Source organism: Amphibalanus amphitrite, unplaced genomic scaffold (genome assembly GCF_019059575.1).
Source record: "Amphibalanus amphitrite isolate SeventyFive unplaced genomic scaffold, NRLGWU_Aamphi_draft 000040F_arrow, whole genome shotgun sequence".
Classification (NCBI taxonomy): Eukaryota; Metazoa; Arthropoda; class Thecostraca; order Balanomorpha; family Balanidae; genus Amphibalanus; species Amphibalanus amphitrite.
In genome coordinates this window covers 395,901-539,351 of record NW_024881536.1, presented here as the reverse complement: position 1 = coordinate 539,351, position 143,451 = coordinate 395,901, and the positions used below count along the sequence as shown (strand labels likewise).

The 143,451-nt window shown below is 48.3% G+C and overlaps 6 protein-coding genes and 1 long non-coding RNA gene across 14 annotated transcripts in view; 4 read left to right on the top strand and 3 right to left on the bottom strand.

The window, feature by feature from the left end:
* LOC122374691 overlaps positions 1-2,282 on the top strand; it is a 9,371-nt gene extending 7,089 nt beyond the window's left edge. Inside the window, exon 2 of the mRNA XM_043353604.1 lies at positions 1-2,282. This exon is cut by the window's left edge and continues 2,943 nt beyond it. Within this exon, the coding sequence (XP_043209539.1) occupies positions 1-1,965 (1,965 nt within the window). The 3' untranslated portion in view covers positions 1,966-2,282.
* Positions 2,283-31,691: 29,409 nt separating this feature from the next.
* LOC122374688 (piggyBac transposable element-derived protein 3-like) lies at positions 31,692-34,299 on the top strand. The gene is made up of 2 exons (XM_043353590.1): positions 31,692-31,855; positions 32,065-34,299. The coding sequence occupies exons 1-2, from the start codon at positions 31,839-31,841 to the stop codon at positions 33,791-33,793; spliced, it is 1,746 nt and encodes a 581-aa protein (XP_043209525.1). The 5' UTR covers positions 31,692-31,838; the 3' UTR covers positions 33,794-34,299.
* Positions 34,300-86,019: 51,720 nt separating this feature from the next.
* LOC122374668 lies at positions 86,020-124,546 on the top strand. Its single transcript, XM_043353557.1, has 4 exons — positions 86,020-86,137; positions 110,561-112,193; positions 122,129-122,248; positions 123,907-124,546. Coding segments are annotated over exons 1-4 (1,824 nt in total). The 5' UTR covers positions 86,020-86,068; the 3' UTR covers positions 123,909-124,546.
* Positions 97,455-98,840, bottom strand: LOC122374677. Its single transcript, XM_043353570.1, has 2 exons — positions 97,707-98,840; positions 97,455-97,506 (listed from the first exon to the last, which is right to left on the bottom strand). The coding sequence occupies exon 1, from the start codon at positions 98,755-98,757 to the stop codon at positions 98,068-98,070; it is 690 nt and encodes a 229-aa protein (XP_043209505.1). The 5' UTR covers positions 98,758-98,840; the 3' UTR covers positions 97,455-97,506; positions 97,707-98,067.
* Positions 104,198-104,578, bottom strand: LOC122374684. The gene is made up of 2 exons (XR_006255264.1): positions 104,454-104,578; positions 104,198-104,249 (listed from the first exon to the last, which is right to left on the bottom strand). It is a non-coding gene; the product is annotated as an uncharacterized LOC122374684 (long non-coding RNA).
* Positions 124,547-125,678: 1,132 nt separating the features above from the next.
* LOC122375086 (cyclin-dependent-like kinase 5) lies at positions 125,679-134,329 on the bottom strand. Of its 8 annotated transcripts, none has more exons than XM_043354270.1 (8): positions 134,275-134,329; positions 133,145-133,185; positions 132,834-132,922; positions 132,307-132,500; positions 131,591-131,678; positions 128,937-129,108; positions 128,330-128,541; positions 125,679-126,020 (listed from the first exon to the last, which is right to left on the bottom strand). In XM_043354270.1, the coding sequence occupies exons 2-8, from the start codon at positions 133,179-133,181 to the stop codon at positions 125,922-125,924; spliced, it is 891 nt and encodes a 296-aa protein (XP_043210205.1). In that variant the 5' UTR covers positions 133,182-133,185; positions 134,275-134,329; the 3' UTR covers positions 125,679-125,921. The 8 variants fall into 8 exon arrangements, with proteins under 8 accessions (XP_043210205.1, XP_043210229.1, XP_043210262.1 ...); XM_043354294.1 differs by lacking the exon at positions 134,275-134,329 and adding an exon at positions 134,208-134,237; XM_043354327.1 differs by lacking the exon at positions 134,275-134,329 and adding an exon at positions 134,216-134,228.
* A 95-nt stretch (positions 134,330-134,424) lies between these two features.
* Positions 134,425-142,735, top strand: LOC122375082 (eukaryotic translation initiation factor 2 subunit 1-like). Its single transcript, XM_043354256.1, has 7 exons — positions 134,425-134,602; positions 135,627-135,875; positions 138,701-138,929; positions 139,519-139,647; positions 140,619-140,722; positions 141,097-141,212; positions 141,710-142,735. The coding sequence occupies exons 2-7, from the start codon at positions 135,638-135,640 to the stop codon at positions 141,872-141,874; spliced, it is 981 nt and encodes a 326-aa protein (XP_043210191.1). The 5' UTR covers positions 134,425-134,602; positions 135,627-135,637; the 3' UTR covers positions 141,875-142,735.
* Positions 142,736-143,451: the final 716 nt, after the last annotated feature.

Below are 143,451 nucleotides of genomic sequence, written 5' to 3'. Positions count from 1 at the left end.
AAGACGGCACTGGTGTCGCCACCCATTCTCGACTTCTACAATCCCACGCGCAGAACTGTTCTGGAGACTGACGCATCACGTCTCGGAGGCCTGGGATTCTGCCTCAGACAACAAGACGAGAACGGCAACTGGCGACTGATACAGTGCGGCTCTCGATTTCTAACTGATGTCGAGACCCGCTACGCCGTGATTGAACTCGAACTACTGGCCCTCGTGTGGGCATGCTATAAAGCTGACACATACCTCAGGGGTATGCAGACGTTTGAAGTGGTTCTGGACCACCGGCCCCTGATTCCGGTTTTGAACAAGAAAACACTGGCAGAAATCGACAATCCCCGCCTGCGGCGACTGCGCGAAAAGCTCATCGCGTACAACTTCGTCACCAGCTGGAGGCAGGGAAAGCTCCACTCCATCCCCGATGCCCTGTCTCGGGCCCCAGTCGAGCGACCGACGGCGGAGGATGAAGCAGCTGAGCACGACATCAGCGTGAGAGTCCAGTCCGTAGTAAGCAGCCTCACCGCTTCAGACAGTGAAACGGACCCCAGCCCGTTCAAGGACGCCGCTCTAGAGGAAGTAAGAGCTGCATCTACCGGCGACCCAGAGCTGCTTGCACTGAAGCACACGATCATGCACGGCTTCCCGGACCATCGGAAAGAACTGGAGCCGATACTGCAGCCCTACTGGGGCTGTCGTGAGCGACTGACTGTCGACAACGGCCTCATCCTGTGCGGCCAGAGACTGGTGATCCCACAGCAACTCAGACGGGTGACGCTGGAGCGTCTGCACTCCAGCCATCAGGGGATCGAAAGGACCAAGCGGCGAGCAAGACAAGTGGTCTACTGGCCACAGATCGACAAACACATCAGCGACCTCGTTGGAGCCTGTTCCAGATGTCAACGTCACCTGCCGAGCCTGCAGAAGGAACCGCTGATGCTGGAGCCGCTGCCGACACGCGTCTTTCAAGCCGTGTCCGCCGACTACTTCAGCTGGGCCGGGCGGACCTACCTGGTCTATGCCGACAGACTGTCCGGTTGGCCGTCCGTGTACCACGTCAGAGGAGAAGCATCAGCCAGAGCTCTCACCAGATGTCTCCGCAAGATGTTTGCGGCCACAGGTGTGCCGCAGACACTGAGAACTGACGGCGGAGGACAGTTCACAGCGCGACATACCCGCGAGTTCTTGAAGAAATGGGGAGTCATTCATCAAATCTCCACGCCACACTTCCCACAGTCGAACGGACATGCAGAAGCCGCTGTCAAGAACGTCAAGCGGCTCATCAAGAAAACGACGCAGCACGGTGATCTCGACACCGACGAGTTCGTCCACGCTCTGCTCGAGCTTCGGAATACGCCGCGCGCGGACGGACGCTCTCCAGCGCAGGTGTTATTTGGCCACCCGCTGAGGTCGGCAGTTCCGGCCCACCACCGCGCGTTTGCGGCGCAGTGGCAAGAGGCTGCGGACACCTGTGATGCCAGAACTCGACAGCAGAGAAGCCAAACCGAAGAGCGATACAACATGACTGCGCGAGCACACCCGGCACTCCGAGTGGGACAAAAGGTCATAGTGCAAGACCCTATCACGAAGGTATGGAACCGTACCGGCACCGTGACCGGCGTGGGGAGCAGGCGCGACTTCAACATCAGACTGCCCAGCGGGCGACTCATGTGGCGGAATCGGCGATACCTGCGACCCCAGAGCGTGGCCGCCTCCCAGTCTCCGCCACCGCAGCCCCAGTCTCCACCACCGCAGCAGCGCCGGCCGGACGGAGAGGCGACCGCCGGCAGCCCGCGGCCTGCGCCTCCGCTGCCGCCTGTCGACGGCGTCGGAGAGCCCCCAGCACCGCTCACCGACGCACCCGCGGCACCAGCGGACGCACCGGAGCCGCGACGCAGCAACCGGCAGCGCCAGCGCACAAAACATCTATCTGTGAGCTGGGGCACTAAGTCATACCAGACGATACCGTGATACAGCATCGCTTACTGTCCGACATATGTCATCCCACACCCTGCGTGGTGCCGGGAGACATCGTCCTCCGCCTCTGGAAGTTTTTTTTTTGTTTCTGTTAATGGCGTTATGTGCCTGCTATGTCGTTAGACGTTAATCACTTTGTACCTCTGTGTTTACGTCTTGCGGGGGAGGTGATGGGATAGTTATCTGGGGGGGAGGTGTTATGTGCGGACTTGTGGGTTTGATTCCGGCCACTCTAATCGCCCGAGGCACGGCCGGCCACCGGGGCTGACCGGTCGTCCCCTCCTGAGCCAATACAGTTGACCGACACGAGAGCTAGTGTGTGGACCGGGAGCCGGGGCGAATCGAACAATATGTATCGTCACCCTTGCAGCTGCAACTTTAGCTATTGACATCTTCTTTTCAATCACTTCGCATTAAACAATCGCCAGTCAAAGCCAACCGTTGAGTTTGGTAAAACCCTACATTACTTTAGCGGTGGGCTGTACCTCTGGCGGGCCTAGGGTGCCCCTGCTAGGCTGCTGATGCCCCTGGGACCTGACAGGACTGTGGTGCCCCTGACAAGCCTAAAGTGCCCCCAACAGGCCCGTGATGCCCCCGACAGGCCCAAGGTGCCCCTGGGTGATGCCGTGATGCCTGCGAGGCCGGTGATGCCCCCTGCGAGGCCGTTGGGGCCCCTGACAGGCCCATGGTGCCCCTGCTAGACCGGTGGTGCCCCTGGCAGGCCTGTGGTGCCCCTGCTAGGCCGCTGGTGCCCCTGGGCCCTGACAGGACTGTGGTGCCCCTGACAGGCCCAAGGTGCCCCTGCAAGGCCGGTGGTGCCCCTGTAAGGCCTGTGGTACCCCTGCTAGGCCTCTGGTGTCCCTGACAGGCCCATGGTGCCCCTGCGAGGCCGGCGGCGCCCCTGGCAGGTCTCTGGTGTCCCTGACAGACCTGGGGTGCCCCTGACAAGCCTGTGGGGCCCCTCACAGGCCCGTGGTGCCCTTGCTAGGCCTGTGGTGCCCCTGGCGGGCTGGTGGTGCCCCTACTAGGCCGGTGGTGCCCCTGACAGGCCTGTGGTGCCCCCGGGCACCAAGGGGGTCATGACCCATGTGGCCCCCCTTATATCTGCCACTGATGCATAATATATTGATTTGTTAAGGCGTTATGGCTTATGCAATATGCAATTGCAGGCACTTGGTATCCCTCACTTATCCCTCATTGGGGCTCTGGCGGGCTCCTGAGGGCCCACGTCTATCTCCGGGAGCCCATATAGACAGGCTCATTTGGGTCCTTTCAGTACACTATAGCATAAGAGGTCTCCATGCGAGTCCTATACATACATCTGAGGGCGTACCCTGATGTCTGAGGTACCCAACTGCAGCTCCAATGGTCTCTTCTTACACTGGCGGATCCAGGGAGGGGGCATTTAGGGCCATGCCCCCTTCCCAGAGGCCTAAAGTGGCCCGTTTTCCCCCTCCCCCAAACGATAATGAAACATAGTTCAATCAGGGCGTGGCCCAGGAGCCGAGTTAGACAGGGCTGTTTTACCACCTCCCGGCCCGCAAAGGGACCCAAGCACTGACTCGAAGCGGGTTAAAGAGACCCTCCCACCTTCAAAAAAGTTAATGAATTGGCATGAAAGTGATGTCGCTAGGTTCAGAAAGGGCGAAAACGAATATCTACCAAATTTTATCGAAAAATATTCACCGGTTTTCAAGAGATTAGACTTTTATTTTTGTTTAATTTTTGGGATATCCGCTGCTGTTCCTAGCGACTTTATTTGAAAGTGCGGCATTTGTTGCGCGCAAAGCAGCCTATACCACCGCATGCTACCAAACGTTTTAGTAAAATATTAAAAAAATCATTAGATCTCCGCTGACGTCACACATTCAGAAGGGTATCCAAAAGTATTAGCCCCTCTGAATCAAAATGCTGCAATTTTGAAATTCAATATTTCCGATTTAAGGCATTTCTCGATGTTGTGAGTGCGTGCCGAAACCGGTAATTGTGAGCCAGGGACCCCATTTTGGCTATCTCAGCTCAAATCTAATGTTAAGGTGGGAGGGTCCCTTTAACTGGTCGATAAAAACAATGGTAAGTGTTTACAAAGTAATATAAAGGCATGGGTCGGGTGAGCTACCATTTATATATTTTTCTTTTTAGTTAAAAAAAAAATTCATAGTGTCAGGGCTGTGACGAAAAATAAGTGGCCTAAATCCGATGAGAAAACAGGATTTGGGGGTACCCTAGGTTTGGCTCCAGCATGAGTTGTCCCCCCCCCCCAAAACGCAAGCCTGGATCCGCCAGTGCTCATGGTTGGTCGCTAGTAAGGGCTGCTCCGCCGCCGCCGCCGCCGCCCACAGCCGAGCCGCCGAGCCGGTAGCCGCCACCGAGGACGCCGCCGACGTCGCCAGCCGCCGCGCAACGGGACATCTCCGCTTAGGTGATCTGTCCACACAAACGAAACACCGGGAAGCAAAAAGGCACGAGTATGGTGCGTACACGTAAGTATGAGTGGTGTGCTTTGGCGCAAAACGACTAACATACACAATAAGCAAAAAGCGAACTGAAACCAAAAACATAAAAAACACTAGAAAAAAGAATATAAAAGGCGCGGAGCCTGCAGCTGTAATTTCAAAGACCTGTGCTTATGGCACGTAGCTGGAAACTCAGCGAAGCAATAAACAGTTAGTGCGCTTCGGCTCAACATCTGAGCTGAAAGAAACCAGGTGAATAATAGCGGTTGATCCTTATGTTATGATGATAACATAAGGAGTATCGCAACACAAGATAACAGTTACAATACGGAAAGTTGGGTTATTTGAATATGCGCCTCAAACGTGCCTCTTCTAGACTTAGAGAGGTGAAAAATCGAAAAAAAAACTATAAAAAATACCTACGGCGTGGACATTAAACCTTAAACACTAAACACCTCATCAACAATAACAACACTGTGGACACAGTCGGCGCAAGTTACAGCTAGGGGACGGAGCCCTGGAGTAAAGTGTGCTAGCAACTCACACCTCGTATTGTAAGAAACAGAGAGGCGCCAGTGCCACCCCAAGGTTTCGTTCTGCGACGCCCGGCCACATCGTTCCCGCCCACAGAAACTGTCTCACCGTCCAGTTGACAGTCCAGGTGGTCGCCGGTTCGCCGACACTCAGCGCTCCGCCACCCTCAGTCCTAGCTCGTGCAGACGCTGCAGGGAGTCGACACGCGTTGATACGCCGTACTGCTTCTCTTTGAAGAAGACGTTGCCGTTGCGAGTGAATACCGTGTAAATCTTCCCGTCACGCTTCGCTGCGAGGAGAGACCTGAAGATGAGTCCACGCAGCTTCGTCAACGACTCGTTCACGAACAGGTCCTTCCCCTTCAGCTCGAGTCGTCGTGTCATCACTCGGTCACGCACGCTGTCCTGTCCTGAACGGACGAACCTCACTATTACTCGGTTGAGACCGCCTGGCAGGCGGTGCGCTCGATCAATATCGCCCGCGACGAGCTCGAGGCCAGGCATGCACCGGTTCAACGTGTTGACCACCAGTGCGTTTACGTCTTCCCTCTCCCACTCACCAGCACGGCCCCCCGACCCGCCGCGCGCGGCACCCCGCTCGTCACTGGCGCCCGGCCCACTCGCCGCGCCGGTCCCGTGATCACCTGACTGTGACGTCATCGCGCCATGACCTTGGCCGGGTCCGTTCTGCAGGGGCGGCTCCAGGCGCGGCGCATGGCGGGCGGCCAAAGCAGCGCCGGACAAGATGAGGCAGGGAAGACGATTGTTGACCTCGGCCTCTTCGACGCGGTTCTGCAGGGCAGTAAACTCCTCCTTGGAGCGTCGCAGCTCGTCGGTTAGCTCGGCGATCACCACATCGCGCTCCTCGACGTGTCGCTCCAGGTCTCAGAGTCGTTCGCCGAGCCTGCCGATCTCCGCCGTCAGCGTGGTCTTACACTCGTGAAGGTCACGAGAGATGGAGACCAACATCTTGCTCTCCAACTCGTCGAAGGCAGCTTCAATGCACTCCTTCACGACCCGGTTGAGACCAGGGTTGCGTCCGGACTCTACGCCGCCCTCCATGGCCCCGCGCTTGCCGGCGGGAGCAGAGTCGCCAGACTCGGATCTGTCACGCTTCTGGCTCTCAGGGCAGGGCGGATCACTAAAGTTCCGGACGAGCTCACTCACAGTGTGCCTCTCGTCCTCATCTCTCCCGTCGCTCGGTCGGTCGGAAGCTGCATCTCTGACGCCATCACTAGAGGTCGGGCACGAACCGGCGGGACGCGGCATGGCGGCAGCACACGTCCACTCTCAGGTAAGTGCTCACAGTCTCGCTCGCCACCACAGCACCACAAAATCGCAAAGTGCAAAGTGCTGCAGGCTCCGCCCCACACGGACTCAGAGGGTCATAAACTCACCCTTGAGACCGTACTGCAAAAGTCACCGGTACCAGACGGGCGCTCACCGTGGTCGCACACTCCCCTCTCGCTGCGCTGCGGGGTCGCGTGCGCACGTCTGACCTCGCCCGCGGTCACCGGCCGACTCATGTTAACACCTTTTATGTCGAAACATTTTTCTGTATCTCTAAAGCTGTAGGCCTGACAGCTCTTCCCGCGAAACCTTTTTTTGGGTCGAAAATGTCAGAAATGATGTCACTCCGACGTCGTCAGCGGCCAGCCTATCATAGCCTTTGGAAAAAAAAATTGGTCGCAATGTGCAATAGCTATTCACGGGAGGGTACTGAAAGTTTGGTGACGATCGGCGCAGCAGTTCTGGAGATATATCGAAAAAAAACTAAAGGGGGCAAAAATGCCCCCCCCCCCACCGCCTGGAAGGTTAAGTAATCTTGGCCGAAGGTGCTGAAAGTTTCGTGTTGATACATCCAGCGGTTTGAAGATATGGTAGAAAAACGAAAGGGGGCTATGAATTGCTCCCCCTCCCCCCAGTGGGCCGGGCTTAATTCATCGCCACATCACACGATGAGGGAAGTTATAAGCTGTGATATCAATTTCTGTATTGCTCTATAATTTCTAATCCAGTTAAATTTCAACACGTGAGTGAGTGAATCATGCATTGCTTGCGCTATCCGACTCGGCGAGGCATGCCGCCGGGCCCCGTCTGCCTACGGCCGCCCGGCGAGGCGCCGACGCGACGGCGGCTGGCCGGTGGGAGCTTCGCTCTGGCCCGGTGCTCGGTCACCCCACGTCGGCACTCTCCCCGCGCGCGAACGCCGTGGGAACAGCCCGGCTCAGCCCGTGCTGAGAAATGGTGAACAAACGGTGTGAAAACGTCAAACGGTTGTTTACCCATGTGGGATGGAGTAACGGGGAATGTCCCAGGAAGTATTGTGAATACCTACTTCGCTGCAATATAAGGATGCAAAGGCGAACAAAGTCATTGCACATTTCATTTTGAATATGACGGTACAAGGTGCGTACGCTCGTCGTTCACCGATCTAACTTGGTTTGATAGTGCACTGACCCGCGCCCTGCTGGGGGCAGGGACTTAGCCAAGGGTCACGGGGGCCATGGCCCCCTGAAGGCGAAAAAATAAAACGAAATTTGATTAAAAGTAAGAATAAATAAAAAGAACTGCACCAAACCCCCAAAAATAGTGGGACAAATCCGAAGAGTTTCCTTTTTTGGAGGGGGTACGACACTAGGCCGCGACCTGTGGCCCCTCCCCGAGCAAAATCCTGGCTACGTGCCTGACTGGGGGTGTTTGAAGTTGAACACGCCCCCCCCCCCTGCGGTTTTCTCAAATATCTCAAAAACGGTGGCGCTCCGTGCCACACATCATACATGTTTTCCACACATACTATGAAAATTTCAGACCAAGGTGACTCAAGGTCAGGTCACCAAGTCACGTCAAGTGACATTATCTATAGAAAAGAAACGTTTGAATGCTTGCCATAAAGCTACACCGAGTGCGCTTTGAAAGTTTCAGCAATTGATAGGAGCAACAATATGTGCAAAGAATTTAATCTCGGATTGTTGACTGTGATCTTAGGTCAGGTCAATTTTGCGACCTCTCCATTATTAGTAAATGGGAGAAAATTGAAAGGCGCCTCTTTTGGACGAACGCCATTTTAAACACTTTGAAACACCGAATTACAAGTACCTAAACATGACACACTGTGACTGAACCGGAAAATGACACTTGCGACCCATTTTCTGTCCCTGAGGTCATCTCAGGTCACGAAAGGTATCAAGCAGCTTTTCGCTAAAAACTTCTGATAGACGCATGCTGGAGCGATGAAAACGCCTCAGCTAAGTGTTTGGCTCCACGATAAAGATCGACTGAAGTAACCATTAACTCGCGCCCCACTGGGGTCTGCGTATAACGCGCCCTACTGGGGGGGGGCTCTTCATAGCCCCCTCCTAACTCCAAAGCTACTGGGCCGATCGTCAAAATTCAAACGGCATCTGATAGCCCGGAGAAACTGTCGAGTGAAACCTAATTTCATTGACCTCGAGGTCACCGAAGTAAAAATTATCCAAATTTGGCTTGTTCACATGTTGGGCTCTGGCCGCCGGCTTACAAGTCAGATCAGGCTCATTTTTGGTTTACACACTCGTGAACCCTGAGATACCCTGAGGTTGAGGTCATTTTGAGTTGAATTTAGCTTAGGTCAGGCCACTTTCAGGTAAAAAAGATCAAATTTGAAAGTTAATTTTTTTCAACAAAAAGGTGTCTATCGGAGGCAGTTTGAGCTCAGGAACATAATGGTGCTAATTATATTGGTGTACGACTAGATAAGTGAAGCTTTTTTAAATATAAAGGAACTGTATTATAGAAAGCCTTCGCAAACGCGTTTCGAATATAGGTATCATCTTCAGTGCTAGCTTCCCATAATACAAAAAGGGATTTGTATTATGGGAACTTTGTATTATGGGAAGGGACTTTTTGTAGGTATTATGGGAAGCTAGCACTGAAGATGATATATTCGAAACGCGTTTGCGAAGGCTTTCTATAATACAGTACCTTTATATTTAAAAAAGCTTCACTTATCTAGTCATACGTGTCACAATGAAGTATGAACGTCCAACATATTGGTGTACAATATCAAATGCGTACTGAAAAATTGATTTGAATGATTTATAATTGAGAATATTTGCTAAAATGCGTATAACTTGGCCATTTTTTAATATGTCTGGCTAAAACTTGCTAGAGTAAGTCATAAGCATGTGTTCTATAACATATAGGTATGCCGGTTTTTAGAAAAGTCGAAAACTTTTTGAAAAAAAGATAAAAATATTTAGTTTCAATTTTAAAATATATAATTTTCAAAATTTTCAAAATTTTCAAAATCCGAGATGGCCGTTTGATAGCGCAGTCTATTCTGAGTCCTCTAATGCAAAGAAATTGGATCTAGCTTAAAAACTGAGCTCTTGGCCGGGAGCGATTGCCGTGGTTCAATGTTTTGCGTCGAAATCGGCCGAACATGGCGTCCTCTGACGTCATTTCCGGCCGACCTATGGTAGCAACGAAGTTCATATTTTACACAATGTGTCAAATTATGCAGCCGAAGGTACTGAAAGTTTGGCGTCGATATGTTACGGCCCGTTTGAAAACCCGGCCCGTATTAATGCTGCCCGGCCCGCATTAATACTGACCGGAGACCTGGCCCGTATTAATACGGCCCCCGGTCAGCATTAATGAGGGCCGCCTGTCGGTCAGCATTAATACGGGCCGGGCAGTATTAATACAGCCCACTTTTTTCCTCACTGCCATATGAAAACTCGGGCCATATCAAAGCTAGCCAACTAGTCTCTATTCCATGTCTTAGCAAATGCTGCGTAGGCCTGCAGTGGTCTTAAATGTCTTTTATACTTTTTGACTGTTGGCTAGTAAATGTTTGTTTCGTGGAATCTTCAGCGTATAGACCCACCATACCTTGACCTTACACCATACATGACCTTGACCCACCATAATGCATTGGTACAACATCATTTTACATGTTCCAGTGTTTAAAACCACAACAAGACTAGAAACACGCAGATAATATGAGCCAACATACGCTGAATTGCGATTCCGGCCAAACATGGTCTCGAGGATCAGGTCACAGGTCATTTGGGTCAGGGTCATGAAATTTTAGAGCAGGTGTAAAATTGAATAACTCGAGGGTACTGAAAGTTTCGTCGCGATCGGCCGTTTTTTACGCGAGTTATTCGCAAAAAAAAAAAACGAGGAGGGTTCGTTCGACCCCCCTATAAGTGCGAGGGTTAAGTGGAAATCAGCTAAAGTCCTCGAATTATGACATTTTCAAAATGAAGTTGCCATACTCTTTATGATCACTAGTTATTAAGATCAGATAATGAAACAGATGCGTGATACGCTGATACTCACTGTCGGTCCTCCAGCGGTAATGGAAGAAATGGGCGCGCGGCAGTGTCGGCACTCCCTGAGGTGACCTTGGGCGATGTGTTAGACCCAGGGTATATTGAGTGAAGGGTAGGACGAACTTTGGTAGGAATTTCTAGTATAACTACTAGAAAATCTACTATATGTGGTCTGGACTAGCAAAAACTTAGTTCAAACTAGAATATGGTAGCGCTTATGGTTGGCAGTCGTGACGCGCACGTAACATTCATTTATTAAATTTCTTAAATAACAGGTTTTAGGGGCCGACTAGTGGGCAGATACATTCAATTAGCTATTAATAATTAATTATGCAAACATTCAAGAATCTACATCATTCAATTCTAGCCGAAATCACGCGGCGCACTCAGGATTCGAACTCACGACCCTCGGATCCGTATCCGGATACGCTACCGACTGCGCTACCGAGGACCGCGCGCCGACTATCGGAGAGCCGGATCGCGGGTGCTGGCGTGCAGAGAAATCTTTACCCTGTACGCCGTAGAAGATCGGCTGGGTTTCGTGAAAAATGGTAGAGGAATTGTCGAAAGAAAATTCATCGATCTATCATTTGAGACTAAGAACCATTGATTTCTTCAAACGTTGACCGAGATATCGCTCGCCGAAAACAGGCCATTTAACATGTAAACCCTATGGGCTGGTAGGAAATGTACGCCGTGGAGCAGCAGTGCTACCAACTAACTTCGGCGGGGGCCGTGTTAGACCTGCTTTTATTACCCTGGGCAACGTCTAGATGAATATTGCTGGTTGTCTCTACAAAATTATAATAAACCCTCGTTTGTTTTCTCTAAATGGTGTTTTGAACTATTTTAATCACGTATAATAGCATCTATTTTCTCGAGCACGTTTTGTTCCATATCATTGCCGAGCACTAGTTTGAACTGCTTGCCCAATTCACTGCCTTTCGATCATTTCGCTAGTCTCGGGGTATATGTTCCGGTCTTGTAATCGAATGGTTGTGGGTTCGAGGCGGGGTTGGCGAATATTTACACATGGCATTCAACTTTTATCAGTAAGCCGCCGTCTATAAAGACATGCTAATGTAATTGATTTTGCAGCAGACGGATAAGTTTTGAAATAAAAGGTGGGCAGCATTAATACTGCCCACCTAAATCGGCCGCATTAACCCTCGCCCTGGCAGGGGGGGGGTCGATGCGACCCCCCCCCCTGAGGTTTTTCGAAGATAGCGTAAAAACGGCGGCGCGCAGCGCCGCCAAATTTGGCACAGCCTATGGGGCAACCTTTTTACATATGACCTGAAAATTTCAGGTCCGGGTGACCTTGGGTCAGGTCACAAGGTCAGAAAAACCGGTACAAGGTCATGGTCAAATTTCAATTTTCTTTTTCCACCTCCCCAACTCACAGTTTTGCACTGATTTCCTTCAAACTTTCAGGATGTGCTAAGTTCACCGAGTTGTATAACATATAGTTCGGGTTTTTTTAGGTCACTGACCTGAGGTCAGTTAGATGTCATTACGTCGTAATGTTAAGCCTATGGGAAAATACTAAATTCGGAAAATACTGGAGATATCCGCTTCGTTCTATCACTTTTGTGCTTTGAAACCACAGTACTTAACAGCAGGTCACTTGGTGCTTCTTTGTTTGGTGTACTTATCCATGGGTCAGGTCAAATCAGGTCAACTGAGGTCAAATGACGTTTTTGCCAATAACTTGGCACATAATGACGCTAGAGCTTAAATAATGGTATCATTGTGTTCCTGGTGATCAGCCGAATCGAATGATATGCGATATGATGCAATTTTGTTAACATGAACTTAATTTATAAATTTAAGTTTACTTAAAATTTAAGAAAAACTTTAAGTACACTTAAGCAAGCTAAAAAGTATATCATTCGACGCGCCTTGACGTGCTGAGTTCACTGGTGCTTTTCTTTTTGCTCTATCTTAATTAGATCAAAAGTTATAAGCGAAAAACTTTTGACCTGTTTTTCGCGAAATTTTTACATTTATACCCCCCAAAACCCCCCCTAAATATTGACCTAGAGCAACCAAATTTGCACAGGGGGGAGAACTCCAGGGGGCCCACCTACCTACCAAATTTGGTGTTTCTAGGTGCCATAGGAGCCAATCGCGAGGGGGGGGGTCGCATCGACCCCCCCCCCTGCCAGGCCGTGTTATGAAAAATGCCCTGCCAGGGCGAGGGTTAATACCGACCGGCAAGGCGGCCCGCATTAATGCTGACCGGCCCGTATTAATACGGGCCAGGTCTCCGGTCAGTATTAATGCGGGCCGGGCAGCATTAATACGGGCCGGGTTTTCAAACGGGCCGTAACAGATATACGTCACGCGATTTGGAAGTTATTGCAGAAAAACGGGAGGGGTTATGAATAGCCCCCCCCCCCAGTGGGGTGCGGGTTAAAGCCCTGAACCCTATACCAAAAAAAAAAAAACACTAGTGACATCCGCGGATAATTGACTAACAGGTCTGGCGCCTTTCGTGGCCTCACCCTCCGTGGGTCCTTTACTTGTCTCCCGCTGTGCAGGTCGCTGCCGAGCAAAGCCGTTGTGGTGGTCCTCTCTCTCATGGCCGGATGATACATAGGACTGGCCTGCAGGCCCTCAGTGGGCTCCCTGAGACGAAGGGACTGATGGAATGGACCAAGTCGATTAGTACCCATCATGGGTGGAGAACCTGCCCCGGCCACCCCGGCCGTGGCCGGGGTAACTTTCAGCCTACCCCGGCGCGGCCGGGGTAACTTTTCCACACTTGTAGATCCTAAAAGCTGTCTCCATACGAAAACAACTATCGTTCTTTGGATGTTGACTGTCATGGACGTAATATTGCAAATCAGGTAGGTATTCGCTTACCATAATATCCAACCCTAGGAAGTAGGAACCGTTTGTGGTCGCCAATGTCAAGATTGCTCTCAAATCGTGTTCAGTTTCTAAAATTTGGCGCACCTTAGGCTCACTTTTTCAGAACCACTGCTTGACCTCACCGGCCACTGCCTTCGACTGGCCTGCCACCTACCGCAACCATACCTGTTTAGGGGACGGGACCGGGACCGTTGTAACCGGGACGCATGCTCTCGCCACGCGGAGTACAAGTGTATGTACAACGCTCTATCGACTGAGCTACGAGGCCAAGACCGGTCGATATCCCTGGATCGACTCCCTGTTTGTCTTAGGTATAAGAGGTTGAACCGCCCAACTTTGGAAAAGGCTGTGTCCCTGGATGTCAGTGAGTACATAGTGACCCATTTTTATGTTTTGGTTCGAACGTTCAGTTTTCTCTGTAAACCTACGAGGTGGGCTGTCGTGTTTTGTAAATAGGTATTTTGAGACACAATAACGAAAGGCGTTATCACAAGTGTATTCGCGGCCATTGGGGCGACGTAAGAAAAGAAGAAATCATCTGGCCCCAAGAGCTTTAAATTATCAATTAGCATGCAACTTTTCCTTTATGTGTAAAGAATCTACCATCAATTGTTAGATAAAATTGCATTTAAAATCTTCCTTTTATGTTTTTCCATCGTTTGAACAATATATTCTTTTACTAAGCTAGAAACACTAATTATAAATAGTTCCAGCACCATCGTCAAGAACAATAAGAAAGGCTTGAAGTGAATACATTAATCTAAACGGCCTTGCAAGATGTCAAGATCACTTCTAAAATTGCTTGTAGAAATATTGAAGGCAAAAGTTCAACTTTTTCACAAGACGGATGTCTATAAACCTATTCAACGTGTGACAACTCAGCCGGTATTTCGTCGCCTACAGCCCAGCTTTCCCTAGTGACCGATAGAGGCGCTGCTATCGATGTCCACCCGTGCCGCCTAACGAAAAGCTGAAACCGTAACATTTACTCATAATGGCATATGATATGGTTTGGGTTGGGTATGGATGAAACCGAATACGTTACCTAAGTAAAAAAACACTTCAAAAAGAAAATCGCTTTTTCAATCATGCCAAAAGATGTTATGAATGATACGATGTCGGATACAACGCTCATCCTTGAACAAACACATCATCCATTATTCCATTTCCCAGGCTCAGAATAGGGCATGTTTCTTGACAACGACCTCGATGCGAAGGTCGAAAATTCGAAACGAAAACAATAAACGACTAGTAGCCGAAAAACGTACCTACCTTGAATTAAGATGTCTAGTCGTAAAAGCTTGAAATCATATATCTCAGAATAGGGGTTTGTTTTTGGTGACCATTGACAACAACGTGAGCATATCGTCTTTCCGACTACCGGCCACCGGCCGGGGTAACTTTTTCAAACATTCTCCACCCATGGTACCCATGCTGTGGCAACGGCATGGGTCCCGTGCCCTTCAAGCCTGATCTTCATGATATCATGATCCGAGGCGCTATCCAAACTTACAAGGGGTTTCGGCTTTGAAGCGACGCTCCCATGGGGCTCATAATGCCATTTTTTGTGATGAGGGTAAACAGGTAACACAATTCGCTATACATGAAATGCCTTCTGGAAAATAGCTTTGCCAGAAAGTGAAAAGCTAGGCCCTATATACGTAAAAAGGCTAAAAACTAAGCATGTTGACTCCATGTTGACTCCCCTTCAAGATTACCGTGTCTGTATTTTTGGCGGTGGCAGAGGGCACTGGGATCGAAGAACGCCCTCAATGCTCAGCACTGTTTTATTGCGACCGTTTAACATCATTTATATAATTCTGGAAATGCTCGAGCCAATGTGCGAATAAAAAACAAATAAAGTTTAAAATTTGCGTTAGGCAAAATGGCAGTCACTCAAATTATGGCGATAGAATTTGTCACCATTCACACCACCATTCTTCATCTCTTAACCCGCGCCCTGCTGGGGGGGGTGTTTGAACACCCCCCCCCCTGTGGTTTTTCGCGAATATCTCAAAAACGGCGGCGCGGAGCGCCGCCGTTTTTGGTACACCTTATCATACATCAATTCTACACATGTTGTAAAAATTTCAGACCAAGGTCATTCAAGGTCAGGTCACCAGGTCACTTGAAGTGACCTCACCTCATAAAAACTTTCAATGTCTGTCATAGCTACACCGAGTGACCGATCGCTTTGAAACTTTCAGCGATTGCTAAGAGCAATAGCATGTACAAAATGTATATCTCAGAATTTTGATATCGATGACCTAAGGTCAGGTCAATTTTGCGACCTCCCCATTATAAGTCAATGGGAGAAAATTGAAATGCGCCTCTTTTGGATGAAAGACATTATAAACACTCCCAAACACCGAATTACAAGTGGTTTAGACACACTGAACTTAAAAATGGTGTCCGTGATCCTTGTTTATGCCCTGAGGTCATCTTAGGTCACGAATGGTCTCTAACAGTTTTTCGCAAATAACTTTTGATAGAGGCATGCTAGAGCGATGAAAACGCCTTAGATGTGTTCAGCTCGACGATACGGATCGACTGATATGCAACATGACCCTTTCCGGTCAGGTCATGACCTTGACCTGAGGTCAAATTTTCAAGTTGACCTTTCAAGGTCAAGTTATATTTCATTCGATGCGTCTTGACGAGAGGAACACGATGCCGGTAAAAGTAAGCTCGTACAGGACTTGGGTCAAAAGTTATTGCAGAAAAACTGTTTTCAAAAAAATCGGCTATTTTTGCAGTTTTTGCCCCCTGCAGGCAAAACCGTTGACGTTAGGTCAAATCTGAGAGAATTACTCAGAAAGGGCGTTAATAGGGCTATCGAATGCGCTTTTCCGCGGCGCTGTAGCTCTATTGGTTCCCGAGTTATGCGTTGGCTTCTTGGAAATTTTCGACATTCGACCTGGAAATCGGCGAAATTTTGCCTTCAATGACCTCTGGTGACCTGACCTTTGACCTGACCAAAAAATTGACCGAAGTGATTTCGTCATTATTTTTTACGTTCTTTCGAACGCCGCCTTCCGCGTATCGCTACGTGGCCCAGGAGCCGAGTTACAAGGGGGGGGGTGTTCAAACACCCCCCCCCCCCCAGCAGGGCGTGGAAATCCAGGACCCCCAGCAGGGCGCGGGTTAACCTATATCTACTAAGACTGGAGAGTGGGGCAAAGCTGTTACCCTTCGTTGTAGCTCTGCACAACTGGTGTCAGCTCCAGTTAATGGTTGCCAATATATACTTCTTTTGGCGGTCGTTTGAATGAGCTAGACAGGAGTTTCCGACTCGTTACCATGTTTTTTTTTTCGTGACAAATGGAAAGGCATATTCATGTTCACATTTTGGGATAAACGTCATTTTATGCCAAAATAATTTTGGAATGTTATCTAAATGTCCAGTATTTAAAAAATACTTGACACGCTATCTAATTGTTCTCATTCCAGCATTGAGTGGTTATCTCAGCGCGTTTTTTTTTTTTTTTTTGCTTCACAAATAACAGGGCTGGAAGATCTTTATTCTGCGGTGGTATAGACGCGGGGCAAAGTGGACGGAGCAGAGTCGACACTCGACAGCTCCTAATTCCATAAGTTGTTTCAACTTGGACAACAAACGTTATTGAAATTGAAATTTATCGTCATGCGCTCATCTGGGCCACTTTTCGGTCATTACGGAGCGAGCGAAGCGAGCGTAGTCTTTCCTTAGATTAACGGAAATTTCTGAGTATGAGCGGCCGGCCGGCCGGCCGTGCGGACGCTTTTGCGAGGCTTATATCTCAGCAACCACTTGACCGATTTACATGCGGTAATTTTTGTAGGGTAGCTTCATTCCTTCTACCAAGTATTGGACTATTCCCGATGCATGTGGGTGACCCCTTATGCACGTGCCACGTGCAAAACGAAGGGGTGTCAGTTTTGCAATTGTTGCAATATCTCGGTAACTACTTGGCCGATTGCGCTCAAAGTTGGCATGTAGGTAGGGTAGGCACCCGACTAGGCACTGCACGCACATCCATGTGCCAGAGTTGGGGTGCTGCTGCACGTGCGCACGTGCAGGGGTCGTTTCCAGATCTCGAGAACGGCTGGACCAATTGCGCTAAAATTTGGTACACGGTTAGGGAGCAGCTAGTAGGGTGCCGTGCACAAGTCAGTTGGGACCCATTTTGCACGTGCGCACGTGCAGGGTGCCGCTTCCAGATCTCGAGAACGGCTGGGCCGATTGTGCCCAAATTTGGCACATCACTAGAGACCGGTTATTAGGGTGCCGTGCACAAGTCAGTTGGAGGTACCCCATCGAAATTCCGCACGTGCAAGGCTCACCCTCTCGCTCGCTCCGTAAGTCGCCCCAAAAGGCGTTATACTGGTAAGTTACTCATAGTGCAATTCAATGTTTCCCATGAGGCCATGAATGTCATTGCATTGATTAGGTACAGGTGAACGATGACAAAATAAGCATCATCTTCCTCTTTTCTTTTCTTTGTCCTCTTTTAAATATTTTTGTCGTCAAAAATTGCATTCTTACAAGAGGCAAGAGGCAACTATCCTGTATCTCATATTGGGGCAGGGAAGTCGTTGGTGTCCGTTTTGCCTCGGGGTGTGGAGCAAAGTGGCCAAAATGCATAGGTGTTAAGTTTTGCCAATATCTTCTATATGTGAACGCCTTTAGAATTGAAACGAAGTTGAAATAAAAGTTTATTTAATAGGCATAACATTGGTATATAGGGTGAATCTAAATAATCTTTCCAAGTTTCGAATCTAAAGCAAGCGTCGTCATCGTAAAAAGCGTTAGGGTGGCCGCTTTGCCCCACTTTCCCCTAATTGTTTGCATTTTGCTTACTTTCGACGAAGGGAAAATAATCAATTATTAGGTACTAATTAATATTAACACACGCACTGCAGCGGGTCTGAGCCGAACACGAACTGCTAGAGATCTCGAAAACGGCGCAACGTAGGGACAAGCGGTAAACGGCGTTGGATAGGTTGAGATGAGATCTACAAGAAATACAAGGATCATTTTTGGGTCAGGTCAAAAACGAGGTCAGCAGAGGTCACCAAACTCAAAATGTTGCGATTTTTAGCGATCTCGACATCCCTCCATACTTCCCGCTTTATCTCGGGAACAAGATGAGCTAGAAAGTTGCGAAAAAAGCATTCGATAGCTGTTGAAACGCTCTTTCGCTAAACTGTCCTCAGATTTGACCTAAGGTCAACGGTTCAGCCTATTGAGGTCATGTAATGTCAGATCAATATTGCAAATTTTCCGGAAATGCTTTTTCTGCAATAACTTTTCTTCCCAAATAGATAGAGAAATAATTCACGCACCATCGTTCTTAGCTCGTCAAGGCGCATCGAATGGCATATAATATGACCTCGAAAGGTCAAGTTCAAAAGTTGACCTCAGGTCAAGGTCATGACCTGACCGAAATAGGTCATGTTGCATATCATTCGATCCGCATTGACGAGACAAACACGATAAACGTCGAACGGAGATAAAATAAACGGTATGGTGAAAGAATGACGTTTCTATGTCCCATACTTCTCGAGTTATGTCCGAAATTGCATGCCGGGCCCCAAAAAGTGACCTGACCTAAGGTCACAGAAATAAAATTTTCGAAATATACGAAATGTTCCTTATGGTCTCCTAATATGTTTCTGAAAGTTTCATAGCATTCAGTCAAATGGTGTGGATGTAGCACAGCGTCAAACTTTTTATGAGGTGAGGTCGCTTATCGTGACCTGGTGACCTGACCTTGCATGACCTAACACCAATTTTTTCAGAGGTGATGTAAAATTGTTTGATGAACAGCTATACAAAGCTTCAAAGTCGTAGCTTCACTGATTTTTGAGTTACAGCGAAAAAACCAAAGGGGGGGTTGAAAACAACCCCCCTGCAGTGTTTAACACGCCCCCTGCAGTGCGCGTGTTAAACACTCAATTCCGGCCCAACCTGATCCAATCTCATGTCAGTTTGTCATTCAGTAATGCCTTGAAGGAAGCGTGTACACTGTAGGGGAGAACGGGGTGATTTGGCCGCTCTTTTGTAAAAACGATATTTTGAGAAAACCAGTGCACGTTTGGTCGATTTCTCCATGGAGGGGTGTGAGGTGTTCAATTGTTGTTCCGGCCTATTACTTGCATCATGCCGGGACATCTCGTTTCGGTAGTAATTAAACGTTTTTTTTTTTCAAAGACTGCACGGCGGCCAAATGACCCCGGTACCGGGGTCATTTGGCCGGGGGAGTGGGGTCATTTGGCCGGGGGAGTGGGGTCATTTGGCCGGGCATGTGATTCAGAGATATACCCATTACAGAGCTGAGACAACCTGAAATATTGACGCCCAAGATTGTGCTTAACTTATGAATTCTGGAATGACTCGACGCATGACTGATGTGACAATCCAGATCAACCTATCCATGCTGACACAAGTAATGAGCATCGTGTCTCATCTTTGATTCGCCAACATCCTTAATTTTTTCAAAGGACTAAGCTTACACTCGATTCATTTGAATCAGTGCAAGTGAGCAGCCACATTTGATTTACGAGCTTACGACTCATGAGTTGAACAGTAAGTGCCCAGTGATAACAACAGCCAACCGTAATGGCTGCCATATCGTAGATTGCTTTAGACGACAATCGCCCTGCAAAAAAGTCCTTTGTGCACGAGTTGTTTGTTTATTTCAAATTCTGTCGTAAACATAAAATCAAAACGATTCCAGCAGGCCCCGTCTTCGACCCAGCACTTAAACACATCCACTGTAAAAGACGGTCCCGACGGCATGGACACATGTCCAGTCATCACTGCGCTTCACTGTTTTTCACTTTTGCTGTTTCTTCGACGGTCCAGCTGCCGACGTTCGATGGTTCGACCAGGGTGGTTCGACGGTCCAGCTTGTGGACCCCGCTTTTTGCTCCTCGCCATGTGCCTGTTGCTCGTCCTCCAAAGCCGTCCGCTCCGGGCTGCTAGTCAAGATTTTAGAACGCCCTTTCTTCCGACCGGCTTTTCGAACGTTGATGCGCAGCTGCGGTCCGGAAGTGGTCGGATGGACCCTGGGCTTCCGACAAGCGGCAGGTGGCTGGAGCACGGCCGCGGCAGGCAGCTGGAGCACGGCCGCGGCAGGCAGCTGGAGCACGTTCGCGGCAGGCAGCTGGAGCACGGCCGAGGCTGGCGGCTGGAGCACGGCCGGGGCTGGCGGCTGGAGCACGGCCGAGGCCGCGGCGTGCTGATCTGCCGTCGCTGGGGCGACGACCGGTACGAAGACCGCCGTCGGCGCAAAGTCTTCGTCGTCGAAGGTATCCCGGTTGAGCGGCGATATCCCGGCCGCTTCGAATCCTTAATTAAGGATGTTCTTCCGCGTGAAGCTGTGGCGTCTTAGGCACGACGAAAAATCGGCGCCACCTGTGACCTGGTGGAGGTCGTTGTGACGTCCCGGGTTCACCATCTGCCGCCGGGTGCCGAAAGCCAATCAGCGGACACCTGGGTTAGGTCGTCCCTTGCATTTAGACTGCGCCGCATTACCATCCTCAGCGGCAGAACTTAGCCAGCGCAGCGCGTCGCTCGCAGACTAGGCAAAAAATCAACGGAGTCGCTGGGCGGCCAATTCGCCCCGTATGGGGCGGCCAATTTACCCCAACATGACATTTTTAGGAAAAGGGGTCCGCAGACAAGAAAAAATTGTTACTTAAACTTGCAAAAGGGTCAGACAGCTCCCTGAATTACCAGATTGTTCTACCAATAGAGTTAAAATTTTGATGTCACCTAAATAAGGGACACCATGCAACTTTTCGTAAAGAAGAAAAAGTTATGTTTTTCAGCCAAAATTCAAATATCGTTGGCTTTACAAAAAACTGGGTGTGGACGAGTCTCCTAAGTTTCTTTCCAAAGTAGTTCTTATGACGGCGGATGGTGCCATATTCAAAAATAATCGCTCGGGACCGTCAAAACGCGTAGGCATGGGGCGGCCAAAGTGACCCGGGCGGCCAAATGACCCCGCTCTCCCCTACGCGATACAGATCTTCCTGTACCTACATATTTTCCAAAGTGCATACAATTTCAATATCTAAGCTATAAACCGCGCGAGGTTGTCGTACTCCTCTCAGTTCTTTTGGTCAATCGTGTTCTTGACATATAACTTCGCGTCGGTCGGTGACAGTAGGCCTAAGTCTGCCACTTCCAATATTGGCGATGCAATCAGTACGGCTTCAACAGGATTTAGGCGCTGGTAAGGTTCGTAATGCTGTCGCGGGGCCGGGGCATTTGAGCACCCCATGCGGTTTTCCTCAGATAATCTGCGAAAAAAAAACGGTGGCGTAGCCCCGCAATGCCCCCTGTTCCTGTGTCAGCGGCCGCCGCGGATTCCGTGGTCAAAAAGGGTTCGCTAGCGGCCAATCAGGACGGCGGTAACTGCCGTCTGTGTGTCGCCTGATTGATTGGCCGCCAGCTAAGCACCGCCTTTTTCACCGCGGGAGCCGCGGCGGCCGTAGACACATGACCAGGGCTCTGGTCAACCCGGCACCGCTTGGGCTATTTCCGTACCCACGACAGCCTGGGGGGTCGGATCCGACCCCCCCCCCCTGTTATCTCGAGAACCAATGGTCGTATCGAGCCCTGCGAGGCGGCGTTCGAAAGGTCTCTACGAGACCTTCCCAAAGCACTCTTAAGATTTTAAGATTGAGGCCAACTTTCGGGTCAAGGTCAGGTCAAAGGTCGAATTCTGGGGTTTTGCATGATTAGGCTTACGGACAGCGGAATCGATAGCTGCTGCTCGAAACTCACCAAAAATGACCTCAAAGACCTAGTGAAGGTACCATGTGCGTATAGGGGTCACACAAAGTACGGATCAAGGTCAGGTCAGGTCACGAAAGGTCACGGTTTTCACTTTCTGCCACATGGGCGTGCGACACATGTTTTATGGCTTATTTTTCACGCCGAAATTTCAATTTTTCAACTTTTTATTTTTGACATAAAAATGCACTTTTCTAGACGAACTTTGTCCCAGGAATCTAGTGGTGTCATTTGTTTTCACATGCGATGTTGAGAAGTGCCTCTAATTCACAAAAATGCTGATGACGTCACCATGCCCTATGCATGTTGGAGCTATTTTTTTACAAATTGGGGGTTAAAAATCGAGATAGAAAGCTGAAATTTGGGACATCTAATGTTCTAATAGAGCTCTATACCATATATTCCGTTTTTTTGAAATTCTCAAAATTTTGGATTTTATTACCTGTTTTCCAAAACATATAGTTTTTTGAATTTTTAGGGGTGAAAAATGCATTTTATGGAAAATCCGAGGCAGCCATTCTAAACAACTCGTTGAGCTGCGTCTATTCATGTCCATAATTTGCAATTTGCCTTCAACCTTTATTTTTGGCGATTTGTTAAACATTTACCACTTTTTGACTGAAAACGCCATGTAGTTACAGCACTAAAATCGATCTCATTTTTTTAGAAAAAAAAAATCATAAAAAATTATACAGGAGACGTCAAATTGATGGGGGAGAAGGTATGCCAAGTTTCAAGTTGATAGCGCTAAGCGGTTCATGAGTTATTCAAGAAAAACGGAGGGGGGTCGGATCCGACCCCCCCCCCCCCGGCGGTCGCGGGTTAAGGTCGCCGCGGATTTAGCACACTTTTATGTAAGTTCAGGTCATCACTCATCAGGTCAGGTAATTGTGTGACCTCTCCTGATAAAAGTCGATTATAATTGTAATGCGCTGGCTCAATGGTTGACCCTCCAAATCACTCTGAACCTGAAGTGGAAGGAGCTTGAGTTTTGAAGGGGCTTGGTGCAGTGCACCCACCCTTGGATAACGTACGAAGCTGGAAAGAAGGAAATCATGTGCATTATTTGTCAAACGTTGCACCCAAACGTCATTTGCAAAGTTTGGAAGGATGGTGCAAACTGCAAGACTTTTGAGGGGACTCACATAATGCCTCGGTTTATTATAAGGATCCTTTGGCTATCCTATTCAACAACCGAGTCAGTGGTTTCACTGCGGTGTTTACAAGGTCCGCAAAATTCTAGACCCAGACCCAGGAAGCCCTGATGACGATCATCACAATGTATCCTGATCTTGAGCCAACAGGGAAATGCGCTGAACAGTGAGCGACCGACCGTGAGGGATGGATGAACTCTTGCGGAGTTGTTGAGGATGCCTGTCGATTATTCAGGTGCAATACAAACATGGCTTCAGCGGTCCGAGAACTGCGGGCTTCTTCAACTTGCCTTTCATCGCATTCTCAGAGGAATCGTACGTGACAAATGCAAACGGTCCTACACCTTTCGCGCTGATTGTTGATGGGGCCAAAGGTGTCGGTGACGTTGACGTCAGATGTAGAACCACAGTCCCGCCCCAGCAAACATGAGTGGATCGTTTAAAGGGACTATCCCACCTTTAACATGGGGTTTGAGTTGAGATAGCCAAGTTTGCGGCGAGGTTCAGAAACCACTGTCTATCTAGGTTGCAACCCCCGCGGCCTCTTGGTGTTGAAGAAATTCGTTCCCTTCATTTGAAAATGGGCCTTGTACAAGGCCCATTCTTCAACATGGAGCGACCGTTAGTGTGACGTCACCTCGTTTAGTCATTCTGATTTAAATGGGTTTGTTCGTTGAAAAATCGCTTAACCCTCGCCGGACCTATTGGTTTTCTACATACGCGCCGGCCGAGGGGGGGGGCGGGTACGACCCCCCCCCCCCCTCGCCGTTTCGCCCCTGATGGAGCTAGCGCGTCGCGGAAAAAACGAGCGTGTGCGCCGTTACGAGACGCAGAGATTGGTACCCGATTTTAAGGTCCTAGGTCAACCGGTGACCTCTGAGGTCAGGTCAAGTGCCCCAAGGTACGGTTCAGTTTTTGGTGAATAACTTCGCAAAAAACGGCCGCAGAGCGCCGATTTTGGCAGCATCGTGTTCGTCTCGCTCAGGCGCGTCGAATGATATACTTTTTGTCCGGGTCAGGTCAACTTGGGGTGTTGACCTCAGGTCAAGGTCAGGTCAGCACCCCCAGGTCACGAAGTTGGTCGAAAGAGGTCATGTCGCATGTCATTCGATTCGGCAGGTCTTCCTGAGTCCATTGGTGGCTTTCCCGACTCGCTAGCTCAATTTGATCAAGAGTTATTGACGAAAAACTAATATGACCTTGATGACGTCATAAATGACGTCACGCAAGGCCAACATTGCAAAACTGACGCATCTTACCTTGCAAGGAGTGCATAAAATCACGATTCTGTGTCCTTGAGATAGTTGGAGATCGTTCCCGGCGCCAGAATAGCAGTTTTAATTTTTCCCCATTGACTTATAATGGTGAGGTCACGAAAATGACCTGACCTCATATGACCTTTAGGAAAAATCCGAGATATACAAGTTGTGGGGCTCATAATGGATACTAGATCCTGCAAGTTTCATTTCCCTGTGACATCTCCTCTGGCAGTGAGGGCGTTGCGAAGTTGCGACTTCTGAAGACCGTGCAGAGGTTCACTTATGACGTCATAGGTCAGTGACCTGACCTGACCCAAAAATGCGGTTGGTGTCAAAAGATGCGGCTTGGATCAAAGGTCAGGTATGCCAAGTTTCAGCTCTCTATCGCCAGCGTGTTCGGAGCTATCGCGAAAAAACCCTATGGGGGGGGGGCGGCACCCGCCCCCCCCTCGGCCGGCGAGGGTTAAAACTTGGTCTGAACTTTGTTGTGGTGCCTACAGAGTAAAAAGAATCAGCTTTATGACAGTAATGTGGCCTGGGGAAGGAGGTAATTTTGGGCTGTGACGTCACATATTTGAAAGTTTGTGTTTGGAATATGGGAAGCCTAAGATGTTTAATGAAAAATAAATGCCAGAACCGTGTTCCTGGTCATCCAATCTATAAAGTCGGGCAAAATGTAACTGGTTTTAACAACATTTTAGAAGGTGGGATAGTCCCTTTAAAGGGGAATGCTTACCGTGGAGTCAAATATTTTGGATATGAGTAAATTGTAATGCACATTGCTTTGAGACTGGTCACTGAGGACAGATGTGAGGCATCCAAACTTGTGTGAAACTCCCTGCACAGCGTCAATGAGCTGGGAGCGCTTTTCCAGGACACCATGATCATGCGAAAACACCTGTCAATCAGAGAAGTTGACACCAAGAAAACTGACTCATCTTCCCTACCAACTGGAGCATTCGACTGAAAGCTGTAGAGGCAGTCGGAGCGGAGCAATATCCGGTGGTCAGATCTCCGGGGCCATTGGAGAGCTAGAAGACAATGGTGGACATCCGCCACCATCCCGCAGGGTATGGGCGATACGTTTGCTAAAGAAGCCACATGCGTAGTAACATTGCGACTGGCACGCTACCGCCTCTACATCGAGCCACAACTGCGTAACGGTCCACGTGCACAGTCTGAGCTGGTCAAGACGGTGACTGGTTTGGGAGCCCACACTCGGGTTCAGCGCGAGGCTGCTGATAGCCCCATCGAAGGGCTGCTGAAAGAGGCACCCACATCAATCCTAGGATGGACGCGGAAGGGGTACACAAGTTCCCTTGGCGTGTCAGCTGTCCACTGTCCAGCACCATGAACGATTCGATGGAGGTTGGTGATGTTCTATATACTCTGGAGATGGCATTCGTGAAACTCTACATCTCAAGTCTCCTGAACGCGTCGCACATAAAGACTCCACACGACCCGTGCGGCGCAAGATCATGCAATGCAGCCACCTGAGATTTACCCATAAACTCTGGTAACTGAATTCGAAGTCTTATGCCACAAGCCATCCAAGTCGCCGAGCGAGAGTCGTGGGGACCTTCCGAGTCGTGGGGACCTTCCTGAATCTTAGTGCATCTCACAAAACTGACACTAAACGTGGAGCGACTTGTCTGCCTGCTTTTGCTTCCTCCTTCCAGCTCGGTCATCGCCGAGCGTTCCTTCAGTGCTTTGAGAGGCCGAAATCCTCCTTCGTTGCAATAAATTATGGCCGAATAGCGTCTGAACTCCATCGCTGTCCTTTGCCTTCACAAAGACTGCGTCAGAGCAGTGAGTGGAGGCACGCGCGAGATCGCTTGGTGGGCTTGTATCCTTCAGTCATCGGTGCCGGAGGGTGTTTGAGAAGATGTGAAAGTTCAGGATCACTAAGGTTATGTTAAGTGTTGAAATGTTTCTGGGGAACCGGTGACTGACGATGTCTTGATTCTTGAAGTATAGAATGGTGTTAGAGATACCAGAGCATCAGTACAGCTGAGATCGTGGCACCTTGGGGGCACCAACAGGCAATACACAAATGCACATGGCCACACGTCTGCTAAGCGCATAGGGAATAGTGAAGTGCGATGAATTACCACCAAAAGTGTGAAGCTGATTTGATGACCGCCGAGGTTCATTCCGGAATAGGTACTGGAGTCTGCTGTTTGATCTATTGTTGAAAGGTTCCTAAAAAACTTAAGTGATTCGCAAAAGAAAGACAGGTAGAGTAAAGCGTGATAAGACTCCCAGCCATGAGCCAGCTAAGACCTCTTGCCATCCAGCAGTAGAGTTTTTAAACTTTATTTTTATTTGCTCTCGAGACGCGTTCTTGATATATTCGCGAAAAAACCGGGGGTGGGGGGGCGTAACCTCCCCCCCCCCCCTCCCAGCACGGCGCCGTTGCCGTTTGTGTCTAATGAAGAAAAGCGTTCATTCTGCATTCTGTGATCGGTGCCATCTATGACACACCTTTTTGAATTTATTTACAATTAAATGAAAAATGCACAGATGTTATACGTGAAGACAAGGTCATGAAAGTTCAACGTTAAGCGATCGGATTCAAAGAGCCTCGCTCATTGCAAAAGCGAGAAAATGTACTAACTTCGAGCAATGGTAGTGCTGTTTGTAAAGCATATATGCAATGCAAATAAGAATCGATCTTAGCAATGGAAATATGCAGTACGTTTCGCGCTTGGCCATTACATCGACCGGTATCCGGCGCCGTATCCAGCCGAAAGTGACGCAGGAGTCCCGCGGAGTCGAGAGGCACTCGGGACGCTTTGAGACGTATGTGGAGCGGCATTACACAGTAGATGGCGGCGGCTTTGGCGACCTGGAGTGGCCCGTCCCGAGGTCCGTGGGCAGGACGAGCCGCTGAGAACGCTGAGCCGCTGAGCCCACTGGCCTGAGCGACTTCAACTGCACTGCATAGCGCACAGCATACTTATGGAAAAGCTTCCTTCAGTTGGTAAACACTTAATCTGTTTTCAAGGCCGATTCCAAGGAAGAAGTCGAGCAGGTTATATTTGGGTATATAGAACGTCGGATAGGTACACCAACGACGCGGAAAGCGTCCATTTTATCTGGAGGAGATACCTACCTACAGAGTAGCTTTTATATTTTTTGGATGTGAAAAAATGATATTAAATTGTGAGGAGTTCAGCCAATTTCATAAAGTAGTTATTTTTGAATCATTTGTACCAAAAAATACACATTAACCCTCGCCCGTATAGGGGGGGGGGGGCCAACGGACCCCCCCCCCCCCCATGGTCTTTCGCGAATAACTCGCGTAAAAAGCGGCCGATCGCGACGAAACTTTCAGTACCCTCGCGTTCATCAATTTCACACCTACCCTGAAAATTTCATGACCCTGACCCAAATGACCTTTGACCTGTGACCTACTTTTCGAGACCATGTTTGGACGGAATCGCGATTCGGCGTATGTCGGCTCGCATTAGCCGCGCGTTTGCAGTCTTTTCGTGGTTTCAAGCGTTCAAACATGTGATATGATGTTGCCCCCATGCATTAGGGTGGGTGTCAAGGTCATCTGAAGGTCAGGTCAGGTCATTGACCTTTGATGACCTCGGTTCACTTTTTCGAGTTTTACATGTTTCTAGGCCAGTTTTTTTAGCTGAATTCGAATTTAGCAACCATATGAACATTTACGAAGTAGTTTTGGTGCCTTCGTAACATGTTACGAAGCTGTCAGAGGCGGTTGCCACCTACTACGAATACCCTTACTGGTTGACCTGACCTGACCTGACCCGACCTGGCCTAAATACATGAAGACATCATCTGTGATCAAAACTTACATGATATTCGTGATCAGCATCCCGAAAAACCCCATAGCAGCCACACTTTACGACGTTCTAACAGGTCCCGATTTTCCCGCCTTGGGGGTCATTGACCTGACCTGCAAGGTCAACCAATGACCTAGGACCTTAAAATTGGGTATCATCGGCTTCCTCTCGTCACGGGCAACACGCTCGTTTTTTCCGCGAAGCTCTAGCTTGATCAGGGGCGAAACGGCAAGGGGGGGGTCCAACGGACCCCCCCCCCCTTATACGTTCGCGGCTGGAAAAACACCAATACGGGCGAGGGTTAACCTTAGTTTAAAAATTAGTCCTAGGTTAGTTTAAGAACATAGTTGATACTAAGATGGAAGGGACCGTTAGAAAGAGAAATGGCGCAGCTGTGACATTCCTCAACGTGTTCGTGAGCAGGACTTGTGTGATGCCAGTGACATCTTGAAATGTATATGTTACAGGCAATGTGTGGAATCAGGCATTCTATAGAATGCCTAGGCATTCTATAGAATGCCTGGCCGACCAGGCATTCTATAGAATCCCTAGGTATTCTATAGAATCCCTGGCTGCTTAGGCATTCTATAGAATGCCTGGCTTAAGCTCCCAGGCATTCTATAGAATGCCTAAGTATTTTGATTGCCCGAAACACACTTCGAAAATTAGGGGTCAGTGGCAGTAATGCTATTTGTTAACCTAATTTTCTTTGTTGGCCTAGGCCGGTCGTCACCTCACACCATTTCAGGGCAATGAGTTGAGAGGAAGCGAGGGAGAAATTGGGCTATGCCGACCACCAAATGGTGCGCCGCAAGCTGCAACTGATCCAATCCCGTTGGCACGGGAGAGCCACGGCGCAAGGCAAGCAGGAGAGCCACAGGCCAACCAGTCGCAAACGGTTACCCTCGGAGGATTACGCCGCTACAGATACGAAACTGCATTAGAAGAGTGTTGGCTGGGAGGGTGGACCGTAGGCTTGAATCGAAAGTGATTGCGAATGACGGTGGCTTTGTTCTGATGTTAGAAATGAAGGTGAAGAATATACAAAAGGTCACATTTTATGTCGTCATAAGCACTTCGTGTAACGACTCTCAATATACATGGACAGCTCAACCTACACTGTAATGTCAGTGAATAAACTGAACATATGGTTCATTATTCCACGTCCGGGCGGTGGCCCGGCCGTAACAAGAGCCGGATTAGGTGTTGTTCGATCTCCCCTTCCAGCTTGACTTCTGGGCCATGCGGTATTCGAAAGGTCGTCAAAATAATGAAATTTTACTCCAGTTCTTCTTTGCCAATGTTCGAAAGGATGTCATATCTAAAACAAATAGCTAAGCCATTTTTAGGTCAGGCAAATTTTTTGTCCATTTTTGGCTCGTAGCCGTTTTCTCCAGTTTGACCTTAAATCAATTCCTTAGAAGGCAAACACCTCCAGAAATGGACGATTTGTCAAACTTTTTTTCTGTGTAATTTTTACCAAAGGCGTTTCCGATATTGACATTACCACCATCGTCTTTCTAGCGTTAAGATAAATACTCTGTACAGTGTACTTTCAGGATGAAATCCTGATACAATTTGACCTAATTAGGCTAAATTGAATACCTGACCGGAAAATTTGACTGAATGAACATGCATGGCTGAATGAACATTCGACTGAATGAACATAACTAGCTGACCGCAAGGTAGCCTGGCAGAAAATAATAATGTTACATATCGGTCTGTGCTCATAATCTTATACATACAACATACACTAATATGTTGGAAAGATTCGTGTATTTCCTAGGCATTCTATAGAATGCCTGAAAATCAGGCATTCTATAAAATGCCTAGGGATTCTATAGAATCCCTGGTGGGTCAGACATTCTATAGAATACCTAGGGATTCTATAGAATGCCTGGTCGGTCAGGCCTAGGCATTCTATAGAATGCCTGATTCCACACATTGCCTGTAACATATACAAGGATGCTGATTGGTTCTTCGAGTTCATGAGCGGTATCACTCACCTACTCAAGTACAAGACTGCGGCAGTGTGGGTATAAGCAGAAACTTGTGGCCTGATGGAGGGGCTTTTGAGTTTTGGGACATCGGTCAGCGCCCAAAACTTTTTGGACCTGTTCTGGGCCTCTGGCTTGTGGCATCGAAAACGCTAGATATAAATGTTATAGGGAAAGCTTCAGGCTACCTTTCCCCACAATCGGTTTAGCACTTTCTCTGATGTGTTATGTGTGAGGATTTAAAGGGACCCTCCCACCTTAACATTAGATTTGAGTTGAGATAGCCAAATTGGTGGCCATGGCCTGAAAATACCGGTTTGGGCACTCACAACATCGAAAAATGCTTTAATTCGGAGATATCGAATTTCAAACTTGCAGTTTTCGGATTCTAAGGGGCTAATGCATTGGTATGCCCCCTTAGAATTTGTGACGTCAGCGGAGATCTAACGATTTTAAATCTTTTACTAAAACGTTTGGTAGCACGCGGTGGTATATGCTGCTTTGCGCGCAACAAATGCCGCACTTTCAAATAAAGTCGCTAGGAACAGCGGAGATCCCAAAAAGTAAACAAAAGTAAAAGTCTAATATCTTGAAAACCGGTGAATATTTTTCGATGAAATTTGGTAGATATTCGTTTTTGCTCTTTCTGAACCGAGCGACATCACTTTCATGCCAATTCATTAACTTTTTTGAAGGTGGGAGGGTCCCTTTAACATGGAAACCCAATGGGATAGTAGATTTTGAGCGCCCATTTGGTCTAATGTAACCAACTGTTACTGGCACCCTTGAGTCGGAAGGCTCTTGCAGGGCCATCACCTTGGAAGAAAAAATAAATACTACTGGTATCACTTCTTATTCTGCCATAATTGAAACACATCAGGACAGCGGAATCCATAGGCATACGGGACAAAAAAGGGACAAGGAAGGAGACTTATCAAATAAAATCCACAGCGGTCTCATGTCATTCAGTCATTCAATATTTGACGGGGAAAGCCCAACGTCTGTATTGGAGGGATGCCGATATCAAACCAAATACTTACCAACCGATATACCGTGAGAAAAGACCAAAAACCGAATCAACGTGGAAAACTGAAAGAAATGCCTATTTTTACCGAATTCACGGCTTCTTATACATTAACGTGGATTTATAATACCTAAGTAAAATGCCAAACACATTATCAATGCAATATCAAATACCAATTTTGGTATCGGTTTAGTATCGGTGTGCACCAATACTAAACTGATAGCAAAATGGCAAAACGTCAGTGTTCGATTGACATCTAGTCTCAATAGCTCGGGCATGGATGATATAATAATGAGATAGTGTTATCTCATCCATGGGCCATGGCTCGGGCATGATAGGGGCGGATGTTCCCTAATATACCTTGTTGTTACATTTATAGTATCCAATGTTATCGACGTTTAGTACAAGATCAGCTGATTGTTGAGCCTTTGAGATTCTGACGTAAATGTGGTATTTAACCCATTAGTGCCCATAGCCATATATATATTTCGCAAATTTATGAATTTTTTCCTCAAAAGTGTGGGTGTTTTTCATGAAAGTATATACGCCCCATATATAAATAAGCATTTTTAAAGGACTTGATGTGCGGTTGCTGCTGCTGCGCCATTTTCTCTGTTCTGCTTGACAGTCGCGAAACTACGTCAACATGCCGAAAAAACGCCGGTGAGTGTATTTAGTTATTTAGCTGTTCTAATTCAATAAATTTCACAGACATGTTTCTTTGAACTGCCCTTAAGACCCCTGAAACGAATAAAATAGCCTCGTTGAAGATTTGCCGCAGCATGACGCTCTTCTGTACGGGTCAATATATTTATGGCCATGGGCGTTTGGGTGGTCGAAAATGTGCGTTGCAGTCTGCTATCATTTTCCAGGTTTGGAAAGCTGATTGATCTCCTGGATGAAGTTGATGAGAGTGGCGAGAGTCCGGCCACTGTCTTCCTGTGTCCTCCTAACGTGCGTGAGGACAGCGACGCCGACTCGGGAGACGAGGACGGAGGCGGTACCATCGACAACCTCAACCGCAACCTGCTGCAAGCAGATGCTGAACTCGTCGGCCAAGAGGACGGTTCTGACGACGAAGCTGCTGAATCGGTCGCCCCAACCAGCCACAGGTGGGGCAAACGAGAGGTCGCTTCATTTCTGAAGGAGCGAGAGGAAGCTTGCCCATACCCACAGGTGAACTTTTCGAACAAGACACCCGTTGAAGTACTGAGCTTCTTCTTGGATGACGAGTTCTATGCGCAACTCCTTCAGGAGACACGCCGATATATCCAGTGGAGAGGGAAGAATGTCCAGGAGCCCTCCATCGCCGAGCTGAAGGCTGTCATGGCGATCCTGTACTTCTCGGGATACCACAACGTGCCGAACCGCCGGGCCTTCTGGTCGACAGACCCTGACCTGCACGTGGAATTCGTCTCCCGGATCATCTCGAGGAACCGCTTTGACGACATCCTTTCGGTCCTCCACTTCGCTGACAACCAGCGTCTCGACCCCAGTGACAAGATGGCCAAGCTGCGACCTCTCTTCAACAGCATGCAAGACAAGTTCTTGCGAGCTTTTCAGAGACCGCCATCTTCCACAGAACTGGACGTGGATGAGAGCATGATTCCCTACTATGGCCGTCACGGGTGCAAACAGTTCCTGAGAGGGAAGCCCATACGGTTTGGGTTCAAGGCGTGGTGCCTTAACAGCCCAGATGGGTATCTACTGACCTTCGAAGTGTACCAAGGTGCCAGCGGAACTGCTCAGCGTCCAGACTATGAGGCCGCCTTCGGGAAATGTGGATCAGCAGTGAAGATCCTCATAGACAGAATGCCGAAGGAGATGCGCATGGACGCACTGCACATCTTTACGGACAACCTCTTCACCAGCCTTCCTCTGATGATGGCGCTGAAGGAGGAGGGAATCGGGCACACGGGAACCATCCGCCAGAACCGCCTCCGAGGATGTCCGCTGAGCTCGGTGGCAGCGATGAAGAAGGCTCCCAGGGGAGACACCTCTGTCGCCGTGGAAACGAAGCAGGGCATCAACCTCGTCAGGTGGAAGGATAACAGCGTGGTGACCGTAGCATCTACGGTAAGCTCGTCCCGAACTGTGGCTGAAGTTCAAAGATGGTCGCGACGAGAGAAGAAGAGGATCAAGGTAGCTCAGCCACAGATGATTCAGGACTACAACTGCGCCATGGGCGGTACCGACCGCATGGACCAGAACATCGGCGCGTACCGCATCGCGATCCGACAGAAGAAGTTCTGGTGGTGCATCTTCTGCTGGCTTCTGGGGGCCGCGATGCAGAACGCCTGGCTGCTCTACCGTCAGCATCATCCAGGCGAGAATCAGATCAACTTCATCCGAGCCATCGTCCGGTATCACCTGGCAGAGACGACGAAGCCACCATCTGGACGTCCAAGTTCCGCGTCGAGTCAGCATCGCGTCCCAGCCAGCATCCGCTACGATGGTATCAACCACCTGGTCGTTCCTCTTGCCAAGCAGGGAACGTGTGCAAACAAGGAGGGAAAGTGCAAGAGCCACCCGAAGACCGCCTGTCGCAAGTGCCAGGTGCCGCTGTGCGTGGCGTGCTTCGTGCCGTTCCATGCGACCTGAGAGTAAGAACATGCTGTACACCATGGGGAAATTTGGGCTAGTTGGGCCAACACTGTTGGATACGGTGAGATGGGTGAAAGTTTGCAAGCGCCGTCTAGATCCCGGAGGGATGTTTTGTTTTCAGCGTTTGCTGTAAGCTGTGTCACTGTCCAATGCACTTCGATGTTTGTGAGTCAGGTAGTGCATTGACTCATCATCGTAATTGATTGTTGACCGCTGACACTATCAATCATCACGATCATTCGCCTGATCTCATAATATGTTCACATGTTGGTAGTGGCAAGTGCCTATCAGCATACACATCTAAGAATATACATTGGTTCTCAAAAGTTTCTTTTGAATTGCGCTTTGTGGCAATATTTCGACTACCCAGGTGCCCATAGCCATATATTTATTGACCCCCCTGGCGACAAATTGGGGGGGATAAAAAACAAGAAAATCATCCTAAGCTAATACACTCGATAAAGAAGCTAGTATTTTGTGCAAAAAAGTTTGAAATTTTGACTAAAAATAAGTTGGGCACTAATGGGTTAAGCATTTGACCCTGTCTTTCTGCGGTAGCATAAACAAACCCATATTTCCTCATTAGCTCTTATCTCTTTTTCTCCTTTCACGACTTGCGATGGAAGTGAGTCCGCTGCCCACGATGGTAACTCGTGAAATATCGCAGGACGAATTGCCACACCATATAGCTACCCCGGCCAAAAGCGTGCCGAAAACGGCAGTGAGATCTTCGCTAATAATCATGATCAGAGGAAGGGAGTAAAGCACCCTCGCCACGGGGAAGGATGCGCATATCTTATAGTAGGCGAGGAAGTTAGGAACTGCAGTGCAGGTTGTAAATTATTATCGTATATGGTTGAAGGTTGTAGGCTCTAGGTTGTAGACTACAACAGTAATTGGTTGTAGGTTAGGTGGTTTGGTTAGAAATGAATATCTTATTTAAAGGAAATAGTTCACTTAATTAACATGGAGTTTTGAACTCGAATAGCAGTTCCGTAGCTTGAGCTGAGACAAACACAATTCAGGAGATTTAACCTTCCAGGCGGTGGGGGGGACATTTTTTTGCCCCCCCCCCTTTAGTTTTTTCGATATATCTCGAGAACCGCTGCGCCAATCGTCACCAAACTTTCAGTACCCTCCCGGGAGCAGCTAGCGCACATGGTAACCAAAATTTTTTCCAAAGGATATGATAGGTTGGCCGCTAATGACGTCAGAGTGACGTCATTTTTGCCATTTTCGACCCAAAAAAAGGTTTCGCGGGAAGAGCTGTTAGGCTTACAGCTTTAGAGATACAGCAAAAATGTTTCAGACATAAAAGGTGTAAAATTAAAAGGGCTACAAAACTGCTATTTCGGTTTTCGAATTTTTTGGATTTTGACCCCCAAAAATCAAAAAATAGATTTTTCGAATATAATAGCCAAAAAAATCCAAAAAAAATTGAATTTCGAAAAACCTGGAATATATGTGATAGACCCTACCGCCTTCTATCTACATACCAAATTTGAGATCGATACCTCTTTTTTTGGCCAAGTTATAGCGAAAAAACTGTTCAAAATTGATGACGTCAAATTTTCAAACTCAATTTTTAGCAATTCTAGACCTCGTAGCGCAAAACAAAGACCACCATTAGACTCCCCGTGACGAGCTGCATCGAATTGATACCAATTTTATGCAAAAATATCAACTTTGAAATTTGACCTTTTTTACCTGACCTTGACCTGACCTCCACCAGAAAGTGACCTAAACCGTACCTGATGGTCTTATAACCAACACCATTAAGTTGGAAATGAAAAACTGGCCATAAAACATGCATCGCATAACCTTAGTAAAGTTGGGTCATGTGGTGACCCTTGGTGACCTTTGGTGACCTGACCTGTGACCTGACCTGGTATGACCAGTGACCTCTAATAACAACATATGTACTAGACAACTGACGCCTTATCGCTGATTTTCGACAAAATGCGTTTTACTCGGTGAGTATAGCGCTTTCCCTAGAAGCCCCGTGAACGGTGAAACATTTTATCTTTGACCTGACCTGTGACGTCATCGGTGACCCCGAGGTCAATGAAATTTGGTTTCCCTCAACAAATTTGACAGGGCTATCGAACGCCGTTTGAATTTTCCGGATCCGTCCAGTAGTTTCGGAGATACGAGGGGAGGGCAAAAAAGTGCCCCCCCCCCCCCCCCACCGCGCGGAAGGTGGCTGGTAGGCCCACCGCCTGCCGGGTTAACAGCCCAACGATCACCCTAGGCAAAGATATTCCATTTCTCGTCCCGAAAAAAGAAAAAGTGCCTTACTGAGAAATGTGTGCATTGCAGGGGTCATTTCCCTCTTGTAAAACTGAAGAGTTCTTCCTATATTAACCCTCGCATGTGTGCGGCGTTTTCCAGCTTCTAATGTGTAGGGGGGGGGTCGGTTGGACCCCCCCTTGCCGTTTGGCCCCTGATCGAGCTACAGCTTCGCGGAAAAAACGAGCGTGTTGCCCGTGACGAAAGGAAGCCGATGATACCCAATTTTAAGGTCCTAGGTCATTGGTTGACCTTCCAGGTCAGGTCAATGACCCAAAGTCGGGAAAATCGGGACCTATTAGAAAGTCGTAAAGTGTGGCTGCTGAGAGGTTTTTCGGGGTGCTGATCACGAATATCGTGTTAGTTTTGATCACAGATGATGCCTTTAAGCATTTAGACCAGGTCGGGTCAGGTCAGGTCAGGTCAACCAGTAGGCGTCGTGACGGGTATTCGGAGTACGTGTCAACCGCCTCTGACAGCTTCGTAACATGTTACGAAGGCCCCAAAACTACTTCGTAAATGTTCAAATGGTTGCTACATTCGAATTCAGCTCCAAAAACTAGCCTAGAAACATGTAAAACTCGAAAAAGTGAACCGAGGTCACCCGAGGTCACCAAAGGTCAATGACCTGACCTGACCTTCAGGTGACCTTGACACCCACCCTAATGCATGGAAGCAACATCACATCACATGTTTGAACGTTTGAAACCACGAAAAGCTTGCAAACGCGCGGCTAATGCGAGTCGACGTACACCGAATCGCGATTCCGGCCAAACATGGTCTCGGAAAAGAGGTCACAGGTCAAAGGTCATTTGGGTCAGGGTCATGAAATTTTCAGGGTAGGTGTAAAATTGATCAATGCGAGGGTACTGAAAGTTTCGTCGCGATCGGCCGCTTTTTACGCGAGTTATTCGCGAAAAACCATGGGGGGTCCATTCGACCCCCCCCTACACATGCGAGGGTTAAAACCACGATTAAAACATAGAATATACCTAATCTTTCTTACAAAAAGGTTTTATTTTCTTTGCTGATCATTTTGAGCATAAAAAATCATAAATGCATTGCAAAAAAAAACTTATTTCGTGAAAGTGAACTAGGTAGGGTAGACCGGGGCAAGTCGCCCCGCCGAGGTAAAACGCCTCACCGATGTTTCTCGGAACTGGCAAGGTTCTGGGGAAACATTCTCTCTTCTTTAAAACGTGCACTATATGATCATTATATGAGCAGACTGGAAAGATATTGTGATAACTCTTTAGTGAGATATAGCCAAAAATTTGTTTTTGGAGTGATTTTTATGTTTTGTAGTCAGATTATGTATCATGGGGTTCTTTTATGGTTCACATCAGGTTAACGACTTTTATGTATTTTGAACAACTATTGTCTAACGCTTATAATGCTGGGTTGGTCCGTTTTAAATTATGCCTTGCTGGAGTGCAAGGCGTTGTTCTCTGACCAAACTACGTGATGGGGTAAAACGCCCCAGTAGGTCGCGGGGCAAAAAGCCCCATGGGGCGTTTTACCTCATGTGTTGTTCCGACTATCCACTTCCTAATGTTCGGTTGCTGGCGAACAGTAAGTTTCTATGCAATTTTATGTACCTTTCTCAGCAAATTAATGACAAAGGAAGTATTTTGTTAACATTTGCATTACAATAATTTATTATTTGGCCTTATGAGACAGGTGAAAAACCTGTACATACAATAGTGTCATAGCTGAACACCTGACAGGATGGAAGGTGCTAACTTCAGTGCCGTGCCTCCCAAGGTCTAACGGGCCTCTCATATAAGATTTAGTCAACTAGCATGTTCAATCTTTAATCTAGAGTATGGGGCGTCTTGCCCCAGGCCGTGGGGCGTTTTGCCCTGGGGTTGGGGCAAAATGCCCCATTTGCAGTTGCTTCACAAATCACTTCCTAGCTGGGAGTCCGATCATAAGTGAATGAATTTGAGGGGTGGAATTTAAAGTAAAATGTCCAAAGAACGCATTGAGCACAAATTTGGCCTTCCAGGTGATGTGGGACAAAAGTTATGTAGCAAAATAAATTATCTGGGGCGTCTTGCCCCAGGCTACCCTATTCCCTTAAACAAATGAAATAGAAAAGAATGGAAAATAAAAATAGTAAGATATTCATATCTAACCTAAGCTTTTCCAACCTAACCTACAACCTACAACCTGCAACCTATAACAACCTACAAGCTAGTCTACAGTTGCTCGCCTATTATGGGGGATGTCACTACTTTGCTTCGCCATGGATCGAGTACTGATGTCATTAGTTTCGATCCCGGTGACGTCAGTGCTGTCTACATCCGGGAACTTATTGCACTTGTGTCTCATTAGAGGCGGCCATCTTGCAGTGACGACACATTTGCGTCATTGGGTTCGAAACTGGCTGTAAACAAATCGCTGTGTCGCTACCTCCTATATAGGTATGGCCTTGCTGCTATGAAATCTGCGCGGGATAAGCAGCTGCGCAGCGTCAGCCCTCCAATCGGCTACAACAGGTGTCAGCAGGTGTCACTACTCTGTCACATGTGCGTCACTCCACCACCAGTGCCTGAAAGTCACTGAAACTCGTCGCTGAATGTCAGTTCCTCGGCACATTCAGCTGGAACGGGATCCAGCTGATGCGATATCACCATGGCTATATAGCTGCCACCAATCTGCTGACAGCCAATTAGACGTCTTCGCTCGGACCCATGTCAATGCCGCCGCCAGTTCCCCGCTCAGAAACTGGGTCTCTGGTGACGTGACGCAGCATGATGTGGCGTGACGTGACGTTAGACCGCAGCTCGGTCAGTCAGACACCTCCCGCCGTAATGGCTGGGAGCCGCGGGAGAGGTTCTCTGTGACGTATGAAAGGCAATGCCATAACGGCCCACGGCCCGCCCCGAGGCTGTCATGACGCGACTGGAAGAGCGAATGCTCCTCTGAGAAGCGATATGGCTGCGTGCTCATCAGCGGTGGCCTGTATGTACCTATTACGTGCAGCCTGTATAGCGAGGCTTTGGCTGAGCATGCTCATCTATATAATCCAGGTAGTCTGTATAGAGATGCGGTGTGCGAGCACCCTAAATGCGCTCAATGCGTCGATCTCCTGATGTCATTACCGGGGAGCACTGTGGACTGTCCTTTGTCGACCGAGAACTCTATTTTCTTGACTAGACTGATCTGTAACTGACCAGGCATGAGGGGCGGATTCATATAAGGGGGCTTTGGTGGGCTGAAACCCTAGCCGCAAAAAAAAACACAACAGCCGCCCTATCAGTGCAAAAGGGCGCTCCACTAGAGACACTGACGCCTTAATTAATTGGGACTGCAGACGCCCCAGGGCCAAGCAGTGGCGGATCCAGGGGGGGGGCAAAATGGCCCCCAAACGGCATAATTTTAACATTACGCCTATGGACGATGCATGGAAAGAATCGATAAATTGTTATGGTTTGCCTTCCCCCCTCAAAAAAAAACTCTGAGCTGGATCCGCCTCTGGGGCCAAGGGCGCTCCTCTAAATCACCTGTGGCTTCTCAACCACTGACGACCTACCAAATATCCAGCCGCCGCAGGCGCAGACAAGTCTAGAGGCATCTCCCCAAGACAGCCGGCACATTGTTGATGGCCACGACCATTCTAGCTCGATGGCGCCCTGTTCTAAAAGTATCGCAGCCTCCAACCAAGACCTAGGGTGCGCCACTCCAGAACAACTGGCAAACTTATTACATACTAAAAACTAATTTCGTTCATTCGTAGGTATCAAGTCTACATATTTCATAAACTATAATGAAAAAGCGTGCACTTAAAGTCCAACATCCTGGTTTGATGGAAAGTGACGGGTTAAGCCTCGCCCTGGCAGGGGGGGGGTTGCGACCCCCACCCCCAGGTTTTTCGAAGATAGCGTAAAAACGACGGCGCGCGGCGCCGCCAAATTTGGCACAGCCTATGGGGCAGCCTTTTTACATGTGACCTAAAAATTTCAGGTCCGGGTGACCTTGGGTCAGAAAAAACGGTACAAGGTCATGGTCAAATTTCAGTTTTCTTTATGCACCTGTCCAACTCACAGTTTTGGACAAGGGCGCCCTGTTCCTTCAAACTTTCAGGATGTGCGAAGTTCACCGAGTTGTATAACATATAGTTCATATAGGTACTATATATATAGTTAACATATAGTTAATTACATATAGTTAATAACATATAGTATCACTGAGCTGAGGTCAGTTAGAGGCATAGACCACTATATACCTATAGTGGTCTATGTTAGAGTGGTATATATAGTGGTCTATGTTAGAGGTAATTACGTCGTAATGTTAACCCGCGCACCGACGCGACGGGGGGCGGTTATCCGCCCACCCCCTCAGGTTTTCCGCGAATAGCGGGAAAACCGCGGCGCGTAGCCCCGCGAAATTTGGTATGACTATTCTCTCATTAAGTTTACACATGCTGTGCAAGTTTGAACCTCCTAGCTTTTAAGGTCAGGTCACCAGGTCACTTTGAATGACCCAACCTCAAGTCACTTTTTGCAACTTTGTCACCGTGTCAGAGCTACAATAGATGACGGAGTCCTTTGAAAGTCGGAGGATGTTATAAGGTCATTGTATCTACAATTTTTTTCTTGGAATTTTGATATCGATGATCTAAGGTCAGGTCAATTTCTCGACCTCCCCATTGTAAGTCAATGGGGGAAAAATCAACTCCCTGTTTTTTTCTTCTTTAAAACGCGTCAGAATGGCCCCAGCCCCCATATACCATAAATGACTTCATATATGATCAACCTTCACTACCTTGAGGCCTGTTTTGCTGTTGGGCAGCTGTACGGTCATGTGACATTGTGACGTCATCAAAGGTCACCAAAGGTGTTTTGCCAATAACTCCTTACCGGAACAAGAATACAGCCGCGCGGATGGTCTCATTGTGTTCAGCTCGTCGAGGCACATCGAATGATATACATGATGACCTCGAGGTCACGTGACCTGAGATCAACCTTTGACCTTGACCTTTCGAGGTCAACATATAAATGCTAAGATGCGGATTGACGAGAGGATCACAATGGTACCTACCCTTAGTTTGTTCCTAGCTTTACCAATTCGAAGGTTATTCGAGAAAAAACTATCCGTAGCTAGCGCCGCCATTTTGACTTTTTGACCCCTGTGACGTCATCTTTGACCTAACCTGAAAATGGCCTTAGTAAAAATTGTAGACCTTGTCCGTGCGTACCCCATGCCGTTTATCGCTTGTCGCTATCTTGCTTCGTTCTTGATATCTCAGGGGGGGGCGGTCATCTGCCCCCCTCGGTTCTAAGTTGGCGCAGACCAACTTAGAACAGTCGGTGCTGCGCGGGTTAAGCCTACGGGAAAATAGGTATTCAATTCGGAAAATACTGGAGATGTCTGCTTCGTTCTATCACTTTTGTGCTCTGAAACCGCAGTACTTAACATTATGTCACTTGGTGCTTCTTTGTTTGGTGTACCTACTTATCCATGGGTCAGGTCAAAGGTCAAATGAGGTCAACTGAGGTCAAATGACGTTTGTACCAATAACTTATCACATAATAAAAATAAAGCTTTCAAAATGGTATCATTCTGTTCCTCTTCAAGAGCCAAGTCGAATGATATGCAACATTGAGCATTTCGACCATTCTTAAGACTAAGTTGTATTTAAGATGTGCTCAACTTTTTAAGTACACTTAATCAAGCAAAAAAGCATATCATTCGACGCGCCTTGACGTGCCGAGTTCACTGGTGCTTTTCTTTTGCTCTATCTTAATTAGATCAAAAGTTATAAGCGAAAAACCTTTGACCTGTTTTTAGCGAAATTTGTGCATTCCTACCCCAATAACTCACAACCCCCCCCCCCCTACCCCAACCCCCCTAAATATTGACCTAGAGCAACCAAGTTTGCACAGGGGTGAGAAATCCAGGGGGCCCACCTACCTAGCAAATTTGGTGTTTCAAGGTGTCATAGGAGCCAACCGCAAAGGGGGGTCGCATCGACCCCCTCCCCCTGCCAGGCCGTGTTATGAAAAATGCCCTGCCAGGGCGAGGGTTAAACCATATTTTCATTGTATGTAGGCGTCACATAAATTATTGTAGCCTGTAGGACGTTAAAGAATGTAAGCATTCAACCCGAGGTTCAGGTACAGTCACCAGCAGTTGCTACCCATCACCCCCGGACGGCGGGGGAGCAAGCTACCACCGCCCTTGCGAGACTAGCGCCGCCATGCGCCAAGAAGTGGAAACACCACGTGACTGAGGCCACGTGAGGGCAGGGTCACGTGATGGAGGGGCGGAGCATAGTAGTTTTTGCGCCCGACACTAACTGAAATGCGGCGCTGTGATTGGGCGCCTTAGCATGTGAATGAAGCCCCGGCGCCAGAATCAGCCGGTCGCCTTATATGGAAGGTGAGCCTGTGCGTTTCACTGTTCTGTGTTGGTTTGAGAGCCACGGCACCATACGAATTGTGGGCCCCTTTGAACGGGTCACCGCCCGAGGCACTGAGGCGACGGCTGTGCCGGGCAAAGCCTAGCCTGGTGGGAGAGGTTGGCCAGGGAAAGTGCGATCGTGCAGCCACACTGGGACGTGGATTGGTATTATCTAACCGCGACAAACGATGTCAGCAGGCTCTTCTCGTGTCACAGACAGTGTCTATGACACGAAAAGTTTGACAGACAACGTGGGCAGTGCCCAATCAAAAGCTACTAAACGATTCAGTTAAGAAATTGGCGAGATAACCAGACCCAATAAAAAGTTTTTAATTCCATGATTGGCAAATGACATACCTACAAGCCCGCTGTGATGGACCAAAAAAGAAGCTGAACAGTTAATACCTACAACTTCTAAAAAGTTCAACGGTAAAAATTTAAGAGTTAAATGTATTCAGCCTACATGTTAAAAATCTGGTCCGGCGCTGGCAGGAAGGTTATATTGCCACTTGCAATTCCACCACGTTGTAATATAACCAAGAGTATATGTGAGAGCAACAACTGAAAGCCTCGAGCCCCGTTGGGGGGAGGGGGTGGGGGCGAAGCAGCCCCCTCTCTCCTTTTCAGTCGATATCTCCTAAAGTATAGCGTAAGTATACCGTGGTGTCATTCGCAACAAGCACTGCTTAGCGGGGCACCCAGGCCCATAGCCACCCATTCATCCATTCGGACAAAATTTCTTTAAAAAAAAGGTCGCCACCAAACTTTCAAGTTTCAAGACCCCTCCGGGCATCATTTTTACACCTTGTGACCAAATTTTTCCGGAACTCATGAATGGTTAGTCACAAATGACATCAGAGTGACGACATATTCTGTCATTTTCGACCCAATAAAAGGTTTAGCGGGAAGAGCTGTCACGGCTACAGTTTTGAAGCTAACGAAAAAATATTCCAGATTAAAAAGATGTAAAGTAAACAGCGCTGCAATACTGCTAACTTTGTTTTCCAAACAAGAATTGATTTCGACCATCAAAACTATAGAAGTATAACACCCCGAAAATACCAACAACTTTCAAAATTAAAACTGGAAAATATGTTATAGAACTACCTGCTCTAGATGTGCCAAACATAGACTCGATAGCTCCATTTTTAGCAAAGTTATGGGAAAAAAACTTCTCAAAGTGTATTACGTAAAATTTTCAAACTCAGTTTTTAGCCGTCACAGAACACACAGAGGAAGCCAAAGACCACCATTGGATTTCCCGTGATGAGCTGCATGTTTATGCTCCACCAGAACGTAATCTAAACCGGCCAAATGGCCGTCTAGCCCACACCATTGAATTTTAAATGTAAAATTGACCATAAAATATGCATCACGCGACCCTAGCAATTAGCATAGTTGGGTTCATATTGTGACCCCTAGTGACCTGACCTCTGTGACCTGACCCATCAGTGACCTCTTTAGGCAACATATGTATTGGGCAACCGCGCTCCATCGATGTTTTTCGATAACATGCCTTTTATTTGATGTGTTAACTGACTGCAACGCATTCCTTAGACTAAATTGGTGAAAAAATGCAACCTTTGACCTGACTTGTGACGTCATGGGTTGCACCTAGGTCAACGAAACCTGGTAACAACGTAGTTCCCTGGTTGGGCTATCGAACGTTCTGCGAATTTTCAAAATCGGTCGGTAACTTTCCGAGATCTCAGGTGGAGGACGAAACGGCTGCACCACCCCATCAGGTGATAGGGTCACCAATATCCCAACGGGGCGCGAATTATTTACTCAGTCATACAGTGTCATCTATTTTGAGAACACCTTTCTCACGCCATGACATGGTCCTCTCATAATAGATCGAGATGAGGAGAGTGTTTTCACGCCTCCTTATGCACGGCTCTAGTGTCATTGAGCTATCAACTGTCAGCGGTTTTCGGACAATGAAGGAAGGCTTTCGGTCGTTTTTAGGTCAGATCTTGGGTCAGATCATTTCATTGGCGGATCCGATGGCATGGGGCCATGCCCCCCCCCCCTTGTTCGTCGCGGGGGGCACCATCACGTAGTTTTTTTTTTTTTTAATTCATCACGGAGGTCACCGACGGGAGCTTTGACCCAGAGGTCTCCTAAGGGGGCACCATCCAGAAGGTCTATCGGAATAGGGTACCGTTTTCGGGGTCTCCCGGAGCCCCATTTCTGTCCCTCGCCTCGGGTTTTTTAGTTTAATATTGTCCATTTATTTCCATCCCGAGGTCCGCGGGGGCACCATCTCGAGTTCTCAGGGGGCACTATCCCGAGTTCTCCGCGGGCACCATCCCAAGGTCGGAGAGGGCACCATCTCGAGGGTCCAGGGCACCATCCCGAGGTCTGGGGGGCACCATCCCGAGGTTTCCGGGGGCACCATCCCAAGTTTTCAGGGGCACTTTTCCGAAATCCGAGGTCTGAAGGAGCACTCTTCGCGGGCCTGAAGGGGCACCATCCCGAAGTCTCAGGGGCACCATCCGCAAGGTCTCAGGGGCACCATCCCGAGATATCAGGGGCACCATCCCGAGGTCTCAGGGGCCGTTTGATCCGCGCCGTGCTGGGGGGAGGGGGGGCGTTTTTACGCCCCCCCCCCCCCAGGTTTTTCGCGAATATCTCAAAAACGGCGACGCATAGCGCCGCTGTTTTAGATACACCCGTTCCGACATCTTTTTCGCACATGTTATGAAAATTTCAGATCCCGGTCATTCAAGGTCAGGTCACCAGGTAACGTCAAGTGACCTTACATCAGAAAAAGTTCGAAAGCTCGCTGTAGCTACACCGACTGATTGATCACTTTAAAACTTTCAGTACTTGCTCAGCGTAACAAACAGTATGTTTTTAAAATGGATCGATATCTCGATTTTTTCTATATCTGTGAGTTGTGACCTAAGGTCAGGTCAATTTTGCGACTGCTCCATTTTCGATTTGGTTCCGATTTCGATTTCATCGTTGATCTGAGGTCAATGGGAGAAAATCGAAATGAGCCTCTTTTGGACGAATGTCGTTCTACACCCCCTCAAACATCGGTTGTCACCCTCTCAACATCAAACATCATATGTAAACATGACACACTGAATCGGAAAATTGCACCTGTGCCCCCTTTGTGTGCCCCTGAGGTCAGCTCAGGTCATGAAAGGTCTTCAGCAGTTTTTTGACTATAACTTTTGATTTGACAGAGACGTGCTAGAGCGGTGAAAACACGGGGTCTAAACCGTTGATCTGAGGTCAAATTTGATGTCAATCAGAGCGGTACCCTTTGGGGGCTAAACCGTTGATCTGAGGTCAAATTTGAGGACATGTCGGCGAAAGAGCGTTAAAAGCAGGGCTGCGGAGTCGATGGATTTACGGCGACTCCGACTCCGACTCCGACTTTCAAAAACCAACTCCGACTCCGACTCCGATTCCGGGCAGAAATGTCGACTCCGATCGACTCCAACTCCCGACTCCGACTCCGCACACCTGGCAGGGCTACGGAGTCGACGGATTTTCGGTGACTCCGACTCCGACTCCGGCTGGGGTTTCCAATATCGACTCCGACTCCGACTCCGACTCCGGTCATAACTGTCAACTCCGACCGACTCCGACTCCGACTCCGACTCCGACTCCGCAGCCCTGGTTAAAAGAGCTATCGAATGCGCTTTTCCACGGCGCTGTAGCTCTATTGGTTCCAGAGTTAGCTGTCGGGTGTTTAAAATCGTTGAAATCGACAAAATTTGAACTTTGAAGAACTCTGGTGAAGAACTCTGGTAAATATTTTCTCTCTCGCTCCCTCTCACTGATTTACCCATTACCCTCTTTCTCATTTTACCGTCCCTGGTTTTCCTTTTCTGTCTCTCTTTTCTCTCCTCCCGTCCTTATCCCTTCCCTTCAGTCTTTCTTCTCTCTCTCTCTCTCTCTCTCTCTCTCTCTCTCTCTCTCTCTCTCTCTCTCTCTCTCTCTCTCTCTCTCTCTCTCTCTCTCTCTCTCTCTCTCTCTCTCTCTCTCTCTCTCTCTCTCTCTCTCTCCCTCTCTCCTTCTCTCCCTCCCTCTCTCTCCCTCTCTCCATCTCCCTCTTTCTCTCCATTTCCCTCTCTCTCCATCTCCCTCTCCCTTCCACTCTCTCCTCTCTCTCTCCCTCTCTCTCTCTCTCTCTCTCTCTCTCTCTCTCTCTCTCTCTCTCTCTCTCTCTCTTTCCTCACAATATTCTCGACTGCCACAGCGTTGTAGAAGTTGTTTCAAGACAGGTCCAGGCGCTCCCCACTCCGCAGGCCCCAGCCCACACAGCTCAACCGACCAAACACCCTCCGGCGGATGACCTCTGACTTCGGCGACCTGACCCCAGCTGACCGATCGCGTCCCTCTCCACGCCTCCGCCCCGCTTCCCCCACTACAGCTGCGTAGTAATTGTATCGTGTGCAAAGGTCACGTGACATTATTTACTTCTGCGGTTTGTTCGGCTGACAAGAGATGGCACTAGTGGTCTGTGAATCAGAGGCGGGGCTAGGTTCTACGACTTCTTGGGGCAACTTCAGGGCAGAAAAGACGTTTTTTGGCTCCTCATCCCAAAATACTTCGAGCATACAAAAACAAGATAGATATTCGAAAATCGGAGGACCAAACCGATCGTTTGACGTGTCTTGCTCGACTGAGAATTGATCGGTCTTCAAACTACTGAGCAAAAACGAGGTGATTAGTAGCAAGTGCTGATGACTGTACCTGCTGTAAATGTGCACGCAAACCTGTCATTTCACGGCGCTGGGCGCTGGCGTGAGGCCTAATATCTCACCCGTGTGTGGCAACCAGCCGCCGCTTACCGTCGCCATTCGTGTTGGTGGGCAATCAGGGGTAGGTAATGAGAAGGCGTCCAGCGGCTCAGAGTTTCCGGGTCAGTCCCGGGTTCGGTCCGGTCGCGTGGACACAGTCAGACACCCGGCCGCTACCCAGCAGCGGCTGCTGCTGCCGAGCGTCAGGTTTCGGGGTGGGTGACGGCCGTGAACCGCCATGGCCCGGCTCCTGGCTGTCGGTCTGCTGACCGTGTCACTCCTGCTGGGAGCGGTCGCGGAGGCCAGGTACGCCAGCGGCGCGCGCCGCTCCGGCCACCGGCTGTCCGGAGACGCGGTCTCACCGCTGGAGCAGCACCAGGTGGCCGAGGTGGGACACTGTCTGAACCACTGCGTCCGACTCCCCGGCTGTGTGGCGCTCAACTTCGGCACCATCTCCGCCACCGCCAACTGCCAGCTGCTCGGTCAGCGCGCCTGCGACGGCCTGCCGCTGGTCGCCGACGCCGCTGTCGACTACTACGACGTGTATGACGACCGTCAGAACGTCACCGCCGAGACCAAGACGCCGTTCTGGGACGACCCCGGCTGCGGCCAGGACGGATACTGCGCGGCAGAGTGTTCGGCAGAGTCTAAGGGAGAATTTTGCACAGCCGATGCTCACTGCAGCGAGAACCTGAAGCCCCCAGGAGGATTCCAGTGTCTGAATGGCACCTGCCAACTGTCGTCTAGCTTCTGGGAGGTGCGACCTGGACTGGCGCTGCCTCGCTGGCAGCCCTGGAGAATAGATTTGCACGTCTGGACCTGGAAGAAACTCAAGCCGGGGCTGTGCTCTATCGACGTTTCGATAAAGCTCGGCGTGGGAGCCGTTGCCCACATCGCTCCTTCGTGGGTCGATGAGCACACAGGCACACGGTTAATGTTCCGATTCACGACAACAACTACAGACCTATTTTATTACGACTCTGCATCAGCCACCTTTGAGCTAGCAATGGGAGTCAACACGAACGGCATGGTAAACACCGACACCTTCAGCTCTCTGAGGGTCTCCTGGTGCGGTGGCAACATGGCCATCGGACCCGCCAGCAACCCCACGCTGGTCACGGCCTTCGCCAGCGTCAGCCAGCCGCTCGACTTCGTCATGGTCCACAGCTCGTACGCCGACTCGTGGATGACGGTGGACTCGGGCGTGGCCGACCGGTGGCTGTTCGAGGAGGCCGGCACCGCCGCCGACGCCGTCATGACCGTGCCGTCGGACAGCTACGCCTATCACAGCATCAGTCCCACCAACGAGGTCACCGTGAAGTACGACTGCATGGCGCAGAGGGACTGCGTCGTCATCCTCCGCGGCAACTCTCAGCAGGTGCTCGTCGTCTGCATCGCCTGCTGGGAGGATACACAGATGGGTCTGAACTACTACGGAGAACCAATCCAAGGGGACACCAACCTGTTCCGAATCGGACCGCTGCTTAGCGAGACCGTGTACAACACCTTCACGGTGCACTACAGCAGCGGCAAGGTCACCGTGTACCGCAACGACGGCAAGCTGCCCATCTACGCGGCCACGGCTCCGCACGCCATGCCCGAGATCACGATGATAGGCATCGGCGGCTGCTGCGGCGCCAAGACTGTCCGTATCGCCCGCTACGACCCGGCCTGGAGGACCGATACCTGGCTGACCGAGGGGAGCGGCTACAGCAACGGCGACGAGCCCGAGCCCGCGCCTACGCCCTAGGAGAAACTCGAGGAGCCACACTAGTGTAACATCTTGCTGGCCACATCTAGCGTTATAATTAACAGCATGAGGAACAAGCGTCAGTAAGTGTCCACTTTAGCCAGTCAAGGCCATGCGATGGTTCCTGTCCATGGTTGTTACGCCAATACCGTGGTACAGTCGTGTACAGGTTGATGGTCCCCTACTCTTTATCCACCGGGTTCCTATGGCTCAGCATTGGCAGCAGCCGCCTGGTACCGGTAGGCTGTGCCGCATGACCCGAGAGTGAAGCGGCACAGTCTACCCACGCCGTTTGACATCGGCTCGGGTCGCCGGGTGGAGCGCTTTGTAGACCAGCTGTCGCGTCAGACCAGCGCGGGGGGAGGGGCTCGTCTCGGTGGTTGGCGTGGGCTGGCGAGTGGTGTGGGGCGTGTTGGTGGACCATGGGGGCTGGGCGGGTGTGTGTGGTCACTTGCTGCATTGCACATTTTGCGTCGCTTAACAATTGCATTCCTGTTTTTGTTAAGCACAATGCACGGAAGACCCAGCGAATATAATTTACTTGTGCATTGTGCAAAACGTGATTTGGCACGGTATCGAGGCAACCATAGGTCTTGTGCCACATATATGCATGATATTTAGGCAATACGCTTATGAAAATGGTAGATTGATCGGATTGATCCTGGATGTCAATTCGTATGCTAAATGTCGACATGTATTAAATGAACGAATGAATAAATCAATCAATCAATCGACAATCGACATGTAGATATAAAACCGTATAAATGGCTCGCAGCCACTAAAATCAAACCAGATACTAACTCGGAAAAGTAGCCGGTGCCCCGATGAGGCTCGAACCGGGACTCCACGTTGAAAGTTTTGCCAATGATCCATCATCATTCCACCAAGCTAGAGCGACCGGCATCCGAAACCACAAAAACATTCATTGACTTTGCTGCCGACCTCCCGGCCCCGCCGCCCGCCCGGCCAGACTTTGCCCCGGCCGTGGCCACCATCCGGTGTGGCTCAGCGTAGGAGTGCTAGACTGTCAAACTGACCGGTAGTGAGATGCCCGGTTCGAGACGCTTCGCGTGCTGGATGTTTATTTCTGTGTCCGAGGCTATGCGATTAGTCCACTTTTCAGAAAAATTATTTGGTGACAGGTCTGTTTTCTTTCTTTGCTGCAATTCATGAGGAGACCGTATGGATCCTTACCTGTCCTTCCGCACCCCACTTGGGAGATGGGTGTTTGAACCCCCCTGGGTTTTGTAAATATCTCTAAAGCGAATTTTTGGAGGGTGGATTACGATCGGTTCTATGCGACAAGTGCCCACACACACCCAGCCCCAGGTCCGCTCACTCCCTCCCCACATCACCCCCGCCCCACACCACACTCCAGCCCGCCTCATCCACCGAATCGAGCCAAATAGACAGACCTGACCCTTGCGCCCCCCCCCCCTTCCCCCCCAGCCGGTGTAACGCAGCGTCCGGTCAAATCGCTCTTCCAGGCGACCCGAGCCGGTGTCATACAGTGTGGGTAGGCTGTGCCGCTTCACTCTCGGGTCATGCGGCACAGCCTACCGGTACCATGCGGCTGCTGCCAATGCTGAGCCATAGGAACCCGGTGGATAAAGAGTAGGGGACCATCAACCTGTACACGACTGTACTGCACGCAATGTATGACCATTGTCTAGCACTGCAGGAGAGGTGGTTAACTGTAACGACATCAAGCAATATCCTCGGCTGGTGTGATTGCAGTGCAGTGATGAACATGGCACGCATCATGCGTGACTAGCATGTGCTCCAACACCCCTCCTACGTATCGTCAGCCCCTATCCCAGCACCTCACTTGATATGATCGACAGTTTGTGCCCCATGATCTCCCCCGATTTCTGTATCACTAGCCTAACGGCACTAGTCCAAAGCCTCCCGTTATCAGCGCCAGTCACCCCCAAAACTTTCCTTTGTACCGCCTTCCTACGGCAAGTTTTACCAATACTTACGATTGTTATTTCCAAGTTATTTCGATGGTCGTTTTTTCTTGCTTTTCGTCTCTACATTACCCTACATTGTGTCGTGTGCATTATTGTATGCTAAGACGGTAGCTTTAAGCTTAGATTGTCATGGATTTGATTTTTTTGTGAATTTATTTGTGAATATATTCGTGAGTTTTTGTTACTTGTGATTTTGTCAGGGAACTGATTTTTTATCACCTATCGTTCTCTACGCTCAACGAACGTGCCCCCGACACGGGTGTATGTAGGTACACGTTTCTATATTATACAATATATGTTTGTAAGGTGCCACCATCCATCGATGAATAAGGAAAAATAGGAATCCTCGGTTTGGGAGGAACTAGTAAAAATACTCTAGCTATAGTCTGTTTTTCGTAATTTCTACCTTCACTCAAAGATGTTTTGCCCCTCCAGCACGTTTTTTTTGGGTAAAGTTTTCAAATCTTGACCGCATGGCCCACCACTCATTGCAAGAGTTTGTTGCTTGTGTTGGAGTTCGCCTTCGCTGCGCAGATAAAGTCGGAAAAGAAACCTTTAAAGGGAGATAATGAGCTTTCTTTTTTCTTAAATAAAAATTACTCGACATCTATACTATTTCTACTGTAGTTTCTATAAAATATGAAAATTTCCTAGCACATTTTCGTATGTGAAAAAGGTTTTTATTTTTGCAAAAAAAGAAGCAGTACTTGCAGTGCTTGTAACACCCACCGAAATGCGTTGTCCTTCTCTATAAAATAAGTCTTAGTATATGGCGCTTTTGTTTCAAACAGCGACGCTTGGGTTTTTGTTTATGTTATCGCCTTGTCGTTGCTTGGTTGTAAGGATTCTAATTTGAATTAGAGTTAATTCGGTTTAGAATTAATTAGATTCTAATTCGGGGGTACATAGTGCCTACTCTTCTTTGTTTCGGCATGCGGCATGCGGCACAAATGAACGGCATGCGCCAGAAACGCAGCCAAATCTTGCGATTGCGACTACGAAATTAATTATTTTGGCGTCAGAGCCTGAAGCGAAAAATACAAGCATATTTATTTCAAAAAGACTTCAGGTTTGTCGAACGGTGTTATGAGAATTTTGATAACAGTACTGCATAAGTTTTTCAGTGATGCCGCAAAAGTGTTGTATCTATCTTCTTTTATTGTGCAGTCGGCGGGACCGATTCAAAATTGAGTCGTTGCTACTAAAATAGCAGCATATGGCGTCAGATGATGAACAGGAAAAATAGTTGCGTAAATTTAGACATAAACCACCCCCAAACCATGAATATCTTTTGAAGGCACTATAGACGACCATTAACTAACTAGATGTGATGAAGATCAAATGTAAGGAATACGCTCATTTTACAAAATTACATGCAAGTACCAAAAAGTGATGTAAGTACTTATTCAACGGTCATTTTCAGCGCTCCCCGCTAACGTGACTTCAAGTTGAGATATTTGCGGCAAGGTACCGAATTGAGCAAAATGGTTTTAATTTACATTATAGCTTGTTGTGTTTTGTCAGAAAATGGTCCTAACTCAGATTTTGTGGAAAAAGGTCATTATCTCCCTTTAAGCTAGAGTATCGCTTGTATTATCGTTACCACGGTTTATTGGTACTGACTACCGACTTATACACAAGGACGTTTTGCTGTTCATAGAACCTTGCATTGTACGAAGCGCTCTTACTAAGAACATTTAAAGAAAAGTCTAAAGCTTGCACTTCCTTTTCATTGGGTAAAAGAAGCTAAATGTGTTTTATGTTCTGCCATATTTTTTTCAAATGCTTTATTTATGTTTTGCTTTATTTACGTTGCGATAACTTTTACACCGACGAATAACAAAATTGTCTTAGCCCACGCCCGCTTGGTGGTCCCCAGGCAGATTTGCTTCATCTTACAGTTTTCCTATCTGCCTCACGCGATCATCCCGAAAAGTAAAAGAGATGCAAAGACGCGGGCAAGAATCGATAGCTCTCAACAATTACCTTCAGCAGTATACGTATATAGTATATACCGCATTTAGCTGAGGTCAATACTCAATAGTGAAGGCCACTGAAGGTCATAAATTAAAAAAAAAACTCCCGAGCTCAACATGTTTGGACAAATCTGACCAAACCTTGTCAACCGATTGAACTACAGCGCCGTCGAAACATTTTTAGTTCTAGCAGCTATTAGGTATTGTCGAAAGCTGCTGGTGATCTTTATCATTTGACATGACTTTTTGACCAATGGCAATCACCAACGCCTTAGGGCTTATATTATGATACACAACTGCAGGTAATAACAACAATAACACCATTTTTCGTATTATATTGCGCTGAAAGCATGACGGAGTTGAACTGTGCCACCACCGTCGGTGTATATCCGCGCCTTCAACACTTTTCTTTCTGGTATCCAAGGAAGTAAGTTCGTTATTCTGGCGATATTCGTTGGTTGTGCTCCTTCTTCACCGCCTTATTTCAGTCACCTAACCCACATTTCTTTTGCTTTGAAGCGTTGAAAGAAAACGTTACGATCATTCTGTCTTGTCTGAGACCAAGGCCATTGCCCTTCTGTTGTTTGAAATATAATGAAATTAGAAAGGGATAATTTTGCCAGAATGAAAATATGATGACACGTTTTTATGCAAATGCATTTCACTTGACAAAGAACATTGCATTTTGATTAACGAGATAGGCCAAGGGGACAGACGTTCGATCTTGCGTTCGAGATAAAAATTGACTTTGCAGCGGTGTTGATTTAGTTAGATGTTCGCTGGAGCACGTGATTAAACAGTTTACCGTCTTTGAGTGAAGGTAGAAGATACGAAAAACAGACTATAGTTAGCCGACCAATCCTTCTAATCGATGTTTCTTTTCGTCTGTGAAGATCTTTTCTTAAAATGCGTTTTATGCTTTTGGCCACTTCTCCTGCAGACGTCATATGTTATTGAACACTTGACTGTTCGCCGGGCCTCGAAAACAAACATTCATGTTTGGCATCGAAAGTGAAAACATTAATATTACTGTTCATTGCTCTGGTAAAGATTAACAAAAAGACGTATATTGAGGCACAGAGCAGCATATTTTAATAAATCCAACCGGTTTCCAATCCAACCCTGGCCCAGAGAGCCTTCAACATCTGCGGCAGTGTAGAAACACGGAAAAGGGAACTTGACCATATCAGAAATAACCTGCGAAACAACAAATACCCAGCTAAATACGTGGAGTCAGAAATCAGCAAAGTCGAGAGACAGCATCGAGAGGCAGAACACCAGCCAGTACAACACCAGACAACCCCATCGACAACAAGGGCACCAGCACCATCGCAACAACAAATACAGGATGATGCTGCACTTTCACCAGACGCCACGGCACCACAGCAACGATCCCCGGTGATGGTTATTCCTTATGTGGACGGAGTCTCTCAACAAATTCGTCGAGTGTGTTCCAAATTTAACGTCAAACCTTACTTCAAACCGCACAAGACTTTGAAACAACTGCTCGTGAGACCCAAAGACACCATCAACGCTGTAGAAAAACCAGGACCCATTTACAAAATGCAATGTGACGGATGTCCTAAAGTATATATTGGAGAAAGCAAAAGAAATGTGAAAGTTAGACAACAAGAACACCAAAAAAGTGTTAAAAAACTCAATTCGGGCAACATAGACCCACAAACATCGGAAGCAACGGCAGAACACAGCTACGACACAGGACATGCAATTAAATGGGAGAACACATCAGTGATTGGATTTGAGGCTAAAAGGAAGCAAAGAGAAATAAAAGAAGCGATATATATCCAAGCTTCAACCGAAGAAAAGATGAACAGAAACGTTGGGAAATATACAATTTACCAGGGATGGATTGACCTCCTCAAGAAAGACGTCAACAAGAAATAGTGAATGACGACCTTTAGTGACCTTTATTTTTAAGCACGCTCTCCACGCGTTTTCTAACAGAAAAAGCATGATTATAGCTATTCTCTTCAGCGCTTAAATATGTAACCTTTCTCCTTTCTGTATATTTCAATCCCTGATGACGAAGACGAGAGGTCTTTGAAACCGGTTGGATTTATTAAAATATGCTGCTCTGTGCCTCAATATACGTCTTTTTGTGAAAACATTAATGTTTGTGTAAATCAACATTCAACCATAACCGAGATAATTTTCCCTCTTATACCTGAAAGGTGCAGAAAAAGATGCCGGCAGGGAGTTGCTTTCGGTACCGGTCTGGCCGCGGCGGTCCACAGTGGGCCGACCTCAGGCGGGCTATATTCGAAGGTCCCACCCTCCGTATACTCCATGCAGCCTTCGGGGCCGAACTCGGGAAATATGTGTGCATGATAGAACACATGTAGGCCAAAATTCCCCTACCGCCGCCGTTTGTAACGTGTACGGCGCTGCGTGTCCTGACGTTTAGTAGCACCCGACCAGCGAACGTGCCATGTCGCTGAGTAATCACGGCCAGCCTGGAACGCACACCGCCTCAAGGGACAGCGTGAAAGATTGCTCGGACATGCTCGGACCAAAAGTACTTGCTCGGACCATTGATTCTGATATTTGAGTGGGTAGCACGAAGACCGAAGGAGAAATGGTGCATGCATGAAGGGTTATGCGTACATACATACCTAGTCATTTCATAGTCATGTACATACATACATAGTCATGCACAAAGTCATTTTTTCTGCACATTCCCTGTTCAGAAGGCCTGATTATTTGCATTTTCAGTCGACTAGGGTATATTATAGAACCAGTATAACGCCTTTTGGGGCGACTAACGGAGCGAGCGAGAGGGTGAGCCTTGCACGTGCGAAATTGCGAGGGGGTACCTCCAACTGAGTTGTGCACGGCACCCTACTAACCGGTCTCTAGCGATGTGCCAAATTTGAGCACAATCGGCCCAGCCGTTCTCGAGATCTGGAAGCGGCACCCTGCACGTGCGCACGTGCAAAATGGGTCCCAACTGACTTTTGCACGGCACCCTACTAACCGGTCCCTAACCATGTACCAAATTTGAGCGCCATCGGTCCAGCCGTTCTCGAGATCTGGAATCGACCCCTGCACGTGCGCACGTGCAGCAGCACCTCAACTCTGGCACATGGATATGCATTGCATAGTGGGTGCCTACCTACATGCCAACTTTCAGCGCAATCGGCCAAGTAGTTACCGAGATATTGCAACAATTACAAAACTGACACCTCTTCGTTTTGCACGTGGCACGTGCATAAGGGGTCACCCACATGCATCGGGAATAGTCCAATACTTGGTAGAAGGAATGAAGCTACCCTACAAAATTTACCGCATGTAAATCGGTCAAGTGGTTGCTGAGATATAAGCCTCGCAAAAGCGTGACCACGGCCGGCCGGCCGCTCATACTCAGAAATTTCCGTTAATCTAAGGAAAGACTACGCTCGCTTCGCTCGCTCCGTAATAAGTTTCAAGGTAGGTAATACCAATAGCAATTTGCGTTACCAAATATAATTCAAATTGCAGGTCAACAGGCAAAAATCTTTGACGATGCCTTTTGAAAACAGCATTTACGCCACCAGCAATATGCAATACGCATGCATTTTCAAAAATATACAATGATATAACTAGCTATTAAAAACTACGGCGTGGCTGACTTGTACTGGCGGATCCAGTCGTGCATTATGGCAAACTCATGGCTGATAGATAGTTGCTGACTTGAGCTTGACTGCTAGAGTTGCTGTGGTAGGCCGAGGGCTCGGCACCTCACCATATTATCTGCATCACTTTCTTTACTGTATGTGTTGTGGTGGGCGTCGGCGAGTAAACGACAAATAAGTCACCTGAAACCTTTTTGAACGATTTTTTTAACCCGCCGGATGGGCCTCTAAGCCAACTCCGCCATGCTGTGCCTTTTAATAGTTCGCTATAAGATCTTTCAGAACTATACAGGTTATTTTTTCAGGTCATCGCTGAGGTCACTGGAGGTCATCGAAGGTAGAATTTTCACGAATTGTTGTTCCTCACAAATCGACGCATAAGTCCGGAACCAATAGAGCTACGGCACTGCACAGTGATGCAAATGGGGTTCACGAGTGGCCATAAATACGAAAAAGGCCCAAAATTCAAGTTCACTTAATCGAATAAATCGTAATATGGTGAGTCAGGCAAATGTTTGGGGTGTCTGAAAAAGTATGATTTTAATGTTTTTGTCAAAACCGGCCTCGTGTATGATTGTCAGAAGTCGAGACATTTTCGATGTCGTAAAATGACTGTCAGGTACTTGAAATTCAAGTGCCGCTAGCGTGCGTTCATGTCATACAAACTGCAAAAATTATACATGAAAATGATCCCCGAAACCTGCTGCTTCTACTGCCACGTCATAAAAAGCCGTATCTCTTTTGGTTTGGCGGTGAGCTATCTATTTGTAATCATGTTGCAACCGCAGTTTTTTACCAAAAATATTTGCTTTCAGTTCACCTACAGCACTTCACACAGTGTGTGCCCGTTAGTGCACCATATCATAGCATTCCCTAATCATTTCTGAGTCGCATAGTGAAAGAATTAAGGCGCTAGCACAGGGCTGACCGGCGCTACAGAAGTTTTCGTCGGCACGGTCGGGTGCCGCGGCGCAGCGGCGGCACCGCGCGGCGGCACCCACCCGCCCACTGCGCACCCACTGCGGCACCCGACCGCCCGGACAAAAACCTCTGTAGCGCCGGTCAGCCCTGTGCTAGCACCTTAATTCTTTCACTATGCGACTCAGAAATGATTAGGGAAGGCTATGGTATGGTGGACTAACGGGCACACACTGTGTTAAGTGCTGTAGGTGAAACGAAAGCATTTTTTTCTTAGTAAAAAACTGCGATTGCAACATGATGATAGTCAGATTACCGCCAAAGCGAATGAGATACGGCTTTTTGTGACCCTGCATTAGAAGCAGAAGGCTTTGGGGATCATTCTCATGCATAATTTTTTCAATTTGTACGAAATGAACGCAAACCAGCGGCGTTTGAACTTGCGAGTGTCTGACCGTCATTTTACGACCTAGAAAATGTCACGACTTCTGACGATTATACACGAGGCCGGTTTTGACAAAAACATGAAAACCATGTGATTTCAGATGCCCCAAACATTTGTCTACTCGGCCATATCGCAATTAACTCGATTTGGTAAACTTGACTTTTGGGTATTTATGGCCACCCGTGAACCCCATTTGCATCACTGTGCACTGCGGAAAAGCGCATTCGACAGCTCTTTTCAAGGTCTTTCTGAGTATTGCTCTCAGATTTGACATAAGGTTCCTAAATGGTTTAGACTGCAGAGGGCAAGAACTCGCAAAATTTGACGTTTTGCGGAAAAGGTTTCCGTAGAATAATTTTCATTCCAAGCTTGTGTTACATTGATCTTACCGGCATCGCGTTTACCTCGTCGAGGCGCGTCGCTTATCTGCCAAAAAGGTCAACTAAAATTTTGACCTCAGGTCAAGGTCACAGAAAAGGTCATGTTGCATGTCATTCGGTTTATATTGTTGAGCTGAACACATTCATGGTGTTTTCAGTGCTCTAACATGTTCCTATCTAAAGTTATCGTCAAAAAACTGCTGGGACGTTTCATGACCTGAGGTGACCTCAGGGGCATAAAAGGGGTCACATGTGAAATTTTCCGGTTGAGTGTATCATGGTCACCTGTGTCCAGTTGTTTTAGCGTGTTTCGGCCAAAAGAAGAGCATTTCATTTTCTCCAATATTGACTTATCCAGCTCGCCCGGCGAGGGGGCATTGTTGCAACCCCCGCGCCGCCAAATTTGACATACCCTTTGGGGCAACCTTTTGGAACCTATCCTGAAAATTTCAAGTCTCAGTCTTTTCAGGTCAGGTCACCAAGTCACAAAAAAATGGTACAATATCAGGGGAAAATTGGACTAGCTTAGCAGTAAATAAATGCCACAGTTTTTCGCTGATAGCGTAAGCGCTATAGTATGTAGCGCTACCAAATTTCAGACACGACTTGGAGCATATATTTGTCATTTGACCTGGGAATTTAAGGTTCCAGTGACCTGAGGTCTGGTCACAAGGTCACAAAAACCGGTACATTGTCAAATAGCTCTAAAAATGCACTCTTTTGTTCATGAAAACTAAAGTTCCCATTGATTTGATTCACACTTGCAGGATATGCTTAGCTCACCGAGTGCCATCCTATGCACCCAGTTTTCAAGTTCGGTTGACCTGAGGTCATCTAGAGGTCATCACAAATTTTAAGGAAATATGCCCGAATGTGTAAATGTGAGAGGTTTGTGCTATGTTTTAACGTTTTCGTATTGTACTACCTTGATTTACATTTAGTTGGTGTTTGCAAGCTGCAAGAACGCTTGGGTCGGGTCAACTGAGGTCAACTAAGGTTAAACTACGTTTTTGCTAATAACATGGCACACAATGAGGCTGGGGTTTCAAAAATGGTGTCATGGCATTCCATGTGATCAGGCGATTCAAATGCTATGCATTATGATGCATTTTGATTGACTTAAATTTGATTAATTACTTTAAGTTCACTTTTTGACAAAATTTCAAGTTCACTTACGTTGGTAACAACGTGTATTATTCGATGAGCACGGACGTGCTGAGTTCACTGTTGCTTTTATTTTTGCTGTAAAGTAGATAAAAAGTTATAAGCGAAAAACTTTTGACATGTTTTAGCGAAACGTTTGCACTTATACCCCCCACCCAAAACCCCTAAATATTGACTTAGAGCCACTACATTTTTACGAGGGCGCAACCTCCTATGGGCCCACCTACCTAATAAATTTGGCGTTTTTAAGTGCCATAGGAGCCAATCGCCAGGGGGTCGTACACCCCCCCCCCCCTCCCCCCGCCGTCCGTGTTGTGAAAATGGTCCTCACCTGGCGAGGGTTGCAATGGAGGTCACAAAACTGACGTCACCAATATCAAAATTCCGAGATGAACAGAGTGTTGGTGCTGACTGCCTTATACAATAGCCTGCGTTTCAAACTTCTGGAATTTAACTGTAGGAATGACTGAATCACAAAGTTTTTAGACACGTCGTCACTAAACTTTACCTGGTGACCTGACCTTATGTGACCTGGGGTCAAAAACTTTACACACGATGCGAAATTGATGCATCATAAGCTATACTAAATATCACGGCGCTGCGCGCCGCCGTTTTCTTTACACACGCAAAAAAAACTGGCAGTATGGCCAAAAACACTCCCGGGCGAACGTGAAGGAGCTCAGTCCCTCTTTGGCCTTGAATCCGCCATGAACTCACGAAGTTTAGCACGCCGGAGCTGTTGAGTGTTGCGGGGTTATGATCGTGCCAACTGCCCGTTTCGTATAGCCGAACTCAGCGGCCATGGGCACTTCTGGAGGGCTGGGGTCTAGGTACCGCGCGGTAAGGGCACACTGCACATTCAGACGGAATGGTAATTAGAAGAATAATCATTTATTGTTATTAGTCATGGGTTTACGCAGTGTTAGTTCTCGCCGCACGCAAGGTAATATTGCTAAAGCTGCTTTGACATGTTTACATGTCGTTTCGTTGCATCAGTTTGGTTGCATAGCTATTCGTTGTTTCCTTGCATTTCGTTGGGACGCAGTGGTTTCACGGACTCACTTTCCAGAAAGCGTCTCCACTTTGATATACCTACACATAGATAATATGAATCATGTTGTCAATGACCTACAATATACCTATACATCTACATAGGTAGTCTGTTTATTCTTATATGGTGCTCAGCGTGAATCTTCAGTCACTGTCCAAAATACGTTCACTTGTCTGCGCAATGTGCATGCATGACGCGAGCTATCACCCTTCATATTTAGTGCGTGTTTTTTATTGGAAAATCATTAGCCACATAACGAGGGTCAAACTAAAATATGTGCCCACTACCCATGTACTTACTCCGGGTCGCAGGGCCATTGCTTTTCCGATCCGGCTACGGCCGGTAGTTATTGCGCCCTTGCACATGTATAAGTGTGCATGCAAGCTTAAAACATGCTTAGGAATAGGGTAGTGTGGGGTAATTTGAACATATTTTTACGTCTTCTCCATTGTACCAAATTCCAGTTCAACCCTGGATGAAGAAAAACTGCTTCAGTAGCGCAAGTGTCACTTGCTTTCACCATGCAAGCCTCATTTTTGGACGAGCCGAGCATACCTACCTTGAATAGCATAGCCTCACTTCTCCACCAAGTCACGGTGTGTTCAAATTGCCCCACCGTGGGGTAATTTGAACATACTGCCTTTACCTGTCATAAAAACGATAGTCTCGCCAGCACCGATGTTGTTTGACCCATAAACAAATAGGTAGAACAATTCTAAACATACCTTCACTTGAAAAATCGACACAAGAACAAAAATAACAGTTGCAGAGTATCAATATCTGCACGCTGCACACCGGTCAGTTGACAGAATTCGCCCCTTTTCAATTAACAGAACGTCTATCATTTTTGTTCGATAAAAACTCTCCCAACCGTACTACATCTGTTAAAGTGTTGCCAATCGAAACCTGGACATTTGGAGTTCTGATTTTGTCCAATGTCCAATTCGGAATTGGTTGGACAAAGGTAGCAGACTGGACAACATTGGACGATGGCTTGCTACACTTCAGCGCTTTTTATAAAGTAATCGTGCATAGCATTGATTGGCGAATGGAAAGCTTGTTAAGCGCTCAGTATAATGAAAACTTTTCGGCTGGTAAAATTACATGATAAGCAATATAAATGACGGTTTTGAGTGTTGATAGCTGCATAAATTTTCGGACATATTTGGACAAATAGTTGACTTTAACATTTTTGGACGGAAAATCAACAAAAATGCCGGACATTAGACGGATATTAGACGTAAATTTTCTAAAACTGGCATCACTCATCTGCTACTACCTTGGGTCGAAAATATTGGCAAAAAAAAACTGGGAGCGTTGTTTTTTTTCAGAGCTATCCCTGTCTTCATTCAAATTCTCACACTACACACAAAGAAATATTGACACCGTTAGCGGTGTAATTGCACAGTACATATCTGAGCACTTGAGGAAGGTTAATTTAGTCCCTTCCCAGCTTAAATTACACGCATTAGCTTCTAAATGAACACCAAGAAGAAGATAATCGAACACTGTTAGGAGGGTTAGGTGTTTTACTACACCATGATATAACGTTAACGGTGTTAAATTACACTGAAGCTCTTTTTAAAAGTATGCTAATATCCTTAAGTTACCCCATGTACGCGGTTAAAAAACAGCCTGGAAGACCTTTTCAACAAATAGTACATATCTGAGCAGTTGAAGGAGGTTTTTTTACACCCATGGTATATCTACGAAAACACTCTTAATCTACTAAAAATATAGTTCTACGATTCTGTTAATACAACGTTTTTACTTTTATATCCCGCGCCCCGCTGGGCTATTCAGCCATACGCGCCCTGCTGGGGGGGGGGCAGATTCTGCCCCCCCTGTCTAACTTCCGAACCGATGGTCGTAGAAAGACGGGGAAAACGGCAATCGAAAGCTCTCAACAAGGCGGATCTTAAGAGCCCAAATTTTTTTGCTTAAGTAGGTCAGAGGTCAGGTCAAGGTCAGGTCAAGGGTACAAAATGCAAGTTTCTACAGTATCGGCCTTGCACCGTAGTTGCCGAAGAATGGACTGAGACTGATTGCCCAAAACGTGTTCTTAGACTACCAAGACAATATTCGTTGCACACAATGTCATTCAAAGGTCAAAGTCAAGGTCAGGTCAGGTCAGGTCAGGTCACCAAAAACAAAATATAGAAAAGGGCATGTGCGACACATGTTTTATGGGTCATTTTACTCATGGAATTCAATAGGCACACTCAATAAGTGATATGGACCACCTCTGGATGAATTTCAGGTCGAGGTCAGGTCAAGGTCAGGTCAAGTGAGGTCAAATTTTGAAGTTGCTTGTTAAGGCCTAAAAAGGTGTCTATCCGATGCAGTTTTTCACGGCGAATCGAATGGTGCTATTTTTGTTTCCGTACGAGGTCTAGAACTTCCAAAAAAATCATTTTTCAAAAATTTTGTGTGTCGTGACGTAATAAAATTTTCAATAACTCCCACATTTTTGAACCGATTCTTCTAAAAATTGGTATGTAGGTGCACATAGACCACTTCTTTGACATATATTCCGGTTTTTTCGATAAACTCAAAATTTTGGATTTTATAAATATTTTCCCAAAAAAGTCAGTTTTTTTGGAAAATTTTGGCCCAAATCCAAAATTTTCAAAAACCGAGATAGCCATTTGATAGACAAAGTAGAATCACGTATAACCTTTTTTGTTACGTCTTGATTCCTTTAAAAATGAAGATGTTAGCGGCGTTTGAAATTTTGCCGTTTTTGAGGCGAAAATGGCGAACATGACGTCACTAAAACGTCAATTTCTCAAAAATTTTCCGACGGATTTCGCTCAAATTTTCAGGGAACGTGTCAAATTGATGTATGATAAGGTACTGAAAGTTTGACGTCGCTGGCGTAACGCGTTTAGAAGTTATTGGCGAAAAACGGGAGGGGGGGCAGATTCTGCCCCCCCCCCAGCGGGGCGCGGGATAAACAACATTATAGGTATTAACCCTCGCCCCGTTGGGGGGGGCCATTTTGGCCCCCCCTGTGGTTTTTCCTGAATAGCAAGAAAACGGCGGCGCGCAGCGCAACCAAATTTTCAGTACCTTTCCGGGCATCAATTTGACACCTTCACACCAAATTTTAAGTCTTAGGTCACCTTAGGTCAGGAGTTATTGAGGTCAAACTGAGGTCATGTTCGAGCAAAAATGAGCAAAAAACATGCAATCTTGAAACGCTCACCAAATCTACAGTTATCAAGCAATTTCAAAGTTCTTTATATGGTCTAATAGACAAAAAGCGGCGCTACAAAACTGCTATCTCGGATTTTCAAAATTTTGGGTTTTTGACCCAAAACATTTCAAAAAATTGATTTTTTTAGAAAAACTAAAAAAAAATTCCAAAATATTTCCGAATTTCGAAAAACCCGGAATATATGTCATAGTCCCTGCGCTCTTCTATATACATACCAAATTTCAGATCGATATCTCGTTTTTTGGCCAAGTTATAGCGAAAAAACTGTTCAAAAATGATGACGTCAAATTTTTGAACTCAATTTTTAGCGATTCTAGACCTCGTACGGCAAAACAAAGACCACCATTGAACTCCCCGTGACGAGCTGCATCGATTTGATACCCATTTTATGCAAAAATATCAACTTTGAAATTTGACCTAATTTGACCTGACCTTGACCTGACCTTGACCTGACCTTGACCAAAACGTGACCTAAGCTGGCCCCAAAGGCTGCCTGACCCACATAATCGCATTTGTCATGTAAAATGGACCATAAAACATGTATCACAGGACACTTTCATATTGTGACCCCCCAGTGACCTGACCTCTGTGACCTGACCTGGTATCAGTGACCTCAACTAGCAAAATATGTGTTTGAAGAACATTTCCTCATCGATGATTTTCAATGAAATGCATTTTACTCGATTTTACAACGCATTTCTTGAAATGCCTGTAAGCGGTGAAAATTGGACCTTTGACCTGACCTGTGACGTCATCGGTTTGACCTAGGTCAATAAAATTGGGTCACAAGGTAGTTCCCTGATAGGGCTATCCAACACCGTTTGCCGCTTGTCGCTACGTTGCGTGGTTCTCGAGATCTTAGGGGGGGGCCAAAATGCCCCCCCCCCCCAACGGGGCGCGTTGCTCGGCAGAGCCCAACGGGGCGCGGGTTAAAACACATGCATATTATAATAATACCGTTGACTAATCTTAATATTTCAGGGTACATAACATTCGTAGATTCCTGCAAATGTCCAAACAAAGTGCCTCAACGAATACAAAACATGTTTATTCGCATGTTTCAAACACTGGTGTCGTAAACCAAGTATAACGAAACCGAAAATCACCATTTACGGCTAAGTTACCACTTTCGCATCTCGCGATGACGATGCACAACCTCAAGGTTTGATTATTTCGCCAAATAAGACATCCGCTAATAAACACAAAACAATTTGTCACCTATTGTAGGATTTGGAACAAAACGTAGGACAAGTGGCCCAGAACATGCATGTATTCGAATGTTAAACAAAGGGTACACCAAAAACTTAGGCAGCAGCAACGCGTGAAACACATTCAATGAAGTGGAAACATCCAACACCCGATACATAATCAAATCAAATTCTACTGACTCAGTAATCCCCGGGTGAGACTAAATGCTTACTTCGAAATCTAAGCTGCGTTGCGGCATTGGCGGTTATGTGCGGCGTGTATGCCGCATGATTAGTAAGCGGCGACCACTAAATTAAAAATTCAATAGCTTCGACCTGTTTTCAATGGATAACACTGCATACCAAAAATGTCCATCGCTCTCGTCATAGGATATTTAGATTTAAATAACTAACTTATCTACATCATTGTTTTGAACCAAATTAATACTCAGCCGCGAACGTATAAGGAATAACCCCTTGCCGTTTCGCTCCTGATCAAGCTAGAGCTTCGCGGAAAAAACGAGCGTGTTGCCCGTGACGAGAGAAAGCCGATGATACCCAATTTTAAGGTCCTAGGTTATCGGTTGACCTTCCAGGTCAGGTCAATGACCCAAAAGGCGGGAAAATTGGGACCTGTTAGAACGTCGTAGTGTGGCTGCTATGGGGTTTTTCGGGGTGCTGATCACGAATATCATGCTAGTTTTGATCACAGATGATGTCTTCATTCATTTAGGCCAGGTCGGGTTAGGTCAGGTCAGGTCAACCAGTAGAGGTCCTGCCAGGTATTTGTAGTAGGTGTCAACCGCCTCTGACAGCCTCGTAACATGTTACGAAGGCACCAAAACTACTTTGTAAACGTTCATGTGGTTGCTTAATTCGAATTCAGCTCGAAAAAACTGACCTAGAAACATGTCAAACTCGAAAAAGTGAACCGAGGTCACCAAAGGTCAATGACCTGACCTGACCTTCAGGTGACCTTGACACCCACCCTAATGCATGGGGGCAACATCATATCACATGTTTGAACGCTTGAAACCACGAAAAGACTGCAAACGCGCTGCTAATGCGAGCCGACATACGCTGAATCGCGGTTCCGGCCAAACATGGTCTCGAAAAGTAGGTCACAGGTCAAAGGTCATTTGGGTCAGGGTCATGAAATTTTCAGGATGGGTGTTAAATTGATCAATGCGAGGGTACTGAAAGTTTCGTCGCGATCAGCCGCTTTTTAAGCGAGTTATTCGCGAAAAACCTTAGGGGGGTTGCATCAACCCCCCCCCTGTGCGGGCGAGGTCATGTTTTGATAGCAAGACTGAAACAGACTTTTTTGGGTAGCCAGGAAATCGCATGCCAGAGCCTATTCAAATTCTTTTATCGGCCTTTATATGCACCAGTCGCATACAGGTACGGGATTTAGCATACGATTTCCAGACAATCGAACGACTGTTTGGAGACAACAAAGGAAGGAATGAGTGAGTTAAGTTGAAAGTATTAATTTGGTTCAAAATGATGATGTAGATAACCTAGTTATTTAAAGCTGAATATCTTATGACGAGAGCGGTTGGCATTTTTGGTATGCAGTGTTATTCATTGAGAACCGGTCGGAGCGTTTGAGTCTTTAATTTAGTGGTCGCCTCTTACTAATAATGCGGCATACACGCCGCACATAACCGCCAATGCCGCAACGTAGCTTAGATTTCGAAGTAAGCATTTAGTCCCACCCGTAATCCCCTAACTCGCTATAATCCCACAGTAATTTCCTACGCATAATGACTCATAGCACTGCGGCACATCTTTGCGTCATAGCAATGACGCGTCATAGCAATGACGCATAGCACTGCGGTACTGGTGTAGTCAACCTATGCGAAACAGGAAATCACCATGGTGCTACCGTTAACAACAATTTTGTTATCATGACAAAGGCCTTTAAGAAGTGCGGCACATCTTTTGAAAGTTTTCAGAAAATTCAGGTTTGCTTTTTCGACAGCAAAAAAAAAAAAAACTCTAACCAAGTGCGTTCGTATTATTGTCCCTTATGGGATTATTGCCCTGCAATCTGCATCAATCTGCACTTCGACGCCGTCTCGTTCGAGTTCGCCACTGTTTGGCTGGCCGTGATCACAACAGCCCATAAGTTCACGAAGCTGTCCCACATCTTTGGCTGACTCTGAAACAAGCCAGAAGACCCGCGCTCATTTAACGATCCTTCATGTAGGTAATGCCTATTTAGGTACTTTGATCGGTTATTCGATACTTGATTCGCAATTTACTTTCATACCCTCCGAAAATAAAACACGGTCTTGACAGGCATTAAGCCTATTCCGGGCGTGGGTATTCAGCTCATACTTGGTGACTTTTCCTAAATATTCATTACGCAAATTTCAGCAAAAAATGCCGTTTCAGGTCAGGTCAGGTCACCAGAGGGTTTTTTTTTCCCACCTCAGAAAGGTTTGCAATCACGTCAGAGCTAGAGTTTTTCACGGAGCGATTTCCCCTTTTCAGGTCATCATCACAGTACCAGTATGTGTAATTTGTATATATAAGAAATTGCATATCTGTGACATGAGGTAAGGTCAGAGTCGTGATCTTTACATTACAAGTCCATGTGAAAATATTGAAATGCGTCCTGCTTTGAGTAAACGAGTCAAAACCATCCGATTCTTTCAGGATTATGACAGATTATCTGATCTGTAATGAGAGGCTCAGATGCCATTTACTGACAAGGGTACTGGGAAGGGTCATCCGAGATCATGTGACGTCATCAACGGTTTTTAGCTAATAAATCACGATATGAATGGTGCTAAAGACTTGTAAATGTACCAAACTGTTTGCCTGGTTATGACGCGTTGATTGGTATCCAGCGATCAGCGTGACCTTCTTAGGACAAATTTTGAAGTTGACCTATTAAGGTCATGCAAGTGTAGCGTGTGCTCACCGGGAAAGAAAGCAAGAACCTAGACCAAGATATATGTACAATAACGAGAATGAGATTTAGCGAAAGCAAATAGACAGTCCCTAAACAGAAAACCAAGGGCCCTAACGCAGCGAGCCGGCCGCAGACCACTTTCGTCCGACTCCGCGCTCCCGCTCATTCTATAATTCGCCGCCGCGCGGCGCACCCCGTCCGCCCGACCGCCCGGTCACGTAACCAGTGGGCGGCCTCGGGCGGTGGCCGCTCACCGGTCGGCCGGCCGGTGGACCACCCGCCGGCCACCGCCGCGAAACGCCGTTTAACATTTGTCACTCCGATTAGTGGTTTTCGAGATCTGAAGGGGGTCGAAAAGGCCCCCGCCCGATTCCGAACCTTCCAGAGCCCGTCCGGAGTAGGGTTGCTACTTACCTTCGCGACAGGCGCACGCAGGAAAAGCCCCCGCAACCGGACGCTTCGAAACAGTCTAGCCTCCTCCACGTTTCCGCCTCAGTCATCCTGTTACTGCTGTATCTGCAGTCTGCAGCCACCATTCCACTTTTGTTCTCCACTTCATTTCCACAATATGTACCGCCAGGGGTGGACAAATGTGCCGAGTTGGGGTAGCACGAGTCTTCCCAATTCCACGCCGGCTGCGCCGGCTTGGCTTTGGAGCCGCACCAGACAGCGGAGGTCAAGGTCACCGCCAGGGCGGCGGCGGATTTGCTGCGCCCGTGCAACCCCAACTCGGCATATTTCTCCACCCCTGTGTACCGCACAATTCGATAAACACCACTGATTCTTCATGGTCTGAGCACTGCCAATGCGCTCCACGCCTCAGCCGACCAGACTGAGAAAAAATGGCGGCGAACGCGGACGCGCATTCGTCCTTTTGCGCATGCGCGAAAGGAAGCCCCGTAAGCTAATTTGAGAACACCTCCACGGATATTTTACACCTTTAAGAAGTAACGGGCGTCTTTTAAAAGTATTTACAAGGTAATTATAGGCCTCAAGGTGTAAACGTACCGCTTTGCTGTCGTTTTAATACCTTCTTCGGTGTACATAAACTGATCCCATCTTTTTATACACACAGAAAAAATATTAACACCGTTAGCGGTGTAATTGCACAGTACATATCTGAGCACTTGAGGAAAGTTAATTTAGTCCCTTCCCCGCTTAAATTACTCGCGCTTCTAAATGAACACCAGGAAGAAGGTAATAGAACACTGTTAGGAGGGTTGGGTGTTTTGCTACACGTAGTAAAACACCCAACCCTCCTAACAGTGTTCTATTACCTTCTTCCTGGTGTTCATTTAGAAGCGCGAGTAATTTAAGCGGGGAAGGGACTAAATTAACTTTCCTCAAGTGCTCAGATATGTACTGTGCAATTACACCGCAAACGGTGTCAATATTTTGCTGTGTGTAGTCTAGATATACTTTTTGTACCTCAACGGTGTTTGAGAAACTAACCACCTTCATTTCTATCTTTGATAAAAAAGAAGGGATGTGTTATGGAAGTGTACGATCATTCTTTTGAAAATACCACTGACGTTAAATAGTGCATTCGGCGTAATTGTAGTCTCTGTACAATATTCATGAAATACTTTGGTGTAAAATAAACCAGCTCGGTGTTAATATTTTTTGTGTGTAAGTTCAAATTACCCCACGCTAAAAGTTTTTTTGCCATTTTAAAAAACAGGGTTCAAAAGCAAATTTGTTGGATTGAAGGCACTGATTAGGTCATTATACAACAAAAGCCGTTGCGTATTAGGCGCTAGCAATGCAAGATTTTGCGCTGCAATGAAGTTGCAATGACGTGTTGTTAGGCGTTTTTCCTTGCGAAATTGATTTTTTACACTGTGCGTCAACATTTTCATTCCCTGAATCTTTAAACCCCGTTCATACTCGAGGGCAGCGCTTTTCGAGGAGCGCTGTGGCCCGAAGGTTTGAACTTTGAATTGTGAAAAACGCCCGCCCGCCGCAAAACGCAAACACCGCAAAACGCGCAAAACGCACGCCCGAAACGCCAACGCAAAGGTCGCAAAAAATAAACAAACGCCCGCCCGCCGCAAACCGCAAATAAAAAAACGCAAAAACGCCGCAAAACAACAAAACCGCCCGCATCGCACGCCCGCTAACCGCCAACCGAAAACGCCTAAAAATCGCCCGCCCGCCGCCAAAAAACAAAAAAAAAAAACACCGCAAAAAAACGAAAAAGCGGCCGCCAACCGCAAACAACTTTAACACCGCAAACGACGCAAAAAAAAAGAAAACCGCCCGCATCGCCCGCCCGCCCGCCCGCCGCCAAAGACAAACACCGCAAAAAAACACAAAACGCCCGCCCGCCGCAAAACGTAAACACCGCAAAACGTGTAAAACGCACGCCCGAAAAGCCAACGCAAACGGCAAAAAAATCGCCCGACCGCCGCAAACCACACAGAAAAAAACGCCGAAACGCCGAAAAAAACCGCCCGCACCGCCCGACGCTAACTGCTAACCGAAAACGACTAAAAGTCGCCCGCCAACCGCCAAACGTAAACACCGCAAATAAGCGCCCGGCCGCAGCAAGATAATAATTTATCAACGACTGGCATACCGCTAGGCTGGTCATTTTCACAAATCAAAAAGATGTCTGCAAAAATCTCCTAGATGAAAGCGCCCGATTAAAAAACGGATGGCACGTGCGTGTTCCTCGCCCCCAACTTCCTTCAGGTCAATCGTCATTTGGGTCACCTAACGCATTGACGACCGGCTGGGTGGAATGAAAATTGCGCCAAGAAACGTAAGTATATTGTCAAAAAGAATCCCCAGAATGGTGGATCCCAAAAGTTTGAAACTACCACTTTGGCCCACTGGACGACACATTTAACAGTTGCCGACCGGATGAGACCCATTGTTTGGTCACCCACGCCATAGTATGCATCATGGGTGCGCCGAAATGACCAAAAGTCCCAATTTCCGGTGTGCAGGGTCATTTTCAACGGCACGTGGCACGTGGTTCTAGACTTTTCCGGCCACTTTGCGACATACCCATGGGTAGTGCACCGAATGGTGGTTGATCTGCATGGAAGAAAATGGGGGGTCGTTTGGATCGTTTTCGAGCAATCTGCCGTGGAACGCATTTTTTCATTTTGCCCATTGGCTTAACACGGGAATTTTCAAAGTCACGTGGCACGTGCACCAGATGGTCCCCGGAGGGGAGACCCATACCAGAACGTAGATCACCTGGCCCACTAGAAATCCTGAAAAAATCAGAATTTTTGGAGCAGCCGTTTTCAAGAGCATCAAGTTGTACTGATCTCAGGCAGCTTTTGCCAAATTGTCAGGGAACTCAGATTTGTTTTTCAATAGAAAAACACAATTCTAAAGAATAGTGTTTTAACTATTGACAACAAACCTTCGGTTATGATAGCCCTTTTAGTTACGATAATTTCTCTCATTGGTCTTATTGTCATGCGACTTATGGATTTTCCGTAATTTTGTGTTATTCACACTATGTTCAAATTGCCCCACATGTTCAAATTACCCCACCCTACCCTATTTTCAAATATTTCAAAAGGCAAATTGACTTCATCGCACGGGATACAGTTCAGGGACTACCTATTACTAGTCGAACAGCACCAGACGCTAAAGGAATGAACCCACTCCTAGTATTAAAAGTTTCGCGTGATCAAAGTATTTGTTACCGAAAGCTCTGTTTTTTAATTGTGTATTTGAATGCATTGTCGTTTTTTTACTTAAAACATGCGTTTGGGTGTCAACTTTGACAGCGCAGACCGACCGGCGAAGACTGAGGATGTTCCAATCGCAGCTAAATTACGGACTATGTGACATATCCGGAGCCCTTGAGCGACATTCCAATATAGCAGGATTGTGTTACTATAGGGTAGGGTGGGGTAATTTGAACATGTGGGGCAATTTGAACATGATGTGAATAACACAAAATTACGGAAAATCCATAAGTGGCATGACAATAAGACCAATAAGATAAATTATCGTAACTAAAAGGGCTATCATTTGAACGGGGTTTAAAGTTTCAAGGAATGAAGATGTTGACGCACAGTGTAAAAAAATCAATTTCGCAAGGATAAACGCCTAACAACACGTCATTGCAACTTCATTGCAGCGCAAAATCTTGCATTGCTAGCGCCTAATACGCAACGGCTTTTGTTGCACAATGACTTAATCAGTGCCCTCAATCCAAGAAATTTGCTTTTGAACCCTGTTTTTAAAAATGGCAAATTAACTTTTAGCGTGGGGTAATTTGAACATAGTGTGAGAATTTCAATGAAGACAGGGATAGCTCCGAAAAAAACAACGCTCCTAGTTTTTTTTTGCCAATATTTTCGACCCAAAGCAGTAGCAGATAAGTGATGCCAGTTTTAGAAAATTTATGTCTAATATCCCTCTAATGTCCGGCATTTTCGTTGATTTTTCCGTCCTAAAAATGTTGAAGTCAACTATTTGTCCAAATATGTCCAAATATTATGCAGCTATCAACACTCAAAAACCGTCATTTATATTGCTTATCATGACATTTTACCAGCCGAAAAGTGTTCATTATATTGAAAGCTTAACAAGCTTTCCATTCGCCAATCAATGCTACGCACGATTACTTGATAAAAATGCTTAAGTGTGGCAGGCCATCGTCCAATGTTGTCCAGACTACTATACCTTTGTGCAATCAATTCCGAATTGGACATTATAAAGAATCGGAACTCCAAATGTCTAGGTTCCGATTGGCACCACTATAACAGATGAAGTAAACTTTGGAAGAGTTTTTATCGAACGGAGATGATAGACGTTCTGTTAATTGAAGAGGCGAATTTTGTCAACTGACCAGTGTGCAGCGTGCAGATATTGATACACTTCAACTGTTATTTTTGTTCTTGTGTTGATTTTTCAAATGAAGGTATGTTTAGAATTGCTCTGCCTATTCGTTTATGAGTCAAACAACATCGGTGCTGGCGAGACTATCGTTTTTTTTTTCGCACGTAAAGGCAGTATGTTCAAATTACCCCACGGTGGGGCAATTTGAACACACCGTGACTTGGCGGAGAAGTGATGCTATGCTATTGAAGGTACACACAGAAAAATATTGACACCGTTAGCGGTGTAATTGCACAGTACATATCTGAGCACTTGAGGAAAGTTAATTTAGTCCCTTCCCCGCTTAAATTACTCGCGCTTCTAAATGAACACCAGGAAGAAGGTAATAGAACACTGTTAGGAGGGTTGGGTGTTTTGCTACATTTAGTAAATATTTTTTGTGTGTTAGTTAATATTTTTCTGTGTGTATGCTCGGCTCGTCCAAAAATGAGGCTTGCATGGTAAAAGCAAGTGACATATGCGCTACTGAAACAGTTTTTCATCATCCAGGGTTGAGCTGGAATTTGGTACAACGGAGAAGACGTAAAAATATCTTCAAATTACCCCACACTATACCCTATTCACGTTGAACGACGCGATACCTATGTCCCGTTCATCGTTTGTGAAATCTTCAAATCACAAGGAAGGCGAAGGTAATTTCCTGACTAAAATACCAAACTAAAATATGCTAGCTTAGAAGTCGATTTCTCATTTCATTAAAAATGCTTACAAATTGATGTGTGTAATTATCTGATTGAACTGCCGGGACACTATTCCATTGGCGTAACCAAGATTAGGTTCTTCGTTGACAAGTGCAACAAGATCCAAATTTTATCTGAAAGTCGTGTAAACATGGTCAGTCGGTTTTTATCTGGAACGAATGCAAATAATTTTTATAGTCGCAAATCTCATGCACCTATTAGGTATCCTCTCGTTATTTTTTTTTTTAAGCCATACTGCCCACTTGGTGCTTGTTATGTCTGCGTTAGATGTTTTCCAGTAATGTACCGCTGCTGGACTGGAGCTATAGACTCTGACTTACTGCCGGTGTTTCGAAACGGGTGTTAAATGTTACAGGTGCCATCGACTCCCCGCGGCGAGACTTCGCACGCAGCCGACAGCCGACAGCATGCTGCAGCGCTGCTCCTCTCCATTTTTTACATTCTTATCGTCAGTATCATGTTCAGGCGAATGTTCCAAATACACCTCATACAGTCAGCACTCCACGTAGGCCTGCGTTGGCTGGGCGGCCGAGGAGCCGACAGCCAGGCAGCGGCTGTTCTCAGCCAGTTACCCGTGGCCGTCTCCGATCAGCCGGCGGAGCCCGCCATTGATAATTCGGCAGCCGCTCGCCGGGAATTGGATGACGCTCTGAACCGTGGCGCAATTAATCAGCGGGCGCAGCCGCGACTGATTCATCGTGCCGGGAGACGAGCGCATCGTCACGGGTCACTTCACACGCGGTGGCACTGCGGCGCGGGGCCGCTCGGCGCCTCAGATCAGCGGCCAACAACGCGGCCCATCACCGCAGATCAGCGGCTCAGGACTGCTTGCCGGGGGCGGACGACCCAGAGGGAGGCTCCGCGCGGCCCACACCCGGAGGGTGGCTTTACCGGCCACCGCCGCGGGTGGAACGCATAACGCGTATCGAGCGGTGGTTTCGTATACACTGCGCCGCGCAAGCTCCAGTCGGTACCAATCAGCAGAGTTACGCGCAGTGCGCAGTGCGCACTCTTTCGGCAAATACATCAGCTGCAGAAGTGAGTTCGGCAGCCTCGCTCGTCCGCTTCGGACCTCAGCCATTAGTAGATATGTGACATCATACAAGATGTTAATTTTATTTTGTTTTGTTCTAAATTCTGTTAGAGCAGGCTCCGTCGGTCTAAAAAGACTCTTCGTTACAATTTGCACAAGTGCCTACTACGATTTTACAACTGATGATAGATTATGGTGGAGACACTGGACTGAGCAGATCACCGACGGCGCTCCGTAGCGGCAGAGACCGGAGGTGGGACGGGTCCCGTTGGGACAGAGCCCGCCCTGCCGCTCAAACGGTCATTCAAGAGGGCGTAGCCCACACGAAGACTTGCCCTCACCACACCGGTTGTCTCGTGGGAGCGACCGTCATCCCGGGAAAGCTAGCGTGACGGAGGATACGGATGTGTTGGTGGGAAGGAAAGCCAAAGCTGATGAAGCTTTGAACGTATGTGTATTGTGTATGCTGGTAGCACTAAATGAAACGGTTTTGCAACCGACATTGAAGTCGTCTCCGCAGCAATGTCAAGGGATTGTCGATTGCCTCGCATTTACATGGCCATCGTTCACCCGCCGTATCCTCCTTTTTGCCAGTGATGAGCCATTTATTTACGATAGCGAAGCATCCCACGCTCGGTTATTAACGGCCGCTATACTTTCCGAACCGAAGATTGATGCGCCTTTTTATCCCAGGAGCGGAGCTGCTTGGCCAAAAATCACCTCCAAAGCTTCGTCATCAACAATGGCGCGGCTGAAGCTTGTGTGGGGTAAAATGTATCACCTATCACGCGATAAGCAGGCAGTGGCGGGCCGCGCTGTGGCCTTTCCCCCTACCCCGACACCCACGTCGGGTGGGTGCCCTGCATGTGTAACGCTTAATGGCCATCCATTAGGTCCGTGGCGGCGCGGCCGGCGGGGTCGGACGGCGTGACGCTGAGCCGCCCCCGCCCCCGCCCCCGCCCCCGCCACCGGCGGATGCAATGCGGTCATCTGGGCTGCCCCCGCCGCCGCCCCTTCTTGGTGCAGCCGTGCAGCGTTATCCGACTCCATTTGAAGTTCTTCCCTTCACAGAGACATTTCTGGTTGTCAGACACATAAGTTTCTTGCCTTTTAAATGATCGACCAGGATTAATTCCCGGCAAGGAGCGCGTCGCAAGTTCCGCGCTCGAGTTCCAAATCGAGTTCCAAATGGCACTTGATGATTGTTTGACAGCATACAAGGGTTTATTTCAAACAAACTATCCACCATGAATATCATCAGTGTATCATGCACACACAGACGGACACAATAAAACAATGCCACTAAATCAGGTGATGCCGGTCGCTCGGTGTCGCGGTGTCACCGGTCCGGTTACCAGTACGGCTGTGGCGCCCTCACTGACACAGTGACCCAAACCGGCAGCGGCCGCGACCTGGCGCGACGGGCCACATAAACCAGGCGACGGGCCGGGCCGGGCCGGGCGCCGCGCGCGCCGGCCGTGGCAGACCGCTCGGCGCCCACCGGAGCCCGACGGTCACGGGAGCGCGCTGCACGCCCGCCCGCGGCCCGCAGGCGCGGGAGAGGCGCCGCGCCACGCCGGGCCGGCGCGTGATGAGCGGGCACCGCGTGCCGGCGGCAGCGGCGAGACGCGAACGTACGAGCGTGGTGATTGCACGGCACAGAATCGGTACCCAATGAAAGCCAGCTCCTTGAGATGTGGAATACACGCGGTGCAACACGGTATTAACATCGACGGTAATAAACCTGATGTGATATGTAAGGCCAATATCCTACTGCAAAACGAAAACAAAACAGAACGAACATACATCTTTCGAACATTGGTGCAACTGGCCTATTATGGATTATTCAAGTCCCATCCCTCATCCTTAGAATAGCCGCCATCACCAACAAACATGACTACGTAGCCAAACTGCTGGCATGCCCTACCGCCTACAACTCTGTCTCAACTCTGTCTCTAAAACATCAAACAGCATTCACGAATCACAATGTGCTCACGATCCCGTGAGTGGATCTGATGGGCACCAAGTCACACCCTCCCGTACTCAGCGTCTCGGCAGCGGCCCGCTCACGCGCCGCCGAACAGGTCCCCGACGAACCGTACCGCCTGCCGGCCGTGGCACGCCGGGAACAGCTTCTGGCACTGACTGCCCTCGAAGTCGCGCACCATGTCCATCATCTGCCCGACGCCGATGTAGTCGCGCACGTCGCCGCGGATCAGCTTCAGGCCGATGCTGTTCACCTTGGCGACGATGCCGTCGACGGTGCCGTCGGCGCTGCGCCGCTGCAGGTCCTCGCAGTAGGCGCCCCACAGACACTCGGAGATGTTCAGCTCGCCCTCGGCCGTGAACAGGTTCACCATGTTCAGACCGACGCGGAACAGGCCGTTGACGAGGTCCACGCGCGACATCTCCGGCTCGGCGGTGTCCTCGGGACCCGTCTCCGGAAACGATCGGGCCTCGGAGAGACCCTCGCCCAGCACCGACAGCTCCTCCGTCGCGTCGAAACCGACGATCTTCCCGGCGACGTCGAGAGCGCGCAGGAACATGCTCGACTCGTCGGGCACCATGCGCGACTGCCGGCCGTAGCCCATGATCTGCACCAGCTTCTTGAGCAGAAACATGCCGAACGAGAAGGCCGACCAGCCGGACACGGCCAGGTCCAGGCCGGCGTTGGTCGCCGGGTCGTCGGCCGCTGCGTAGGTGCGGTTGGCCGCGTCGCGACTGCGGAACGGCGGACGGCGCGGCCGCTCCTGCTCGCCGCGGCGCGCGAACGCCGCCCGATCGGACTCGCCGCGGAACGGCCGCAGACCCATCGGCTGGCCGCCGCGGCCTGCGTTCGCCGGGTCTGCGGGCCGCTCCCCGTACCGGTCTCCCGGGCGGTACATCCCCTCCTGATGCTGGCCCTCGTGACCCAGCTGCTGCCGCCCGGGACCGCTCCAAGCCCCGCCGCTGCCCGGCGCCGAGAAAGCGGGGTCGTACGGCTGCGCTACACCCTCGAAGGACTGACCCATGCGGTCGGGGTTGGCGCCGGGGCCGGACGGCCACGCCGGCGGCAGGTCGTGCTGGTACGTCTCCAGCACGCCGTACCCCTCAATGGTGCCGCCGTGGCGAATCGGCTGCTGCTGCCGCTGCGTAGTCTGCTGTCCCAGCTGGTCCTGCTGCTGCTGCAGCTGCTTCATCACGTCGGCCACGTTCTGGGAGTAGTCTCCCGGCTGGAGCTGGTCCAGCTGCAGCTGCCGGTTGGGCCCCAGCTGTGCCAGGCTGGCCTGGATCTGCGCGCTGTCCAGGCCGCTCCGGGTGGTGGTCGGCTCAGCAGTGGACGCGCTCACCTGCTGCCGCTGGTCGCCGGAGATAATGTGGGAGTCGCTCTCGGGCGGCGGCACCTCCTCCCAGCCGACATAGTTGACCACGGTCTCGGAGGGCCGGCGCGGCGCGGCGTCGCCGGCCGTCTGCTGCGTCACCACCCAGACGGTGACGCCCACGATGGCGGCCGTCATCACCACCAGCAGCACACCTACCACCACCACCAGCCGGTAACGCTCCGGGCCGCCGTGCGTCCGCATCGCGCCGCCTTCTGCCGCAGACCTCTTGGAGCAGACCACCCTCATCGGACTCCGGCGCACGAACGACTGCGGCGGCGGCGGCGGCAGGGTCTCCAGCGCCACTGGGTAACGGTGCCGCCGGCAGTGGAGGAGCGCGCTCTGCGGCCGCGCTCGCCGCCGCGCCGGCTTTGTACTAGAACACGGTCCGGCGCGCCCCGGCGACTCGCAGCCCGGTAGCGTCGCGGTCCTGCGTCTTGACGGCGCCGCGAAAAAGCGCTCCGCCGGCAGCGCCGTGCCAGTTTGCACGTGCTCCGAGCACTAACGGACTCGCTGACACGTTTGCTCATGCGCCCGGAGACGGCTGTGACACGCCGAGACGAGGTCGGCGCAAATAGACACACAGAAATGCTGAGTTGAGGTTATCGGAGCACAAAATCACCGGATCGGGAAGGCTAGGAACCAGGTCAAAACGTTTCAGTGATGAGCATGACTCTTGGGATGAGCGCTATGCACCCGAGCGGAACCAATGGGCGAAACGGTAGCTTTTCAGACGCAGTCCAAAGCCGAGGAGAGGACCATCGCGTAGCGTGACTTAGCGGTGATCAGTAGGTAAAAGGCTGCGATCAAGCGAACGTTACTTACTCGTATGCTGCCTTTGACAGATAGCTTTCTCATAAGCTGTGATGGTAGCACGCCTAGCGTACCAAAGCTTCCAGCGTTATTAAATCAACGGAGTACCTACTAGTTATTATTATTATTATTATTATTATATCGTTTATTCCACTAACCACGATCATCGGACTTACTGTTGCCGACGGGATAGGCACAGCACAGCACCAACCCACTCACTGTTAGGTACTAGTTAGTCAGTTTCCACTAAGCCCAAATATTTGGTTATGTCCTCCGGAAATATACCTATAGCTGGTTTGTAGCTTGGAATATAAGAGAAATATCCATTAGCATTGTTATGCTCATTTTGTGTTTTATTCAAATGTTTTGGTCTTTGATTTTTTTGACGTCGACGCAAACGTTGGTCACATTAAAAAAGTGGTTCTCTTTGGTCGCGTTGTGACCTTCTCCGGGGGGCACAGCACTGAGCCTGTTGGTGTAATTTGTCAGACTGTTAGACAGTGGCCGGGGCCACCTCTCGCCGCCAGCTGTCACACATAGTTAACCCGCGCGGGGCTGGGGTCTCCAGCCGAACGCGCGGGGCTGGGGGGGGGGTAAATTTTACCCCCCTGTTATCTCCCGAACTAATGGTCCGATTTGGAAAATTCAAACGCCAATCGAAAGCTCTCATCACGAACTACTAAAAACATGTACTTAATTTAAAGTTTGAGGTCAAGGTCAAGGTCAGGTCAAGGGTACAAATTGCAAGTTTCTACAGTATCGGCCTTGCACCGTAGTTGCCGAAGAATGGAGTCATGGACTGAGACTGATCGCCCAAAACGTGTTCTTAGGCTACCAAGACAATATAAGTTGCATACAATATCATTCAGAGGTCAAGGTCAAGGTCAGGTCAGGTCAGGTCAGGTCACCAAAAACAAAATATAGAAAAGGGCATGTGCGACACATGTTTTATGGGTCATTTTACTCATATAATTCAATAGGCACACTCAATAAGTGATATGGACCACCTCTGGATGAATTTCAGGTCGAGGTCAGGTCAAGGTCAGGTCAAGTGAGGTCAAATTTTGAAGTTGGTTGTTAAGGCCTAAAAAGGTGTCTATCTGATGCAGTTTTTCACGGCGAATCGAATGGTGCTATTTTTGTTTCCGTACGAGGTCTAGAACTTCTAAAAAAGTCATTTTTCAAAAATTTTGTGTGTCGTGACGTCATAAAATTTTGAATAACTCCCACATTTTTGAACCGATTCTTCCAAAATTTGGTATGTAGGTGCACATAGACCACTTCTCTGATATATATTCCGGTTTTTTCGATAGACTCAAAATTTTGGATTTTATAATGATTTTCCCAAAAAAATCAGTTTTTTGAAAAAAATTAGGCCAAAATCCAAAATTTTCAAAAAACCGAGATAGCCATTTCATAGACAAAGTAAAATTACGTATAACCTTTTTTGTTACGTCTTGATTCCTTTAAAAATGAAGATGTTAGCGGCGTTTGAACTTTTGCCGTTTTTGAGGCGAAAATGGCGAACATGACGTCACTAAAACGTCAATTTCTCAAAAATTTTCCGACGGATTTCGCTCAAATTTTCAGGGAAGGTGTCAAATTGATGTAAAAAAAGGTACTGAAAGTTTGGCGGCGCTGCGCGCCGCCGTTTTTTAGATATCGCAAAAATTCGCGAGGGGGGGTAAAATTTACCCCCCCCCCCCCAGCCCCGCGCGGGTTAACGACTCGGACAGCTCACAGCGAGAACGGTCGTGTAACACGTGGAGCCCGATATTAGTTTTCCGGTGATTTACGAGAAACAAATCATTTGAGCACTGCGGATTGTTGAGAGACAGACCGGCCCTGTAATAGAACGGTCGGGCAGCTCAGAGATATTTAAGGAAAAGGAAGCAAAAGCAATTCAATCCTTCGTCTAAGACTAAGTCCTCCCAATCTTGAAGTCGCAAATATGTTGAATAATATTCAATCATGCTTTTCATGAGCATGATTGTATATCATTGTATGTCATGATCTTCATGTCATTTGGATCATTCTCCGTTCCGGATTCCCATCGGCTTAATGACTTTGATGTAGCCAGCGTCCGGTGCTCTTCCCCAGCTAATTTTTCGCCTGTGTGCAATAATCGTATACAAAGACGTTTCGGGAACTGAAGCTGCAAAAAGCTAGCACAACGCCACAACAGGCCAGATACAAAATTGCCAGTGGAATAGCATCAGTGGTTCGGTGCGGGCAGTGAGGCTATCGGTGTAATTACTGGGCGCCGACAGCCGGTGGGCACCTGAGGCGTCCCCGGTCCGTCCAGAAACAGCGTCCCATAGGTCTGTGGCATCTCCGGTCCGTCCAGGAACAGCGTCCCGTAGGTCTGTGGCATCTCCGGTCCGTCCAGGAACAGCGTTCCGTAGGCACCAGAGGCGTCCCCCGTCCGTCCGGGAACAGCGTCCCGCGGGTACCGGCCGCGCACATGGACCGGCCGCCGTCTGTGCCGGCTATCGACCACACCAATTCGCGCCGCTAAATATTTTCATTGCCAAGGCGGATCGCCACGGGACGCATGCAAACAGTGGTCGGGATGCCAGCTGCGCCGGTAAGTGGCGCATATTACCGCTGTGGCGGGGTGGTCCATCACCATCGGACGTAATTGAGCCAGACGTGGCAAATATCACTGCTTATACTCGTCTGCGGTACTCCTTACCTACAGCTTCTAAATCGGTTTCACGGCGAAAACGATAATGACATTACATTTGAACATTTATGCACTTGAAACGTAAATGTTTTCATACGTACAGCAGGTGCATGCATTTATAATTTACCACAACTGATCGCACAGTCATTTCCTAAGACACAAACAAGGTTAATTTAATGACAACTTTTTTCCTAGTTACACGCACTGGCTGGGAAGTGTAAACATTCTAAAGATATAGATAGGTAGTTCCTTTTCCGCTCAGGCCTGTATCTTCGAATGGATATACCTTTATTACATATGCATGTACACGGTATGTACATGCATTGCATACATGAACCGATGCCGCGAAGGTCCCTGAACCGCGTCTGGAGGTCCCACCGGCTGAGGTCCCGTCGGCGCGTCCATCGGCGGCGGAACGATTTGAGACAAGGGGGGGCACCAGCCCAAGGAGCCAAACCTAGGGTACCCCCAAATCCTGTTTTCTCATCAGATTTAGGCCACTTATTTTTCGTCACAGCCCTGACACGATGATTTTTTTTATTTTTTTTTTTTACTTAACGAAAATGGCAGTTCGCCCCCATACAGGGTTGTATACGACTCAATCAATAGCAATCAATTCAATCACGACAAATTTGGGAAACCAATCAAATCAATCAAGTCAGAGCAGTTTTCGGGAATTGATTCAATCGACTCAAACGCGACAATGAAAGGAATCAATCAACTCATTCAAACGACTCAAACCAAGACATACATTAGGTTTTTTGCCCCACCAACTTGGAAAAGTGTCCATAGCAGTCTGGTGTACCTACCTACCTACCTACCTACCTACCTACCTACCTACAGAAGAAACATAAAAATATTGTCATTTAAAATTATAAATTGCCATGCCATTCAAAGTTTCTATGCAATAAGGAAGGATACCTACTATGGACGTCAAACCCCTTGAGACCCCACTTTTTTGCGATAATTTTTAAATGCGTCAACTCTCGTTGACAATATTCTGGCAATGTGTGTTTCAGAACCTGCCGAAACTTTTATTACAAAGGTATTTTGACGCCAAACGATTATGAAAGGTACTTCTCATTCACTCGTAATGTTAAATTTCACGGAACGAATCTGCTGTTTGGGTAGAGGCTACGCGCTCATGGGGCGGAGCCACGTAATGACGTCAGCGCTAAGCTCCGCCCTACCCCTCCGGCGCTCCTTGCCCGGCGACCGGTCACTCGCGTCTCTCGCTCCATTCAGGCTTGATGGTGGGCGGTAGCTGGTAGCGGTAGCGGGCGCTGGTAGATGGCATTTAGAGCAGATGGCGCTGGTGGCGGGGCTCGAGTGTGGCCGAGCCCAAGCCTCTGCCCGGGCCTGAATTGACCTTAACATTACGAGTGAATGAGAAGTACCTTCCATAATCGTTTGGCGTCAAAATACCTTAGTAATAAAAGTTTCGGCAGGTTTTGAAATATGCATTGCCAGAATATTGTCAACGAAAGTTGACGCATTTAAAAATTATCGCAAAAAAGTGGGGTCTCAAGGGGTTTGACGTTCATAGTAGTGATGGACAGGTGGATCATGATATTGAGGTCCAATGGGTAGAATTGGAGCAGAAGTTTCATTTAATGGATGCAAAATAACCCAGTAGTTGACTCGCCCCAAATCACCACCTTTCACCTAAAAGTTGTCAATTTAATTTTGGCCATATTCCAGCTAAGTCATCAGGCCATCTACCCCATGTAAGGCCCCTGTCTGTCTCTTATGTGAGTTATGCCGTATGCGGAGCTCTTCTGAATTGAACCCTGAACATAATGAACCTAGCTAGGTTTCATGCCACACTGACACCATATGAAAGTGTTGAAAATGTGCTACAAATTTGACAACTCATTAGGTATGGTTTATGAAGACAGCAGGAAAGCAGGTAGGTACCTACTTACCTGCCTAGATGTGTCACTGGCTACCAACAGTACCAACGAAGGTAGATAGGTTATATGTGAAGAATTCAAAACATTTTATTGCAATACAATTTGAAACTGTTAGGACTGGGGGATAGGGATGAGGATTAAAAATATATTTAAAAGGAAATGGAGAGGACAGGGACTCTGGAACCACAGGATAAGTTAAGGACAAAGGAAGTAGGAACAAGGAAAATTAAAACGCGAAAACGGCACGGTGCGACTGCGAAAAAAAAACAAAGAAAACGTTTTGCCAATAAGTATGCTAAGCTTTTATACTCCTTATTCTACGTCTTTTGATTTTTTGGTAAGATGACGTCATTGATTATCATGTAGTATGGTAGATCATCATAAAATAAATCGGTTGTACAACACCAATTTCGTTTTAATTATTATTTCATTTGAAATACAACCACTTAATAATATTCGGTAAAATATTTTAAGGAAAATGAAATATATTAAATATGTTATGCTTAGGCTCTCAGGAGAAAAGGATCAACAAACGTTCTGCTGCAAATTAAACAATGCAGCAAATTAGCTATTAATTAGGTACGTAAACGTAATTAGCGAGACGAAAACGGCGCTTTTGTTTCAGTTATTTTTGTAGGGGTTTCAGATATTCATAGAGTTCAGTGGGTTGTTTCTGAGGAGATGTGGAGATGTGAATTATTAATTAATCACACTTTATTAGTATTATGGCCTTGCACTTTATCATCAGGATTAAAAAAAAAACGTTTCCTGCTGAGTGCACAAAGGTAGGTATAGTTCGTTTTATTTCAGAACCGGTTTGGCTCCAAGTTCATTATCGAAGGTCTCACGTGAGTTTTGGCAACATCAGCGTCTGGTCAATAATTTCTTACCGGTAAAATATTCAGTTCATCAAATTATGTTCGGTAAATACATGGAAATTGTATCTTCAAAAATCATCATACTATGATGACGTCACTGGTGGCAGCTGGCTCCCAATGTCCCTACGGTGGCACCAAATGTCGACAAGTTTTAGGAAAGCTTCATTTTTCACTGTTGCCGTGGTCAGAATCGAGTAAACGGTTCTGTTTATGGTAGGTATACATTACATTGCAATGAAAGTTAACAGCATGACATCACCACTGTTCTAATGTCTAGTTCTAAAAAGCACGTATGGAATTTATCGGGAATAATTCACATGTTAAAATAAGGCGACGTTCGATTTTCTCAAGTTCAGTTTTTGGCCGTTTCGCTGGCTAAAACGCGTGCTTAGTCGAAGAACGTACTTGGAGCCAAACCGGTTTTGAAAAAAATGAACTTTTTTATAGTTGCATCGCCAGGTTCTAGCACCTTGGAGCAGTTATTGCAGTTGAAAGTCAAAGTTGGCTGTTCATGTTTAGGTCCTGTTCTTTATTTGGCCATCTACCCCATAATGCAGTTGTGATGACAAGCAGTTTTCAGTGTAGTTTTGTGATCTTTGATGTCATCAATTGGTGTCATTATTTTTCGTCAACTAAAACTTATTTGAACTTTCCATTCAATCGACTCAATCATACGAGTCACTCTAATTTTCGGGAATCAAATCAGTCAACCAGTCGCTAAAGTCAAACGAGTCAGTCAACCAGTCATCTCGAAAAGTCAATCGACTCAATCCAATCAACTCAAAATACGCGTTGAATCAAATCAATCAATTCAATCGACTTGATTGGTATACAACCCTGCCCCCATATGTGTGGTTAACTTTAAGCTGATCCTCAAGTACCTATGTGTTTGTCTCTTCCTTATTGTCGTTGATAAATTCCATTTATCCTACATGTATCAAATTCCCAAGAAGCCATCGCAGTACTTATCAGTGGCGAATCCCAGGGGGGAGGTCACATGGGTCATGACTTAGGGCCTGGGGTCACCACATGCCTGCCAGGAGCACCACAGACCTGACAGCCGACAGAGGCACCACAGGCCCGCCAGGGGTACCACAGACCTAGCAGGGGCACCACGGGCCTGTCAATGGCACCACAGGCCTGTCAGGAGCACCATCGGCCTAGCAAAAGCACTACAGGTCTTCCAGGGGCACCACAGACCTGCCAGGGGCACCAGAGGCCTACCAGGGGCACTATCGGCTTCGCAGGGGAACCACCGGCCTCGCAAGGGCACCATGGGCCTGTCAAGGGCACCACAAGCCTGTCGGCACTTTAGGATTGTCAGGGGCACCACAAACCTGTCAAGGGCACCTGCGTTCTAACAGAGGCACCACAGGCTCGCCAGGGGCACCACAGACCTGCCAAGGCCCAGGGACACCACAGGCTTAGCAAGGACACCACAGGCCTGTCAGGGGCACCACGGGCCTGTCAGGGCCCATGGGCACCTAAGTCATGTCAGGGCCCACGGTAGGCCTGTCAGGGGGCAGGGTAGGTAGGCACCACAGTCTTTCCAGGGGCACCAGCGGCCTAGCAGGGGCACCAGTCATCACATGCCTAACCAAAAATAAAGAAAAAAAAACTGAAAATAGGGCACCACCAAAATTAAGTGGCCGAAATCCGTTGAGGTTTTAATTTTGGGTAAAGGTAGGGGCACCACTTCGATTCATGACCCTCCCCTTGGAGTTTTCCCGAATCCGCCTCTGGTACTAATGCATCAAATTTAAGGGGGCACCTTGCTATTGGTGCCCCCCTTGCAGAATTCAAGGGGGCACGGTGCCCCGGTGCCCCCCGTTCCGCCGCCTATGGGCGCGTCGGCAGAGGCCGGCCGTCGGCGCCGACAGCCCCGCGGGAGCGCCGGCCGCGGCCGCCGCCGCACTCGCACGCCGCCGCTCGGAAGCCATGGTCGTGCACGGCGGGCTGGTGGCGGCGGCCGCGCTGGCGGTCCTGGCCGGTCTGCCGCGACTCACGGTCAGTGCCGGGGAGAGGGAATTCAGCCAGCGCGGCCCCTCTTTTGTAGCGCTCGTTGACATGTATTTCAGCAGGTTATGGGAAGGACTGCAGGTCTTGGATAGGTCTTCATGAGAATAACCGATTATACCTATCGAATGACAAGAACTTGATGAAATACTGGTTTCCCTTATTTCTTATACCACCTTTTACAAATTCAAACGAAGTAGCACTTGCGACCAACTTACCTAGCATGTATGTATAGGTACAGTACAGCTGTTGAACGTTATTGCCTGCTTGAACGATACAAAACATGATATAATTTTACATTTAAAAATGACAATTCGTCTAACTAAACGTCACAAAGAGGTTGATGAATAATTTATTGCTGTTAGTCTGTAGATTATTCAGTGTTACGTTAACAATTTATAATCTACATTTTAGTTGAACTGCAAAAGCATATTTATACATACTTGCAGGCTGCAGCTATTTCGGCCACAACTTTCCTTGGAATAAGAGGTAAAAATGCGGGACGCCGCAATATTTTTTTCTTCTTCTTCTTAATTTAGCCCAAACGTTTGAATGGACAGATTGATGCAGACCAGTCGAGCCTAAGATAAGCAGAGCTTGTTGCGAAGATCTTGGCCCCTTGCGAAGGCGAAGACACCGTCCGTGTTGCTACAAAAGGACTCGACGATCAACATATTATTAATCCTGCTCGTGTTTCAACGTATAACAAGATCTATTGGACTCACAAATTCACAACTACCTACCTCCAAACGTATGCATGTAGTTCCCAATTTCGATCGATGCAAGCGCTGGGGGAGAGCAAAACGCGCTGAACTGGAGGACTGATAAGCATTACCGCGCTGCTAATTCTACATCCATTGGTCGTTAAAAGCCACAATAAAAACTCCATATTTCGAATCCTTGAAATAGTTATCCTGGATAAGTGCTAAGTTAGGTCTATATATGTTATGTCCCCAGCCAGATCGCATGTCAAAATCGCAAGTTCAGACGGAATTAAGCCGGAATCCTTATAGAGGAGCCATACCTCGGTCGCTTCACAATGACTGAGGTCAATCAATAAGGTCAGGTCAGGTCAGATTAGATCAAACATCATCAAACTGCACAGAGTGTTAATTGTATCATATTACGTTCCAAGATGATTGTGTTCATTGTCAATGTGGGGCTCACCGTGACGAGGATATGAGGCAAGTGGTCAACTATGAGGTCGACCTAGGCCATCACAGGTCTATGTAGTGTAGGTCAGAGCCCAGGCCAAGGTCAGCTTAAAAAGTCACATGTTGAAATCGGCTGGTTGGGCTCGGCTCAAATGGGCATCAAATCTTTTATTCAGCTCACGAAAAAAAAAACTCAATGAAAGGTGTCACGTTTCCCGCATATGATGTGCAATGTAATTTTGCGATGATTACTTTGTTTAGCAGAAGTAAAAGTACGGTTTTATATGAACACTGGTCGCCTATTCATTGGTGAAAGACTGAACCCTCGCCCGTATTGGTGTTTTGCCAGCCGCGGACGCATAGGAGGTCCGCTGGAGACCCGTTCCCTCCGGCTCCTGATCAAGCTAGAGCTTCGAGGAAGAAACGAGCCATGTTGCCCGTGACGAGAGAAAGCCGACGATATCGAATTTTAAGGTCCTAGGTTATTGGTTGACCTTCCAGGTCAGGTCAACGACTCAAAAGTCGGGAAAATCGGGACTTGTTAGAACTTCGTAAAGTGAGGGTGTTATGGGTCTTTCGGGGTGCTGATCAAGAATGTCATATTAGTTTTGATCACAGATGATGTCTTCATGCATTTAGGCCACGTCAGGTCAGGTCAAGTCAAGTCAACCAGTAGGCGTCTTGCCGGGTAGGCATGGTAGGTGTCAACCACCACTGATAGTTTCGTAACATGTTACGAAGGCATCAAAACTACTTCGTAAATGTTCAAACGGTTGCTAAATTCGAAATCAACTCCAAAAACTAGCATAGGATCATGTAAAACAAGAAAAGATGAACCAAGATCATCAAAAGTTAGTGACCTAACCTGACCTTCACGTGACTTTGACACCCACCATAATGCATGAAACCAACATCATTTCACATGTCAGAACGTTTAAAAACACAAAAAGACTGCGAACCGTACGGATTCTGTGAGCCAACGTAATTGCCGAATCGCGATTCCGGCCAAACATGGCCTCGAGAAATAAGTCACATCACAGGTCAATGGTCACTTGGGTCAGGGTCATGAAATTTTTAGGGTATGCGTGAAATTGATTAGCTCGAGGGTTCTGAAATCTGAAAGTTACGTCGCAATCGGCCGCTTTTTGCGCGAGTTATTTGCGAGAAATCACAGGGTTCATTCGACCCCACCCTTATAAGTGCGAGGGTTATAAAATGCTTGAAATAAAATATGCTCTAAAATTCTCATCAGTGTATTTTTGCATTCTATTGTATAATTTGTGTATCTAGGTACATTATCGAATGGACTAAAAATTAGGTCTTAACCCTCGCCCGCACATGGGGGTGGGGGGGTGGGGGGTGGGGGGAGTTGCCACCCCCCCCCCCCCCAGGTAGTCTTTCTGCTCTGCACTCGACTTTTTTAAAGCTAGAAGGCTGATTTTTCGTATAGCTGCTCCTCTATTCTTTCCTAATGTCCACTGAAAATTTCAAGTTTCTGTGATTTTTGGTTTCGGAGATATGACCTTGTTTTCAGGTCATGCCATGACCCAAATGGCCAATTCTCAACATCTTGCGTTTGTTATGGGCCTTGTGAGCTTTTGACACCTTGATTTCGGCCTTTTTGCCAGTCTTACCTCCCACCTATCATGGAACATGTTGTTCGACGATGTACAGGTGTCAAGGTCAGGGTCAAGGTCAACCTAGGTCATCTAAGATAATTGCGTTTTAGGCAAGATGAATTTACTTTTTGTGAAGTTTTTTGACTGCATTTTTGGTAAAAGCTTCTCAGATCATGATTTCATGTAATATGGACACATAAACAATCGTTGCACACATCAGTATACACACAGACACACACAGACATACAAACACATATAATTGACCTTGACCTAGCTTGACCTGAAATGACCTCAGCAGCAAATTTCTGGTCGGGTAGTGTGACAAAGAGGTTCTAGCTGGCTTGGCACCAGAAAACGGCATCGTCATCGGTATATGATAAGCAGCGCACTTGATATCCAACGGTGACCCAAAACAGCAACATTTTTTAGTTTGACCTGACCTGGAAGGTCAATGACTGACCTGAAAAGGTAAAACTGGGTATCATTGGATTCGTCTCTTCCTAAAGAATCTTTTTGGTCTTTACCGCTAAGCTCTATCTCCAACAGGAACGAAATGGCGCGGGGGGGTGGCACCCCCCCCCCCCCATGTGCGTTTTAGGATGGGAAAATGGCATGTGCGGGCGAGGGTTTTAACCCGCGCCCCGCTGGGGAGGGAAGCGAAATCTGCCCTCTCCCATTTTCTTCAATAACTTCTAAATGTGTTAACTAAGCCAGCAGCGTCAAACACTCATCACCTTCTCATAGATCAATTTGAAATCTTCCATGAAAGTTTCAGCAAAATTAGCCTGATTTTAAAAAGGGAGTTGAAATTTCAGTGGTGTCATGTTTTTGAATCACGAAATGATGATCACGATTATGTGTGCTTGAGATAGTTGCAGATCGTTCCCAGCGCCAGAATAGCAGTTTTCATTTCCCCATTGACTTACAATGGTGAGGTCACGAAAATGACCTGACCTCTATACCTAACCTTTAGGAAAAACCCGAGATATACAAATTGTGAAACTTATAATGGACATAATGTCCTGCAAGTTTCATTTCCCCGTGAAAGCTCCTCTGGCAATGAGGGCGTTGCGAAGTTGCGACATCTGAAGACCGTGCAGAGGTTCACTTATGACGTCATAGGTCAGTGACCTGACCTGACCCGAAAATGCGGTTGGTGTCAAAAGATTTAGCTTGAATCAAAGGGCAGGTATGCCAAGTTTCAGCTCTCTATCGCCGGCGTCTTCGGAGCTATCGCGAAAAAAAAAATCCCTATGGGGGGGGCGCCCCCCTCGGCCAGCGAGGGTTAACCCTCGCCCCGTTGAGGGGGCAATTTAGCCCCCCCCCTGTGGTTTTTCCTGAATAGCAAGAAAACGGCGACGCGCAGCGCCGCCAAATTTTCAGTACCTTCCCGGGCATCAATTTGACACCTTCACACCAAATTTCAAGTCTTAGGTCACCTTAGGTCAGGAGTTATTGAGGTCAAACTGAGGTCATGTTCGAGCAAAAATGAGCAAAAAACATGCAATCTTGAGACCCTCACTAAATCTGCAGTTACCAAGCAATTTCAAAGTTCTTTATATCGTCTAGTAGACAAAAAGCGGCGCTACAAAACGGCTATCTCGGATTTTCAAAATTTTGGGTTTTTGACCCCCAAAAATTGAAAAATTGATTGTTTTAGAAAACTAAAAGAAAATAAAAAATAAATCCGAATGTCGAAAAAACAGAAGATATTTGATAGTCCCTGCGCTCTTCTATATACATACCAAATTTCAGATCGATATCTTGTTTTTTGGCTAAGTTATAGCGAAAAAACTTCAAAAATGATTACGTCTAATTTTTTTAACTCAATTTTTAGCGATTCTAGACTACGTAGGGCAAAACAAAGACAATCATTGAACTCCCCGTGACGAGCTGCATCGAATCGATACCCATTTTATGCAAAAATATCAACTTGGAAATTTGACCTAATTTGACCTGATCTTGACCTGACCTTGACCTGACCTTGACCAGACCATCACCAGAATATAATCTTAACTGACCCCAGAGGCTGCCTGACCCACATAATCGTATTTGACATATAAAATGGACCATAATACATGCATCACATGATATTTTCATATTGTGACCCTCAGTGACCTGACCTCTGTGACCTTGACCTGGTATCAGTGACCTCACATAGCAAAATATGTGTTTGAAGAACATTTTCCCATCGATGATTTTCAATGAAATGCATTTTACTCGATTTTACAACGGATTTCTTGAAATGCCTGTAAACGGTGAAAATTCGACCTTTGACCTGACCTGTGACGTCATCGGTTCGACTTAGGTCAATAAGATTGGGTCACAAGGTAGTTCCCTGATAGGGCTATCCAACGCCGTTTGCCGCTTGTCGCTAGGTTGCGTGGTTCTCGAGATCTTAGGGGGGGCAAATTGCCCCCCCCCCCCCAACAGGGCGCGTTGCTCGACAGAGCCCAACGGGGCGCGGGTTAATGTTGACGGTCGTAGAGTTACTTAATATGTGCAGAGGCAAAATTTCCTATGGGTCCACCTAACCGGTAGGCGGTAGATTTGGTGTTTCTAAATGCCATAGGAGCCAATGGCCGGAGGATCGTACCCCAGGCGTTTACATTACTGAAAATGCCTTAGCCTGGTGAGGGGTTAATTTTTCGCCGTCTTATGTAGCTGTATCAAAGTCTACAATTTAATGTAATGCATGTAATATAATAAGTGAAGAGTGACACATCAGACAAGGTATCAGTGACCTCCTCGATGTGAGCTGTGGCCGTCGGTAGTGAGCCGCGGGTCGAACAGTGAAGACGGGTCAGCGGCTGTTCATTTCGTCGACACACTGCCCGGCGGTGAAGAGCCGCGGGTCGAACAGTGAAGACGGGTCAGCGGCTGTTCATTTCGTCGACACACTGCCCGACGGTGAAGAATGGAACTGCCCGGACACGTGCCCGGTGTGAACACGGAGCCGATGGCCGCCACACGCTGACCCGGCACACCCGCCACTGACAGCTCACTGACACCGGGGTGATGGAGGGCGTCTTTAGCGGCAGCCACTGATCGGCCGCTGACCTTTCCGCCTGCTTCCATGACAAAATATCGAAACGCAAAATATCGAAGCGCAAAATATCGAACGCAAATTATCGAAAGCAAAATATCGAAGTCGCAAATTATCGAAATTGCAAAACATCGAAATCGCAAAATATCGAATTGCAAAATATCGAAATCGCAAAATATCGAAATCGCAAAATATCGAATCGCAAAATATCGAATTGCAAAATATCGAAATCGCAAAATATCGAATAGCATAATATCGAAAGCAAAATATCGAAACGCAAACTATCGAAACGCAAAATATCGAAACGCAACATATCGAAAGACAAAATATCGAAAGACAAAATATCGAAAGACAAAATATTGAAAGACAAAATATCGAAAGACAAAATATCGAAAAGGCAAAATATCGAACGCAAAATATCGAAAGGACAAAATATCGAACGCAAAATATCGAACGCAAAATATCGAAAAGGCAGAATATCGAACGCAGAATATCGAAAAGGCAAAATATCGAACGCAAAATATCGAACAGACAAAATACCTATCGAACGCAAAATATCGGAAAGACAAAATAACGAACGCAAAGTGTCGAAAAGGTAAAATATCGACTTGAAATGGCCCTCTGCGGACTCCTTTGAGCTCTGTCGAACTTATCGGGCCCTCTGTTATCTGTAGGCCTCAAAGAGCAATCAGCGGGTCCATGACAGACTTGGAAATTTGAGTGATTATCATTGCTTTATGAAAAACGAAGATTTTGGAAAACTATCCCCAAACACACAAGTTCTGCAAAATATTTGAAATTACAGTGTACCTATCTCAAATAAAGCATAACGAAGCAAATGCAGCTAGTTTTTATCATCTTATCTTGTTTTAGTCTAGCCACCACCCTCAGCATCTCAACCCACTTTTCTGGATCCGCAGTGGACCATTAAGGGCCCTACGAGACCGTTCTTAGAAGACCGTGTTTAAAACCCCTTGGAAACCGACCCCGGCTTAGAGGCTCCTCCAGAGACCTACATGACTCCCCAGACCGAATGAGCCCTCCGACCAGGGTCGGTCCCTCAGAAGTTGCTGAAGGGTTTCAGAAAGCAGTATACTCGTAGGCTCGAAAGGCTTTTGATGACTCCGAGACTGGCATCGGACCCAAAAAAGCCTGTATGGAGACCCTCCAAAGCCGGGATGGCCACCAGGAGCCGATGTTTAGCCTAAAGAGCCAGTATGGAGGACTGAATAGAGGAAAGGAGCAAGCCTTCAGGAAAGGAAAGGAGCAGTGGGGCCTTCAGGAGCAAGCGTTTGGGCCCCAAAAGTATGTGTGGGGTCTTAGAGGCAGGTAGGCCCCTGGAGCGTATATTGAACACAACTGACTGGGGGGGGCTATTTGGAGCCCCCCTCCTATCTCCGAAGCTACTGGACCGATTTTCAAAACTCAAACGGTGTTTGATAGCAGTGGCGGATCCAGGGTAGGGCAAATAGGGCAATTGCCCTCCACAAAGGACATCATTTTTAACATTACGTCTATGGCAGTGCATGAAAAGAAACAATAAATTGTGATGGTTTGCCCCTCCCAAAACTCTGGGTTGGATCCGCCTATGTTTGATAGCCCCGGAAGATCTGTCGAGCGAAACCGTTAATTTTGACAGAGTTCGATAAAGCTCTAAGGAGTCCGCAGAGGGCCATTTCAAGTCGATATTTTACCTTTTCGACGCTTTGCGTTCGTTATTTTGTCATTTCAATATTTTGCGTTCGATATTTTGCCTTTTCGATATTCTGCGTTCGATATTCTGCCTTTTCGATATTTTGCGTTCGATATTTTGTCTGTTCGATATTTTGCGTTCGATATTTTGTCTTTTCGATATTCTGCGTTCGATATTTTGTCTTCGATATTCTGCGTTCCATATTTTGCCTTCTCGATATTTTGTCTTTCGATATTTTGTCTGTTCGATATTTTGCGTTCGATATTTTGTCTTTTCGATATTCTGCGTTCGATATTTTGCCTTTTCGATATTTTGTCTTTCGATATTTTGTCTTTCGATGTTTTGTCTTTCGATATTTTGTCTTTCAATATTTTGTCTTTCGATATTTCACGTTTCGATATTTTGCTTTCGATATTATCCCTCGCACGACCAGGCCATTTCTCATAACACGAACGACCAGGGGGGGGGGGGTTGTTACGACCCCCCCCTGGCGTTTCGAAACGGAAGGTCGTAGAGCTTAGCGGAAAAAACCAACGGATTGCTCTCAACGAGATCTCGCGATTGGTGGTATATTTTTTGGTCCTAGGTCAACATTTGACCTACTTATGACCGGTCAAAGGTCAAATTTTCCGAAAAAATCAAACTTTTTCAACTTTCCGCGGCGATTGCGGCAAAACGGTGGGAGATATCGACTTGAAACCTTCACTAACGTGTTCCTTGATCAATTCTCTATCGTTTGGTATGTATTTCGTTTCCCTAGCTCTAAAAATGGCGCGTTGGGAGCGCCGGAAGTCGGCAAGGTCACAGTCGGCGGCAGAAATTCGAAAAATCAAAATTTAAATTTTTGAAATCTGATTGTATTTTTGGATTTGGGAGGTCCATTTGCTCCCTATAGAAGCTAATATTGCTGCATATTCCCATTGAGGTGACAAGAATTAGCAAAATAGTGGTTCGGGCGCTTTTCAAAAATAGTACCGGACGCTGTTCCTCTTGTGACGTCATAGCTCCGTGACCTGACCTGACCCGGTCAATTTTCTTGCACCACACGATAGCCAATGCTTGCCCCAACATGCATGGGAAGTTTCATCATGATCCATCAAACAATGTGGGTATCACCGGCAGAAAACCTAGGGATTCGGCGCACACGTTTGGTAACTGTCGGCCGGAGGCTGTACCTCTTATGACGTCATAACTCCGTGACCTGACATGACCCGATCAATTTTTTTTCGGCAAAAGATGCGCAAAGGTTGCCCCAGAGAGTATTGAAAATTTCAGCCCGCTACGACAAGCCGTTTAGCGTGCACTTCGAAAAAACCTCAGGGGGGTTGATACAACCCCCCCCCCTAGGCGTTCTAGGGTTATGCTATTCGATGTTTTGCGAGTTCGATATTTTGTAATTCGATATTATGCAATTCGATATTTTGCGATGTCGATATTTTGCGATGTCGATATTTTGCGATTTCGATATTTTGCGCATTCGATATTTTGCTTTCGATATTCTGCCACTTCGATAATTTGTCTTCGATATTTTGTTATTCGATATTTTGCTTTTCGATATTTTGTCCGGAATTGTTTCCGCCTCCCCTCCCCAATACACACACTGCACGACGCCGGACCGGGTGTCATAGACACGCTGCCGTCCGTGGCAGTCCACGGCACCGAGACGTGACGTGCACCGCAGATCATGTCTTCACTGGTAAATATTACAGCATAAATAGCAAAACAATTATTAAAATAAAGATTGCAATTATCTATGGCAGTCGTAATTTTCTATAGGTACCTAAGCACTATTTTTTTTTTTTTTTGAATTTTGCATCCCCGCTAGCACAAGGCTATAGCAGGGGAAGGGAAGTTACTTGCTGGCAATTAGCCAGATCTTTTGTTTTACGTTAAGTTAATTGCCGGCTATTTTATTCCGGCCCAAGAGGCAAAGCAAAGACAAACTTTACGTTAGACCGGCTCATGTGGCGTCCGGTGGGTTGCAAAACAAAGGGAAGGCCGAAAAGGTGCCAGATAGGCGAGACCGATAAATTTGGTTACTTACATAGAGATTGCTGTTGAGACTTGCTGCTGTTTTGTGTGCTGTTGTTTGGTGTGTGTGTTGTTGTTGTGGGGTGAACTTTTACCAGGAAAAGTCCTAACTAGAAAAAAACCTGGTGCCTAACCAAGAGGGCAAAAACCTGTGCTTTCAGCCAAAGTACACAGTAAAAAGCCCTTTCTTTAATTACGTTATATTACGTTACGTTATATCGCTAATGTGTATGTGTGTTTGTGGAGCTATCACCTTCATCCACTCCCGGGGGCCATGGATGCAAGCCACCTAGGCCGCGCCCGGGGTGTCCGGCCAGATAGCTTCTGTGTCTCGAGTGGGCCTCAACCTTTAGGAGGGATCCCTGTCGAGAACAGCGAGCTTACACACATATATATACACACTTGGAAAAGGCGACCCGTATGTAGGCAAAGGAGAACGGAAGCGAATGGAGGCAAAAACGAAGCGGATGGAAACGACGATGGAAGATCAAAGGACATCTATATACTGTGTGCAAGGTTACGATCATATGCTATTGATGAGATTCGAATCACTGAGGAAGGTAAAGAGAAGTTCAATTAGATCTGGATGATCATCACCCAGGAGAGTTGGAAGGTCCAGGCTGAGGTTGTGTGTGTTTGTGTAGTGAATGATGTGTTGACGGTGTTGGTCGTAGTGTGGGCAGTTGAGAAGGAGGTGGGCAATGTTGAGTCGGGTGTGTGCGGCGCAGTGTGGACAGCTCGGGGGTGGCTCATTTTTTATGATAAAATCATGTGTTATCTTTGTGTGTCCTAGCCTCAATCTGGCTAGAACTATTTCCTTGAGTCGATTATCTTGATTAGAGGATGTGAAGTTACCAATTTGCGGGTGGATTTCAAAGAGATGATCGTAGGGAAGGGCCTGCCAGTCATACTGGCGCAGGTCTCGGAATGTGTGATTGAGGTGCGAAAGGATGTCTTGGTGTGTACAGCGATCTTCTTTACGATTAGAGAGATTAAGGCTTTGTTTGGCAAGCTCGTCGGCTTTTATGTTTCCCGGGATGCCACTATGTCCCGGGATCCATAGAAGTCTGATGTTGTATCCTATCTTGTTTAGGTTAATTATGTTCTTCTTAATCAGGTATACAATGTGGTGGTCGGTTTGATTCTGTGATTTGATTGCCGAAAGTGATGAGGCAGAATCAGTGCAGATCACGCTGTTCTTAACTTTTTTCTTTTTGATGTGATTGATAGCATGAAGTATAGCCGCAAGCTCGGCTGAAAAGATAGAGAAAATATCCGGAAGACGACTTGATTTTCTATAATGGGTAGAGAAGACTCCTGCTCCCGATTTGCCGTTCATGACAGATCCGTCAGTGAAGTAGAATGTTGTTTGTTGATGTGTGTGGCAATATTCGAGAAAGAGTTGATTTACTTCTGTTACTGTTACTCTATCTTTTTTCTCATTGAAGAGGTATTCAATATTATCTATGCGATCAAGGTAAGCTGATGTTATAGGGGGAATTGGCAATATGGTTGGAATGGTTATTTGAAAGTGATCAATTACTTTCTGGAGGCGACGAGAGATCAGTGGATAGCGACGCTGATTTGTGAGTGGCGCATACGATTGGGTGTTTGTGAGAATTTGGTAGGCGATATCATCCGGGCGGGAGGCACATCGTATATAATAGCGCAGCAATAGAAATTTGCGGCGCCTGTCAAGTGTGGGTATGTTTGTGTCTATGTGTAGGGCTGTTATTCTTGTAGCAGCATGTGGATAGGACATCAGTTTTCCTTTTAATTCAGTATATTCATCCAGATCCGCAATGCCACGTAAAAAACTGAAAAGACACAACACGGTATTATAACCCTCGTTTCCTCAACATTCCTGCGCCACATTCGCAACCAACTGATAACTGACTATAATATCTGACTAGAATGTTTTTGTTCACTCTTCAACATAACAAACTTAGGCAAAAACATCATCTAATCATAAACAAAAGCATACATACCAAAATATTAAAGAAAATACATTACTCACTCCGTCCCATGTCCCTCGGCTCGCTTTTCGTTCAAAACAATAACATTTCTTGCGCAGATGCGACAAAAAACAGGGCCCACGCGGGCCACGCTGGTGGTCACCTAAACCACTGCAGTAAATTGATGCCAGCGGGAACATGGCTCCCCAAAATTCAACAGAATTTTCTCTTCGGATAACACTAACAGATACGTCGATTACACGAACAAGTATGAGACCATGAAACAGAAGTTGTTCCAAGGATCAAGTCCTTATAGACTACGGTCTCAATGCATCTTACACTTCTCACAGCTGTCCTTTCACGGCATGTGGACCGCTAATCCTACGCCAAGCACCTCTAGTTCGTCGTCCGCTCACCAGGCGTTCAGAGGCTCCCCGACCGGGAATCTCCGTCGTGCGCCCTCATGATCATGACCAGACGATGCACTGGCCTGTCGTATTCGGCTGCGCCGATCCGCACTCGCACCTTACGCACCAAGTCATCCGCACTCGGGTACGTGGTCACTATACGTTCCAGATGCCACTGAGAGCGCGGAAGACTGTCATCGGCCACAGCGACGAGGTCGTCGACCTTCATGTTAGGCTCCTTGTCGATCCATCTCCGTCGCTCCTGCATAGTGGGGACGTACTCGTGCTGCCATCGCGACCAGAATACGTCCGCCAGATGTTGTACGCGCCGCCATCTTCGACGGGCGTAGACGTCTTCACGGCAGAAGACACCAGGTGGAGGAAGAAGGACCTTGGATTTACATGTGAGTAGCTGTGCTGGAGTGATAGGTTCTACGCTATCAGTGTTAGTCATGCTACAAACAGAAATGGGCCGACTATTGACGACGTTCTCGGCTTCCGCGACAAACGTCCGGAACAGCTCGTCGTCCAGATGATGACTGTGTCCGTCCAGGATACTAGTCAATGCTGTTCTTGTCGACCTGATGAGCCTTTCCCATGAGCCGCCCATGTGGCTCGCGTACGGGACGTTGAAGGAAAACTCAATGAAATCACATTGATCCTTCAGCAGCTCTCGCCTGATCTTCCCCTTCTCCATCTCCATCATGGCTGCTTCCAATGTGCTTTTGCCGCCAATAAAGTTTGTGCCGTTATCACAGAACAGCTTTCTCACAGGGCCACGGCGACACACAAATCGTCTATATGCGTTCAGAAAGGCGTCGGCTGTCATGCTGTTGACAGTTTCCAGGTGGATCCCACGACAACTCAGGCAAGTGAAGAGCAGTATCCACCGTTTGACTTCGCTTCTTCGCTCCTTTACAAAGAATGGGCCAAACGCATCCACTCCACTGTTTTCAAAAGGTTCCGTCGCCTCCAAACGCTCCATAGGCAGGTCTCCCATCTTCTGAGTGCAGGGATTTCCACGTAACCTCTTGCACTTCACGCAGCTGAGGATGATCCTCACAACTGCCGATCTTCCCTGCACGATCCAGAAACCTCTTTGTCTGACTTCATTCAAAGTCATCTCTCTTCCACTGTGGTGAGTTCGCTCATGGCACTCACGAACAATCAGGTCTGTAATGTGTCCTCGTTTCGGTAGTATGATCGGGTGAGCTAGCTCCATTGATAAGCTGCTCTTTCGAGCACGTCCTCCTACTCGAAGTAGCCCATCCTGATCCACGAAAGGATCTAGTCCTCGCAGGCTGCCAACGGTTCTCTTTCTTCGGGGGTCACCAGATCGCTCTCCATCAGCTGAAAGGGCAGCCACGTCCTCATTGAAGTCTTCTTTCTGGACCTGTCGAAGGATCAACTTTTCTGCGTTCAGCAGATCTTCAGCACACAAGCCCTCCTCGGATTCATCTCCTTCTGGTTTCGTCGTCTTCGATTTGATCCGATGTCGGAGACGTCTCACAAACTTGATGCAGAGGGCAACAGCTCTACGAGCTCTGAACCAATCAGAGAAGTACAGCAGCCGCTCCTTCAGACTCGCAAACTGTTGTGCAACGGAAGCAGCAGTTGCAAGCGTCGTCATCTTCTTTACCTCTGGGTCGTCATCAGGGACTTCGAACGTACTAGGCGTCCTCTCCTCGTCCTGTTTCCTAAGGAACTCGGGTCCCTTCCACCAGATGTCGTTCTTCTTCAGGTCAGACGCCCTCTGGCCGCGGGAAGCGTAGTCTGCTGGATTGACTTCAGAGGATACGAATCCCCACTGATCAGGTGATGTGTACTGGCGAATTTGCTGTACACGATTCGCCACGAAGACGTGGAAACGTTTGTCTTCGTTTCCGATATAACCCAATACTACCTTGCTGTCACACCAGAAGTATTCTCTCAGGTTCGGAATATTCAGCTCTTGCTTCAGGAACTGGCTGTTTTTTGTCGAAAGAAGTGCCGCTGCCAGCTCCAGCCTTGGAACAGTCGTCACGCGTTTCGGCGTTACTCTGGCTTTCCCCAGCACCAGTGACGAATAGAGCTGTCCATCGGTAGTCTTCATTCGCAGATAGCTGCAGGCCCCGAGCCCCTCTAGGCTGGCGTCTGAGAAGTTGTGCAGCTCGTAGGACTCCACCAGACATGAGGATGGAACGTAGCACCTGGGCACTGCAAAAGTGGAAAGTGTAGCCAGGTCTGCTTTCCAATCAAGCCAGCACTCTTCATGTACCGGCTCATCCCATCCACCGCCATCACAACAGAGTCGCTTCAGTATCTGCTTTCCCTGCAACGTGAAGGGACACACCAACCCCAGGGGGTCGTATAGGGAACTGACGGTAGACAAAATCCCTCGTCGAGTCACTGGTTTGTCGGGCAGGTCTCCTGTCAAAAGAAGCGTGTCATCTTGAATGTTCCACGAAAGTCCAAGAGCCTGTTCCACAGGTTTGTACTCGTCCACGACGTCCTTGTTCTGAAGATTCTTCGATCGATTTTCTTCGGGGATGCTGGCGATGACATCCGGCTCGTTCGAGGTGAATTGGTGCAACTGGAAACCACCTTTGGAACACAACATTGTTGCTCTTCCAGCCAGGTCACACGCCGACGTCTTGTCCGGAGTTGAGATCAATCCGTCGTCCACATAGAAATCGTGGCGCACGAAGGCTGCAGCTTCTGGGCCACACTCTTCTTCATAGAGCTCAGCTGTCTTATTCAGCGCGAACATCGCACAAGATGGGGACGATGTTGCCCCGAACAGATGCGTAGTCATTCTGAACTCTGTCGGTTCTTCCTGCAGGTTTCCATCCTTCCACCAGAGGAAGCGTAGCAGGTTCCGATGTTCTTGGTTCACTTTCACTTGGTTAAACATCCCTCTGATGTCACAAGTGAGAGCCACGGGGAGCTTACGGAATCGAGTCAAGATGCCGCAGAGGTTATTGGCCATGTCCGGTCCCTGCATGAGCTCACTGTTTAGGCTCCGTCCATCGAATTCACAGCTGCAGTCAAAGACCACCCTGATCTTTTGTTTACGAGGGTGACGGACCCCATGGTGCGGCAGGTACCACACTCCATTGCTGCCGGCTCCACCAAGTTCCTCTTCAGGCACAGGCTCAGCGACTCCGGTCTCCAGCATTTCTGTCATGAATGTGTTGTATTCTGCCTGAAATCCTGGATCCCTTTCAAATCTCTTCTTCAACCCTTGCAGCCTTTGCATTGCAAGTTTCTTATTGTCTGGCAGCACAACCTCTGGGTCCTTCAGTGGAAGTGGCGCTTCCATGTGACCATCTTCTGTGGCATGCATCTGTGTCTCCATTAGATCCACAAATCTCTTGTCTTGTTGTGAGATTTTCTTCTCTTGAGGTTGGTCCTGAAACCCTGTCTCCAACATTTCAATCAAATGTGACGGCCCGACTTCCCTCGCTCGGGTCCTCAGCGTGAAGTGACACTGCCTACTCGCCGCACCATCGCACGATGCAAAACAGCACGTTCTGTTGCCGCGAGCGAGGCCAACGACACCCCAGCCCATCGCTGTGCGGACTGCCCACGGCGCGTTGTCGTCTCCTGTCACGATGTCCTGAGGCTTGATGGCCTTGCTGCAGTTCAAGCCAATGAGTAGACCAATCGACGCCTCCGGGTAGTAGGGAGGCAAACTCTCAGCTACTTCTCTCAGATGAGACCAGTTTGCTGCTGTCTCACGCCTTGGGATCAGTTGTCGATCTACAGGCATGTCTTCACGGGTGTACGTTGTGGGGAGGCTGATCTCACTGCTGGAGTCCAGCGCTTCGATGACCAGTCCAGTTACTGCTTTCGCCTTCACCTCGGTTTTCCCAGTAATCGTACTCAATTCCAGAGAAGTTTCCACTCCGGGTGCTTTGATCTTGTCGCAGACGCTCTCAGTTATGAACGTCCCATCAGACTGTGGATCCAGAATGGCGTAAACCATTTCCTTGTGCTCCGGTGTTGTCCGGTGATGGACCAGTACAGGCACGATCAGTGAATGAAAACATGGGGTTCCATCATCTGCATCGCTGGGCGGTGATCTGATTTCAGTTTTCAGTGTTGTAGCCGTTTGTGTTTCGACTGACACCGATCGTCCGGGAGTCCCTCTTGATGACCTGAAATCATCATCATGTAGGAGTGTCGGGTGAGCACCGTGACACTTTCCACATTCTCTTCTCCTCTTGCACTCCTTCCAGATGTGGCCTATACGCAGGCAGCCACGACACACTCCATGCTTGCGAATCACAACATGCTTCTCTGGCAGGGACATCTTTGCGAAGACCTCACATGAGTCCAGTGGATGCCTCTCTACGCACAGGACACACTTCCACCTGTAGCTGTCAGGAGCTGATTGGCTACTGCTGGTTGCTTGGTAGCTGGGATCAGTTCTTCTGAAATTCCTGTCCGACTTCCTTTCAGCTACTGCACCAGTCGAAGAAGCGAATGCTCCAGCTCTGTCTCTTGTTTTCTTCAGTTTGTCTTGGTCTGTCTCCAGCGATACTGGTCCACAGGCGACTCGAGCCTCTTTGGTCAAGAAGTTGACAAACACTTCTAAGCCTGGGTACTCTGACTTGTCGCGTTCATAGATGTGCTCATCTACAACCCTCCTCCAGCGATCTACAAGATATCGTGGAAGTCTTTTCAGCAGCTGGGTAATATCATCGATGTTCCCAAGATTGTTGAGTCCTGGTACTGTCTGAGCTGCCACCAGACAACCTTCCAGGAAATCTGCCAGCTCACGAAGGGCCTTGCCATCTCCAGGCCGAACATGTGGCCAGCTGTGGAGCCGCTGCCTATAGGCATTTGCTGTGACAAAGTCGTTTCCATACCTTTCAATCAGTTTCTGCTTTGCCTTAGAGTAGGCATCCTCACTTCTCAACTGGAGAAGTCCTTGAATTGCACGTTTAGCACTTCCACCTGTATAGGTTGCAAGATAGTGCAGTCTTTCTGTGCTCTCAGTAGTCCTTGACTCAATGTAACATTCAAATGACTTGAGCCACATTGCGAACTGCTCAACGTCACCCCTAAATACCTCAGGTTCAAGAACAGGTAGCTGGTTCTGTGACTTTGATATGATATGTGCCAGTCCTGTCAAAATTCCTTCGGCCTGAGCATTGCCATCTGAGTTCTTCTCTTGTGTTTTCACATTTGTCTTCACTTGTGTGTCCTTTTGATACTCATCTGGCCCATCTTCATTCAGAAGTTCTTGTTCAAACTTTTCGCTGATATCCTCTTGTGCGTTTTGAATGTCAAGCTGCACTTGTAACTCCAACTCCTTTTCTCTCAGCTCCAGATCCTGTCTTTCCTTCAGAAGTTCTTGTCTTTTCTTCACGGCCATCAGTTGCGCCTTCACTTCTGCCTTCTTTCTCTCATCCTGGAGACGCAGCATCATGAGGTTTGCTCTCATTGAACTTGACGTCGTACTAGCTCCTGCCACAGAACCTTCATTCTTTGTTTCATGATCAATCAATGCAAGTTCCTTTTGCAAAGCATCCACACCCTCTTTCATCTGGTTCAACTGTACCCCTATTTCTGCGTGGCTTGACAGATGCTCCTCCTTTCTGTCTGCAGGAAGTAGAGCTTGCAAATCGATAGCTGTTTGCATGAGCGTCACATATCCATGAAGCCACTGTCTCACCTTCTTTGTCACTGTTTTGTGGAAAACTTCATCTGCCTTGACCCTTTCGGACACATCTTCTTCCAACAGTTCAGCTCCTGTCTTCTTCAATTCCTTTAGAAGAACATTATAGCTCTTCTCCTTGGTTTCTAACTGGTATGCGGCACCTTTCGGATTTAATGTGACCTTTCTCCCACTCCTTCTAGCGAGCAGTGCTGCACCACCTTCCTTCGTTTCACCTTCCAGACCTTCCATCTTCTTACTTTCATCCATTTCAAAGCAGTTTCAAACAAAAAATAAAAGAAAAGTAAACACTACAGGTACAGGTTTATAGGTCGTTGGAAGAACTGAAATAATATGAGGCAAATAAAGTTCTACTCGGTGTATAGATTGTTAGTTCGGGTCATCTAACTACCTACAGGTTCAGAAATTGGTCCCAACGTTCATCTGGTTTTGTTCGGATTGGGGGATTTTTTACTGTAGCAGCATGTGGATAGGACATCAGTTTTCCTTTTAATTCAGTATATTCATCCAGATCCGCAATGCCACGTAAAAAACTGAAAAGACACAACACGGTATTATAACCCTCGTTTCCTCAACATTCCTGCGCCACATTCGCAACCAACTGATAACTGACTATAATACCTATCTGACTAGAATGTTTTTGTTCACTCTTCAACATAACAAACTTAGGCAAAAACATCATCTAATCATAAACAAAAGCATACATACCAAAATATTAAAGAAAATACATTACTCACTCCGTCCCATGTCCCTCGGCTCGCTTTTCGTTCAAAACAATAACATTTCTTGCGCAGATGCGACAAAAAACAGGGCCCACGCGGGCCACGCTGGTGGTCACCTAAACCACTGCAGTAAATTGATGCCAGCGGGAACAATTCTCGTAGTGCGTAGGGCACCAGTGATGATTCTGAGTGCATGATTCTGTATTGTTTGCAATTTATCAATACGGCTCGAAGCTATATCATCGTATAAGAAACTGTTATAATCCAAGATTGGACGAATTAGGGTTACGTAGAGTCGAGTGAGAGTGCGTCGGTCCGCACCCCACTCTCTGCCTGCGATGCATTTCATAATGTTGATTCTTCTGGTACACCTTTGTACCAGATCCTCAATGTGAGCGTTGAAGTTAAGTGTGTAATCAAGAGTTATTCCTAGAAATTTGTGTTTTTGTACGTATTTGATTGGTTTGTTGTCTAGTGTGAGGTTTCTCCATTTGTCACGTAGCAAACGATGGGAGAATATCACTGCGACAGTTTTGCTAGGTGAGATCGTAAGACCCCACTTCTTGCACCATTTTCCTATGTTATTAAGTGTGTGTTGTATTTGTTCGATTCCAATGTTAGGGTTATGATGAGTATACCAAAGTGCTATATCATCAGCGAAGAGAGAATGCTTGATATAAGATGGTTCATTATCGAATATATCATTTATCATTATTGTAAAGAGTGTAGGCGATATGACGCTGCCCTGTGGTAGGCCATGTTCAAGAGTGTAATCTGGCGAGTATGTGTTCCCACACCTAACCTGGAAGGTGCGATTAGAGAGAAAGTTACTGATGAAATGGGCCATATGACCCCGTATGCCTGTTTTGTGTAGTTTAATGAGTAGAGCTTTCCTATTTACTTTGTCGAATGCATTCTTGAAATCAATGAATACTGCTATTGTGTACTCTTTACGCTGGTATCCTATCTGTATCGAGTTAATAAGATGTGTTATGTTACTAGATACTGACTTCCTAGGTCTGAAACCTGTTTGGTATGGAGAAAGTAGATTATTGGACTCCAGATAAGCCCTAATTCGTCCATTAACCATTCTTTCCATTAGTTTTGATGCACAGCTTGTGAGGGATATTGGGCGATAGTTTGCAGGATCAGAATGTTGTTTGCCATTTTTAAGGATTGGGATAATAATGCTTCTGCGCCAGGATGGAGGATATGAATTGCTTTCCCAGAGTTGATTTATATTAGCCAGGAGAGTTGTAAGTCCAGATTCAGGGAGATTTTTGAAGAATTGATATGCGACCTGATCTGGACCAACCGATGTGTTTCCACATTTGGCAAGTGATGAGTGAAGCTCATGTTCTCTGAATGGTGCATTGTAGTGTTCGTTGTTGAGTGAGTCAAATGAGAGTGTACTGAGGTGTGTATCAAGTGTTGTGGTGAATTGTGCTGGGTATTGCCGTTCAGAAGAGATATTGGCGTAGTGGATAGCAAATTGAATAGTTACTTCTGAGGGGATGATGTAATGTATGTTGTTAATGTAAAGGTGGGGTACCTTGTAATAGGTCCGATTTTTAGTGAAACATTTGATCAGGGACCATATTTTCGAAAGAGGGGTAAATCTATTAAAAGTGTTAGCAAATTGTTGCCAGCTTGAGCTTTTGGCTTTCAAAATAATTTCACGTGATTCTCGTCGAGCCTTACGAGCTGCCTCCGCGTGTGCGTCGCAGATGCATCGTCTAAAGACACGCATTGCTCGCCTTCGAAGTGCTACTGCTCTTTGACAATCAGAGTTCCACCAGGGAGCATTTTTGTCGGGGATGGGGGGTCGAGTAAGAGGAATCGTCTGTTTTGCTACGTTAAGTATCATGTCAAGGAAAGTATTAATATCTTTAGGGGGATCTCTACATTCTACGTTAATGTGTTTTTGAAAGTTAACCCAGTCGGCTCTCCGAAAATTCCATCTTGGTAGGAAGTTAAAGTTTGTTTGTTCTGAAGGAACATCAATGGAGTAGTGCAAAGGGAAGTGATCACTAAATAGGGTATCGTCTGCAGTGTATTGGGTGAAAAGAGTCGCGGTGTTTGTGTCCGTGATAGCGAAGTCGATGACGCTATGTGAGGCTTCGCCATTACTGATGCATGTGTGTGTTGGTACTCTGTTTGTGAGTGGTATCAAATCAAGTGCTTCTATTACGTTAAGTATTTGTCTGCCTCTTGTGTCGTTGCGTGCGCACCCCCATGTTAGATTTTGGGCGTTAAAGTCTCCCATTATGATAAAAGGAGGGGAGAGCTGGGAAATCAATTCGGAGAGGTGGTTAGGATTCAATGGGTAGGTAGGAGAGAGGTAGATAGAGAGGACAGTTAGATCACGCTGTGCTATTTTAACTTTGGCTCCTACAACGTTAACCCTATTAGTGGCAGGCTCCTGGCTACCCCCTATTAGTGGCAGGGGGGGGGCTGTTTACGACCCCCCCTTGATATCTCGAGATCTAACGGGCCGATTTTCAAAATTCAAACGGCATTCGATTGCGCTCAACGTGATCTACATTTCTAAAAAATAAAAATTAAAAAATGTCAATAGGGGGGGGGGGTAGAGGGGGGTAAAAACGGGCAAATTGCAGATACATTTTAGACTGTTTATCACGGCCAGGTTTCTGAACCAATCTTAACGCAACTTTTGCCGATCGATAGAGAATGAACCAGGAATTCACATGGATCCTAAAAATATGCATTTTCAAAAATCATAGGCGGATACAGATCATTGAGATTGGGGGTACACAAAAAGTATAGTAAATAAGGTTTTTGTTGGTACTGTTTCTAAAAAGGGTGGTAATGGTCTTGTTTTGTTACAATTTTCTTATGAGAGAACGACTACAATTGTATTGGTCATGCATAGGCGGTGTCAGGGCACCTATGTTGGGAGGTAAAACATAACCTCCCTTTTTGGACGCCTGGATCCGCCTATTATAGCAAAAACGTGTCAAAAGAGGATGCACAATAACTGTATATGTTATCACATGATACCTTTCATTCACTGTTCGTAAAACTGGTGCAGCATCGTGATCTTCGCCCATATGACTCGCATCACGAATAGGACCCCCCAATTCCCAGTGCTCTGGAGCCGCCCCTGGTAAAGTTATGAACTTGAAATTTTCAGGGAATGTGCCCAATTTAGTTTTAGGAAAAGTCAGAAAATTTCAGCATCGTAGCTTCAGCGGTTTCGGAGATATTCCCGAAAAACCTGAGGGGTGGATAAAAACAACTGCCACTAATAGGGTTAAGCGTTGTATTGAGTTGAATTTGGTGGTGCAAGATATTATTTGAGATATAAAGCGCCGAGCCGCCCCGGCGAGGTGTTTCGTTTACGTTATCTGTATATAGAGAGTAGTCACGAATGTTAAAGTTATAATTGATCGAATCAGAGTCTAGGAATCTGGTTTCTTGGATGGCGGCAAGTAACGGTTTATTATGCATGATATAGTTCTTGAATTCCCCCCAATGAGATATCAGCGAGCTGGTATTCCATTGGAGGAAGAATTCAGGCCGTGATTGGTTCATTTAAAGTGATGTGTGCGCGCCGCTCGTGACCGTGTGAGGCGACGATCGTAAGAGGAGGACCGCGACCGCGGAGATCGTCCCGCATCTACCGTACTTGGGGGTGCTTCCGCGACTTTCGGAAGAGTACCGGTGGATTGACGAGGGGGGTGAGGAGGAGGATCGGCGGCTGGCTCGGGGTCCAGCTGTCGGGGACCCGGTGGGGGTCTCCTTGGGAGCGCACTCGGACTGCGCGGGTTCGCTTTCCGGGGAGTCCGGCGTGAGGGGCTCAGACAGAGGGGAGTCCGGCGTGAGGGTCGTGTTCGGTGACGACTGGGGCGTCCGTTCCGGTGGAGGGGGCGGCGGGGACGTGTCTGCCTGGGCTGGGCGCGGAGGGCGAGGGCGCGGTGGCGGGATCTTCTCCCGCACTGCCGGGAGCGGGGGCCACTCGGCTGGGTCCAGCATGGCCTGTGCTGGTGCTCCTCTGGCTGGGTCCAGCATGACCTGTGTTGGTGCCCGTTTTGACTGGTGTTCACGTGCAGCTTGCTTGGTGGCCTCGCGGTGCCATCGGTTGGCGTCCTGCACCACCGGGCACCCCCTGTCCCAGGACGGGTGGGGCCCCCCACAGCCGAAGCAGAGAGGGGGGGCTTGACATCCCTCGGTCGGGTGTCCGCCCGAGCAGCGGCCGCACCGCGGGTTGCGGCGCCGGCACGCGCGCCTGCTGTGGCCGTACATGAGGCAGTTAGGGCACGGACGTGGGGCGTAAATCCAAGGGGTGACCTGCACCCGCATGTATCCACAGTAGATAATTTGTGGGAGGATTCGGCCTGCGAACCAGAGGCGGACGGTGGGGTTGGGACCCATTTTTTCGAGGTCCCGGGACTTGAGGCGTTGCACTTTCACAACCCCCTGGTCTTTGAGCTCGTCGAGGAGCTCAGCGTTGCTGAGCTCCGTCAGCGCCTCGCTGCGGACGGCTCCCTCCACTGTGTTGAGCCGGTGGGCGAGCTGGGTTTGTACTGGGTTGTCTGCGAAGTTTGTCATGTTCATGAGTGTCACTGTTTGTTTGGAGTTCTCAGTCTCGATGAGTAGGGAGCCAGATTGGAGGGCCTTGACCGACTTGACGGGGCCGATGAACTGGTCCAGGGACCGCTTGATATGGAAAGGGTTGCTACTCCGGAAAGAACCTTTCTTTTTCACAAGTACGAACGCAGGACCTTCGGGGAGTGTTTCGCTGGGGGGCAGTGAGGCCGCCCCCTCATCCAAGATGAAAGGCATGTTGTTTTTCTTTTCAGATGTTAGTCAAGATTATATTGAATGTGGGGGAGCTAAAATAAGAAAGAAAACTAACTAGACAAATGGACAGCTATATAGTGAGCGGTCGGGCCGGTATACCGGGTGCCGAGGAAGCTCCCAACAACAATGAAGTGCGAAGAGAAGAAAGAGGGAGGGATTGTAGGGGGGAAGGGTAGAGTACCCTCGGAGAGAGGTAAGGGAGATAGAAAAAGTCGAAAAGCACCAACAACACCTACCTACCTATACGGTACCACCCACGCAGGAGTTCCAGCACCACCGGTGCGTCACCTGCCTTGATAAAGACAGGTGCACGCAGCCGGTGGTTCTAAAAACGCTAAAAAACGCCCGCTGGTGGTATCGTACCTATCCGGGAGGGATCGCAATTGCCGCAGTGGCACGCCTGACCTAAGCACTAAGCAGTCAAGTGGCTGGTCGATTTGCAATTATTCGAAACTTCATATATGATCATTGATCATGTCAAAATAATAATGAAGAGAACGAAGAGAGAATAATAAAGAGAGAATAATGCAGAGAGAAGAGAAGAGGTAGATTTTTGCATGAAAAGTGGCGTTAACTTGCAAGTTTTTAGGTACGTATACGTACATAGCTCGTATCGTTAGTTGTCACACACGCACATGTAGGTACTAGGTAGGTAATCTTGAAACTCTGTTACGGTAAAATGTCAACTTTTCAAATGCGAGCAAAACTTGAACCGTTTAATTTTGCTGCGTAGGTACCTACATATTACCTTCAAAAATGAAAGTGCAAGCACCAGTCCTGTTCCCCGTACTACCGCACAGTACGCTGGTGATGATTACGGGCCATAGTGCGGACGCTGATGAGCTCCCGGGCAGAATATTACGGCGAAGCCAGACGCCGATCTGCGTATTACCAAATCAGATCGATATTGACGGCAGTATGGACCGGCCCGAGATGAGAGGAGGTGGACGCACAAGCAGAACTCTCGAACCAGCACGTAGTCCCCTGATCTGACCATAGCCTTGCTCTGACCGATAGGCGGCCCGCTTGAGGAGCATCAACCTTCTCGTGCACAATTGCTGGATAGAAATACACGCATAGTTGCCTATCCCAGTCTGGTCCAGGAAAGCTTTTTGACCATTTCGGCTGTGAGAAACTGCTGGTCTAGAATACCTACGTTCCATGTCTCACTTCTTTAGCATATCTTCATTAACCATATGACTGAGATCACGATGCCATAAATATCAAAACTTGTGCATTAATGTAACATCAGACAAGAGGTAGTCGTGCATATCGATAACATCCTCTCCATGTTCCAGGCCGGCAGCATCAGCGAGCCGTGGTCTGATTCCGCCCCGGTGACTGCGGCCGACCCGGGGGCTGAACCCGCCGCGCTACCGGCCACCGTCCCTGAGCCGACATCACCTCACGACAACATCGAAAAGCGCAGCGTCTTCCCCGGCGAGGGCGACAGCCCACCGCCCGAGAAGAAGTCGATCGGATCCCTGGCCCGACAGAACGCCTTCAGCTCGTCATTGTCATCGACATCGTCAGAGTCGAAACGATCTCTGGGCTCGGTAGCGCGCAGCAGCAGTTCGCGATCGTACTCCAAGCGGTCCCTGGCGTCCCTCGCTCGAGGAGGCCTCGTCGGCAGCCAGACTCTCGACCAACATCCCGAGGACCGCGACAAAAGGCACATCGGCGCGTTCGCCCGCCTGGCGGGGTTCGGCTTCCACGGGCCGAAGCGGACGCTCGCCTCGCTGATGGGCCACGCGGACGAGCCCGGTGACGGACTGGGGGAGCACAAAAGGGGCCTGCCATCCATCGCTAGACAGGGAGGCTACGGACTGGGGGAGTACAAAAGGGGCCTGCCATCCATCGCCAGACAGGGAGGCTACGGCCAGTCACCACAGAAACGACCGCTGGCATCTATTGTACGTCAGGGAGGATTCCGCAACTACGACAGGCGAAGCCTCGTCTCTCTCGTGCGACAAGGAGGACTGATGGGAGACCAGAGCTCAGAGATGACATCCGATGGCATCAAACGGTCCCTGTCGTCTCTCGCTCGACAGGGGAGCGTCTTTGGTTGGGACGGTCCAAAGAAGAGGGGTCTGTCGTCGCTCGCCCGGCAAGGCGGATACAGAATGTCCTACGAGAGTAAAAGAAACATAGGATCGCTGGCAAGTCAAGGACTGTACGGCAACCGATGGGATGGAAAACGAAATTTGGCATCTGTTGCTCGTTTCAGTAGTTTTGGCAAGAGAGAACCAGACGATGAAGAGTCGATATCTTCATCTGACTTCAGACAAAGCGTTGACGACGACTTCGAAAAGCGAGGTTTATCGTCTATTGCTCGCCAAGGCGGCTTTGGAAGAAACGAGTCGGAGGATAAGCGCAGCCTCTCTTCCGTCATCAGGCAAGGCGGCTTTACGAGCAGAGGCGTGAAACGAAGCCTGGCGTCGTTGGTGCGCCAGGGCGGCTTCGACGACGGAATAACGGTGATGCCCAGGCCGACGAGGTTTCCGCAGTACCTCGACGACCTCGACATTTCCGATGAGTTCGAGCGTCTGCCGGTGCCGCCCGGCGTCGGCTGGGACTACGCCGACGGCCGTCGGAAGCGGTACCTGTCGGCGCTGGCCCGGCTGTCGCCCCGGCCGGTCTCCTCCAGCTCGTACTGGCCTGACCGGGAGCTCGGTGACCGCGCCAGGGCCGTCCGCAGCTCGGGAGAGGCGCCGGGGGCGGCCGCGACCAAACCGCCCTCACCAGACAGACCTCCGCCCGCTGCGGCCGGCGAGACGTCCTCCACAGAGAGGGTAAAACCCTCCGGGGAGCCCCGCGTCAGGCATAAGAGGAGTCTGGAGCGAGAGGTGCTTGTTGACTCCGAGGAGCCGACCTGGGATTACGACGACGAAGGTCCCGGCCGCCGGATTCCCATGGAGGTCGGATCAACAGGTGAGACGGACTCACAGACACAGCGCTTTGCAGGGGCGGCGCCACGAATTTTTGACTGTGGGGTACTAGGGTGAAAAGGGCCCATGCATAGTGAAAGGAGCCCATGCGTGAAAAGGGCCCTTGCGCGGTGAAAAGGGCCCATACATTTATCATGGCGTAACCAGCGCTGTGCTGGGTAGGGGGGGCAGTTTTTACGCCCCCCCCCGGTCAGTTTTTTTGCAAATATTTAAAAAATGGCGGCGCCCAGCGCCGCCGTTTTTGGTACACCTGTTCATGCATCTTCTCCGCACATGTGAAAATCTCAGACCCGGGTCTTCAAGGTCAGGTCACCAGGTCACGTCAAGTGACCATAAGTCAATGGGAGAAAATTGAAATGCGCCTCTTTTGGACGAATGTCGTTCAAAACGCTCTCAAACATCGGTTCATACGTTTACGTATGAACCGATGTTAGAGAGCGTTTTGTCACAGGTGCAGTTTTCCGATTCAGTGTGTTATGTTTACATATACACACTGAATCGGAAAACTGCACCTGTGACCCCTCTGTATGCCCCTGAGGTCATCTCAGGTCATGAACGGTCACCAGTAGTTTTGTGGCCATAACTTTTGATAGAGTCGTGCTAGAGCGGTGAAAACACGTCAGATGTGTTCAGCTCGACCACCAGCACGGCGTGGGTTAAAGGCACTTGCAATAGCAATCTAATAGTCGACAGTGAAAGATGATAGAACCTGGATGCTTTTCTTTTTTCTTTTTATAAATTTAGTCCGAATCTTTTGATGGGAAGGATTCACAAGGACAGAGCCACCGCTAAGCGAAGTTTGTTGCAGTGACCCTGCCCTCTACCCTCCGATCGTCAAATTCCAGTTCTATGGCAGAATTTAGAGTCCAAAGTTTAATGTGCGCACATAGCCGCGCACGGCCGGTCCCCTCACTGACTTTGCCTGCGCCTGGCCTGTGCGCGCGCACGGCCGGTCCCCTCACTGACTTTGCCTGGCTACGGCCTGCCACCAACCGCAACCATACCTGTCAGGAGGCCCATAAACGTCAAGCGCCCGTCGCGCTTCGAACCCGGACTGTTATAACCGGGAACGCGTGCTCTCACCACGTGGAATTCAACGCTCTTCCAACTGAGCTTACGGGACCGGCTTGCCTCGCCAAAAGACTAAAAACACTTAATGCAGTATTGCATACCTATTACCTACCAACAAAGATAACCAGCGTTATTTGCCAAATTACCATCTATTTGAAATGTCTTCCTTTCGTCACGACAAAGATGCTTTGATAAATTGCCAGCCTGCCAATTATTGTTCATATTACGGAATATGGACGAGTTTCTACTACTTTTTAACTACGGGGTGCTACTGTATGCAGCTAACACTGTGCACTGCTTACTGTATAGTGTATATCCCTCGCCGGACCTATTGGTTTTCTACATACGCGCCGACCGAGGGGGGGGGGGGGCAATAACGACCCCCTCGGCGTTTCGCCCCTGGTGGAGCTAGCGCGTCGCGGAAAAAACGAGCGTGTGTGCCGTTACAAGATTCAGAGATTGATACCCGATTTTAAGGTCCTAGATCAACCGGTGACCTCTGAGATCAGGTCAAGTGCCCCAAGGTGGGGTTCCGTTTTTGATGAATAGCTTCGCAAAAAAAACGGCCGCAGAGCCGCGAGTTTGGCAGCATCGTGTCGCCGTCGCTCCGGCGCGTCGAATCATATACTTTTTGTTTGAGTGAGGTCAGCCTAGGGTGTTGCCTCGGGTCACGGTCAGGTCAGCGACCCCAGGTCACCAACTTATCGAAGGAGGTCATGTCGCATATCATTCGATTCAGCAGGTCTTCCTGAGTCTATTGGTGGCTTTCCCGACTCGCTAGCTCAATTTGATCGGGAGTTATTGAAGACAAATTATGACCTTAATGACTTCATAAATGACGTCAGCAAGGTCAACATTGCAAAAGTAACGCATGAAACCTTACAATAAGTGCATGAAATTATGCTTGAGATAGAAGGAGATCGTTCCCGGCGCCAGAATAGCAGTTTTAGTTTTCATTTTTCCCCATTCACTTTAAATAGTGAGGTCACGAAAATAACCTGACCTCATATGATCTTTAGGAAAAATCCGAGATATACGAGTACAAGTTGTGAGACTCATAATGGATACTAGATCCTGCAAGTTTCATTTCCCTGTGACATCTCCTCTGGCAGTGAGGGCATTGCGAAGTTGCGACATCTAAAGACCGTGCAGACTGCAGAGGTTCACTTATGACGTCATCAGTCAGTGACCTGACCTGACCCGAAAGTGCGATTGGTGTCAAAAGATCCGGCTTGAATCAAAGGTCAGGTATGCCAAGTTTCAGCTCTCTATCGCCGGCGTGTTTGGAGCTATCGCGAAAAAAAAAACTTAGGCCCCGCCGGCCCCTCAGCCGGCGACGGTTGATTAAGACACAATTTCCAGGTACCTAATTACCATGCACAATTTCAAATCCATTATTTTTGGTAAGAAATTGTGCTTTTAGAACGGGACAAGTGTTAGTGTTACATAATCTTTTTGGGGATAGAGGATGGAGCCGACTGCAGAGTCGGGTCGCTTTTCCTGGCCCGGAGTCTGAACGCTTTACTCTTAGCTACAGAAAGAGCCTCTGAGCACATGAAGGGGCCCCCTGAACACTTGACGGGGTCCTCTGAGCTACAGAAGGGCCGTGTGAATACACAAGGCCCTCTGAGCGCATGAATAGGCCCCTGAGAGCCCTCTCTTTATGAGGGCCCTCTGAGCGCATACAGAACGCTCGACGGGGCCCCTCTGAGCTACAGAATGGCCCTGAGTAAACGAAAGAGTCCCCTAAGTGCATGAAGGGGCCCTCTGATCACTTGACGGGCCCCTGATTGCTTGACGGGGGCCCCTGATTGCTTGACGGGGCCCTCTAAGCCAGAAAAGGCCATATGAGTAAGCGACAGAGCCCTCTAAGCAAATGAAGAGGCTCCTGGTTGCGCGTGACGGGGCCATCATATCTTAAAGAAGACTCTCTGAGCATGTAAAGGGCCCCTGAATGCCTGGCAGGGCCCTCTGAGCGACAGAAAAGCTCTGAGCACACGAGAGAGCCCTCTAAACGCATGAAGGGGCCCCTACTTCCTTGATGGGCACACTCTGAGCACATAATTAGGGTCCCTGATTGCTTGACGGGGGCCCTTTAAGCTACATAAAGGCTCTCTGAGTACACGACAGGGCCCTCTGAGCGCATGAAGGGCCCCTGATCGCGTGATGGGGCCCTCTGAGCTACATAAAAGCTATCTGATCATATAAAGGACCCTTGAAAGTTTGGTAGGGCTCTCTAAGTGACAGAAGGGCACTCTAAACGCATAAAGGGCCCCTGAACGTTTGAGGGGGCCGCCCCTATGAGCTACAGAAAACCCTCCACGTACACGACGGGGCCCTCTGTCCGCATGCAGGGGTCCCTGAATGTTTGACGGGGCCCTCTAAGCCATAGAAAGGCCATATGAGTACACGACAGGGCCCTCTAAGCGCATGAGGAGGCCCCTAATCGCACGTAACGGGCCCTCTGAGCTACAAGAAAGCTCTCTGAGCATATAAAGGGTCCCTGAGCGCCTGACTGGGCTCTCTGAGCGACAAAACGGCCCCCAGCGCTTAGAGGGCCCCTGAACGCCTGACGAGGGTCCTATGAGCTACAGAAAAGCCCTGAGTACAAGAGAGGGCCCTTTTAACGCATGAAGGGGCCCCTAATTCCTTGGTGAGGGCCCTCCGAGCACATGATAAAGGCCCTGCTTGCTTGACGGGGTCCTCTAAGGTACATAAAGGCCCTTTGAGTACACAGCAGGGCCCTCTAAGCACATGAAGAGGCCCCTAATCGCGCGTGACGGTGCCCTCTGAGCTACATGAAAACTCTCTGAGCATTTAAAGGGCCCCCTGAGGCCTGAACGTCTGGCTGGCCTCTCTGAGCGACAGAAGGGCCCCAGCGCTTAAAGGGCCTCTGTACGCTTGACGAGGGCCCTATGAGTTACAGAAAAGCCCTGCGTACACGAGAGGGCCCTCTAAACTCATGAAGGGGTCCCTGATTCCTTGACGGGGCCCTCTGAGCACATTATAAGGGTCCCTAATCGCTTGACAGGGGCCCCTCTAAGCTACATAAAAGCCCTCTGAATACACGACAGGACAGGCCTTAAAAGCGCCCCACCGATCAGTAGGGGCCTGTAACAGCCGCCTGTTAAATTTTTCAGCATTGGCCCTCTGTCGGCAATAGTTATTTGATCACTGCTAGAACCTATTTAACGGTTTTAGAGGGCCATTGCACGACTACCAAAAAGTCTTGAAAAAGTTCAGATTGGGCTCCTGACTGTGGGGTACTGGGTATATGCAGTACCCCACAGTCAAATGACTGTGGGGTACTAGTACCCCACGTACCCCACGGTGGCGCCGCCCATGGCGCTTTGGTATGAGTACTGAGTAGATAGTGTGCACTGTGCATCTGACTTCATCGTGGTAGTGTAATGCACCTGACCAATCAAGCATTAATTCCGCGACAACTTGATTCTGGGACAACTTAATTGCATATATAAGGAATTGGTAACCCTATAGATGTCATCCGGGTCAGACCCTCGTCTAACATGGAATTACACAGGTCAGCATTGGGAAAATACCCCATCGTAGTGAACGAGATGCCGACGTGGCTATCTGACTTTGCCCACGTAGCTAGATTTTTTTAATGAACTTGTTTTGACATTAACAACAAAAAGCTGGTTCAGCTGAATGAAATATGTACAATGGAAGACACATGAACAGCCTGATCTCGAAGGTCACCGTTTATTGTTTAACCCTGAGGCTGAGTCCCTAAAATTGGGCACTTATCCCTGCGTTTTGTAACTCGCATGCTCCATGAAGGTCTAGCTCAAAAAGGGGCAACACGAAACAACGAGTGGAATCGCAACCCCTCCCCTTCTCCCCCTCCTACTCGGTAGGTATGTAGAGAACCGATAGACTTACAGCCTTGGCCTTGCGGTCTCTGATCGTACTCGGTTGGCCTATTCCTGTAATCGCACAGGTCACCGCCCATATCTGTGATTGAATTGGCAAGAGGGTTTGGGTCATTTTTGCGGTAGCAACTTCCAGTAAAGTTGATCGAGTTTTGGAAATAGCTCTTGCAATTAGCTTGGCCGCTCTCAAAATCCGTATCAATATCTCCTTCTGAAGCACTAAATCTCAAATCGTCTCTCGACTTTCAACCAGAACTCATCTGGAGCAAGCGGGTCTTATCCCGGGTGCGTCAGCTTCAATCGGCCTTAAAGATAGCAAGGATGATAGACAACAAGGATGATACCCCCAGCCCCAATCAGGCAACGATTTTAGCAAACATTATTTTTGCTGTCGCACAGTTTTCCAACAATTTAACCCTCGCAGTATTGACATTTTCACATCGGTTAGCGTAGGTAGCGGGTGGGTTAGGTCCGTTATACCACGGACCTAACCCCACCCCCCACCCCCCACCCGTACGGCTGGGCCCGTAGTCGTACCCAGCCGTACGGGCCCTGACCGCGTAAAGGGCTTCGCGGGGAAAATCGAGCGCCGTTTTGCTAGTGAAGAGGAAATGCCACTGGTATCTAATTTTAAGTCCCTATGTCATCGGTTGAACTTCCCTGTCAGGTCTTCTATCATGTCTATCTTTCAGGTCAGGTCAGAAACCAGTGGCGGATCCAGGGGGGGCAAAATGGGCATTTGCCCCCCCCCCCCAAACGGCATGATTTTAACATTACGCCTATGGACGATGCATGGAAAGAATCGATAAATTTCTATGGTTTGCCCCCCCCAAAACTCTGAGCTGGATCCGCCTCTGTCAGAAACTAAAGGTCGCCGCTTATTCGTAGTGGGTGTTTACTGTTTACCAATACCAAGACTTCTGCTTTGACAATTTACATACGGCACTTCGTCGGCAGGCTTCACGCAGAGGTCGCTAATGCAGAATTATTACACTTCCAACCGGCACGGTTTCCCGCCCGGAGCCCATGCGGCGTAATTACTGGCTTATAAGCCCAAGGGACACGGCGCGTCTGACAGTGCCAAGGCTCCGCGGACTTCGGTACTGACTGGCCCCTCCCCACTCCCACTATCAGCATCAGCACTGTGAGTCCGTGACGCCCCGTTACGTGTATATGTTACAGACCGTATGAAAACTCAGTCCGTTTGCAAACGGCCTGGCCCAGTCAGGCCGTTTGAAAACGGCCTGAAAAAGCCGGCCGTTTGCAAACCGCCTGAAATATCAGGCCGTATGAAAACGGCCTAGGCAGTTTGAAACGGCCTAGACAGTTTGAAAACGGCCTAGTCAGTTTTCAAACGGTCTGGCGAAGCACAACAGCCTCTGAAGATTGAAATTAATGGATCCAGGTTGGTCGATGATCAGGTTGCATCCATGTGAATGCTTGCGCATTCCATGCCGAATGACTCGTCTACATACGTCGAACATTTTCTTACTGTGTTGATGCTGGGCCCGACCCTATTTCGACAATATTACTAATTATACAAGTTCACGGTCCGCCTGTGTACGGCCATCCAGTTGATGGAGCCTGGTGAAGGCACTACTGGTGAGGTCTGGTGAAACGTATCACTACAAGACTCACCAATTATTTTGCGGCATAAAACACGGGAGCGCGCAATGGACATCAGAGTTCACAGCAGTGGCGCGGGAGCCGGGGGGGGGGGGGGCTAGCGGGGGCTGAGCCCCTCCAACTTTTCGGGCTGGGGGGGGGGGGGCTCGTAATGTATTTGATCCCCCCCCCCCCCCAGCTGGAGAAATCGAAATCGGAAATCTACCAACATAATTTCATAGATTCATACATAGGCGCGGGAACCGGGGGAGGGGGCAGTGGGGGAAGCTTGCTCCCACAGCTCTGGGGCCGTGGGGGCGGTGCCCCACAACTTTTCATGAGGTCAGGAACCGTTGGGGCAGCTTGTCCTCCCCAAATTAGGGGTTGTGGGTCACAAAGGAACAAAGCATGTAAGTGAAAAATCCACCTCTTTCACTGGCTCAGCAACTCATTTGGCAGATTAAAACCTTTATTCCAGGCTGCCAAAACGGTAGTTTCTTTACTCAGCTGAGACGGAATAGGTTCCTGACTTTTTTGCAAATATTTTCTTTTTTTTGTTGAAAAGGCCAAGGTCTAAAAATAAGTGGCCTAAAACCGGTGAGAAAACTAGATTTGGGAGTACCCTAGGTTGATCTACATTATGGTTCAGCTCCCCCCCCCCCCCCCCCCCACCCAGTCTGGAAGAAGTTCCCGCGCCACTGGTTCACATTAGAGTCCTCACCGCGCCCGGTCGACCGCCGCGCCGGCGCGGCGGCTGGCCGGTGGCGTACGCCGGCAATACTTGACCATTGCGGTGGAAGGCGAAACTTTGAAGTCCGGGGGAAGCCCGGGTCGACCGGGCGCTATACGGGCCGGGTCTCAGTTCTGCCAATCTCTTCCTGACCAGGCCTGCATTCGTCATCGGGAAAATCAGGGAGAATTTTCCGGAACTAGCGAGAATCATCGGGGATCACGAACGGTATCGCGATAACGAGACATGCTGAAGATAGGCGCTCAACAACCATTTTCCGACGGAGAATATCCGAGTGACAATATTTTTCCGGATGCCGAATGCACCTCAGGATTTCATGATGCTATGTAATGTCATGAAACGGTCGTGCTTCAACAAACTCAACATTGTCCAGCTGTAACTTTATGCAGACCAGATTGTTTTCAAAATGCCTAGACCGTTTGCAAACGGCCTGGTGTCTGGAAAGTTGTCATACGGCCTAGACGGTTTGCAAACGGCCTGAAATTTAAGGCGGTTTGCATACAGCCTGGAATTTCAGCCCGTATTCAAACGGCCTGACTTTTCAGTCCGTTTGCATACTGACTGGGCTGTCCAGGCCGTTTGCAAACGGCCTGAATCGGGCCAGGCCGTTTGCAAACGGCCTGAGTTTTCATACGGCCTGTAACATATATACTGTCCGAAGTGTGACGTCAGGGGCATTCCACGTCAAATCGAACAAAAATCGGCTGTTTTGCACCTGACCATCAGCGATTTCATTATAAATTTGTGAGCGAGTTCCTGTGTCGCCCCGGACATTACATTGATGTTTTTTGCACATTCTGACCACAGGTCTTCTAAATATAGGGCATCAAATTTTTACAAAATGTTGCATCTTTATATTTTTGAACGACCATAATTTTGGTTGTACTTGTTTGATTTGAATGAAATAAACCTTACTGTTTAGGTAATTTCTTAAGCATTTGTTTAGAATTGCATCGACTTAAATATATGACCTTGAAATTTGCTTAACTCTGTTCTTAAGCACAAAAATTGAAATAGCAAAAAACACGCCACCTTCGATTTGGCTCATTTTCATATATTTTATTGCCTACCATATTCTTAACAACCTGTGAAAAAAATTAGAGTGGGCCATTCATAAGTTTTGAAGAAAATGGCACATATGCAAACGCATGTTAGCACGCGCAGTGGAGGGGGAAGAGTGAATTTCGCCCCACCCCTCCTGTTTTTCGCCAATATCTCATAATATTGATGCGAAATTACTTATGGCTACCTGCCCAGAATTGATTTGCACATCTCATCGTGCAAGCAATAAGAAAATCGGTTCACAACTGTTCTAGTAATAGCGGTGTAAAGTGAACATCCTGTCGCCGCGGCGACGCGGCGACTCGGCAGCCGGCGCCGACCGCTACGCGCCGCCTGAATTGTAGACTGTGCCGGGACGGAACGGAACGATTCCGTCTTTACATCGCGCTCCTTACCGCTGATTACGTTCGATTCGCGTCAAATTTTGTGAGAAGACTAAGAAATGTACAGGCAATCTTATGGTGAAAGAATTCTGAAAATAGGTTGGTAAACAATTGAAATATGAACGTGTAAACACAAAATTGTGACTGCTGCGTTTCCCGCGTCGGCCGATCCCGCCTCAGCCGGCGACATGTCACTCTTAGCAGGACTCTAACTGCCATATTTATTATCGGATTAACTAGAAATTCCCCTTACATACTCAAAAATGTATGTTCTTTCGTATAGTGAAGATCAAAAGACGTGAAGATATCGTTGCGTGATAATGTTTTCGTTGAATTTATTTCATGATGCATTTCCACACGGCTCAAAATTCACCGCAAAATACCGTTTGCCTGAGACACGTTTACAATGGAACGTGAATGCTTGACTACGATGACTATGCATTTCCATTCTCGCAGAGTTTGGGATATCACTAATCAGCAATCATTCATTTCAGAAAGTGTACACAAGCAAGCATGTCTTGACTCTGTCTTTCAAGGTCACGCGCGGTTGCGTGATGTTGATGCATGAAAACGGCGTTTGCCGCGAAAGTTATGAATGGCCCACTCCAATTTTTTCACAGATGGTTAGGAACATTGTGACGGACATAATATGTAAAAATTACTCAAATCGAAGGTGGCGTGTTTTTTTTGCTATTTAAATTTTTCTGTTTTAATTCAAGGTCAAATGCATTTCAAGGTCACTTCAATTTAATTTTATAATTAAAAATCAAAGCCTTATCAATTGCCTACAAGACCCTGTTAATATCATTTTGATACCAGAAAAGGAACCAGAGTTATAAGCATTTAAAAAAAATGATGTGTGGCATTTTTGGCTATATTCGATGGCCTATATCTCGGCGATACGTTATCAAATTTCGAAAATATTACACGTAACTCAGTTTTGAACCATGCCCAGTCTGCCTACAAATTTTCAGAAAAATCGAAGGGGATGACGGATTTCGGTGTTTGATTTGACGTGGAATGCCCCGTCAGCAGTATAACGCCCCTGCGTTCCCTGTCCGCGGTGTGACGTCCCTGTCTGCCTTATCTGTCGTGTGACGCCCTTTGTCCGCCCTGTCTGTAGTATACCCCCCCCCCCCTCCCCCACCAACAGTGAAGCGGCACCTGGGCTCCCTGGTGCGCGCCTACATGATGCCCACGGGTCGCCGCTCGGGCTGGATGGCGCGCTATGGCCGCGATCTGCTGCATCGGCCCGCTGCCGACACATCCCGCTGTGAGTACCGGACTGTTCGAGCGATTTCCGAGCGAAAGAGCCACCCTGAGCGATCCCCAATGACCCAGACTGACCGCGAGCGACCCCTCAGTGACCGCCAGTGAATCAAAAGGCCTCAACTGGCCCTCAGTGAACCCCCAACGACCGTCGGCGACCGCAAGTGACCTCCAGCGACCCTGAAATATTTTAAACGACCCCAAGAAACTCCGAGCGACTATCAGCGCGAGTGACCACGAGCGATCTCCTCCAGTGACCCTGAGTGTCTATGGGTGACCACGAGTGACCGCGAGCGACGAGGGACCTCGAGCGACCCCGTGCGACACTGTGCGACCCAGGACGACCCTGAGCGACCCGGTCTGGCGGCTCCATCGGCCCAGCACCGAGCCGAGATGACGAGTGACGAGAATGGCGTCGGTCGGGAGGATTTTCTTCCATGCTTCGCTTTGCTTAATTCGCGAGTGCGGCAGCTAAATCGTGAAAGTTGTTAAGAACTTGTTCAGAGCCGTAAAAATGGAGCTGAAGAGAGCACGAAGATGCGAGTTAGTTTCTTTGATCTATGAATACTCAGTGGCCCCCATCGGACTTCGTAAAGAGAAGATGTTCCAGAAGTTCGGAAGGTTAAATGGACCATCCATTTGCTATTCAGTCAGCTAAAATAATGCTACGAGCATCTGACGGTTCCTAAACACTGAACTCTTGCTAAAACTGATTATATTTCGCTCGTCATCGTGTTGCTGTTAAATGGTTGTGCTGTAAATATTTGTTTTGTTTGGTCTGCTGCCCGTACTTCTGCAGTACCGTCCTTTTTCAAACATTTAATCATAGATAACATGAATCCGATAACAAAATCCGAATCCGACCGATTCGTGTTATCTATGATTTAATCTATGCATTTTCCTCTTACTGTTGAAAGGAATGGTATCTCACTATTCTGCCTGCATTTTCACGCAGCAAACCTTAATCGTCTTTTTTTCTAATTTTATCCACAAAACGTTCACACCTTAATCGTCTTAATAACAATGTTCTTCTTCCATTCTTGTGATCGTCTCCCTCCTGTTAATTCGGTATGGACGCTCCTCTGTCCGTCTAACTCCCTCAGCGGTTGGGACGCCCCTCTGTCCGTCTAACTCCCTCAGCGGTTGGGACGCCCCTCTGTCCGTCTAACTCCCTCAGCGGTTGGGACGCCCCTCTGTCCGTCTAACTCCCTCAGCGGTTGGGACGCCTCTTTGACCGTCTCCCTCCGTCAGTGGTTGGGACGCCCCTCTGTCCGTCTAACTCCCCCAGCGGTTGGGACGCCCCTCTGTTCGTCTAACTCCCCCAGCGGTTGGGACGCCCCTCTGTCCGTCTAACTCCCTCAGCGGTAGGGACGCCCCTCTCTCCGTCTAACTCCCTCAGCGGTTGGGACGCCCCTCTGTCCGTCTCCCTCAGTCAGCGGTTGGGACGCCTCTTTGACCGTCTCCCTCCGTCAGTGGTTGGGACGCCCCTCTGTCCGTCTAACTCCCCCAGCGGTTGGGACGCCCCTCTGTTCGTCTAACTCCCCCAGCGGTTGGGACGCCCCTCTGACCGTCTCCCTCCCTCAGCGGTAGGGACGCCCCTCTGTCCGTCTAACTCCCTCAGTGGTTGGGACGCGCCCCTCTGAACGCCTCCCTCCGTTACAGAGTCCGTCTCTCCCGCGGCGGCCCGGGACACGGCCGCGTCCGGTGCGGTCACCACAGGTCAACAGCCCGCCTCTCCGGACCCGTGCGTGACGTGACGTGACGGTACCGGCGTCACGATCGGCCGTCACGCCAGCGGCCGCGTCCGGGAGCCGGCCGATCGCGCTAAGTGTCTGTGTTTGGCGAGCTGCGGCGGCGCCCGTGCGTCAGTGCCGCGCGGTCTCCATCATCGTGTCACACTGTTCAGTGTACGCATCAATGTGTGGACCGAGAGGAAACAGGGTATTTACAGACGGACCGGCACCTGACATGGATTGTACTGGCTGTTTTATGTTTTATGTTTTATCCCCATAGCACGCGTTCCATCAGGTGTCAGGGTTACCGCCTACCGGGGCACATCTCGTTTGTTGTGGACAACGCATTCCGCGGCAGTATTCGCCACAATTAATTGGAGTTCAACGCTCGATGCTGCGGCCCGCAGTGTTGAAATCGACGTTAAAATTAGGACGACGATGTAAGGCATAAGAATGTGAATGTCGACCTACGGAGTCAGCCAAAAACCCGTGAGTGGCACGCGTAATATGCTACCGCAGCGAACAAGTGAAGAACGTAATTATGTGCGACAATAAAGTCCAAAGAAACGGCAAGAGCGTGACAGCGATAACAGACAGGACCGATCGGCGAGTGGTCAGGAACTCACGGGGCGGGTTACATGGCACGCATCCGTTTCATGGGTCATGCCGCATTCGTCAGGTGACACACAACGCACGTCTTGGTGTAAGATGGTCGAAAAGTGTAAAAGCGGCGACCCTCGGGGTACCGCGACGTGATATTTGGGACAACAGTAGCATCACCACGACGTGTTTACGGAGCGAGCGAAGCGAGCGGAGTCTTTCCTTAGATTAACGGAAATTTCTGAGTATGAGCGGCCGGCCGGCCGTGGTCACGGTTTTGCGACGCTTATATCTCAGCAACCACTTGACCGATTTACACGCGGTAATTTTTGTAGGGTAGCTTCATTCCTTCTACCAAGTATTGGACTATTCCCGATGCATGTAGGTGACCCCTTATGCACGTGCCACGTGCAAAACGAAGAGGTGTCACTTTTGTAATTGTTGCAATATCTCGGTAACTACTTGGCCGATTGCGCTGAAAGTTGGCATGTAGGTAGGCACCCACTAGGCGATGCATATCCATGTGCCAGAGTTGGGGTGCTGCTGCACGTGCGCACGTGCAGGGGTCGATTCCAGATCTCGAGAACGGCTGGACCGATTGCGCTCAAATTTGGTACACGGTTACGGAGCAGTTAGTAGGGTGCCGTGCACAAGTCAGTTGGGACCCATTTTGCACGTGCGCACGTGCAGGGTGCCGCTTCCAGATCTCGAGAACGGCTGGGCCGATTGTGCTCAAATTCGGCACATCGCTAGAGACCGGTTAGTAGGGTGCCGTGCACAAGTCAGTTGGAGGTACCCCCTCGCAATTTCGCACGTGCAAGGCCCACCCTCTCGCTCGCTCCGTTAGTCGCCCCATAAGGCGCTATGCTGGTACGTACGAGCGCCCGCCGGGAGTGGGCCGCCGTCACGGAGCGGTCCTGTTGGAGTCAGCCCTACCGGTGCCGAACCGGCAGTGGCCGCGGGCGCTCAGTGAGATCTGCGCTGCTCCGACGGATACCCGGTGAGTGTGGGACGACTCCCTCCGCTGAGCGGCAGACCTCAGTCGCCCACACGCGCAGAGCGCCGGACGACCGACCGCCGCGCCGCCCGGAGAGAAATATATCAGTGTCCGGCAAAACGCCTGAGTATGTATTACATGTACAGGATGTCTACAAATATGCGAGCGACATGACACCGGACGCCTGCCGACCGTGGGCAGGGGACGAACATAAAACAGCCAGCGTAATAACGCAATCACATCGGAAATGGGTGCCCCGCGGGGGGCGAATACAGTCATATATGTAGAATTAGCGCGCGGTGTCGGCGACCTGACCTGACCTGGGGGCGGCGCCGACGGGACAGGACTCAGGCCGCCTTCAGGGCCGGGCTGAGATCAGAGAAGAAGACGTGGGCCAGCGCGTCATCGGCGCTGATCCGCAGCGAGGGGTTACAGACCAGCAGCCGCTGTAACGGGTCAGAGGTCGGCGGTCAGGTCATGGGTCCCACACAACAGATAACGCATAGCAGGTCACAGGTCACATACCCACATCAGGCCACTGTCACATACAGAAAGGTCACTGGTAAAAGGTAAATCACAGATCACATGCAGGTCAAGAGTTGCACAGCAGGCCACAGCGGTCGCTAAAAACCAGGCAGTACTTCAGGGCAGACACCATAAAAGGCAGCATAAACTACAGACAATGCCTGGGTCTTTCCAGGCACAGGAGGGCAATATTGTGCGTTGAAAGCACTGGTTTGAGCGCTGCTCACTCTGCCCGAGAGTTGAGACATGGCCGAGGGGCGGGTCAAAGCCCCCAACGATCACTGGGTCAGCGCCCAGCGGGGAGACAGAAAACAGACCGGCCGGCGGCCCTGCCCCGCCCAAAGGTCACACACAGACACACGCGCTAGAAGAAACCCAACTCGAGCGGACCGAGTCTGCGGCCGAGTACAAGCAGCTGCTGAAACTAGGCAAAGTTTGCGCCGACCACTCCCCCGAGACGGGCAAGACACGCCGGCACTAACAGTATACGACACTCCAATTACTTCTGCCGGACCGGCTGCAAAAACTCGTTACCAAAACGTGACAACAATGCCCCACAAAGTGGGTTAAAACAAGAGTAGCTAAAACCAGGGCAGCGGAGTCGATGGATTTTCAGCGACTCCGACTCCGACTCCGACTCCGGCTTTCAAAAACCAGCTCCGACTCCGACTCCGACTCCGGCTAGAATTGTCGACTCCGACCGACTCCAACTCCCGACTCCGACTCCGCAGACCTGACAGGGCTGCGGAGTCGACGGATTTTCGGTGACTCCGACTCCGACTCCGGCTCGGGTTTCTAAAATCGACTCCGACTCCGACTCCGGTCACAACTGTCGACTCCGACCGACTCCGACTTTGACTCAGATTCCGTCTCCGCAGCCCTGGCTAAAACGATGGCAGAGTTACGGCATTTTCGATAGGAATTAGTTCGTTATAGCGTCAACACGTTGATAACTCTTCAGGAAACAGTTATTCACATCCCTCTCCTTTCATCTGTCCCCCATCTCCTGTAACACGGTGGTAGCTGGTCGCACCTCCCCACTGACGGCCACTCCACGGGCGCAGAGCCGCTGACGAGCTGACCCGGTACCCCGTTACGGCAGTGTTGTCGCGTGCTAGAATCCCCCGAGTCATCATCAGGGATTCCGAGAGACCGCTTTTAGCCCACCGCAGTGAAATGGCCCGGCGTCAAAAACAAATGAGGCGGAGCGCTAACGCATCGGGTGCATTTATTTGCAAATTATGAGGAGCAGGAAAATAACACTGTCACCTGCCCAGGAAAGGAGATTTAACGACCACAGACGTTACTTGAGAAAACTACGACACTGGTATGAAAAGCGGAACGTAGAGGTAAGCATGCGTCAAATAAACGCAATGACTATGAGTGATTTGCTTGATTCAAAGGTCTAATGTTAATAGCATGACATAACCACAAAGAAAACAAGATATCTTGTTTTCTTTGTGGGTATGTCATGTTGATGAAGATTTAATAATGGAAACGCGTCCATGCACTATTTGTTCCGTTTTTTCTAAAGGTCTAATATTATTTTAGTATTTTCAACATTATTTTCCATTCTCAATCAACGTTCTTGTCACTGTTATGTCGATCGGTATCAAATGCAAATTAGCCATGCTTTACGGAGTCCTTAAAATGCTGAGTAATATGATAAAAGGCACCAATACAACTAGCGCATGCACTTTGTTCTATCCCTCCAACAAGAGAGCCAAACCTTCCTAAAACCCTCTATGCCTGTAGCCGACCGTCCAGAGAAAGAGCCGCACCCATTTGATTGGAACGAGCGACTTTTATCAAGGCAGGGCGCTTATATTTTCTTACGAGCTTAACTCAAACCTTTTTAATGGAAGAACCGACGAAGTTGATGCAAGCTTAACACAGCTTATTACAAAAGTCCCGGCCTCCTTCGTCCGATGTCGAAATCAGCTTCGTTGGGAGAATTTATAAGTCAAACTTAAAAATTGCCCATATTGATGGAGACATTCCGTATTATTCACCGATTTCAACTGGCTACGGAACTAGCTCACGTAAACCATCTCCGATAGGAATCTCGTAAATAGAATGCCGGATCCCGAGTCCAGATTATCAGCATGGGCAATCCCATGATTTTCCGGCTGAGCTGAGGGGCAGGATATTGCACATATTCAATCACCATTTCCATTACCAACGAGTGTTGTAAGGTCACCCGATTACACCACAGTGCGCTGGTCCGTACCTGGAGCAGGTCGCGCGCCTTGCTGTTCAGCTTGGGCACCACCTGCGAGAGCGGCATGGTGGGCTGGTAGAGCGGGAACGGCTTGTACTCGGGCAGCGCCGTCAGACCCGGCCACGTCTCCTCGGTAGGCGTGCCCAGCAGCTTGAAGATCCGCTTCAGCTGGTCGTCCACGTCCGCGCCCGGGAACAGCGGGCGGCCCGCGTTCGCCAGCTCTGACGGACGGCGAAAGTGATGTCAAACTGATGTCAGTGGCTATTACCAGTGCAATGCAGCGGGCGGCCCGCGTTCGCCAGCTCTGAGGGGTGAAAGTGATGTCATGGTAATGTCATTACTAAGGCCTAAAAACGCGACCAGCCTATGATCACCAGGTATATGGGACCACAGGGATGTCATAATGACAATACAATACAGTAAATAGCAAAAAAGTAACATACTTTATCAGCATATCCCAGCTAATACGCGTTCTCACGAACTCACCGTCATAGCTCCTCACCTCCCATCCGCCCAGCCTAACACATCGCTCCAGAAATCAGTCCTGGCCAGTCAGCGCCACACGCAGCGACCCCTCCCGCCCCAGACAGTACCCCTGGCCAGCGTTCCCGCTCACCGGCGAATATGCAGCCGGCCGACCACATGTCGATGCTGGTCGAGTAGAGTTTGGCTCCGAACAGCACGTCGGGCGGCCGGTACCAGAGCGTCACCACCTCTGCCGAGTAACATTTGACCGGGATGCCGAACGCGCGCGCCAGGCCGAAATCGGCCAGCTTCAGCTCGCCGTTCTGTGCCGAGAGGAGGGGAGGGTGAGCCGGGCTGGGAGCCGGGTGGTGGCCGCAATGCGGAGCGAAAAAGGGGTCTGATATATCAACCACGTTGAGACATATGACATATAAACTGAACGAACCGACTATCGGAGCAACACAACTGGCAACGGGTCAAGCACTGGCCAGTTCCGTAAACTCTCCCCCCCCCCATCCCCCTCTCCTAAATTGAGCTATTAGGAGCGGTCCTTTATTACCTAGTTCTGTATAGTGGCACCACTATCTTTTTCATTACGTAACGCAATGAAAACAACACATCAAATATACGAACCAAATCAAGTTCACAAATTTTCGTACTTAGGTGACGTCAGAATGAGTTCCGACATGTAAATGCGGATACAACATAAATAACTGCCGAAAAAGGCACTCAGATAGTGTTCAGATTCTCATTTTCCGCGAATGCCAGCCATTTATATTCCATTGGCCCCACTAAATCAGCCAAAATCCCAATCAGCCGATCCTCCTCCGCTAATATCGGCTCCTCCGGGATACACACACTACACAGGTGTCCGACGCGCTACTCGCATATTCATGAGCCGAACGCCGCCGGTCCGAAATGAGCCGGTTGTGTGTAAACAGCAGATGTGTCGTCTAATAGACCGCACCGAGCCCTCAGCTGGGGCTGGCGGGCCGGGCTGGGACCTCAGAGACCCACGGCCAGCCGCGGAGGGGCCGAGGGCGTCCGCCCGGGCCAGAGGCGGCGTTTTCCATCGGTACCGTGTCACGGCGACAAAGAGATCGATCTCAGAGGGCGGGCACGATCAGTGAGCAATTGCCGGACCGCAACTGCTGCCGACAGCAGAACAGGGAGTCGAGAGGTGGGGGAGAGGAAGATGGGAGAGAGTAGAGAGGGAGAGAGAGAGAGAGAGAGAGAGAGAGAGAGAGAGTAGCGAGTAGCGAGTAGCGAGTAGCGAGTAGCGAGTAGCGAGTAGCGAGTAGAGAGTAGAGAGTAACGAGTAGAGAGTAGAGAGTAGAGAGTAGAGAGTAGAGAGGGAGAGAGGGAGAGAGAGAGAGAGAGAGAGAGAGAGAGAGAGAGAGAGAGAGAGAGAGAGAGAGAGAGAGAGAGAGAGAGAGAGAGAGAGAGAGAGAGAGAGAGAGAGAGAGAGAGAGAGAGAGAGAGAGAGAGAGAGAGAGAGAGAGAGAGAGAGAGAGAGAGAGAGAGAGAGAGAGAGAGAGAGAGAGAGAGAGAGAGTACCAAAGCAATGATGGAGAACGAATAAATATAGGTCTTATCAGTGGTATCTATATAAAGATTCCGTGAAGCAGCCGGCAGTCTCCGTAATTCAGCAACACAACTTTTTTCTCGGACGGGATGCAGCAGCTAGACTCGGTGAAAGAGCTGGATTTGGGGCCGCGGAACAAACAGGAGCTCCATCACCGGGGCCACAGCGGAAGTTTATTCTTCATACACAGAGAGACAGCGCTCGTCAAAGCCGGCGTTACGGGCACGCAGGTAATAAGGCTCGTTCACCATGCCCCCGTCGGAGAGCCAAACGAGTAAACGGTAATTAAGCAGCTGCCGGTTTCAAGCTAAAAAAACATTCCCGATCCCTGGTCTTGTTTTGATGAGCAGCAAAAACGCCGCAAAGAATGGATAACACCATTATGCGATGGAGTTAATCATCTTTAAAGTCCAACATCAAGCGAACTGAGGAGCTCGTCGCAAGCCGGGCAATTTCGAAATTCCTTGGGTCAAAGCTAGTCTGATGTATGCCTCCCGTTCTCGAGTTTCCACCGAGCGAACAGACTGATTGAAAACTTCGCTGCCCGCGGTCTCATCAAACTGTCGTTGCTGACAGAAATAGATGGCTCCAACCGAGATAACTTACTAATAGTTTCCAGGAAGTGAAGCTCCCAGAAAGTTGCCCCGAACTAGGCGTAGCATTATCCTTTTTTCCAAACTTACTAAAAAGGATGGACGATAATACTATGAACGTCAATTACCAATCAAATGGAGATGAAGCGCGGTAGTCTAACATATATAGCTTAGCTTATATGCCTAATATATGACGAATGGCTATTCTGAGTAACATCGCGACATCTAATGTAGAGTAAAAATGGCCATGGACATAAAACGGTTTGTGTGAAGAATATCTGGCGCAGTGAACATTTCCTTTCTGGCATAGTTCAATTTCGGACCGGTTGGAGCCAGTTCCTTCAGCACCATCTGGTGGGGACGCACCATTTCAGCGCCATCTGAGAGATGGGTTGCATCAGCCAAATGGTGGGACATACGGAGAGATGGAGAGAGGGAGGGAGGGAGATGGAGAGAGAGAGAGAGAGAGAGAGAGAGAGAGAGAGAGAGAGAGAGAGAGAGAGAGAGAGAGAGAGAGAGAGAGAGAGAGAGAGAGAGAGAGAGAGAGAGACGTGCGAATCGTGGCGACTGGGTGCTGATAAAAAGAGCCGACAAGACAGTACCCAGGGATCTGGCGGGCTACTTTACCTTATTGATGAGCAGATTCTGGGGTTTTAGGTCGCGATGGAGGACCTTTTTACTGTGGCAAAACGCCAGGCCTCGGAGCAGCTGAAACCTGCCGAGAGGTCAGAGGTCGATGTCAGATATCGACATCAACTCAAGTCAGCGGAGTAAAAGAGGAAGAGTGAGGAATGTAAAACCAAGGAAACGGCAGCAAATAAAATCCTACATCGTCATATGCCCGAACCCAATGCTTGTGATTTATAAAACGATTGAAGCAGGTTATGGATCACCTATACCACCCCCGTTCTATAAGCCGTAACGCGTTGTGTGCACACTGCACAGTGCAAGGGCAGAGGGCTAATAGCTACAAGTCCGGCGTTTCTTACTGAAGAATCGTGTCGCAGCGCTTCGCAACAAAAACTGTCCATTGAACACCCTTAGTGAGACATAGGCCGGCCGACTCATAGAAACCTTACTGTTAGCAATCCATGGCGAGGTGAAAAAAGACTGCTATAATGCCCAGTGATCCAATGAGACTGGCTGTTTTCAGCGGCAGTTGATCCTTAGATACGCGGACCATTCAGCACATGAATACGCTCCACACAGGCCGGCCTCCCACGGGTATCCTCGTGGCGGCAGGGAGGCGACAAAAACATCCAGCGACTCGACTACTGTTCTGACCGTGGAAAACAACAGCACCGCCCCAGCAGCGACAGCCCATGGAAACAGTCAGTACTCACATGAACGACTTGACGATGTTCGGGTCTATCTCGCCATTGAGCGAATCAAAGTACTTCTTCAGGTCTTGGTCGCAGTGCTCGAACACGATCGTCAGCTTTTTATCGCTGTGAAGAACATCGTGAAGCCGCACGATGTTTTTGTGTTTGAGCTCCTTGAGCAGGCAGATCTCACGGAGAGCCGACGATGGAACACCCTGCGATAGAAACGCAAAAGATCGCTGTCACTGCGATGGCACACCCTGATATTGAAAGGCAAAGGATCGCTGTCACTGAGATGGCACACCCTGATATAGAAAGGCAAAGGATCAGTGTCACTGCGATGGCACGCCCTACGATAGAAACAGTCGTGGTCAGCGTTACTGCGATGCCAAGACCTGCGACAGGAAAAGACAGTCAGGATCATTATAATATCCAGCCCTACAAAAAAGAGGGACCAGCTAGGACCAATCCCTATTATTGCAGATCCTAATTCCGCCTAGAGCGCCAGTCGCTGCCCGCGTGTTCGTGAATCGGGCCACCGCACCTACCTCATCGTCGTCGTCCAGGCGTACCCGCTTCAGCGCGACAATCTCGTGAGTGTCGCGGTTCTTGGCCTTGAACACTGTGCCATAAGTACCTGAAAGTTAGAAAGGTGGTCAGTGCTTCAAACGACATTGAATCAGCAATCAGTACTTTCCAACCCAATTCATTCAAAGCAACCACAAGCAATGGCGAACTAGGGAGCACTTCATTTATTGCACTGGATGATGAAATCAAAGCAAAATTAAATTTGGATCAAACAAAACAAGCGACAGTCAACATATACAGTCATGGAGCAGCATTTACTTTTGATACTCACCTTCACCAATTTTATCCAATTTTTCATATTTCTGCATTGCTCTGTAACATTAAGGTGTAACATTAGCATAACACTAAGGTAATGCTGGCATAGCACACAACACTGAAGGATTTGACACAGCTGTGGACCAATGAGGAGTGTGGTGAATAATATAATATGTTCAATAGAATAATATTCAAAATTTCATATTTTGGGCCCTTTTGCACCTTATTTTTTGCATTTAAAATTAGATCTATCATCTATCAATAAAGTTCCAGCCTGATGGGATTTTTAAAGCAAAACAAATAGGTACGTTCAACCTCTTAAAGTTATTGAGTGAAATCAGATAACTATCTGATGTGAACTGGTATTTGCAGTATTTCCATAACAAACTATGTAAAACCACCAAGTGTTAGATTGTTTCAAGGGGTTATGCTCTTTTCATTCTTAACAAAACCATTTCACAGCAAGGATGTTGACTTGGACTGGCAGGAGTTAGGGAAAGTCATTGCTCTATGCAGCCACCCTGGGCCTCATAAGCTGCCAGGGGTGAAGCCATCACGATTCGCATGAACCCCTGGACTGCCCAGCCAGACCCCTCACCATCACCGGCGTAACCCCACTGCTCGATGGGCCTGGCTTGAGCTACCCACATCAGTTTGAGTTGGTGAATGACTGACCAGTCCAGATCGGGGGTTTAAAGCGTGGGGAAGGGTTACACAGTGCTGAGGATGGAAAATGATGGAAAGATGTGATAGGTATCCATCAAAAGTTATTTTATCACAATTAGAACAGCAGACAACAAAAATATCAAATGGCTAATAACAGCAACACTGGAAAAATAAAGACAATGAATAAAAAGTATTCCACATCCAATGGAAGGACGAGAGGATGTAATAGCCGCTTTTAGTGGATTTCCTTAATACACGTCTGAGTCTGAGTCTGAGTCTGGAACAAATATTAGAGTATATAGACCACCATATATGTCAATTAACTATATCAAATAATTCAATTTTAGCCACACAAAAAATGTCATAAATTCGTTGGAAATTGAAAATAAGGCTAAAAGATTTGCTTTGCCTACAATTTTACAGATCCCAATCACCAAAGCAACAAATGTTCGAAAGCTCAAAACATCAATATCAGCTCACCAGGACAATCAAATGAGCGCCAATAAGAGCATTGATTTGTGAAGTTTCCGAAATCCCATTGGTCCCCTTGAAAGAGAAGTGGCTCGTGTTGACAGTTATTTGAACATAAAAGCACCGGATTCGCTGCTGGACAGCGTTTTTGACGCTTTTGCGGCATTTGTTTGCATGCTGCCCGGCGCATATCGTCATCCTTTTCGTGTCCGGTCACGGTGGCTGTAGGATCTCGTGCCGTGCATATGTTCCGCTTCGAAATTATTTCGAAAACCACCTAAGGACGGATTACAATTAGTACAATTGTTAGTTTTCTTAGAGAACAACTGTCTACAAGGTAAAGTTTGGGACTAAGGTTGTGTATGTCGATGATAAAGTTGCCGTAAAAAATCAGATGTTGGCAGATGGTGTTCATGGATCGTGGTTAAAAGATATTCATATCATGAATTCATTTGTAAATTGTGCTGCAGTCTGTCCCAAGTGACCTCTGATTAGTACTGCTGTTCATGTACTTGTGCTCCGGAGTCCGGACAATGTTGGAAATAAGACCCTTTGCTGGTCCCCTTCGGTTTCAAAAGATTGTTGAGATGTGTGTAACATCTCAACAACATTGCATAGTGCATGTCAATCTTTGTGATGGTGGGAACTGGCAAGGAAAGTGGAAGAATAAAGGGGGTGATTTGACTTGCAAGTCACGAGTGCAGTCTCTGTGTTTAAGTTGCTTTGATCACAATTCACAGCCCTAGCTTGATTTTCTAATCCTCTTTCCCTTGGTATTTTATGATCACTTGTTCCTATGTTTTTTGTATATTTTTAATTTATTTTTTAGCTTATTATAAAAAAAAAATCCTAAAATTAGTGAAGTGCTGATATATTATCATAGGGTAGGTAAGCTATTCCTTTAAAGGTTAAAAGAAATGGTATTGAGACCTAAATTGAGCATTGTTGCAATGTCCTTGTCATTTCACACTGAATTAGGGTTAATAGATAATAGGCATGTAGTGCACTGTGCTGGTGCAGGTAATCTTGTGATGAAATAAATGGAATCAAAGCTAAGAAAATCAGGTTAAATACATACTCACACAGCATCAACTGATGTTTTTTTTGCTGAGATTCATCATGGTTCTGTGTTCAAAAGTTCCCATCTTCTTGCACTTCAGAACTCATTGGAAGGGTTTTTGTCTAATCATGAAGTAGAGTGCCTACAGCATATTTCAGTATCTCAGTGTTTGTTTTAAATCAGTGTAGTTACACTTCTCTGTGTCTGTTATTTATCATCTCTCTTTGCCTTTGATTGCAAACAAGTCGAAACATTTGTCTCATGCACGAAGCTGACTGAAATGTTTCTGTTTACATTGCAGTCGCCGCCATCATGCCGCTGTCGTGCCGATTTTATTCGCAAAAGTTCCCCGAGATAGACGACGTGGTGATGGTGACGGTGCGTCAAATCGCCGAGATGGGCGCCTACGTGCGCCTGCTCGAGTACAACGACATCGAGGGCATGATCCTGCTGTCGGAGCTCTCGCGGCGACGCATCCGATCCATCAACAAACTCATCAGGGTCGGCAAGACAGAGCCCGTCGTCGTCATGAGGGTCGACAAGGACAAGGGTGAGTGGAAACCGCTGGCTGCGCGGCGGGAGTCGAGCGCTTTGCTTTGTCTAATTTCGTTGTTATTTTTCAAGTAAACCCCACTTCTAATTATTCCATTGATTTCTGATGAGCGCGGATAATAGTACAGTAGTAGATTGTGTAGATATCGTTTCTTTTTTTGTCGTTTCGCGGTGTTTTACTTTTCGGACCACGGTATGTACGTATCTTCCAGCCCTCTCATCTCGCATTAATTGTGCCTTGAATACACGTATCAAAAACAAGAGGGTCCTTGCTGATCAATATACCTACATCCGACACTCGATGTAACCTCATTAGTTCACACTTCTTTGTAATAAATGTGGCTTAAAAATATGTCAATAAATAACGGAAAAGCAAGCGAAACAGGGTGCAGTGTTTGCCGTGGCGCCGGTCCTAGAGTCGTACGGGATAGAAATGAATGAAGGGAGATGCGTGTATGAAATGAAAGGATTTGGGTTTTGGTATAAAAAGGGAAAGCAAAGAGCAATAGAAGAGTTGGGATCAGTAAGCTCCAGGGTTGTGCTTGACTCATGAGTCGAGTCAGAAATTTGACTCAACTCTGACTCAAATGAGTCAGATTTGAGTCGAGTCGGATAAATTGTTGAGCTGTTGAGTTGAGTCAGAGTTGAGTCGGACAAAAATATTAAGGCGTTGAGTTGAGTCAGAGTTGAGTCAGTAAAATAACTTTTGACATTGAGTTGAGTCAAACATTTAGGAACATGAGTCAGCTGACTCAACTTTCCAGAAACAAGCTTTTCATCCCCCCCCCGCTTAACAACTTCGCCCTGGTCCTGCTGCCGGACTTTTTCACCCCCCCCCCCCCCCCGCTCAACAGCTTTTTTATCTGAGTCAATTTTGAGTCAACTCACTTGACACAACAAAAAATTTGAGTCAAGTTTGAGTCGACTCATATTTTCATTGAGCCGCTTGAGTCATGAGTTGAGTCAAGGGAAAAAATCAGCTCCTTGTTTGAGTCAGAGTTGAGTCAAGGGAAAAAATCAGCTCCTTGTTTGAGTCAGAGTTGAGTCAGGGCTTTCTGAGGTTGAATGATGAGTCGAGTCGGCAAATTTTTTTGAGTCGAGCACAACCCTGGTAAGCTCGAAACATTGCCGGAGTAGTACCGATGGCAAATCTGCTCGTCTCTTTTCCTGCATTAGCTTGTTTCCAATCTATATTTGCTTGGAACACTCATGCCGTTCTCTGGGTTTTGTACCTAGTGTTGCATTACCGATTCACTGGTGATAGGCAGAAGCTCAGTCATTTGCTGAAATGGAATCGGAACTGTAACATATCAGCCATTTCCTTGACGATTGACACTTGATGCGTATCGGTGTCGGTCGAATCAGCCGTGGAATCCTCATCACGGGACCTGGCCCGATCGTTAGCCGGGAGACCCGAGAGCGGCTGCCGCATTAGGAGTAGCTCGTCACGAGGCCCGTGACCGGCGCCCTGTCCCCCCCCCCCCCCACGCCCGTTGGAACTGGCGGTCATAGTTCAGCGGCGCCGCGCGGGCCCACTACCGGGTTCTCGGGTTACATCGGAGCCTCGGCGACAGGCACGTGTGGCCGGGCTGGCTCATGTGACAAACAGGGCTGCCCTGGGGCTCAGGAGTCACTTCAACGTTTTGTTCGACTCAGGAGGGCGTGGCGAACAATGGTCGAAAGTCGAAACGAACTGTATGTAGATTTTTTTCATCGTAAGCGTCAGTCACTGATACAACAGTTTCCTGTAATGTATCGATGTTACGAACTGTTGTTGGTGTTTTGTTAGTTTTTTTTTTTTTGCAAATATTGCTTTGATTGTTCCGGAACCAATGTTGGAACTGTCGTTTTCGGTCCTGATCCCGGATAATAAAATCAGTCCGGAGAACCGGCCAGCGTTTACAACAGCCAACAGGAAAATCAAATGTTTGGCCTGCTAAATGTAATAGCCGATAAACTGTGTTCCTCTCGATGCTCTTTCTGCATATTTTAGGTGTAATAATAACAGTTTTTATCACAAAGACTGGGAAATTTAGAAGATTTCAGGTGCCGGGGATTATAAATTTGTAGAGCAGATCAAAATCTTTTGAACCCGACGGGGACCAGCAAAGGGTTTTATTTCCAACATTGTCCGGAGCACAAGGCGAACATATCCCGAACCTGCACAAGTTATTGTTTTATATTTGTGAGATCCCGCTCCTCAGTCAACAGCGAGCTGTTCTCTTTTTGTTTTGGCTTGCAGTTTCCACCGTCATAACTTGAAGGTGCTCCCTGAAAATGATCCGCGTTTTATTTCGAAGAACATATTAAGATTCTGCTGATGCTGTCCTCAAGCCGATTTTCATATTTTTATCTTGATTTTCATGCCACCCCTTGCCCATTTAATTGTTATTTCAAATCGGAGTTTTGTTATATTTTACCAGTGGCCTGGGACCGATGCCTTTTAGGCATTCAGTGTTCTATTTTAGCGGCTAAATTTTGTCGTTCGCGTTGTCAGTAGCGCGTCACGTAGCGCGTTGTCAGTACCTTGTGTTTAAATTTGGCGTTTGCCCGTGCGGCACCCTCGGTTCGCCATGGAGGCGTCGCTGCAGGATGACGTGCAGGCGCTGCTGACCTACTCAGCCGTCACCTTCTTCGTGATGCTATTCACCGCCATCACCATCATGGCCTTCTTCACCGTACTGCGGCTGCTCTGGAAGGCCTGGAAACTCATCACATCGCTCTAGCTGAAATATCCACTCCCACCGTTATCCCAATCACCCCTCCCTCCGAGCTGGATAAGTCCGGGCCGCCATGTTGTTACGCGCACCGTCCCGTCGGCAGGCTACATCGACCTGTCCAAGCGGCGTGTCTCGCCCGAGGGCATCGAGGAGTGCACAGAGAAGTACTCCAAGGCCAAGGCGGTGCAGTCGATCCTGCGGCATGTGGCAGAGCTGCTCGGCTACGAGACCAACGAACAGTTCGAGGAGCTCTACCGGAAGACCGCCTGGCACTTCGAGGAGAAGAGCAAGAAACAGGGCTCGGCGTACGATGTCTTCAAACAGGCCGTCAAGTGAGTCATCCTGTCGAAATGCCCTCATGCAGCGTTAACTAAACTGATGTGAACCTAATACGATCAGAATTTTGATGACGTTGGCAATATGTTCATTATCGCTTCTTCTATAAAAAGCCTTAAACATGTTTTTTGCTGTAATAAGGTTTTAAATTTTTATCTCTGCTTACATTTCGTTCATATTTAGATCCTATTTGTTATTTGAGTCCTATACAACTGCACTTACCTACAAGTCCATTGCACTTTTACTCTACCATCCTATCATAGAGCGTCTTACCTTAATAAACATCATTGTTTGAAATTGCACACGTGCCGTGAATCTGTCGGCTCATGTGGCGGTCATTGCGCTGACTGTGCGGAGTGTTCCGCTCGCTCACCCCCTTTGGCTGACCTGCCTGGTATATGCCTGGTACCCGCTGACCTGCCGCCAGTGAGCCGTCGCTGCTGGACGAGTGACCTGCCCCTGCACCCCACCCCTCTCCATTACCTGACCCGCTGACCTGCCGCCAGTGAGCCGTCGCTGCTGGACGAGTGACCTGCCCCTGCACCCCACCCCTCTCCATTACCTGACCCGCTGACCTGCTGCCAGTGAGCCGTCGCTGCTGGACGAGTGCGGTCTGGACGAAAAGACCAAGGAAATGCTGCTGCTCAACATCCAGCGAAAGCTGACGCTGGCCTCCGTGAAAATCCGCGCCGACATCGAGGTCGCCTGCTACGGGTGAGGGGCCGCGCGGCTGACGGACGAAGGGGGGGAAGATGGTTGACGGTGGGGTTGACGGTGGTATGACAGCCATGGAGTGGTAGGTCGGTAAGGGGCAGCTGAGGAGCAATTACTCTAACCATTTGCTCGCTTGGCGTCATAGTGTTTCTTGGTAACGAAATTATGTTAGGAGGGTTACGAGAGTTATGGGCTTGGTTGGCTGCCTGAGATGATAGATATAAATCTAACCTTCTAACAGGAGATAGTACCTACGGTATGTTTTTGAACATCTCTGTCAGTTATTTGCATAACACATTGCACCGACATTGAGCGTCTAGACTCGCGACAGGCTTCGCTGATCAAGGCAGCGCTGGGTCTGCCGCGTTCTGCGCACCATACGGCTCTTTTGATTGCTGCTGGGGTGCCTCGCATCGGTGAGGTGCTGCGAGGCGATGCCCTTCGCGCATTCCGTAATGCTTTCCGCGCTGACCACCGTCTTCGCCAAGCCTACGTCACTGGACTGGCCAGACTTGCTACGTACCCCGAGCAGTTGGATGGGTCGTTTATTGGCCACGTATATAATCTGTGTGGTGGGAATTTCGGCGCTATCATGCACATCGCTGCTGGGTACGTCGATCACGACATAGTCCGGGCACCACTCCAAGAAAGCGGTCTTATAGACAGTTTGAAGATGGTTTTGGCAAGCAACTGTCAGGCCTCGCGGCGCCTGTTAAGACTACTAACCTCCTGAGTGCTGATTAACTGTGTGTGTGGGTGGGGGGGGGGGGTATGTATCTTTTTGTCGCATGACGATGCTGAATAAATAATAATAATAATAATAATAATAATAATAATAATAATAATAATAATAATAATAATAATAATAACGTAACTTTGTGGATGCCTTCACCAGCGATTTATCTGACAGCGGTATGTGTGTGGATGTGTTCGCCCACGCCTGACCGCACCGTTTATATGTGTGCCGCCAGGTACGAGGGTATTGACGCCGTCAAGGAGGCGCTGCGGGCCGGCCTAGCCTGCTCCACCAAAGATATGCAGATCAAGATTAACCTGATTGCGCCTCCCCTCTATGGTAAGACCTCTCTGTGGACGTATCATTAGTGTGAGAGCCTGATGCCCCGAGAGGCTCCGAATAATGTCATCAGCTCTGTCCTCCTGGTTGGGATCCGGAGTCAGGATCGTCTGGAATCCGATATGACCGCGTACTCTCAGATCTAACAGGTAATAGTACTGCATCGCTTCTAATATTTTTTTTTATATGCGTTAGAACCAGTTAGGTATGGCGCAAGCATAGTTGAATTGCACTTAAAAGAGCTGATAGTTTTCCAAATTACCAGTTGCATTGTTACCCGGTTTCCCTTTTTTATGTGCTGCGTTTATGTGCTATCGGCATCTGACTAGGCCTGTCTGTTACGCACTGTGACACGCGTCGTCCGGTGTCGGCAGTTATGACTACGAATACGCCCGAGAAGCAGGACGGCCTGAAAACGCTGGAGGCCGCCTGCGACGCCATCCGGGAAAGCATCAAAGCGCAGGGCGGCAAGTTCGAGATAAAAATGGCGGTAAGTTGAGCTCACTGTTCCCAAATGCGATTTCTGTGGGTTATTCAGGGATGAAGTCACCGCCGCAGGGGATCAGTATTTTGTCGGCACACGAAGGAAGCGAAGAGGGTTGTGTCTGTTAGCGGCGTAAATTATTTCATTTTCGATATCAGTGTCTTCACCAACAAGCTCGCAACATACTCAATACGAATGACACTTTTACGATTACTATGTTATTTGTCTGACTTTCGCCCCTTCTCGTCTCCGTAAACCTTGTTCTTTTCCTTTATTTCATACGAACCTTGCAGCATTGGGACCTTGCAGAACTTGAATTTGTTCGGGTGCTCGTTTGTCTTTATGCCGTTTCCCCGACCCTGGTCGTACTCGGTCTGTCCTGTGTCTGTGAATGGTGTCCTCTTTGAGTGTCTGAGTATCCCCTCCGAATTCCTTCTGTCTGTGAGTTTTCCCTGTAAGTGTCCCCTCCGCGTGTCTGAGTGCCGTGTGTCTCGGTGCCGCAGCCCAAGATCGTCACGGACGTGGACGAGGCGGACCTGCAGAAGCAAATGGACACGGCCGAGGCCGAGACGCGACAGGTGGCCGGCGACGACTCCGAGAGCGGCTCCGGCTCCGGCTCCGACTCCGACGGCGAGGGCGACGGCGACGAGGACAAGGCCGAGGAGTGACCCGCCCAGCGGCCGGCCCGGGGCGCGCAGGACGCACTGGCCCCGTGAACGTGTGAGCGATGAGACCGCGGCAGTGCTGAGCAGGGCCGGCCTCCCTATACCGAACTCTGATCTGCCTCTGGAGTCCTTTCCGCTGCCGCTGTCAGCTCCCCGGGCTGTGGCCAGGCGCGACTCAGCTGCCGCCGCCCGGCCCCTCACTGCAGCTCCTGCGGCCCGGCGCCCCGGCGGACGGACGGACGGGCGGGCGGAGCGGCCGACTGGTGGTGGGACCGCACTGTCGGACCGGCCGGGCGCGCGCGGCCGTTCGCCAGACTCCTGACACGTTCCAGGGTCCGAATGCTTTTATATTTTGGAGTTGCCAAGGAGCGCCGACCGGTTGTGAGGGCGTGGCGCGCTCTGACGTGACGTGACGTGATGAAATAGATGTCCACCGTGACGCCGGGTTTGCGCAGAGTGGCGTGGCGTGAGGGTGAAGGGCGACGGTGAGGTGTCCTCCGATGGCGGTCGGCCTTTGGGCTCGTGATGGATTGAATATTTTCCATGAGCGATGTCGTTCAATATTCTGCTCGTCTGTTTAGGGAAATTGAATTTCGAACCAAACTGTCCTCATCTCGGTGAAGTTTTATTTACGGTCACGTCAAGCAGTTTCATATTCCGTCACTTCCTTGGATGTGAGCGAACACTGATTGGGTGTCGCTTCATGACAACCTTAGTGTTTTGGAATGCACACAGTCATAGCTGACACACATGGTTTGGTTTCCGGGCCTCGATTTGTTTTGAAATTGTGGCCATTGGCCATTACCTCTCAGGTTGGCGCTGCACTCTGTTGTGGTTCAAATCAAAATGATTGCCGTTTCTCTACCTGTTATCAGTTATTGACTTCGAAAGATGGATATGATCACACCATAGAAAAGAAGGGGATGCTTTCTGGCACTCGTTAACCCGCGCTTGGGCTGTGCGTTTTTCTCCCACTACCAATTTGAATTATCTCGGTATGTGAACTTCTTTTCTTCCCTTCCCAAGTATTGTGTATTCACAACCCAGAAGATAACCCAGTCAAAATCACGCGTCAATGAGGGCTTCTTTCGATCTCCATGCTGAAACGATTTGTTTGCAAAATCGTTTGGTCATTGCCGCACAAACCAATGCTCGAGTCTATGGCTCGAGGTCATACCCCTATCTTAGAAAATCGTGTCTCGCCCCACCCGGCTCGTACTCAAAAGTAAATATCCAAGGTATCTCCATGCATGTGGCATTCGCCTGCTCACTTTATGACGGGAAACTGTCGATCCTATCCCCCATTAAATTAGCTCATCGGGCGAAAAGCACTCGACATACCGCATGACGTGTATTGATTTGTGCAGCATCGGCAACACACATTCGCAACTGTGGCAGAACTGTTCGGGCAAAGAGTGGCTCCCCGTACAAGATATCTACATACTAGTACTTTTACATATCCATAGAGGCACGATACCTCCGCAGGTTTATACCTATACAAAAGGCAGTAGCACACACAATATAAGTAAACGCTCAACATTTATTTCAAGGGATGAACCACGGACGCGAACGATGAAATG

What these genes read in the sequence shown, in the direction of transcription:
- LOC122374677 (XM_043353570.1), bottom strand. Translation starts at nt 98,757, where the DNA reads ATGATGGAGATGGAGAAGGGGAAGATCAGGCGAGAGCTGCTGAAGGAT.
- LOC122374668 (XM_043353557.1), top strand. Translation starts at nt 86,069, where the DNA reads ATGGTCGTGCACGGCGGGCTGGTGGCGGCGGCCGCGCTGGCGGTCCTG. An exon ending in CCGGTCTGCCGCGACTCACG is followed by an intron (nt 86,138 to 110,560) that starts GTCAGTGCCGGG and finishes TCCATGTTCCAG; the next exon opens with GCCGGCAGCATCAGCGAGCC. An exon ending in CATGGAGGTCGGATCAACAG is followed by an intron (nt 112,194 to 122,128) that starts GTGAGACGGACT and finishes CCCCACCAACAG; the next exon opens with TGAAGCGGCACCTGGGCTCC.
- LOC122375086 (XM_043354270.1), bottom strand. Translation starts at nt 133,181, where the DNA reads ATGCAGAAATATGAAAAATTGGATAAAATTGGTGAAG. An exon ending in ATTGGATAAAATTGGTGAAG is followed by an intron (nt 132,923 to 133,144) that starts GTGAGTATCAAA and finishes TCTAACTTTCAG; the next exon opens with GTACTTATGGCACAGTGTTC. An exon ending in AACATCGTCAAGTCGTTCAT is followed by an intron (nt 131,679 to 132,306) that starts GTGAGTACTGAC and finishes ACCTCTCGGCAG; the next exon opens with GTTTCAGCTGCTCCGAGGCC.
- LOC122375082 (XM_043354256.1), top strand. Translation starts at nt 135,638, where the DNA reads ATGCCGCTGTCGTGCCGATTTTATTCGCAAAAGTTCCCCGAGATAGAC. An exon ending in GATTGCGCCTCCCCTCTATG is followed by an intron (nt 140,723 to 141,096) that starts GTAAGACCTCTC and finishes CGGTGTCGGCAG; the next exon opens with TTATGACTACGAATACGCCC. An exon ending in AGTTCGAGATAAAAATGGCG is followed by an intron (nt 141,213 to 141,709) that starts GTAAGTTGAGCT and finishes TCGGTGCCGCAG; the next exon opens with CCCAAGATCGTCACGGACGT.